General features: G+C 42.0%; 2 protein-coding genes across 3 annotated transcripts; both read right to left on the reverse strand.

Annotated features, from left to right (window-relative positions):
• Nucleotides 1–18,517: 18,517 nt before the first annotated feature.
• FAM53A (family with sequence similarity 53 member A) lies at nucleotides 18,518–89,238 on the reverse strand. 2 transcript variants are annotated; one of them, XM_005148541.3, is made up of 5 exons: nucleotides 89,159–89,238; nucleotides 68,413–68,654; nucleotides 61,484–61,538; nucleotides 57,221–58,023; nucleotides 18,518–19,721 (listed from the first exon to the last, which is right to left on the reverse strand). In XM_005148541.3, exons 2-5 carry the CDS (start codon nucleotides 68,488–68,490, stop codon nucleotides 19,398–19,400), a joined length of 1,260 nt encoding a protein of 419 aa, XP_005148598.1. In that variant the 5' UTR covers nucleotides 68,491–68,654; nucleotides 89,159–89,238; the 3' UTR covers nucleotides 18,518–19,397. The 2 variants fall into 2 exon arrangements, with proteins under 2 accessions (XP_005148598.1, XP_030904311.1); XM_031048451.2 differs by lacking the exon at nucleotides 89,159–89,238 and adding an exon at nucleotides 88,817–88,915.
• Nucleotides 89,239–125,101: 35,863 nt separating this feature from the next.
• On the reverse strand, nucleotides 125,102–134,053 carry SLBP (stem-loop histone mRNA binding protein). Its single transcript, XM_034064801.1, has 8 exons — nucleotides 133,891–134,053; nucleotides 133,391–133,519; nucleotides 130,775–130,879; nucleotides 130,186–130,245; nucleotides 129,515–129,646; nucleotides 128,776–128,925; nucleotides 127,677–127,758; nucleotides 125,102–126,058 (listed from the first exon to the last, which is right to left on the reverse strand). Exons 1-8 carry the CDS (start codon nucleotides 133,932–133,934, stop codon nucleotides 125,942–125,944), a joined length of 819 nt encoding a protein of 272 aa, XP_033920692.1. The 5' UTR covers nucleotides 133,935–134,053; the 3' UTR covers nucleotides 125,102–125,941.
• Nucleotides 134,054–138,579: the final 4,526 nt, after the last annotated feature.

The raw sequence follows: 138,579 nt of genomic DNA on the forward strand, positions 1-138,579 counted from the left end.
GAAATCTGGTCAAAATTGTTCTTGGAAGCTAAACTTCCCCTGACAGTAGAAGAATGTTTAATAGAGGAAAAATCCAACGTCACAAATCCCAGTGGGTGAAAGCTGAAATAAAGCACTGAAATTGACAGTATTTTTCCCAGCTGTGAGGGTAACCTTACCATGATCTCCCCAAAACGGGGTCCTTCAGTGCTTCATTCAAGAGTGGATGCCTTTCATTTAGAATCTATGAGTTTGATGCAAAATATTATCTTATGACCTGAATCATGTAGGAGGTCAGACTGAAAGATCATCATAATCTCTTCCAGCCTTGAAGTCTGGCAGATTAGTGTCTTCCATACAGATAGTTCTTGCTCCGAGTAGATGCTGAATTATTTCAGCATTTAAAGGTTTTGTTGCTAGCTCTGATAGGATTCACTGCTCCTACCATGCTACCCTCCAGCTGTTTATCTTCAAGAGAATGCCCTGCTGGTAAGGGCTGACACAAGCTTTGTTTTGCAGTCACTATTTCGTTATAACAGGCACTGGATCCAAGACTGAACTGATGACCCAAGATAAGAGAGTGGCAGAGTATCAGTTCACAGCCCCTTTCTCAAGACAGGCACATCCCAGTAACGCAAACTGAACGCATGGAGTAAATGCATGAAAACTTCCTGTTCTGTTTGTTGTCACTGCTCCAAAATGCCAAGGATTCTCAAGAATACCTACCTGGAAAACTTCCAAACAATACTTGGGATGCCAGAATTGTGCTTTAGTAGATGACACCTCCTGATACATCACCTTGGTCTGATGTCCCTTGAGAAGAAACCTACTATTAGAGTTCAGCCTAATTGCAAAATCATGGAATAATTTAGGTTGGAAGAGACCTCGGGAGACCCTTATTCCACCTCCTGCTCAAAATAGGGTCACCTTTGGAGGTGCCTGCTCCAGTTTTGAGTATCTTCAAGAATGGAGAGTCCCCAGACTCAAAGAGAAGAGCAATAAATAATGAACCAAACTCTTCTTGACAGTGATAGAGCAAAGGACAGTAATAAAGGGTATCAGAAGAGGTTCCCAAGTTGCAGCTTAAGAGGCTCAAACTGGCAGCTTTTAGACCTGCACCTGGGGAGGGGGTAGAAACTTCACCCTTGAAAATCTCATGTGACAAGGTCTACCAGAACCCCTCATTTCAGTCTTCAGAGGTAGATTGAGAGAAGGACAGAAAGCAAGAGGCAGATCTCTGATTCACAGATGCTCAGGTGAGATAAGAATAAATGGAAAATGGTTCAAAATGAGCTGCATCTTTCACACCTCAGGCCCCGTGATGGGACTGTAACAACCACATAGTCTTTGAGTGGCACCAAGAGCAGCAGGGATTCCAGTTTAGTGCCGTTACTATTTACTTATAAAGAGTATCAGTGGGTGGAAACCCTATTTCCACTTTTGAAAGTGAACAAATCACTCTACAAGTCTCTGCTCTTTCCAGAAATATCAGTGTCAGTGGATGTGACACATTCAACAGCCCAGAGGATCAGCTCTGAGCACCAAAGGCAGTGGACAGGACTTGGTCGCATGGGCCAAGCTGGGGCTGGTGCACAAAACCTGAGTTGCCTGTTACTGTTTGCAGGTAATGAGTCCAGTGAAAGTCTGCCTCCTGGGTCAAAAAGAGCTTTCTTCAGGTCTGGGCCACACGTTACCATAAGAGGCAGGGACCTGGACTGCCAGGTATTTGACAGCTGAACAAATTTGTATTGGGTGGATAGTCCTTTCTAGAAAGACTTTCATACAAAGAGCTAAATACACTGGGAAATTTATGATGTAGGACATGAAGAGCTAGGATGCCAAAATGGTCAAGGTAGTAGCTCCTACCCTTACTCAAGCCCAGCTTTCTAGGCATTACGTATGGACCCTGGAGCTCTTGGCATGAACAATATCATCCAAGTGGATTTGAGCTTCTCCTCCTGATATAATCGATGTGTAAGTCACAGCTTGGAGCTTCTTGGCAGTAGATGTTTTACTTCAGCATCTCACAGAGTACTAAAGGACCCTTAGAGTGCTGCAAAACCAGGCAATGGCACTTTCGAGTTTCAGTTGTGCCTGACAGGTCTCAGAAACCAAAACTCAACCTCCCAAAGCTTTGCAAACAGAGAGTGTGACAGGAAAGCTGGCCAGCACCCAAGCCCATCCTGAGAGGGGAAACTGGCTCAGCTGTTTCTGAAAACACCTACTCTGTTCACCCATTCAGAGCAGTTTCACAAGTTAGTCATTAACCACCTCACCCCCACTGAGGCTCACACGGTGTGTAACAGCCTCATGATGTGGCTTTCTACAGCCAAGTGCCTTGCAGACCTCTCCTGGATCCAAACCCTCATACATCCCTTTGGGGTGTTGGGAGGGGTGAAAGGAAGGAGTCTTGAAAAGAAGCTCCCATGACGGTTTCAATGGTACCCTTGCTGCCAAGGAGGAGTCAGGATCCCCTGTGGGTGCAGCTGCAAGTGATGAAGATGAGTGGCAGAAAGTCAGCTGAGGCATTATAGAACCTGAAAGCAGCTGCTAGAAGCTGCATTGCGTGGTACTGCTCACTGTACCCATGACAGCTCACCTGGGACATGAGAAACAAAAAGTTCCTCCTCCACCTGGAAAAGACTCAAATCACCACCATGCTTGGAAGGTGTCTTAAACACAGGGGTACAACACTGCTGGATCAAGGCATATCCTGTTGAAGTTGGCCTAAGAAGCAGCCATGCAGGAAAGATTCATGGGCCTAGAAAGATGCCAGGTGGAGAGAAATGAGGCCTGGTACCTGGGGCATTCAGAAGAGACCTGGATCCTACTTCTTGTTCCAGCTGCATCTCCTTATCACTAAACCATGCTTCTTGTCTCTAGGACAAACTCTGCGTCACACCACTCATTTCTTCCTGAATTCATATTTTCAGTGGCCCATTAAATCTCGAAGGGTCAGGAATAGATCCTGCAGAAGAGGACCAACACTTTTTGTCTTGGTTTTGAATATATCTGCTTTGAGAGCACTGCTTTCTGCTATAGACACCCCAGCTTGCTGCCCCCTCAAAGCAGAACAAGCCTCGATAGCACAAGGTGGGATTTCCAAACCGCCTTCTGGCACTCGGGATGCTGCCAGCACACATGGCAGGGGGCTGCAGTGGAAAGCTGGAGAGAACATTTGACAAACAAAAGGTTTTCCTCCCCTTCACAGCAGTGACATGAGGGAAGGAAACGAAACAGAAAGTGACACAGGGCTGAGATAACATCCCCTGGTCAGGCTGCCTCTGCTCTTCTGAGCTGGAAAGCTTGGTAAGGAGAACATGACACAGAGTACAAAGTCTTTGAACCTTTGCTAGCATCTTTAGGACCCTCTACCCTTAATTTCCACTACCATTGTGGTAAGGTCTTAAGCATCGTGGTACCATCACTGTACCCTGAAGCTCTCTTCTAGGCAGCTGCTGTGGTTGTGCCTCCTTTCCCCATCACACACAGTAATGCTGTGTGTCTGCTGCAGGAGCGGGTCAGTGGGTGGCATTTATTTCCCCAGCTGGAAGCAGGGTCTGGCCATGGCTGTGTCCTCACTGAGGGCTGCCACGCGCTCAGGAAGGAAGGAGCTTTCTTCCCATCTGGCAGCCCTCAGTGCAACAAATCAAGTGATGCCTTGTTAGGTTTAAGACAAAAGGGGAGGGGAAGAACAAAAGATCAGAGCAGGGCTGATTTCTGTCTTGTCGGCCTCCCCGGGGCTCTTTCCTGTTTATGAAGAGTTTGCTGAGGGCTACACATGAGCCTCAAGTGCAACTTCTGCTCCAGACAGCCCCAAGCACTCAGGAGGAGGAAATGACTCCAAACTTGGCAATGCACAGCCCGTCTCTGCCTGCACGTCCTGCTGCTTGCTGCAGAGCAGAGAGCAGAAGGTCTCAGAGGAGGCATGTGAAGCACTGCTCTTTGTCACAGCCCTCAAAGTGAAGGCAAATGCACGCTGAACATGTGGCACTTGGAAAGAGGCAAGGAACCCCCAGTCCAGTGGAGTCATGGAGCCAACAGCAGACTTAGAAACCATAGAATCATAGAATACTTAGGGTTGGAAAGGACCTTAAAATCGTCCAGTTCCAAACCCCCTGCCATGGGCAGGGATGGCTCACACCAGACCACGTCACCCAAGGCTCTGTCCAACCTGACCTTGAATACTGCCAAGGATGGAGCATTCACCACTTCCTTGTGCAACCCATTCCAGTGCCTCACCACCCTCACAGTAAAGAGTTTCCTCCTTATATCTAACCTGAACTTCACTTGTTTCAGTTCAAACTCATTACCCCTTGTCCTATCGTTACAATCCCTGATAAGGAGTCCCTCTACGCCATCCTTGTAGGGCCCCTTCAGATGACACAGGGTTTGTCATGAAAGCCACTTAAAGGGAACTAAGATCTCACATGCTGCCAAACATTTATGGGAAGACTTTCTCCTGTTCACACTGGAAGGATGTAGCATTTGCTGGGACACCTGCAAAGCCTTTGTTCCTGCAGTAAAGACATGAGTAGGGTTCTGGGTTTAGATATATATTTAATAAGAGCCAAACCTTGGTTTGCAAGCACAAGAGCCACTCTGGCCTGAGAACAGACACATCTCCTTGTGATGGCTCAGTTTATGAGCACAAGTGCAGACTTCGGGGCATGTGTAGGGATATGGTGGCTCTGCAAGGAGAGCCGTATGTTAACCCAGTCACTCACCAGTGGTGTCTCCCCACCCTCCCCTCCATAGCTTTAACAACAACCATTGCCCATGAGAGAAGCAAAGGTTTTCCCCAGGTAAAGCTGAGGGACCCTTGCCCTGCCAAGGACCCTTCTGTTCAAAATGACCAGCTAAAACATGCTCATTGCCATGCCTGGGAAAAGCCCTTCTGAGGCCCTGAGTGTAAAAGGTGAACACACAAACCACTCCTGTGGTACAACAAGGTTGAGCAAACTCAAGTTCAAAGGTGCTTTCTCAACCAGCAAGACAATATCTTCCTCCTGACTTCCAGCCCTGCAAATGCAGGTTGTGGTTTGAAGCCACATCCATGTCCAGCATCAGCATCTCAGTGCAGTGCCCCTTGGGCTGTAGCTGTGGTTCAGGGAGGCTGTAGTCATCTGCTGGCATGGACACCCAGCTGTTGGGAAAGAAAGGAGATGTCTCAGCTTTCCAGTTCCCAGAAGAGCCTACAAGGCAGGCAGTAAACAACCCACAGCAAACAGAGCAAATGGAACCAGAGACACTGTAAAGCAACAGAGACATTTTCAGATGGCTGGAGTACGTTGCAAGCCAGGAATGATTCAAGTGGCGTTGGCCCCAGGTCTGCATGCAAGCAGGGTGCAAATAGCCTTTGTTGGCCAAAATCCAGCATATCCTACAAAGCTAAGAGTGAAGCTGACCCTGCAGGGTGTAAGTGCTGTGTGTCCAAAGCATCTTGCAAAAGCAGAAGCCCCTCCTCACTGGCACCACTGGTACATGAAGGCGCTACTCAAAATGGGACAGAGTCATAGCTGCACTGCATGAAAGATCTGTGATCCCTAAAGCTGTTTGATTCATCATGTAATCGAACCTCTTCCCCAACCCTAGGAGTCCAGGGGCTGTTGCCTTGCAGGGCTTTGCCCTTCCACAGCCTCCCTATGGTGGGGTTCCTCTGGCTAGAGGAGCATCCTCCAGAGCAGGTGTGTGCAGGGGACCTCCATCACCGGACACCAAGGCTCCCTTGGCACAGCTACTTGTGCCACCCAGCCCTGTGGAGGTGAAACAGAACTGCCACAGAAGGGCAGTTGTTCTCCAAGGCAAAGCCCATTAGTGTCACCCCCTGAGAGCAGGTCAGTGCCAAAGGACACTCTGGAGCTGAGGATGACACGTTCCACATGGGCAGTGGCCTCCAGCCCTGCCAGTACACTGCAGGTGGCCAACAGCAACTGCAAGCTGTCCTGAAACTGGAGCCTTTACAAGTAGTTAGATAACAGATATGGCCCATTAGTTTGGCAGACCCACAGGCCCCCGTGCCAAAAAGCCCATCTCTACTCAAAAGGGACACTGTTAACAGTAACTCAAGAGGATGCAACAGAAGAAAATAAACAACAGTTGAGGCAGTTGGTGTAATTGGCCAGCAGATGAAAATAAATTTATGCCAGCTTGTGAATACGGCTGCTGAGCTTGATTCAGTGGGTAAATCGTGTGGCATAGAACACAGGGCAGGCAGGAATAACATTAAGTAACAGACAAAGGCCAGGCTGCCTCTTGGAGAATATCACCCCTCCAACCACGCAGCCTTCCCCATTTCTGCCCATTTCACCCACGTGTCCCCTCACATCATTAACGTACAGGTTTCGCAGCCATAATGTGTTTCAGGGGGGACGTGTGCCTGAGCCACTGCGAAAACAAATACCCAGACCCCCCAAACCCAAGAAGAATTGAAAGAGAAAATGCTCAGCAGAAAATCCCAACCATTTCAAGTGCTCTTTGAGCACCATACATGAATAACAAAGAGGGAGCCTGCCATTTATTCTTTTTGCGGATCACTTTTAAGATCAGCTTTTGTTCCGCGCTTTTTAGAGCGGCTCGAGTCCAATGGACAAAAATTCCATTCCCAGGAACACACAAGAAAGAACCGGGAGCCCTGGGCTGCACGTTTCACCTTTACTTTTATTTATTCTATACTATAAATGTTCAGCGTGGTCTTAACACGCTGAGCCAGTGTCTTCCTTTATGCAGTGGGGCCAATAGCTTGGAAACTGGGATTCTGCAAGGAGGAAAGGAGGACAGAGGCTATAGATGATGCGAATCACCTAGAGAAAAAGAGACCTCAGGCACAGTGGATGAGACCCTTCCAAATGTGAGCATCCTTTTAAGACAGCAGAGAAAATATCTCCCTTTCCACATCCTGACCTGGATACATATAAGGCAGGGAAGCTCCAGTTCTTGCTCACATAAAGCTGATTTCAAAGGCAGAGGAGCTTCAGTGTTCCTGTTGTCTCCCATCTTCACAGAGGCATCCTGGCTTGCTGTCAGCTCAAGCCCATCCATTGCAGGGAAATGGGGGTCTCCTTCCTACAGAGAAAGCACTGAACAAGCTCCTAGCAAGCTTGTTTCCTTGATCATTTCCTTGCCTTTCCTCTCAAAGGGATGGCTGCTTGTTTCACCCTCAAATCTTGGTTTATTCACTCTATCCTTTTCACTACAGTCAACTAAATCACAGTGCAAAGCAAGGAGGTAACTGTCAACTCTGTAGATGCTATCACTGCTACCCTATGATTGTCTTAGTCTTTGCTTTGACTGCCTTGTTTTCCTGAGCCATATAGGGAGATTCTTCCTCTCCATAAAATACAGACATGGGAAGTCTCAAGTGCTATGCCTTGGATAACAACGACACCAGCATTTCCTTGGCAATTATAACTCTAAGAACTAGAATTTTTCTTTTTTTTAGTTGAAGAAGAAATATTTGGGCCAGATCTTCAAAGATTAGCTCAAATACTATTTAGACAAGGCAAATAATGGCCTGTTTTTTTCCCCCCAGAACTTAGAGGCTCTTTGGGAAAAAAATCAGGTCATGAAAGTGACAGCAGAGACCTTCTACCAAACCTTGCTTCAGACAGCTTTCTGTGCCAACGGTCACTGCTCTTTACATCCTTCAATGGAGCTTGGGAAGTAACATCACACTGATGGCCTCAGGCAACTAGAAGAGGTGGGGACCACTGAAGTTACTGTTGCTAGATACAGCTGGAATATTGAAGCAGGTACTGTTAGGATGCACAGACTCACTGAAACCACGGCTAGAAGGATCCATGGCAGGCATCTAGCCTGGTCTTGTATGTTCAATACAGAAATAATGTCCTCCTTTGATATGACAAATGCATCCATAGCATGACCACAGCCTTCCAGGCACAAGGCATTTTAAGGTAAGGTTAACTAAGAAAGAATTGTTTCATGCGCACTTGAAACCACAATGTTCTTTTAGGAGAGCTGTTTGTGAGCACGTGTGCACACACATGTGGAGGCACTCACTGCTACCTTATCTGATAGTAAGGGGACTCTACCACATAGCTTTGTACCTGCAAAGCCACTTATCCAAAGTCCTCCAACTGCCTTGCAAACATTAATTCACAACTCACAGCCTGGGGACATCGGTAAATATCAACTCCCCAGTTTTACAGACAGGTCAAATGTTGCATCATCTCAGTCGATGGCATTCAGAAACTAAAACCAAAAGTCATTTTCTGGTTTAAGGACAGTATACGTTTCCCTGCCTTGTGTAACATAACTACACGTTATACAACCATTTTTCTCCAGTATGTGTCTATCCTAAATCCTGCTGGCTTCCATGGTTTTCTGTTCTGCAGCCACAGATAAGTGTTCTGCTTATTTGTTGGAGATCTCCCTTATCTGCAGGCTTTCATCACATCTTTCTGTCCCCAACAGTTCCCATCACTACAGAGCACCATCAAGCCCCATCCACAGGTACTGGAGGGGAGTGTTTGAACCCAAACCTAGGGCTGGGACAGGCTGTGAACCAGACACTCAGATGTCTGATGACTGTCCAGACACATTTGAAACCCAGAATTCCTTGGGTGGAAGGCATGTCTGTCCAAGTAGCAACTGGAAAATCAAAGCTAGCACTTGAGGTTCATTTTCAACATTTAAAACACAGTTTCCCCCTTTATTTGGGGAAATACCATTAATCATAGAATGGTTTGGGTTGGAAAAGACCTTAGGATCATCTTGTTCCAACCCCCTGCCATGGGCAGGGATGCCTCGCACTAGACCACGTCACCCAAGACTCTGTTCAATTTCTGCTCTTATTGTTGGGGCCTGCTACTGCTGCTGCTTTCATTATTTAAGCATGCAGTGCCAGCCAGCTTTGGAATAACCTTGTCTGCAGCAGGTGTAGCTCCAGATTTCTTATCTCCAAGTCCATCTTCTGTTTGCTCTTCTCTTGTTAGCCAGAACTCTGGTGGAACACTGCTCAGGGTGACACCAAGTTACAAAGGCTGGGTAGATTATAAGGAGCAGGAAATGAGTTTCTGTAGTAGATACAAATTCAGCATCAAGATATCAGGGTCAAGCAGAAAATAAGATTTATTTTTCCCTCCTCCCTTTCTTTTTCTTCCATGTGAAACAGGGTGAACCAAGAGTGTGATTCTTGCCACAAATGAAACATAGCTGGTGACAGGTGATGCTAGGGGCTATTACTTGACCCTCTTCTCCCCACTACTCCTGTGTCCTGTGGTGGATGATCCAGGGAAAAGAGTTACCTTTGGCAAGACTGTGACAAAATACACAGCCCAGGAAAATCACCATGGGAGTCGCCAGAAGCCAGTTTTGGCACAAGCCCAAGGACAGATATGGTCTGCCATAATCCAACCATCTGCCTCCTTCCTCCTCTTGTTCCTCTTGGACCTGGGACAGGGCAGGCCTCAGGTTACCCCACTTTTCATCAAGGTATCCTTTAAATTAACTAGACAAGATACCATACAGTCTTTACAAACACATCTTCTCAGTGTTCACTGTAGAAGTTCATCCCACCATAGTGGTGGAGGAGACATTTTGACCTGTATCTAACAACCCAATGGTCGAAGGAGGTGATCCTGCCCCTCTATTCTGCTCTTGTGAGACCTCACTTGAAGTATTGTGTGCAGTTCTGGTGCCCTCAACATAAAAAGGACATGGAACTGTTGGAACAAGTCCAGAGGAGGCCACGAGGATGATCAGGGGGCTGGAGCACCTCCTGTATGAAGACAGGCTGAGGAAGTTGGGGCTGTTCAGCCTGGAGAAGAGAAGCTGCATGGAGACCTCATGGCAGCCTCCCAGTGTCTAAGGGGGCCTACAGGGATGCTGGTGAGGGACTATTCATCAAGGACTGTAGTGATAGGACAAGGGGTAATGGGTTGAAACTTAAACAGCAGAGGTTTAGATTGGATATAAGGAAGAAATTCTTTACTGTGATGGTGGTGAGGCACTGGAATGGGTTGCCCAGGGAGGTAGTGAACGCTCCATCCCTGGCAGTGTTCAAGGCCAGGTTGGACAGAGCCTTGGGTGATATGGTTTAGTGTGAGGTGTCCCTGCCCATGGCAGGGGGGTTGGAACTGGATGATCTTAAGGTCCTTTCCAACCCAAACTATTCTATGATTCTATGATTCTATGACTGTGGCTTGAGGCTAAAATACCATCTTCTAGGCAAGTCACCTTGAGATTCAAACTGATTCCTATTCAAGAGGACAATACGATGTGTCTGCCCCAGATCTTCCTCCTAACCCAGTGACGGTGGAAGTCTTGACCTAGGAACAACCACAGCTCATCATGGGTTAGAAAGATAAGGATTTAATAGCAAAGTGCTCTCCCTGCCAACAGCAGCAGTTGAAGTCATCCAGACCCCAAAGGGCCACTTTACTCTTAGGCTCTCAAACTCTTTTTGTTCCCCTCTTCTTGCAGCACAGAAGGGGAAACACTAGCCTTGGTGATTGAAAACTTCATTTCATGGAGTAAAAGCTGGCAATACCAAGGAGAAACATAAGCTCAAGAAGGAATCATGCTCAAACGAGAGCCCTATTGTGAGATAAGTTTTTCTTTTAGCAACGAATCAACATAATAATCCATCTGTAACACTAGCTGCGCCTGCCTGTACTACAGCAAAGGGCCATCTGCCCATCTGCATATACGTTCAAAACGGGACAACCACGATGGCCTCTTAATGAAAGGCGCTCTGCAATTAGCACTTAAGTGAAATCGTGCCCGGGTGCTTCTGAACCCTCATTTGTCCTCCCCACCCCAACGCAACAAGTGTCTGTAACTTTTTCCCTTTGTTTTCATCCCAGTGATTACTTTCCCCAACGGGTGAACGTGTTCCTATTCCTACAACAGCAGGAGCTGAGTTGTAATCGACATATGTCCGGTGTAAGCTGCGTGGCTGTGAATTAGAGGGGCAAACTGCTCATCGCTTCCAAAATACCCACCTGCTCGGGGGCCGGGCTGCAGCGGAGCCATCCACTGCGCGGCTCCATCTGTCTGATGAACAGGCTGCACACTGGCTGAAAGCCGAATCATTTTGCCTCTATTTACTCCCTTTCTTCCCCTCTCTTCTCTCCCTCCCCACTTCTCCTAATTGGAGCTCGTATTGAGACGTGCAGACACCCACCAAAACAATGCGGCACAATGAGACCAGCGTTCGTTAAACAGCTTCAACTGAAATCAGTGCCTGGCTGAGGCTGAGCAGGCATAAAGGAGACAGACCCCGTCAGACCTCCCAGAGCGGGAGAGCTAAAGAGCAACGAACCAGGCTGCAAAACAGCACAGAAAATCCGCTTGGGATGCACTGTGTTACAGTTACAGGATGAAGCTGCAGCCAAGGTTGCTTTAGCACATGGGTCCTGCTGGGAAAACCAGCCAAGAGAACATGCCTGGGGTTAAAAGCCCTGAGGACCAGCTCACCAGAGAGCAGAGGGGCAATGCAGGAGGGAGACCAGAGCATCGTTGTGCTGGCCTCCAGATCCACTGCAGGCTATCATCAGTGTTAAGGTGCAATCCTAGCACAGGACTTGAGCACAGATCCCAAAGCATATAAGAAAATAGTGGGAATTGTGTGTATTGGCGCTGTAGAGTCTAAGCTGGTGCAATCAGGAGAGCACAGCTTCTCGGAGGAGGTATTCCCTTGCTGTCCACAGCCCAGACGCATCCTGGCATTCCCATAAAAATAAGATATTTCTATCCCTGCTGCAAAGAAATGGTGTCCAGGAGGCTGAATTACCCCCAGCCTGGAAAGCACAGGCTGCTGCATGGGGTGTCTAGGACAGGACATACTATGGTCATGAATTTCCTTGATCTAATCGCTTAACCTCATTAGGGAAATGATGATTTCTCCACTAATCAGACCTTCCATTTCACTTACAAAGGAGAGAAGTTAAAAAAGAGAAGTAATTCTGATCCTAAGTACATCTTACTAAAAACATTCAACAATCTACCAGACAGTAAAGACATACTAGGAAGGCACGTTATGTTCCCAGTGGCCTGGACTATCTCCATGGGAATCAGTTACATTTTCAGATAGACTACTTGTAAAAGGCATTAGAATTAGACAGTAAAAGCTATTTGCAAGAATTAACATCAATAGAAACACCAATGTCCTGGTGAAAGAGTGAGGAATGGAGAATGAATCAGGTTTCGAACACCTGACAAGCCATAAAGGGTCCTTCTGGGGGAAACCCATCTCCTCCCTGCAGATGACAATGAGATTTTTCTTCATGCTTTGTGCCACCTTGTTGGGTTGCTCCCCAGCAGGACATATGTAAGGAAGAAATTCTTTACTGTGAGGGTGGTGAGGTACTGGAATGGGTTGCCCAGGGAGGCTGTGAATGCTCCATCCCTGGCAGTGCTCAAGACCAGGTTGGATGAAGCCTTGGGTGACATGGTTTAGTGTGAGGTGTCCCTGTCCATGGCAGGGGGGTTGGAACTGGATGATCTTAAGGTCCTTTCCAACCCTAACTATTCTATGATTCTATATCCGAAAGATACATCAGGTTGCTCAAGCATTCAGTATAGGAAGACTATGGGAGAATGATGCTTGCCTCACACCTACAAGTGTTGCCACACACAGCTAACACTGCTGCCAGGTGCAGTGAATTCCTCCATGGGTTGCGCTGCTCAAACCTGGTTCAACATCTTAGAGTGCTGCTCTCTTCCATTCATTTTATCCATGATTTTCCTTTGGCTTTAGAAACCCATTTACCAACCTCCCCATCCAAGACACCCTTCCTCCCTCACAAGGATCTCACTATGACAAGCAGCTTCCCCTCAGCCCCCCATGAACTCCCACAGCCTGTCAGTCCCTCCTGATTCCCCCCGCTCTAAACATTCAGGAGCCCAACAGCTGACATGACTAATTGCAGTTCAAAGCTTGCAGGGGTGGATTTCAGCACTGAAGTCCCAGCCCCTGAAACTGCTCAGCCTTCAGCCAGATGAATTGATGATCATACTTTTCCAGCCCCACTCCCACCTCTGCTCAAAAGAAGGCTGCAGGGATTCCATGTGATTGGTATCTAGGGCAGAGCATCCCTGCATCCCACCTTAGGGCCACCCATAGCACTGCACATTGGGGTTTTGATGGCAGTGGAGACACAGGGTGTGCTTTCCAGGAACAGCTTTTACAGGAGCCATATACTTGCAACCACACAAGTGTGACGGCAAGGCGAGAGGTGCAGCACATCCACCCGGTGTGCAGCTCCCGGGAGCCATTGGATTCAAAGGGAAGCACTTCCAGGCACTAATGTATGTTTGGCAAAAGACGAGGAACTCAACTGACATCTCTGCAATGAGTGACAAGGAGGCAGCAGGCCCACAGCAGGGCATAGCACATGGGGTAAAGTGAAACCTGCAGCATCCCTGGTTTGCTGCCGCTCTTGCAGGTATCCCTGCTCTTGCATGGTCTCCTACCACAGCACCCCTTACTTCTCCATGTCCCCTTGTTTCATAGAGGTCACTTCTGCTGCCTTTCAGCACCGTGTGGCTGAGATAGCTCTGCAAACAGGTAGGGAAGAGGGAAGGGGGAGATGCCTTTCATAAAAGGTCTATGGGGCATGCTGACATTGCTTCAGCCCAGCCCTGGGCCCTAACTACTACCATTCTGCACAGCCCTTACTATGCAAGACACGCATAGAAGTGCGAGGTCTAGATAGCTTTGTGCATGCACAGACAAGACTTGCACCCTTGGTCCTTTCCTGATTCTGGGCTAAAATCACATTCTGTTCCTGAAGAGCAATGGTTTGAGGGAACTTTGCTTCATGAAAACGTGCTGCTCTGAGGAAGTCTCAAACTTGTCTCTAGAGTTCATGCAACACATCCTTGGCTCAAAACACTCACAGCATAGATCTCTAAGCAAAAGAAAACATTAAAGTAATATTGCCAGTGGGTCCAGTAAGCTGCAGGTAGTGAAAGCCCCCTCATTCTCCCCTAGTAACAACCAATCCTCAGCATACCGATGGCTGTTTTGCTGACCAGATGGTGGTGGGAGCAGTAACTTGGATGACGTTAGTTACACACAAACTCCAAAACAACTGATGTCAAAATTCACTTTGAAAACACACCAGAATGGGCTGGTAAGCATATGGCAGCAGCGCTCCTTGAAAACTGTGTTTTGTGTGTGTTAAACAACCAACAAGCTCCAGCAAGGGGTCCAAGCATACACAACCACTGCAACAGGGTCCCAGATCCCAACTATTTAATGCTCATCCCTTTATAATGCTGAGGAAAAGGTACAGAGGTTTGATGGAAGTGGCAGCCCACAGATCCTGGACCAGGTCGTTTGCAGAGCAAGCACACAGAACACGTGCCACCAACCCAGCCAGCTCACCTCTTCTAAGGACAAGGCCTTGAATGGAACATCAAACAGCATGGTTTGAGTTGGAAGGCTCATCCAGTTCCAATCCTTGCCATGGGCAGGGGCACCTTCCACTGGAGCAGCTGCTCCAAGCCCCTGTGTCCAACCTGGCCTTGAGCACTGCCAGGGATGGAGCAGCCACAGCCTCTTTGGGCACCCTGTGCCAGCGCCTCAGCACCCTCACAAGGAAGAGCTTCTGCCTAAGAGCTCATCTCAGTCTCCCCTCTGGCAGGTTAAACCATTCCCCCTTGTCCTATCTCTGTATGACCTTGTAAAATGTCCCTCTCTAGATTTCCTGTAGTCCCTTTTAGACACTGGGAGCTGCTCTAAGGTCTGCTCGGAGTCTTCTCTTCTCCAGGCTGAACAAGCCCAGCTCTCATCAGCCTCTTAGGAGAGGTGCTCCAGCACTCTGAGCATCTTCATGGCCTCCTCTGGACTTTCTGAATCAGGTCCAAGTCCCTGTTGCGTTGAGGGCCCCAGAGCTGGACACAGGACTGCAGCTGGGGTCTTGCAAGAGTGGAAGGATCACCTCCCTCAACCTTTTGCTGCAGCCCAGGGAACAGTTGGCTTTCTGGGCTGCAGCCTCCCATTTCCAGCCATGATGAGCATCACCCATGTTCCAGGTGATGTGCTGAGCAGCACTGAATGCTTTCCAATGAGAGGATGAGCCCTGCTGCGGGAGCCCACTGCGCACGCACAGATCCACGACTTGTAAAAACAAACAGTGAAGGGTTTGCAAAATAAACACAGTGAGCAGATTGAGAGAAAACATTCCTGCATCTGCCAGCCACCACCGAGCACTTCCCAACAAACCCACGTGCTTGCAGAGGCTCTGCAGAGCCGAGCCGTACACCAGCAGCTCATCAGCATCTGTATCTGCAATCTGAAAGCAAATGGGTACCACCCCACCAGAATGGACTTGGATGCTGACAAATAGATACGTATGTTACTCAGAAAGGCGATTTAGCCCAAGCTTACAACGTAGATGTGGAGATTCCAGCAAATATCAACTCTGAAGAGGATCCACAGTTGAACAATGCACTGGAAGCTCCCACCTTTGCTCCAGAGAGCTTCCCTTGCACACTGCTCTCCCACCCTCTTCCTCCAGCAGTTATTTTACCTTGTAACTTTTAGGTTTGCCTGGAGATGGAAGTCATACAGATCCAAAGGAAAATAGGATGGGAAAGGACTGTGAGCAGTCATTTTTCCTGCCTTAAAGCAAGCTGAAATGTAGCTATTGCTCCTGATTGATGCTTGCTCTTAACAGATCTCCATTTGCGGAAGAGCTACTACCACCTCCCCACACATCCGCTCATTCATTCCCTAGTTATATTTGGCATTAGAAGAAATTATCACTCCTAGTTGCAATTTAAGCCCAGTCTACCATACGATTCCAAGCTCAGTTCTTCCAGTGCATCCTCACAAGTGCACCTCCTCAGCCTGAAGTACAGCACCTCATGTGCTGGGTGCTCCTGTAAAGCACACGATTACCTTGGGTCTCACCAAATATATCACCATTGGTGAATCTTAGCCTGAAGCTTGCTTCCCTACCACCAGGACAGGCTGTCAGGTCCCTTATCTGAAATACTGCTCACTAGCTGGCAGGACTCTGAATCTGTGCAGTTGTTTAACCCTATCTAAATTTAGTGCCTTGCTGGAAAGGATCTTGTCTTGCCCCTCCATCTGCTCCCTGTCGCAACCATTTCTACATGATGCCAGGACTATTTTGAATTCTAATGCTATCTTATCTTCCACATCTGCCCAGCTTCCTGTTGACTGCAAATTTAACATGTGTACTACTTTGTTACCAGGTCACTAATAAAAATGAAAGATAAAGTGACCAAGAACAACTCCCCCAACCCCATGCAGCACGCTCTTCCATTCTGACACTGGGTGCAAGGCGGAAGGAAACCACTCCCGGAGCAGAGCTGCTTACAGCCTAGCTCAGCCCACTTCCAAATACAATCCAATCTCTGAAACCATGCTTTCCCTTTCTGCAAACTACCTTCTCTATCTGCCCAACAGCCACCACAGATTTTATCCTACGATCAAGTGCAACAAAAGTGCCAAATTCACCATCTGTGAATTTCTTTTGGAATAGGAATGAGAGCTTGGGGAGGGGATGCAAAGCTAAAGCCTGCTCCATCTGAAGTAAGTTTTAACCTGTAATTCCTTTCACTCCTGGCTCTCATGAGGGATCACGTTAGCATCTGCAGGCAAAGTGCACAGATTCCTTTCAGTGCATTTCTTCCTTTGCCAGTGTTACCGCACAGCTGCTCAACTACTTATTTTCCTGTCACCCACTAATAAGAGTCTAAACTAGATAATTACTAGTTCCTACTCCCATGAAACTTGTTCTTCAGTATCTAAAACCACTCCCTTCCGTTTGTTTCCATGAAAGGGCCATTTAGAGTTTGAACAGCTGGCTCACCAGGAGACCCAGCCCTGTGTTACCATAAGCAAATGTACTTGGGCCTTCACTTGGGAAACCTCTTCCCACTCTAAGCATCTGGGAATGTGGCTTTGTGTTGACTGAAACCAGCACACCTACAAAAGGTAAGTGGAGAACCTTACCTCTGAGGCTAGGTAAGTTAGTTCACTGAGATCACAGCCAGACTCCATTTCTGAGTTAAGAGTAACTGTTATCTGGTCTTCTACTCTTGCCTTTAGCTCTACTGCTGTCTCCTTAATAGCTTCAGTTCTTGTTAATTTGTTTTCCTTGATAAAGCACATTTTAACCTTCTTCTATTCATGTCCTCTGAGGTATTTTCTTCTTTTACTTCTTCTAGAAGCTTGTCTCCCTTGGAGGAGGAAGAGTCAAACGCATTGTCACATTAGCTTTCTCATTCCATGCCATTATACTTAACTAGAGTGCTTCCAAATAGGTGAATTAGCTTTTAAGTGATCCCAGTTGTACTATTGGCCTTTGCTACAATCCTGCATTAAAGCTGATTCAATTTTACTTACCTCTATTGCTCAATTAAGAAGAGTACACAAAGAGAAACGTAGCTCTGCAACTAGTAATTGCAGTCCAGGGGGGAGCTGCATTCTTTCATTACCCACAGTGACTGATCACTGTACTACAGCATGTTTCCCCACATACCCACGAGGAGAAAAAGCTGCACATTCCTTGCTACTTCTTGAAGCAGAAGCAAGAACAGGGATCCTCAGTTGCATAACATTATTTCAAATAGCTTCATGGATGCTCCGTGCTGCACCAGAGCAATACCTGTGGGGTGAGATGAACACTGCTAACAGGAGCTTCTGAAGGAACCAGTCTTTGCTCCAAGAGCAACTCCTTTATTTGCTCATCTAGGAAAAGGGGAATGATTTTTGTCAGTTATGAGCAGCTTCACTTTCTCTCTCATTACATATATATATGAACCTATCAAGAACCCAACAAATGCGGGCAGTGCTCCTGCACCTAACTACACACATATACCAGTATCGCTATCACAGACCATTGCTACTTGTAGTTGTACATGAAACAGGAGTCACAAAAGCAATAGAAAACTTTAGAGTTTCTTACCTGCTACCCAAACTTACAGTTTTTGGTATAGGTACTGAGTGACACAAGCTGGGTCAGTAATTAAAGGCCAATTCTCTTTATGATCAAAGGCTGACCCAAATCACAACGTTGGAGCCTGTGTTGTACCTTGCTTAGTCTTTGTCATATGCCTCATATTTATGTCTTATTTTCATCACATTCCATTAGCTGACTTAAAATATCTTGCTACATTTTGGGTTCATGGTACAAGTTACAGTAGAGTTTGCTCCTTTAAGCAGGCTAACACAGTACACTGGAATGGCATAATCTAAGCTTCCTCATTCCTATCCAATTTAAAACCATTTCAAGATTAATTTCCCCCTTGTTCAGGAAAATCCTTATTGTGGCTGAACTAACAAAGTACATGTTGCAACAGTCTGCAATGAACGCAGTATTACATTTGAGATGACTGCAGTGCATGTAATCACTGAGACTTATGGGACCCGGCCTGAGTTATTCCCCAGCTCTCCAGAATAACCTGATGTCACTTTCTTTTTTAGATGACCAGAAATCTGCTCTCCCCCTCCACCCAATTCCACACAAATACCATAGCAGAGAATCTGCCACAGATTGCATATCTTCCACTAGTAAAATTCATAAGCAGACACAAGTGCAAAGCAAAATGTCATTTTATTTAATTCAAGGACTATTTTCCTTCTAGTATTGCTGAAGGGATCACCTCCTGGGGAATTGATCATTACAAAGTCCCTGTCTAAAAGTTCAAGTGCTCTTGTTGTACATTCTTTTGAACCACAGAAAACAAAGACCAAGTAGGTGGGCAGCTACTTGCAGTTTTATCCCACCTAAATTAGCATTGCTTCAGGCTAGAAAACAATTCAAGTAGTAAAATAATGGAAAATGTTAACCTTTAAGGTCACTACCATATTTTGATCAAAAAGTCCTGAATGTATGAAAAGAACATTTGTACATGTTATGAAGGTGTTTGTTTTTTTTTAACCAGACACTGTTGAAAGATGGCAGTTAAGTATTTTGGACCAGTTGTCAACCAGATATTAAAGAGTTCTATCTGAAGGTTTATTACCAATTTCATTATGCAATTCACTGTTCACATTAAGCTCTTTAACAAAAGCAACATATACCCGCACCAGAATCACTGTAGACAGATTTAGTTTTATAGAATGCCCTTCTGAAAATTCATTTCAAAATAGAGATGCTTTTTTTTCTCCAGAACTGTAAAAGCCATAAAAATGCAAAATATCTGTTAGGAAATTTTTAATCAAAATTATTCCTTAATGTTCAAAATAACATTTAACCTCCTACGTTTTCCTTTTTCGTTGTCATCCACATATTGATCAACAGACTAAACAGGTAACAATGGTTCACGTTTTTCCCCCACCTGAAACATTTCTTCTAACACAGGCCCAAGATAGGCAATACAGAGATTCAGGGACATGGATTATGCATGGCAAAGGTAATCCTCTATCATTTTAATTTAGAACAACTCTGATTCTAGCACACAACTTCCGAGTCTCAGTTGTTTTCAATCTGCTCTAGGTCCAAGTCTCCACAGTCTAGAGGAAAGATGCCTTCTTCGGTGCTCTCACAATCACTCGTGTCCTCATCGCTTTCACATACTACGGCTGCTTGCTTATAATCCCTTGTTTTGAAGCTACCTTGGCATGACCCGTGATGCCTTACTTCATCCAGCTGTTCTTTCATCGGGCTGGAACCAGGGGTGATGATGTTCATAAGATCATTTGAGTCACATGGGGATGACACAATCGTCTTCATTTGTGTGTCATCATCATCATCTTCATAGTCAAGGGAGCAAAGACTTTTGGAATTTTTTAAAGTCTGAAATTAAAAAGAGATACATGAATATTAACCATGAGGAGAGAAAATTCCTTAAATTCTTGAGTGGACTGAGAGTACGTACTCAAAAATGAGAATGTCACAAGTTTAAAGTAATCCTGGAAACATGAGGGGCATGAAGGAAAGTGGTTACTTACTCCACAGTCTGGTTTTGCACAGGTATTTTGCCTGTGGAGCTTCCCATTAGTGAGAAAAAAAACTACTGGTCCCTTTTTTTATGCAGAAGGATCCAAACCCTCAGCTTTAGTCAAGTGAATGGGGAATTACAGACGCCCAGTTTGATGTTATTAGCTTTCTGGCAAACCCAAAGCACAGCATTTGGTAACATCAGCATTTAGGGCAGACAGCTGCACTGCAACCCAGTCAACAATTAGTTTCCCAAAGTTCTCAAGCACGCAGACAATGAGCCCTGAGGCATCACCTCAGCCAGAGTCCACAAGGCAACAGCACATTTGGGTAACCTCAAACAGGGGAAAACCAAGCTTCTTAGAAAGCACTGTGCTCCAGAATCAGCTTAGTTTGTCTTATATTTGGTTACTGTTTGAACCAGAGCTCAGGAATTTAAGCAATCTTGTTTAAATGAAAAGTATATTGAGAACAGAGGGGAACTCACCTTTATTTAGACAAAGTAAAAAGAAAAGAAAACCTCAGCAAAAATGCTCCCTCTGTACCTCAGATAAAGGGATAAATTGTCTGAACTCCTCACATAACTCTAAGGGATCCTTGACTAGCATCCAGAAGCAGCATTTAAGAAGAAACAGATCTATACAGACAGCAGAACTTAGATTTTAACAAGTGAGAAACTTCTAAGTTCTGCCTTACACAGTGAGAGAAGGGTGAAATGGTCAGGGCTCCTCTCAGAGGTGGTTAAGAGCCAGGAGAATAAAACTCTGCTAGCTTTCATCATCTTACTGGTTAAGTGACTCCAGTCTCTCCTACACATGGCAATCATTGCATTACAAGTAGATCCGCAGGGAACACGACCAACTTTCACACCCATTTTCAGCTTCCTCTCCCCATTTGTCACTTCTTAAGTATTTTATATTTGTTGATATACTCAGATGAAATAGGAACATTGCAACACTCCCAGTGTGCTATATTCCAGATGCTCTTCTAAAGCCCTGGGTAATCTTTCAGCAATGCACATCAGCAGCCACACAAGCAGTTTAGCAGTATCTTTGGGTGCTTTTAAACAAAGCTTTACAGATTTAGAAGAACTCCCAATAAGTAAGCCTTGCCTGTATATAACTGGGTAAGAGAATGAGGAAACCCCACTGAGGTGATCTGCCTGACCCTTGAAGATCAATGTTACATACGGATCATTTTGCAGACAAACCCACTGTCACTCTGCAAGCTCATACAGTTCCTTGGGCATTCCTGCATCAAATCGACATACAAAGTTTGCTTGTGGAAAAGTCTGAGCAAAGGCAAAAAGCAAATGCACTTGGGTTTTAGAGTTTAGTCACAGCACAAACAGACTGACTGAACAGCAGTTCCGGTATGGGATGGTGCTTCACCATCACTGGTGTCTCAGTATTCTCCCAGCCCACATATACCACATTGAAACTCTTCACTACTGATCAGAAGTTAGTTATGTATGTACTGCACACAACTCTTACCATGCTCAAACAACTTTCCTATCTTGTAATAAATGGTCATAGCTTTCAGGCTAGAAGGATGGGTAAGGGGCAATTTACTCTGCTCGGACAGACACAAGACCTAATTTAGGATTTGATTTATGCAACTCCAAGACCTGCATCCAAAGATCAACTTCCAGAATCAACAAAACAACTGTTGACCATAGGTCCATCAGAAGGAATTCACCAAAGCCTTTGTTAGCACATCCAATTTTGCACGTGACTAGCATCAACAAAACTGGTAACACTGCATGATTAAAAAGCTTTATATTTCCAAATTTCACTTTCCTACAAGAACAGTATTGGTATAAAAATATATTTGTTTTCAAAACATTTCTATGCAGCTCACAGCTTATTCACACACAAACATTTGATCTCCTTTTTCTGACTAAGAAGTGTGAATTTGTCATATTTCCTTAAGCAAAGCAGTGTATTTTTGAAGTTGAAAGTGTTAAAGGATATTTTAATCCTAATTCTATCTCATTGCTTTGAGAAAGAACACATTTCCTGTTGTGTATCTTCATATAGGGGACAATATTTTCAGTGCTTTAAATCTTATAGTAGGTACTGGGAAGGAAAGGGGTCAAAGAAAGGAAAGCTTTGAAAGTTCTGCTTTCAACCCTTTAGAAAGGAATTCCCAAGTCCCCCTTCAAAATATCTTTTATTCAATTTACCGCTAGAAATTAATCCAACCACACAGCTGTCCTTCTGGAAGGTTTGTGTACATAAATGGAAAACTGCCTGTTAGCTGTACTGTGCTGAAACCACTTCAATGGGAACTTTTAGCCGGCTTCAACACAACAGCAAGTGCATTCAACTGGTTCTTTGTTCCCCCACTTGTCACAACCTCACCGAACTACAAATAGGTGGATTTATTATCTCACAGCACAATCCCACTTCTTTCACAAAGCAAAAGGTAGAAATTGCAATGCATTCAAGCCCCCTGAACGGCAGCTTTCCATGTTACACTGGTACAGTACCACACCTTTCAAGCACAATTGTGCTCAGTGGGGAGCCTGCGAGTACTTGCTCAATGGTCCTCATTTTATAAAGGATGCTGGACTAACAAGACAAAAGAGTCCACAGTTGGCAATGGATAGAACTCAATCAGCTAAAAGTATTCTTTTGTGTGATGGAAGAAAAAAAGAAACTCAGTTTTAAAAGAAGTGAGGCGATAAAATGTCTGAATATTAAGAAAAAAAACCCAACTTTGTACCAAAAACAATGGCAGGGAAGGAAATAAAAGAAATCTCTCTAGACCCTTGCCATACAAAGCAAACAAGAAAGGCCCAGAGGAGCTTGAAAGGAAGCTAATGTCTGTACTCCTTACTAAACCTCCAGTTCAGAAACCCGCAATACATCACTTTCCAAATATAAAAAGCAATAAAAAGGTTGCTTTTGTTTTACTAACAAAAACTGGAGCATTTGCTACAGTAGTCAAGGGAAAAATAAGTCATTTACGTGCATGAAAACCTAGTGCATAATGGGAACAGCAGTTCTCATGCTTCTTCCCTGTGCCCCCATCATACACCAAGTCCACCCATTTCCCCCCAGTTTTGAATGGGGTGGAAGATACAGCTGCTCTGAAGAGGTGCAGCTGCAGCAGCTGGCACAGAGCAAGCAGCAGAGGAGTCTGAAACTACCAGAAGCCCTAAGCCCGTCCTACTGCTTTCCAGCACTAGTCATCACAACAGGATGGGCTGCTCCCTAAAGCCACAGGCTTAGGAAGAGAGGGAATTCAGCAGACTAATTAGACTAGTTATCTGGCTATGTTTCCATTCCTTCCCATCCTGAGACTTTTGACTAAGATTACACAAGAGATGCTGCTTTAAGAGATACCAGCACATGGGGTTTCTTGACTGTTAAGGTCTTTACCATGAAAGGTGCGTGATGCATTGGTCCTAGTGATGAGGGCGCACCCTGGAATTTCCTGGAATATCAGCAGCCAACCCAAGCACAACACATTGAAGAGGCAGCCCAAGCATGGAGTAACATAGAGCTTTTTCTGTTGCTTCCCTGCAACTAGTGGAGAGATGGAGTAAGTCTGATGGGTGGCATCTTTCCCTTTGAGGGCTTTACAGGTCCTTATTTCACTTCCTGGACTTATGTTTCCTATAGATAAGTCAGACTGACTCAAACCCAAATACTCTTACTGAAGGTAACTCATACTATGGGCTAAGTTTTAGATCAGAAGCATCATATACAGCCTGATGCATTTGGACCTCAGACACTAACCTATTCCTAAAGAGGTTACAGTTTAGCCTCAGCAATGATGAAGTCCAACAATGGTACAAATTCATTACACTGAAGAAACTTCATTTAATGAAGCTAACATGGAAACTTGAAGAAAGCCTTTAAGTTATAAAAACAAACTGCTACAAAAGACTGGTCCTAACAGCTCACTGAATCATGATGAAAACTGCCTTTTGAACATACTGTCTGACTGACATCACATCCTACTACAAACAGATGACAACTGGTCCCTCCCTGTAAACTGATTTTTCACATCATGCATTTAATTACCTGCATTACTATCATTACCTGTGATAACTCAAGTTGGAGACATGGAAGGTGTCCACTGTAAATCATTAGATGTGTTAGTTGTATAGATTAAAAATACCCTATCACAGTCCTAATCCCTGCATCTTTTACTACTAATAAAGTTAAAACCAGCAAGAAAAATGCTGTCTTTAATGTAACAAACTATTAACCTTTCTGTGAAGTAAACCTCTTGATGTTTGACTTCTGTCCTGAGTAACACTGAGCATTTTGTGAGCACTGAAGTGCTCAGATAACCTCAGCTTTAAGCACCTTGCATTTAGGATGAAATACTGCTTCATCTGCACAAAGTCATGCTGACAGGAGGAAAACAATACAATATTCTTCATAACGTGATATGCTTGAAGCTTGCTAAGGCACAGTTGAAAACTTTTTGGTAAAAAAGTTAACCGGAAAAGAATTTCTCCTTGCGCAAATGAGAAGTGAAAGGTGTAGGAATACAGGAATCTTTTCAATTCATGTGTCTAAAAAGCCCCACTTCAGTTCAAAACCCTCTGCAGATTTTTAAACTATGCATCTGAAATAAACCAAAGAAGAAGTTATTTCTTTCCCCCCTTGCATTAAGCTACAAAAGCAAATAGAAATGGTCTTGTTAACTACTTATGTATTTAATAGAGAAAGAATCAAATCTCTAAAATATTCCTAACACCTCTATGGGCAAAATCTAATCTCTGATCAAATTCACTTTGAGAAGCAAACATGCTGTTCAGTTTTTGCAGCTCTTCAGTTATCCCTCATTTCCCTGGAAGTCTGGTATGTATTCTTATATTAAAAAAATGCAATGTTTATTTCATCATTTATAACTAGAAAGCAGAAAAAACCTGGAACATCGGATATGAACGGGAAACAGCAAACAACCTCTACACCATTCTGCCATGTGATTAGGCACTTAACTAAAACAACCATTCCTTACACCAGAGATAAAGTTGCTGCTGCAGTTCTTGTAGTCAAATGAGGTAAATCCTACTTGCAAAGCCAAAGACCTAGTTAAAAATCAATACAAGCTGACGTGCAGCAATATGGCTCTGACTTGAAATGAAAGTTGTTCAGTAGTTTGTCTCTTCTGTATCTTCAAAGCTTGTTTTAATTTTTTAGATGTAGGTGCCCAGGAAGAGAAGTAAACCGACAACAGCTCATTTCACATCAGATGCTAAACAGCAGCATGAAGTAACAGGCTTTCATCTGCCACTAGCCAGACTGTTCTAGATTTAAGCATGCACTTCTCTGGTATAGTCTACCATGAAAGTTGATCTATTTATTGGCCTAGATTTTTCTGCTTGTATTCTCAATGATGCCACAGTATCCTTACAAGTTCTGTTTGAGCTATAAGAGTTTGTGATTTAATTTGGCTTTTTATTTAGTGCTACTGGTTGAAAAAGCGCTCTGATTTAATGAAATAGAAATATTTAAGTGAAATGCTGAATTTGTCTAATTATACTCAAGTATGCAAGAATACAAGGCTGTTCATCATGTAAGATAACTGACAGAAACCACTGGAATAGTTAAAGGCTACAAGGGAGAAACAATGCACAAAGACTGGGTGGGAGGAACTGGGGGTCCAGCTCTTTGCCTGAGCACTGCTGCAGCGCATACACAGCCATCACCCACACTGGTTGAGAGGTTTTGGGAACTCTTGTACTGCAGTCTTCAGACCTGTATAGCAGCTTCCTTGTTTAGCTAGGAAACTCTGCAGGACACCACTAAAATCACTGTGATCACACCAAATTCCAAACAGCCACATGTGAAGTCACAGGCATGGCAAATTCCAGATACAGCAGGGATTATAACCACCATGGACTAAGCTCAGTTTAAACACCTGCCCCAAATTCAGACAAAATTATTCAAGACAGGTACTCCATATATGAAATTAAATTTCACACTCAAACCAAATAGCCTCTTTTCCTTGTAGTGGTTTGCAAAGATCATCTGAACTGAGGAGAAAATTCACAGACCCTGTCATATGCTTCGTGTGCACATGTGCTCAATTAAGTTCCAGCATTAAGTAACATAAGAAACTAAGGAATTTAAGCAGATTAAAGAGAAGTTTGTCAGTCTAAAGGTGTTTAAACTGAACTTAAGCAGACAAAACACTGCTGCTATTTTTCATTCATTCCTTTCTATTAAATTTGGGTTGAAGGGGGCAGTTTAGTGCAGGAAACTCAGGTGCTGGGGTTTAGCAGTTTAGTAAAACCAGGACCATTCATTATAGGGGTTAACTTGTTTGTTTTTAAAGACAAACTGGAAGCTGAGTTAACATAATACAGTCAAGAACATGATTTAACACCAGTACTACCATGAGGAGTGTGAACATATATAGTAATTTTCCCCTTGTATAAAAGCTAGGCCAACATTAAACTGCATTTAAAGTTTACTGTATGGAATTTTAATTATGGTGCTGGCATCCTACATTTTCTAATTCAGTACATTTATGAACAGCAACCTTTCACCTTTCCTGCTGGAGTAAGTATAAATCATGCAAGTTTTTATTATGAGAATGTGGAATTACATTCTGCAAACATCAGGTCTACTTATTTCACCTGCATGTAATTAAGTAGAAAGTTGCAACTATTCTTAGTACCAATCTAGCAAGCATAAATACCTACAGATGCTATGAATTACTCCATTACCTACAACAGAAGAGGCTCACACAGTAGATGTAACTGTTCTGAACTGGGTGATAATACAGCATCACACAAAGTAAAACATAATGACATATGCTTTGTTCAGCTAATAGTACAAGACTTTGGCCAGGGAGAAAGAAGCTTAAATCCAAACAAGGCAACTACTAGATACAGCAGCAGTGTTTGCCTGCAATGCACTCATGCATTAGAATAGAGGTTTTCTCAAAAGGAAAGATGCACCACAGAAAGACTCAAAAGGGTACTGAAATAGCAGAAAGAGTGCCCTGGAAGATGGATTCTAGCTCTTAGGCAGCAGCTGCAGTCTGGGGTCTCTTGCAGGACCAAAGCAATTGCTCTGCCTTAAGTACTGTATTTGTATACCATTTAGTTATTTTCCTACTTCCTGCTTGAACCTAAGCACATCTCTAACATAGACAGGGGATTTATCCACCTTATGGATAAACTGGAGAGCTGGACAGTGTGGAATTGGGCCTCAAATTCCAGGCACAAGCTTGAGAGGCTTCAGTCCAGCAAATTCACATCATCCAACTGCATTAATGAGTGGTGCAACGGTGTGATGAACAAACAGCTGCACCATTTGTGCTCATGCAGGGATGATGAACACATCTGGTTTTGCAGCAGAAGGGCACAGAGGGAAACAATGTAAGCACATGCTCTCCCCCAACAGAAATGATTCATGTTTTGCCAGAGTTGTTCCATCCTTTCAGGCTCAAGAACTTTTACCTTTCCTTTCAGAAATGAAACAGAGTCTCTGGAAACAAGAAGCAAAGTGCGTATTTCCACCTTCATTAAAAATATGAATCATTTTATAGAGATTTGGTTTAAAAAGATGTCTAATTCATACAGGTTTTAGAAAGATGCATCTAGTTTTCTACATTTTAAACTGGGAAATAAAGGAAGCATGCTTATATCATTAACATGAGCTACATATACCTCCCTTCATACAGATACACACTGACATGTACAAAATGAGCAGTAAAATTGCTTAACAAGAATATTAGTTCTTACAATATCACCTTTCAGCATTCAAAATCCAAAACCCAAAGACCACCCTGGGTACCCAAAGCCTTCTAATGTATTTGTCCTTTGGCAGAGGAATCAAAAGACTTGCAGAGTACGATCAGTTCTGAAATAACATACAACACAATGGAATCGCACTAGATTTCTACCTAGATGCATTCTAACAAGAAGAAAAAAATCTGTAGCTTGTGCTTCTACAAAATTCCTAATAAGCAGTCACGTTCTGAAGTTGACTTCACCATGCCAACCCCTGTTCTCAAGTAACATGATTTAAGTTGACTGATTACACACCAGCATAACACAGGACACGATTTGACCCTTGTGGCTTCAAAACATGACCATGTTGGCTTCATTTCCTGCCATTTATGTGTCATCTCTTTTTATAGAGAACTTCTATTCCTGAGCAGTTTAGCCAAGGTCTTACTCCTTCATGACTTTGCTATGAGCTGCAAACAATTACTTTCACAACTGAATCACATATGTACTGATTTTTGTATCCATGTACCAACTTCTCTTAAAATTCCACCATGTTATTTTTTATTCTCAGGTCAAATATTAACTTGATATGATGGGTCAAATTTATAAGAAATTAGAGACGTGAACTCCAAATCCTGATTCTAAAGCTACCCTCATTAGTTACTGACAGATGTCAGCCTCACCTATATTATTGGGTTATGCTGGCACTCCATCATAACTAACATTTTAAGGGATTCTATAATTGGACCGTAAAGCTCACTTCTGCCAGGGAAGGGGGATGGGATAGAAAGGGAAACACAACTTCAGTTTAGGAACAGTTTCCCCTTCTTCGGACCAATTTTTCACTACAGAAATACTTGTCCAAACCAAAGCCTTACAATCCTGTTCTACAAGGGCACACATGCATGCATAGGTGTATACATGCACATGGACAAAGCATAAGTGATGTCAGGAATCTTTCGTCCAACTCCATGCAAAAGCCACAATAAAGTCTTGTAGGAGCATTAACTCAAACTGTAGGTGGACTCTCACCACTAATTATTTCCAGAGACAAGTTGAACACTTTTGTTTAGAAAGAACAGAATTAGCACTGTTCACCTTCAATTTCAAATACATGTACTGTGTTTTTCTAGCTTAGTATCTGATTTTGGACCATTCTGAATGTTTCTGAAACAATGTGGCTCAATCAAGTGGCAAGCCTGATGTGTATTTTTAATACTGAGTCAACCTGTGCTAAAACTTGTCTGATAAATATGATTTGGACAAGTTTATTTGTTCAAATACCAGAGCCGACATCACTTAAGCAGTTGATGCTCAGTGTGTTTCTTAAAAGAGTTAGGTCAGGAAACCACATATGTGGTCCTTTATCCTTCAGCTGCACTGAAAAACAATACGTTTTAAAATACATCATACCAAGTCAAAAGAGAAGCAAAGTATTCTATGATTCTATATGAAATTTGTGTAAGGCAGAGCCAGCAATGAGAATCTTAAAGCACTACAGTAACATTAAAACTGAGCTCAACTTCTGACTGTATGGCCGGCTTCAGTTTTCTTCTATTCTGTAACAGTATCAGTTTGCATGAAAAAGCTGTAACATTCAGAAAGCCATACATTCCAGTATTACATACACTTTGTTTTAAAGACTCAAATTTGTTTATACTACCACAACTTGCAAGCCTCCTAGCATACCATAAATGCCTTTTACATTTTAGTCACATGGTTGCTACTATAAAGAAAACAAACTGGGAAACTAGGCAGAATTCTCATTTACTTAAAATTCAGTTTCTGGTAATACTTCAGTTTTATTGCAGAAGCACGTGTCATCATCAGCATATGAAGAACTGAGGTCTTTCAGGTATATGAACAGATCAGCTATTTGATTATCTGCAGCTAACCTTAATACTAAGCCATCACCTCCCAAATCACATATGCAGAAAACATCTACTTATAACTATACTCCATTAAAAGTCACATCTTGCAGCAGGTTTAAGAAGCCACACAAGCTTCTCTAAAGTTTGAAAATAGTTGAAAAAGAGCAAGTAAGCAAGTCAATATTTCCAATCAAAGTGGAAGGCCAAATTGACATTCCTAATTGATGTAGATAAAATGAATCAGCTCATTTTACGTGCTTCAGACATCTGTTTTGCTTTTATCACACCTACATACCAGTATACACATGCAGCAGGAACTGATCTATGCAATACAAGCCTAACAGAAGGCAAAGCGATAGTTAAACGTAAGACTTTCCAAAGCCATTTTAATACGCTTCTCTGCAGAGAAAAACACTCAGGTGAACCAGTTCAGTTCAGGTCTCCTTCAGAAGATGATGCATCAAGTCAGAAACTGTCAAAAAGCAAGCCAAGTTTCACAAGAGACAATACTCACTCGAGTACAGAAGACCAAAGCCTAGTTTCAGAATTCAGAGTCCTTCCATTCTGGTACCACAAAGATACACTGATCTATGATAAGATCCACTGGATCTAAGATAAACTGATCTAGTGTGCTATTACAAGAACACTGAATACTGAACAAGCCCCCTTCTCCCCAAATTACCCCGAGTTATATTCAAAGACATAACTCAGTTCCTAATAAGTTTTTTTAAGTTACATTGGGATTTCAGTTTTTTTGCCATGAGATCTGGGAAAAGTTCCTATATCAATGATGAAACATTCCTACCTCTTCTGCTAACCACCATCTCATGTGGTTCAGAGCAAGCAAAAAAGCCCCAACCCTAATCCCCTGCCACCTGCCAAAACCCAAATGGTAAAACCTAGGTAAAGTGCTCTCACCTCTCTTTAAACCCTCTGGTGCAGCCTAGGAACATTAAGTACCCTATATATAACACCGAGCCATGGCTCTTAACTCAATATTGCATTGTATCCCAAACAACATCACCAATAATTTCAGCATAATCCAATTTTATGACAGGCAAAGTAATAATTAAAAAAGAAAATATCCACAGCTGGCTGAAACCTGGCTGGGACTTAATAGATGGCCCCTTTTCTCATAATGTCAAATGCAGCTGGTCTGGGACTCATTAGCTCTCTCAACAGTGAACACTTACTTGTACATACAGCAACTTGCCAGAAAAGAAAAGCAAATCTGCAGCAGATATTAAGCTGCCTCCTCCTCCTCTTAGCACATTGCTTACAGAAAAGTGCCATACATTTACAAAGCTGGTTTCAGGTATGACAAAGCAACACAGCACTGAACAGCTCTGAGGAGCTGCAGCTATTTGCAAGGCATTAGTTACAGAATGCTGTTAACAAAAGAGGGGGGAAAACCTCTATCCCTAATGAGATTTCCTTTCCTTCACTATCCTCAAGGCTTTACTCCCTCACTGTCAGAGCACAGAGAACCTCCAGCACAAGGGCTCACTTCATTAAATGCCATTCCAGGCCTAATTTCACATTGTGACCCACTCTGCTGATGCATAGAAAGCAAAGCGCCAGATGCTCTCTGTGCCTGCTACCTCAGCAGCATTTCATTCACTACTCCAAAAAACTTCCAGGCATCCATTCAAAACCAAGTACCCCCAGCCTGCTCTGTCCTGTCACAGCACAAAGTGCTGGCTTGTCTTCAGCTCACGTTTGATGCTTGCCTACCATCTCCCAGCCCAGCCTACTCCTATCTCCTTTCCTTCTTCCCAAGCCTGCTGGAATTTGAACTTTAAATGGATGCCCTCCATGGCAACAATTGATGAAAAAGGAGCCTTTGATTGTTCATGCGTTGCAGAAAAGAAAAGAGGAGATTCATCCTGGCTGCAACCTAGCAGGAACTCATCAAGCACAGCTCCCCTTCCATTGCAATGGGATGCCTTAGCCTGTAGCTACTCATTCAAGCTCCCTCCGTCTACGCTGCCATTCAAAGAGGATGAATTCTTCAGGTTTCCCCTGTTAAGGAATTAAACATTGATCCTATGAATGAAGGGCAACACCAAGCTTGGAAAGCTGCCAGAAAGTTCTGTAACACTCAGCAGTTTGGAGATAATTCAATAGTTATCGATATTTAGCAGGATTTATAGCTGCATTATTTATCAGGAAGAGAATAAAATCAGAGCCATATTTAAACCTTGGTAATAAACTATTTTTAGCACCATCTGTTTTTCTAGTTTGCTCCCTTGCTTAGGCAAGAACATACTATTACCAAGTTCCCTTTTCCTTGCCCATTTGAAAGGATCCACAGAGCCTAAACCAAAGCACACGTTAGGATCACACTGAATATTTATCATTCAGCCATCCTTAACTGTGTTCTGAAAATCCAGACTGCTGACTAGGGCCAGTCTTGGGCTGATGCAACAGTATGTCTTGTCTTCAGGTACAGAACTGAGCAGATCATTTTAATCCAAGGAGCAATGTGTTTCTCAGGAGGTTACTATCTGGATAGAAACAAATGATCATTAGAAACAAATGATCATTAACAGCACTAACCCATCTGAAAAACGTTCCCGCTACTGGCAGTGCTTTTCTGGGCAATAGTTGCCAAGTTTCACCCTCATTAAACCCACAGATACTTTGTCACAAGTGCATTCTGCCAGGCCAGGCTGCTGGTAGAAGGGGAGACAAGAATCATAAGCAGCTGCTACCGGCACCTTGCCTCTGTGAGATGAAGTATTTGAAGCTGCAGCTGCCACCTAGTCAAAAGCACCCCTAAACCTCAAATTACTTCTTCAAGCTTACATTTATGTTCTGCTTTTAGCATAGGGCACTGCACTGGTGGTCTCTGCAGCACAAGAGGGACAGAGTGAAGTGGTTACTGGTCCCTTGAATTCCAACGGCTTTGGGTACGTGCATACTGAATAAGTTCAGACACAATTGACAGCAGCAATATACAATATATCCATCTTATTCTCATGACTCACAAAAGCCACCTTTTCACACAAAATAGCAGCACAAATATTGAAATATTTTACTATTAATCATGCCAGATTAAGAAATTTTGCCTTTCAGCAAGGTAGAAAACTCATCTAAAAATATGAGCTCATTCATAGAGGTCTTACTCTTTTCAAAGGGCAGCAGCAGTTAAGAGTTGCAAGTTGGCTTACCAGGGCTTGAAGCACAAGTCAAGCATTCCTGGGAAGTAGAAGATACATAGTAAAAACCCAAGAATAAATCCCAGCATGTAGCACATGGGTCAAAATTCAATCCTACACACACAGCCCTGAAACATACAGCCATTATAATGGTTATAATTAAATAAATATAACTAACGGAGTCCTGAGGGCTTAAAAACATTCAAGCAATCCATGTTATTGATTACTATAACATTCATCTGGCACTGGCATTATGTGACTATTTTAGAGCATGAAGAAAATAAAACAGGGCTGTCCAACTGGCAGCCTGTGGGATGCCTCCTTCCATTTCGCTCTTCTCAGTGGAAGAAACAGGGCACAGCACTTCTAACAGCAAGTACAACAAACTGCCAGGTAGATAGATGGAAGGGTTCCTTGGCAGTGTGATACAGAGCCAGGCCATGCCCAGGATGCTGAAGCCTGCTCCTGGTGAGCAGTATCTCAAACACTCCAACAGCAACCACTGTGCCCCATCTGTCAAAGCTCAGTGGCTGCTACCAAGTGATGTGCCAAGTGGTCTGTCCCTCTCATGGAGGAAAAAAGCTCCAAATCTGTGCTACTTTGACAGGACACATTTCAAAGGGCAGTCTGCCTCAGCTGAGAGGAGATCAATAAAAACTGTTCAAAGGGGAGAATCAAAGTCTGCAGCGCTTTCCGTGGCCATATAAAGCACATGGACAGCAGCCAATATATACAGTAACTGTCGCAGTAAATTTAAGAGCTATTGCCAAGTGTATTTAAGAGTAAAAACTAAGCTTGCAACTTGTAGTTCAACTCCCTAAGGCTGTTGCATAACCTGCAAATACATTACAACATGAGAACAAATTAATACTGGTGATTAGCCAGGAATGTAATCGGAGGATCTGGAAGTCTTCAAAATACAGCCTGTTGCAAGCATTGTACCAAAACATCTAATTGTCATGTGGGCAAGGATGCTCACTTGTTAGCACTTAGTCTTACATATAACCATGGACTTTACACAGATTTGGAAGGTGTAATCTATCTTATTCCTTTACAAAGCTCACACCTTATTAGCTAGCACATATGCATATTTAGTATGATTATGCATTAAGATAGGACTATAGAAACATATGAATTAGAGTCTCAAAAAATAACTGGAGACAATGATGGCAAGAAGAGCCAGGATACGGCTTGATAGGACCTGCCCATCCACCCTTCCCTTATACACCAGATGGCCATGGAAAGACAAGTTATCTGTCCTTAAAAACCAGTGACTGCAAAGAAGGGGCTTTGTGATTCACTCTCAAGCCCATGCCATTTGAGAGATGGCAGAATGCCAGTGAAGGGAACTAGGGTAAGTCAGCAGAGTCTGTACAAACTCCATTTATATCCTAATCCTTGTAATGATCTCTCCCCTCCATCCCAGTGCCTGAAAGGGGCCTTAAGTAATTGTGATCCACAACTCCAACACTGAAACCCCTTCCCAGCTAATATTCTTACACAGGAAGCCTGTGTTGAAGTACACTACATCTGGTTCCAACTGCATCAAATCATGTTTTGGCAAAAACCAGAAACCATTAAACATTTGCAGTTTATCCTAGTTTAGTGACTTCACCTCTAGGTGAAGCCTAATCTTCAACCCATTTCTTAAATAAAGTGCTGTAAAAGCACTTTCAAGGTAGTTTTTAACTAGGATGACAACTTTAAAAAAGGGCCATACAATAGAACTACTTTAACCTCACCAAGCTTGCTGCCATTGCTTAGTGTTCTGAAAAGAATTACTTTATTCCTCATGATGATCACTATTCAGCAACATGCTGCCACATCAAGGCTTCCAAAAGCAGATCATAGGAGAAAAGGTACAGAAAAGCCTCTTAACATTTTTTATATATGAATTAACAGAACAAATGTTTTCTTTAAACAGCTGCAAACAAATCACTGTCTCCTGAAGCTAGTTAGAGTAAGCATATCAAAACTAGCGTACAAGGTCACTTACATTAACTTGTTCAGGGTTAACTCCTCCTAAATTGCAGTGGTATCAACCTTGTTAAAATGCTTCTGCTAGGAACATGACACGGACACAAGCCTCCTTGACCATTTCCAGTAGTTTACTATTTTCTACAATTGCTCTGTTTTCACAAGAACATGCTGGCTTACATCCACTAGGAACATTTGGAGGCCATTTGAACATGTTTCTACTGTACTTTGTTCAAATCAAAGGTGGGATGCAATGTCTTTAGTTGTTGAGATTTAAGAACTGGATGTATACTTCAGGTACTGCAAATACACATTTACATAACAGGATACCCCCATTAAACAGTCAAGAGAATTTGTGGCTTAACTGTCATGTCCTATTTTGTAGAGTTTCAAGGTTACTCGTAACTGCCAAGAGTTAAGAACAGTCAATTCTTACTAGACCTCAATACACGCTGAAGTTTAACCAAATTGGTTTTGCATCAGACTGTCTTACTACAAAACATAACAAAAAACATGACACTTGGCATCCAGGTACCCTGTTCACTTGAGGAGTTCATTTATCTTAGAAAAACTGAATTCTTTCTCCTGTCCACCTTTCCAGGGGTAAGACATCTCAGAGCTCAAACACCACAGTGAAGTAGCAAGCTAACCTGAACTAGAAACAGGTTTTTCTCAGGGATAAAGATAGCAAGCAAGTAGTTTGGATCTCAAAGAGTTTAACAGCTCTCCAAAAGCTAGGGATCAATTACATTCTTTTCAGTATATCCTAGCCACTCTCAACCATTAATTGCTATGTAACTACCTAGAGTCTATGCTTTCTGCATTTAAAGTAGCTTGGGCTCAGTAACAGAGGACAGGAAATTCTTACTTCACAGTTATTTGAACTCTCCAGGAGATGTCCCCTCTCCCTAGGAGAGGACAGCAGAAGGGATTAACTTACTTTAGAATACAAATAGCAGAAAAAAAATCACATACTTTAGAATACAAGTAGCAGAAGATAGTATTTTTCAACAAAGAGTAGATATATTATTTAACTATAAATTTAAGGTGAAACTAGAAGTTGAACACACTCTGTATTATATTAAAACCCATTAATCCATTCCTATTCACCTGACTTAGTACACAAGTATGAAGTACTTAAATTTAACAAGCTTAAGAGCCATTTGCCAACCTGACTGCACACTTGCATGCCCTCAAAACACATCATCCTGTGCCAACTACACCAGCTTCACAAAATTATAAAAGCAAGGTTTTTGCTCTGGGATACGCAATTTTAACAAGCCTTGGAAATCCAACTTAAAATGATTTCTGGTTCTATGATAATACACATGTAAGTTACAAAGGCTAACCTATGCAAATATTGTTAAGCACATAAAACCAAATTGACCACTTTGAATTGAGCACTTACAACAGGTACACAATCACTTGAAATCTTGTCAGGCAAGTATCCTTAAAACAGGCATGGTGAAAAACAGTACCCAAAGACACTGCTTAGACAACCTCTCATGCAAAAGTAAACTGCAATTAAAAGCTGAAAGGAGTGAAGGAAAAGGTGTGATACATTAAGTTTACATTTAGAAGATCTGATGCGTATCAGGAATCTTAGCCTCTGAATCACTTTTATTATTGTACACTAAAGAAGAATTTCCAGTGAGGCTCTATGCTGACTATGCTTCAAGTACATCCAATTTCTACCACTCAGCAAATATTGCAGTAGTTACAAGTAACCTTGAAACTCTACAAAATAGGACATGACAGTTAAGCCACAAGGCACCTGTCAAATGCATTTCAAGATCTTAAGATCTTTGATACTACTCATACATCATAACACTACTTCATACCACTTAATTTTTAACTTACTATTTCAATTTAAATACCCTTATGACATATATCTTTTTTTAAAACAACAAGTTTTAACACACTAACTGTAATTGAGTTGCCCAGCATTGGCTGAAATGGAGAAGAATTTACTCCTGATAACCAATTTATACTATAGAATTCTTGTTTGAACTCTGCCAAGATCACAAACCCCTGATGCTTCTTACTGTTAACATACGTTAGTCTAGAAGACTGCTAAAGCGCATACCTATCAACATAAAACAGAACTGAAAGTCAAGACAGTTAAAATGTAACTAGACAAAGAAAAAAAGAAGCAGCTTCACAAGGTAACAACAGCCAAGCCTGAAGAACACCTGGAATCTGCAAAACCCTTTCCAAGAGCAGTACTTTGGGTTTGCAGGGCTTAAATTGGTCAGCGCTTGGTCTTAGAAGCTCTATTAAATTCTATGTTCATAAAGCATGGATTTGGTGGCCCAAGCAATCACATAGAATCATAGAATAGTTAGGGTTGGAAAGGACCTTAAGATCATCTAGTTCCAAGCCCCCTGCCATGGGCAGGGACACCTCACACTAGTCTCCCTCGTATGAGAAAAGGGACCCCCATAGGCTACACACCTTCTAGTTTTACCTTTCAGGCTAGGCTGAGGCAAGACAGTTACTTTAGCAGGTTGGAAGCTAGAAACAAGTATTACTAAGTGTGGTATTAGAGCCTCCTGCTACATACATCCTTCCTGGGTAAGGACAAGAAGACACTCACACCCACAACCCATAGCAGATACCAGTTACTCTGGTGAAGTGCTGAAGCATCCAACAAGAGGAAACACACCAAGCCAGGCCCCAGAACCGATGCAGACCTGAGTACCTATCAAAGTCTGAGATCTACCATTCCTTCCACACCTTACAGTGACATGTGCAGCACATTCTTCTCCTACTGCACTGAATCCTGAGTGAGAAGTATCCTGTCCTTGGAGAAATGAAATGCAAGCTAATCCTTTTACTGATATAGGCAGTTAGACAAAAAAGCAGTTGTACACAAAATCCTGCATGTAAAATTTCAACACTGATGTTTCTGATTAAGGCAAACTATGCAATGATACCAGGAATGCTAAGGTACTGCAAATAGTACTGCAAATACTGAAAAGTTAAGAATTTAACAGGCCTCCAAAACATAACTTTTTATCCCATTGCATCATACAAGCAAACAGACCCGCATCTGTGCTAGAGAATTTGCATTCTAACTTTCTACTTACGTGATTAAGAGGCCCTTTTTGTACCTTCCTGAAATACTAAGCCATATTCCTTCTCCATATTAAAGGTTTGCATCTGCAGAGGGAAAACTGGAAAAAGGCACTCAGTGTCTATATTCAGCTATTCTATAATAGCCACTGTCCTTCAAAACTCACATTCTTCTTCATTTGGTGACTGTGTTACATAGGCAAGCCTCACCTCCTTCCTATATAAGTGAGGCCTTGCTACAGCTCATTCACTTAAAATAGTTGTCATACTTATGGTGTGATTAAGAGAAAAACACATTTTTAAAGATCAAGTTTGGTTGACAGTACAAAATAATTAATGTGAAAGAATGTTAGTGCTGTTTTCAAATTAAAACCAGCGTCTCCCTACTACAGTGTAAAGATGCTTGACAGTCTAAAGATATTCTCTATACCTTGCATTACTTAAGCACAATTCAACTGAAGTTCAGATTAGTTCCCTGGCTTTCACGCAGCTGGAAGCAATGGTCCCAAAGCCAAGAGGAAAACAAATTTGTTCAAGAAGCTCCAACAAAGTGAAATAAATTGAATCTCTCTCCCTTCCCAGTTTCTGAAGTATTCTACATTTTTGGCTTCCCCATCATCCTTCTTTATAATGCCCAGAAGAACAGACTTTGGATGAAAAATTAAAATGAACTGGCAAGGTTAGCTCAAAAAAAAGTGTTAGTTACATTTAACAAAACATTCATTGAAATTGTTTAGATCAGTTTATTAGGTTTTATATGTAATTTGAGCACTTCAGACATTTGGTTGCAGTTTTGAAGCTTGCCACATTAATAATGAAGTTAACAGTACATGGAACCCCAGTGTTAGCTGCTTAGTATGCAGCTGGAATAAGCAGAAACAGTTCCATTTTAAGAACTGAGGATGCCTTTGCTGTTTTCTCAAAGCTTTGTGAAGGCAGTTAAATTGGAAGGTCTATTAAGCAAACATCCAGACTGATGGAACAGTTACTTCAAGGAGCACTGAACAAGGTAAGTTAGAGATTTCAATCACTGCAAGTTCAAGATTCTTAAAACAAAGGCTGAGAGGTGGGTGAAGTGTGTCATACCAGTATTGCAACTTGAAACGAAGTATAAATGGAAAGCTACTGAGGTTTATGTTCCATACAGGATGATGTTGTAGTTGAGACTCCAAAAAGCTCAGGCTAATACAAGCTCTTTGCACTTTTGCAGTTTTACTGTTAAAAGTCCAAGTACCAGTTTAGTCATTGCTGTTATCAAAAACACACTGTCAGCAAGATACATCTTTCAACCTAGCAAAACTAAGCTTAATACAGAAAGACCTATATACTAATCCTGCTGATGACTTCTACTAGAAGTTTTATTTAATCTCATACTACCTTCTACTGCACTTCAGAGTTAAGAAGTCCTGTTTGGGAGCTGCATTTTGTTCTCCATCACTTCATTATTACAACAGACCTAACCTTCAAGGTACCATCTTATTTGCTAGCTAATGCAAATATTTACTTGAACTATTTAATTGCATATTTAAACTAGACAGGTGATGCCTGATCAAAGTATTTTCCTGAAAGTCAGATACACAACACAGCAGATGTGTTCACGTGGCAAAGCAACCTCAAAATCTGTAGTGAGCTCCAATACTGGGAACAGTGCAGAGAAACTATAACCATGACAACAGCTACTCACCTAGAAAAAAAAACTGCAATGTCTCCTGGTACTAAAGGAAGACACAAGTCTTGATTTCATCCTGTGGGACTGGAGCACCTCCTGGATGAAGATAGACTGAGAAAGTTGGGGTTGTTCAGCCTGGAGAAGAGCAGGCTGCATGGGGATCTCAGAGCAGCCTGCATGGGAATCTCAGAGCAGCCTTCCAGTATCTGAAGGGGACTTTTAATTATGCTGGGGAGGCACTCTTCATTAGGGACTGTAGTGACAAGGGGTAATGGGTTCAAACTTAAACAAGGGAAGTTTAGATTGGATATAAGGACAAAGTTCCTTACTGTGAGGGTGGTGAGGCACTGCAATGGGTTGCCCAGAGAGGTTGTGAATGCTCCATCCCTGGCAGTGTTCAAGGCCAGGTTGGACAGAGCCTTGGGTGCCATGGTTTAGTGTGAGGTGTCCCTGCCTATGGCAGGCAGGTTGGAACTGGATGATCTTGAGGTCCTTTCCAACCCTAACTATTCTATGATTCTTAATACAAGCAGTATTTTTCATCTTAAAGTTTTTATCTTGATCTCTGAAAAGCAAATTTGAAATCAGCTCCTTCTGCTATACACACAGGAAAGATGTATAGATGAGAGACTTATTCAAGAACTAAGAAAAAAAAAAAGGCTCCAGGACCTAAAGAAAAGTATGCTAAAGTCATTCATTTTTGGTCTTTTGTTGCACAGAAGAGTGGACAACTCCAGACTTTTAGACAAGATAGAAAACTGAAGCCTCACTTACTCATCTTCATTTTCTTTTATATACACTTGCCTGGAAAAAGACTACATCAACTTCTACCTTAAAAGTATTTCTTAATTTTTAATTTAATTAAAATTACTCAGTCCTTTGCTTCAAAATGCACTGTAGAAGCCTCATTCATCTGACCACTTGATTAGGGGGAAATCCCCATCTGGATTCCAGAAACACTCAAAAGCCTAACCCAAGGCATTGGGTATCCTCCCTGCCACTCTCTCCCTTTCACCACACCAAAAAGCCCCCAACCTTTAGAGGCCTTCTTGATACCATCTACTCCTAAATAATTCTTCTGTTGAAGAGTATTCCCCTTACTTTTTGCAATTCTCATTTTAAAATGGAAATTCCCTTCCACACATACACACAAGTCTTCGCCCTTGTAATTTCAGCAATAAACCCTCATTCCACATCAGGACTGCAGCTGCATTTATTGTAGGCTAGTTTTGGTCTTTAACATAAAATCCATAGCAGTCAATTATACGAAAGTAGTCTTACAGACACTAGAGAAAATAACTTTCTTCAAAATTGTATGTTTATATATCATTGAACTCAGAAAGTCCTTCTGAACATCAAAACCCCCACAAAAGATGAGTTTTCTGCACTAATCCAGCTAAAATCTAGGACCTCCTTATCTTCTGTGTCTACTGATCTCACAGGAAGTTTCTTGGGTGGAGACTTAAACTTTAAAAGCCTCTGAAGTGTATCTGAATTACTGGTGCTGGTTTGGTTTTCTTGCATATGCCTAGTTCTGCTGTCCAAAGACAGACCTAAACCAGCATACAGTTACAGAGAAAAAAAAGCCTCAGCCCTTGCACATCTTCAGCCCCTTAGAGCTCAAGAGATCACACACCCTGCTCAGCACAGCAATAACCTGCATTTCAACATATTCTGTTTGTCCTTGTCAACATAATCAAAACAGCTTAAAACACTTTTCCATAAGCAAAATAGTCAAGGCAGACTTCAGTCCAAGGAGGCCCATAACGGCATGACACAACTAGCCATGGAAGTTACGCCTTATCCCAAAAGGAAAAGGGTTAGTTCTTCAAAACCATGCTATTAACACAGTGCTTGGCATAAAAATGTAATATACTGTGTATTAAAAACCATAATAATAAACTTTATCTGCCTACAAAAAAACTAAGCATTGCACCTCCATTGCATACTCTACAAATGCAGAAAAGCAAATCCAAGGGAGAATAACTGGTTTTTAAACACTTTCCTCAGCACCCATTCAGTGGTCACCATGACCAGATAGTTTTATAGAAACTATAGGTCTTCTGGTTTTATGTATTTAACAGCACTGGCATGTTCAGCTCAGTGCGGCACACAAACCTGCTCTCTTCTGCTATCTATCTCAGCTAAATTACCATACATTACTTTTGGCAGACATAGCGCAGCAATACCAAGAACCCAATACAGACTTGAGACCTAATCAACACACAGAACTGCACAAAGATGGAGGTGGCCATCTATAGACAATGCATCTGAAGACTGGTTAAAGAGTGGGGAAAATGCCCAAAAAAGTACATCATGCTAATGTACTTCACTAGTTAAAGTTGAGTGGCACCAGCCACATAAGGGAAGGCTGGAGTGTAAGAGCTTGATTGAAATGATATCATGGGCACATTTATAGAAAAGAACAAGATCACACTATCAAACTGCATCAGGAGGAATTCATCACTTGGAAGGGTCAGAGTAGGACAAGAATAACAAGTGACTGCAGTTACCAACACAATACAGCCGAAAAAGGAGACAGAATAAAGCAAAAGCAGACCCAAAGCAAAAAAAAAAGTTGTAGTATTTGAAGAAAGGAATCAGAGGTAGGAAAGGTTCACAGAAAGGTTACTTAAGAACCTTAGAGTTGGAACACAGACAACCCACACAGTAACTGGCCTCTAAATGTACACACTTAGGAGGTATCAATGAAAAAGAAAGAGCTAGAGGAACCAGCTGCAGTGAACACACTCAAGTAAGGACCAGTGATACAACCAGCCATTAGCAAGTTTATGCGAGCACTCTCACAACCTCATTTTTCACACCAGTTTCCTAATAGGCACACCTAGCAGGCAAATCATCTTCAGAACTAGCAATAAAATCCAGTTTCAGTTAAAACCTTTGGTAGTCAGTGCTCACATGCTAATCTTAAAGATAAACAAAGCATAGAACCATAAAATCATAGAATAGTTAGGGTTGTAAAGGACCTTAATATCATCCAGTTCCAACCCCTCCGCTATGGGCAGGGACACCTCACACTAAACCATATCACCTAAGGTTCTGTTCAACCTGGCCTTGAACACTGCCAGGGATGGAGCATTCACAGCTTCCCTGGGCAACCAATTCCAGTACCTCACCACCTTAACAGTAAAGAATTTCTTCCTTATATCCAATCTAAACCTCCCCTGTTTAAGTTTTAACCCTTCGCCCCTTGTCCTGTCACTGCAGTCGCTAATGAAGTGTCCTTCCCCAGCATCCTTATAGACCCCCTTCAGATACTGGAAGGCTGCTATGAGGTCTCCATGCAGCCTTCTCTTCTCCAGGCTGAACAGCCCCAACTTTCTGAGCTTATCTTTATACAGGAGGTGCTCCAGTCCCCTGATCATCCTCATGGCCTCCTCTGGACTTGTTCTAACAGTTCCATGTCCTTTTTATGTTGAAGACACACATATCAACTTCTGTTTTATTCACTTGCCTTTTATAGTAAGTTGAAGCCTGGGAACCTATAAAATCTCTTTCACCAAGGGACTTGAGCTTGGGTATACATCTGACAGCTATTACTTCTGGGGAGATTTTGATGTTTCTACAATATTTAACACTAACCAAAAAGGATGCAGAAGAGAAACTACTTGGGTGGGGAGTGTTACACAAGAACAAGCTTATCTGAAATCTCCGAGTATTTCTGAATAGATTGCAAATTATTTTGAGCACAAGTTGGTGAGTGAAGGGTGGAAGCATCCTGGTACAAATGCGAGTATTCTGAGAGCTGTATCCTAAATATGGAAAAACAAGGAATCAGTATTTAAACCGCCTATGTGACAGATCAGCACTCCTAGGCAAGACTTCTTTATATGAAGAATGTTTCCATTCATATAAAAAGAAACTGTCGCAAGTTTTCTGCATGGAGTAGACCAAGACAATAAAACCAAACCGAAACAACTAGTAACTAATGGTTTTAGTTGATCAATGAGCTTCCTAAAGGAGACAAAAAACCCATTAAAACAAAAAATAAAAGGGCAGAAAAGGCATCGCTAACAGTCATTCATGCATACTCAGCTCTGAGAAACAATTCAGAGTTATCTTGCTTAGTGGTTTTCAGGTTTCTAACACCTAAAATTTAAACTGAAGTAAAACAAAACCACTACAATTTACTTTTTAATAAAACAACTCTTTTTAGACAAATTGGTAATAATCATGCCTTTTACCTTAGTTGTTAGGGAAAGGACATTGTATGCCTTACTCTACACAGACAAAGCCTTTTCAGAGAGAAAAAAAGTCACAGTAAATATGAATCACATTAACTTAAATACAACTGGTCTGGAATTGATGTGTAGAAGGGGAGTGTTAACAACAGCGTTCATAGTTCACCAACAGTTCCACTGAGGTTTCTTCTTGCAGATTAGAGGTTATTACAAATATGACTTTGCTAAAAATGCATTTCAACATCCTGCCATTCCCCTTTGCTTCCTTCTCTATAATCCTCAGGTTTACAGTTTCCAAGCATAAACTTCAAGAATCACATTAATTCTGCTGCAACTTAAAGGTAAAACTACTAATATGCATTACAAACCATATTATCATCACAAAACTATAGACCTGACCCCTACTCTGAATGGGTATAGATCAAATGACCCCCCCCCCATGGAACGCACAATACAAGGTCTGTTTTGTAAGAAGGGAAGGACTTTACCACAAGAGAAATAAAACACCAAGCATGACAGCAGCTACAGCAACCAAGCAGTACTGTTTGCAGTATTTCCTGTAAGATATCAAAACAAAAAAGGTCTTATTTTTAAACAGAGGAGAAATTCAAAGTGTCCCAAACCTGTCATTCACTATGCTCTGCAGACAATATGTTGTAGCACTAGTTTGAATCTCTTTCCTATTTAGGTCACAGTTCTCACTACTCCCACAAGTTACTGTGGTACTCTGACTGGGACTAGTTGCAACTACTAGTTGCAGTGAATATGGCAGCATTTTTACTTGGTATGACTGTTGGCAACTGCTTCTGTCAAGACTCCAGAGAACAAGGCTCTAAAGTGAAGTTATTTCACAGGTGTACAAGGAACTCACAAAGTACAAGATCCTGCATGTATTAGTAGACTCATACCTGAAGGAGAAATACCATTTATGTTTAAAAAGCCATTTGAAACCAAAGGCTAGCTAAAGAACATCAGCTTTATAAATAGGACTGCTTGGGGAAGTAATAATTGGAAGAGACAGGCATTGAGAGCTCAAGCATAAGCTAAAAAGGCAGCAGAGGACATTCTTCCTTCCCCATAAAATACCAGCACCCCCTCCTGAAGTACAAAGTATAGGGTTTTTTAACCTATAGATTTAAGGCACTAACTTGGAGATTGTCAAGCTGCTGAGAGGGGTAAAGAAGATATCCCCAAACTCTGCCTGTGAACAGAACTTTGGGCAAGTTTTCTCCCTTTTGCCACCATCATCTGGTTGCTGACTGTGCCATGCATCCTACTTGTCTCACAAACAGTAATATAAAAAGAATGACTCCTGCTTCCAACATTCAGTTCTGTTGTCCTCTCTCCAAAAGAAAGACAGCTTACAGCAACAAAGTAATAGTCCATAACATCCTTATAAAACATAAACACATGCAGGCACACACATATCCAGTGATGGGGAAAGAAGCTGGCAAGACTTTGGCGGAAAAAGCTTTTAGGCCATGTGGAATTAGTCAGGAGACATCATGCTGGCTTGCCAACTCCCAATAAACAGACATGTATTTTGTAATGATGCTTAACTCCCTTTTGACAAAAACGTTGATTCCCAGTTCCGTACTTTAGATTCGTACTATGTAAGATGCACCCTAGAAAAAGGGTGATGTGCCTACAGGAATGTTTGCTTTCTCAAGGCCTGTTACGGAAGGACTATGTGAAGTTCAAGTACCTACACTTTTTGTTTAGTTCTAGAATGCAGCTGGGTAGAACAGCATCCCAATTCAACTGTGACAGAGGCAGAGACTAAAGGCTCTCCAAACCATGGGTCAAGCCATCAGACATTCAGGCAACAATGTTCAAGGTAAGAACAACAGTTATCTTTAAAAAATACCTAGGTCAAGAAAATACTCTTCAGTGGTTAGGAAAAAAAAAACCTACAAGGCCACATCTGAAAAGCTTTTCGACCTGCACAACTCTGGTTTGGAACACAGTTATCAGCTGTATTTCAGTACAGAAAACTTAGATCTGTTCTTGACAGCAAAGCTATTTAAGGAACAGGATTAAGAAAAGATGTTCCCCTCTAATATTGCTCAACCTGAAGAGCTATTTCTAACAAATTAAGGAGTTCATTAATTAGCAATGAGGACCTTTTTTCCTCATAATGAAGAGAGAAATTATGCAACGTAATAATGTGGATTATCCAAGCTCCAATGCATCTGAAATGGAGCCCTGATAGACAGCAATCTCCCTTTTTGTTTTTAACTAAGTAATTCATATTGCTCATGGCATGGTAAAAGCATTAGATCCAAGACCTGCGTCATCTCCAACAGCTTGGCAAATTGAAATGCATCCTCAGGTATCTGCATTGACACTACAGTAAAGCTCTAAGCTAATTGGGCCTGTTTATTACAACAGGATTAGAAAATTGAGAGCAGGTTCAAATTCAAGCCTGGTAGAGGCTGAAGGCATTGGGACAGCACCTGCTGGTCCTGCCTGAAAGACCTGCAACTGGTATCAACACTTGGTCCTGAACATCTGAGACTACACAAGCCTCAAATGTGCTCTAGAACTCCTAGGAAAGACTTTTTTTTGCTCTAAGACACCTTGGAAAGGTCTTTGCTTCAGAGAATGGCAATTCCTGGGAAAAGTTGCCAAAAAAAAGAATGTTTGGGTGTCAAAGAGCTGATCAACAACAGAAGACTATTAAGGTATTTTACCAGTTTTATACCAGCCACAGAGCATCATCAAATACACTGAAGCAGCACAGATTCAGAAGACCATTTGTGTTCAGGAGAGCCATTAAATGCTATGGGCAAGGCCCTCCCATTTAATAGAAAGTGTGAGACCTGATGATTAAGCACCCCAGGCTACTCAAGCCAAATACTGCCAACTGTAAGCTTCTGACTTGCTGAACTATCTGTAATACTTTCAAAAGTAAGCTAAAGCTACATAAAATTAGTATCTCAAAAATAATTAGGGAATTTTAACTACTGCAAGTTTAAAGTGATCTTTAATATATCAAGGATACTTCTAAATCAAGTACTAATCTGATGTTATATGCACACCAATACAGGCAAAATATATCACTTGTCTCCTAAACTATAATAGTTAAATTTATTAACTTCATTACTAACAGATCAATAGTAACAGATTAATACTAAATATTCATCTATTATTAAATAGACTAATGTTTGCTGCCTTACAATAAACTCACAAGAACTGAGTTGTCATTTTAATGTTTCATATATTAGGTCAAATTATCAACTGGGTAGAAAATGCTTCTCTAAACTGTCCCACTAAAAGACAAATTACCTGTCAGATACTAAAGTTTAGCAGAAGCAGGCATTGAATATCCATTAGTTATTTGCTCTCCCATAAATCCATTATTACTTCTTCATATGGAAAGTTCTTCAGGACTGTCATATTCTGAAGCCTGGCAGTCAGGGAATGACTCACCTGCTTTGAGACAAAACATTCATACCAAAATAATGCCTGTTTCATACAGACATTGTAATCACCATTGTATTTGGAAGAGGAAAACGAGGAAAAGGAATTCAGCTGCCCTTCCTCTGAGTCCTCCTCATACAAAACTCAAACCACAGGGGTAACAAGGGGAGGGGAGTGAGGAAGGAGGAAAACAAATACTGAAGCTGTTTCTATAACCAAAACCTCCCTAATTTCAAAGCAGACTAAATGGCTGCACAACACTAACATGCTACAGGATGATCACAAGAAAGTACAGCTTCAGATAAGATAATGCATTAGCACCAATGCCTTTCACCCATGTATTTGCTTAAGAATATCATTAAAATACCAACATAAGAATTCAAGTATTTAGAGAACCCAAGCTTAAAATTACACAAGAGTGGATGTGAAAAGGATGAAGTGTTTTACAGTTAGCACTGTAAAAAATGGTGAAAGCTTCAAGAACCAGGCGTCCTTCCCAGTTTAATTTGTTGGACTTCACATGTATCATCAAGCCAACAGGATCCAAACTCATCAACCCCAGTCTGCTACTAAAGTCTCCTACATCTTGCTTTTGTAGTAAGTGCACCCTTATGTTAGCATTGTTCTTCCAGGAAACCCTTACAGCTTACACAATCAACTATGTGTATTGCAAACATAAGGGCTCACAAACTGTCCAAAAAGAAAGTTAATTTCACAGGACAGCATGTCTGACAAATACACAACATTTTTTCCTTTCCATTTTGAGCTGAACTACGCATTATTCTTACGCACTTGGACAAAGCCCTCAAGTTTCACATGAAAAGCCCAGACAAGTCAGTAGCTATGTATCATAGTATTTGATATCCTAAGCCTTATAAGATTCGATGTGAAATGAAGTTATAACCTGGCTTGACTCCTATTCAAGTTTTGGAAAGGTTTACACAATATCTACCTACAACTGAAAGAATGGTATAATCTATCCTTACTTCGGTCTAGGAACCCAGACTTGCCACCGCAATTCATCACAGCACACTATGGAACTTGAAAGCACACTTAAGTCTGCGAACCTCCCCATCAACAGTAAAAGCCCCCAACAGTTGCTCCCCAACCTGCCCTTTAAAGTTAGTCATGGCACAAAGATTGTCTTTAGGCAAATTGCTACAGACATGTTGGTGAATGACACAGCCCTTTGTACAAGAGTAATTCTGATTCCACCTGGTATAGTGCCTAAACTTAAATTTAAAACTTAGCATTATGTTGCTGTGTTAGTTAAGCCCAACACCCTTATTTTATAAAACCCTCAAGATTTTCAATCCTTTCACATAAAAAAAACATCTGCAAAGGGATGGGGTTAACCTTGCTTGCAGAAAACAAATACCAGTTTTCAACCACCACAGTGTTATGAACTGTGCAAGTTCCTATAGATAAGCTTATAGATAAGCCATTCAACTGATGTTAACAAAGTTAATCCTGAAACAGAAAAAGTTAAAGACTTCCTACATTACTTTCACACAACAGATGAGCAGTTCATCTATTTAGGTTTAGAAGAATGAAAGCAATAAAGCCATGCCTGCAATGACAAAATTCAGACTCAGATAGTAACATAAAGCCCAGTGGAAAACAAGATTTCCAACAAGACTAAAAAGCTGTCTTTAAGCTGAAGAGAATTACTTATACCACAAATGCATGCTTCATAAAAATAGTTTAACATCTCCCTGAAAATATTATTGCTATTTAAGCAAGTTCCTGGTCAAACAATGGACACTGCAAGAAACAAGCAGTAGGTGCTTCATACAATTAAAAAGTTCAGAATGCTAACAAAGTACAGGTATATTTGAACTCCCAACAATTCAAATATAGGAACAAATTCCTAATTCAACAGGCCCAACATACCACACCACGGGTGGAAGCACAGAGCTAGCACTGGGAATGACTTGCTTTCCTCAAGTCAGAAATCAGCATTGACTTTTCCATGTCAAGTTACTGCCTGTTTTGCTTGCTTGAGAAGGAAAACAGCACTTGAACTAGACACCTCCTCCCTACTGATTTATTACAGAATGAAATAAAGTCGTGGCATTGGGGTGTGTGTGGTGTTCAAGGCCAGTGTTTGACTAGAAAAGGAGATGGAGATACAGCTGAACACTTTAGCTGGTCCTACTCAAGTCTTCAGAAAGCTCTGCAAGAAGTCCTTGACTATTATTTCTTACAGCAAAAATTACTGCTCATGTGTGTCTCCTCTAACTCATGAAAAAGTATTCCAGGGTAAAAGCACAATCATTCCTAACATCACAAAACAGAATGGAATAACCGGATACAGACTCCTAGTCTCTAGACACCATGTTTAATATCTGCTATCCCTCCCCCCACTGCTGCATAAGTGGCTTTTAAATAGAGACCAAGAGCTCATATGTCTTCATTAGCCAGAGGACCAGTACCCTTAAAGTTTTATTTCTATAAAATATGGTTATGACAGCAGAAAGAGATCCAAAAATACATACCACTATCTTAAGTGAGTCTGAATGAATTTTACAGCTTAAGTAAAACTACTTTTGCTTCCCACAAAAGGGTCTTTATCTCTAAGAAAACCACATTCCTGAAAGCATTTAAAAGGCTACAAGGGACCAAATACTAGAAAAACATATACTGTGCAAAGTAATCACGCATCAACAGAGATTGAGACAGGATGAATTAAAATATCTTTCCTCACCCATGATTTCCACAATTGTTTTTTTTATAGATAGTAAGCCAGATGTCAATAGCCACTCATACAAACTTCAACTCAAACTGCTGTATGTTATTTTTCATTTAGTTTGAGTACATGGGAGGCTTAATCACACTACAGAGTAGATGCACACTGCTCAACTTCAAAGCCAATTTAACCTACAATTCAAGTCAAAATACTTGGATATATACTAGACATCTTACACAGAGGCAAGTACAAAGAGTTCAAGAACACCTGTGCTGTGTCACCAAGGACAGCAGTGCTGGGACTATCACTGGCCATCACTGATGTTTGCTCAAGAAGAATCTCCTTTGTGTAAATGCAGTAGAAGTGTAGGCATCTCAAGAAACTGTTTCAACAAAGAAGATGGAGGGGAAAAGATGAGGGGTGATGGGTACAAGCTACTCCTTGGGACATTCCAACTGCACACAAGAGAATTTTTCCCAATGAGCACATTCAACAGTTAGAATAATCTCCCCAGGGAGATGCTGGATTCCCCACCATTGGACACTTAAGATTTAGCTGGACAGGGTGCTGGGACATCTAGTCTAGGTCAGGTCCAGCCTTTCTTGGCAAAGCATTTATTGAGGTCCCTTCCAATGGGTATTCTCTGAACTTTACATATACCTGTTCCTCTCCAAAGAGGAATTTCTCCCAGTCTTAGCAGTTCTCTAGCTCCTAAAACCAACTCGCAATGTATAAATACAATACCTTGACCAACTCCAAACAGACTGAAGCTAACTTGCATTTCACTATTCAAAATCCTGTGGGCATAGCAGTTTATTTTCACTATGCTGAAGCTTACAAGAAAACCTCAGAAAAGCATTCTGCTACATTCACTTTCCATTCAGAGACTTATTCTCCAAGTCATAAGGCTGCCTTGAAAGAAAGAGGCACTTACACTTCGGAAATACCAGAGTCTTTGGCCTCTTGCATGTAGAGGTACATTACACAGGTGAGCAGTAAAGACATTTTCCTTGAGGTCCATTGCTGACTATTTCTTTTCAGCTATAAATTAAGTTTATGCCTTGAATTACACAAAGTAGATTTAAACCACTGATTTACTCACCTGAACAATTTTGATACCCAGCTCCCTTCCTCTGAACAAGGCCATTGACCATTGAATTACTTCATGCCTTTGTGAAATATGTCTCATGTTATCTTTTGCTTTTTCGGTTTATGATCACTTACAGAAATTACTACCATGGGAAATAAAAAAGAAAAAGAAAATAAAAAGGCCCCAGAACTGTGTTTCAAAGCAAAGGTAAGCCAGGATTAACTCTACTTTTCAAATGTGAAGTTAAAGGTTCCCAAAGGAATAGGTATTAACTTTTCAAACAAGAAACAAAATTCTTTCCCTGGCTCAACTGCTTCATTCATAGCTGTTCTTTTTGGTTCTTAATCTTACACAAATGTAAACTGCTAGTAGATCGACTAGTGTTGCATATTTATAGTTGCTACAATTTTAATGATCCAAATCAAACCCAGTCCAGTTCCTCACTACATGTAGCTCATCTGTATTTTCTGCAAATCGTATTCCAGAAGCCAAGGACACCCTGAAGCAGAAGATACCTTCACACAGTGAAAGGGCATCTACCATCTATTTTATCTGAGAAGCAACATCACACATGAATGCATCACTGAACTGCAAACTGTCATTCACAGGTAGAAGAAAAAAAAAAACAGATCTATATTCTGACCCAGAGATGCTGTAACACATCTTACACTCTTGCAAGAACCCTAATGTTTAATACTTGCAATTGTATTAAGTATCTTCCCCCAGCCACACTGCACAAGTGTAGTGCCATGTAGAGGACAGCCTTCGTTGACTTCAGTGTATCCACAAGCAGAAAATACATCTACCCCAAATAACCTGTTTGATCCCATTTTGCCAGGGTGCTGTAAGAGACAAGCTTCACATAAGCATCTCAAAACTATTTAAAGCAACATGCTTACTATTTAGAGAACACAATCTCAATTAACTTCATGAGCCAGTACTTAACCTACTTCAGCCCATTCAGGCTTGACTCCCAGGTTACTCTGCTAGCATTCTGAATGACTCTCAATATCACTTCTTACACATGCTAAAACAGGAGCCTGGGAGAAAGCCTAACACCAAGTGAGCAGCTACTTCACGACACTACTCATGTATGATGGCATCTTTCCTACATCTATACTTGATTTTTACTTAGAGCAGTGACACTGCTTGTACAGCTTGGGAACATTACTCCACTTCACTGTAACATAATCAAGTGAGCACATATTTAACTATGCTTAACAGGGCATCCCTGGAATTTTCTAGACAAGAATTCAAAGGGTCAAGGAGAATGCTTTAGAGCTTATTTTGCTTAAGCTTAGTGAGGCTACAGTATGGCTAATGCATCTACACGGCTACATACTGACCATTTCAGTGACCGCAAAGAGCAATAAAGCAAAACATAGGCCTAATAGTTCAGAGAGCAACCACAAGTTGTTACCCTGGTTTATTATTTAGATACTTAAATCAGTACCACATCTCACCCTTATATCTATTCACCTTGGCTTCTTCCAACTGGCCTTCAAAAGTAAAACTGAAGTAAGCAGATGCAAAGACTCCAGAAGGCAGACCAGGAGTTACTAACAAAGTCTTTGCAGGAACAGTAGCAATCATCTGATCCAAGTTCTGTCACAGCACTCTGATGTGTTCTGCCCTTCATAAAACACTGCCTCCTCATCACACCCTTCAGGGAAATATATCCACCTCCACCATTCATCCATACTTCAAGTACACTTTTAAACTGCTGTGGAAATCACTGTCAGCTTGTGCCTCTGCTCATCCTCATACTTCAGTGGCACTAGTCTTGCTGGTTTGGCTAGAGTTGGCAAGTCTTTACAACTCAGTTGCTGTCTTCTGTGAAAAGTCCTCCTTGCTACATAGATCCACAAAGCCAGCAGCACATCACTGTGACCCGAAACTCCAAAATCAATAAATCAGAGATAATTTAAGCTCAGTTTACTCAAATGATCAATGTTAGTGTTTTGCTGATTCAAGACCTTAAACCCCAAGAAAGAAAAGTTAATTACTCAGAAGATATATGTCTGAAGATGACAATGAACAGTTTACAAAAATTAAACTCTTGTGGAATACTGTGAATGCCCAAGATAAAGGGTTTAAAAAAAACCCAGAAAAACAGATCTATCAGTAGTTGTTGAGAGTTTGAGCCACTGATGCACACTCTGAAGCCCCCAAGATCACACTGGCAGAAGCCATCATGCTGGAGGAAGTATCACATTGCACATTCATTGTTCCTGCACCTCAAAGCAGCTGCTCTCGCAAGCAAGGTGCCAGGCTACACAGAGCTTGGCCTGACATGGTGTGACACTTAGGATGCCACTCAGTCACCAAGAAAACCTACCAGTACAAAACCCAGATGACTTTACAGCATTTCTAAGAAGACAGAAGCACCCTATGGTAGGAAATCACAACTTCAGTTCCCAAGTTCTTTTGTTGTTTAGAGACCCTTAAAACTCTTCATTGTGTTACCTTACCTAGTCTAATGCAGGAGATGCCACAGCACTGGATAACTGAAGCTACTCCTTACTTGGATAAAGACAGCTTTCTTTTAGTATTAACTATTTAAACAGACCAAAGACCACTTTGAATACACACTGAAGTTCAGCAGAGTGAGTTTGTTTAAGCACTGGGAGAAAACTAGCACAAGAACGTTAAACACCAGAAAGACTACAGCGTATTGTTTAATCTGAAACAGAATTAGATCTCATTGTCACAATAAAACACGCTGAAAAACATGTGCAGCCTCTTGGCTGTTCTTGTCACACCTCAGGACCAACTAACATGATTCATGAAACAGAGCATCTGAAAAAGCTCAGCAGTTTCCTCTTCAGTAAGGAAATGTTTCTATCCATGTATTGCAATTACCAGTTTAAATGCCACCTTATTCCCTGGCAGACCCTGTGATAGAGTTTATTATCTGCAAAGTACACAAGTCCAAAGAGGCCCTTAGCCATGCACAGTTATCTTGAAATACCAGGATGAGCAGATGCTGCAGTGAAAGAACACCAACTCTCCTCACTAGAGCCAGCTTCTTACTTGGGCTACTGAGAACAAATACTAAGTAGGCATAAATACTGCATTCTGAAACTCCTACAGCTATTCTTGCATATATAACTGAACAGAGAAAGTAATTTTGAGTCCTTTGGGGCTAAAAACAGCTATCACTTTTTTTGTTATCTTTTCCTACACTCTTTTCCACTTCTTTTTACAGCTGTCTTCATGTTCTAGAAGGTCTAAAGTTTCACAGTTTATATTTTCAGCTTCAAGTCCAGAAAAAGATCCTTCCAGAATTTAGCACTATGCAAGAGCTAAAGTGGTGTACAGCAATCTGCCTGATCATTTCCATCTATTTCTATGTATTTCTATGGATTACTCATTTTACTGAACATTAATGCAGTGTTTTCCATCAGAATTGAAACTATGGCATATTCTTTTCCAAGAGCACATAAAATCTAAAACACAGGGGGAGTACAGTGAAGTAAAGCTTGAAGGTCTGTGGCAAAAGAACATAAAATCAAAGTATATAGAAAGGAACAGTTCATGGTGTTAAGAGCTGCCCAATTTCTTTCCTTCTCTTAAGTAAAGACACAAATTAGAACATTAAAGAGGCAACAGCGGAAGGAGCAAGCCATGAACAAGAAGAGAAATTAAGGATAGATTAGTAACCTGAATTTATTCACCCATGAACTTAAAGAGTAACAAGCAATGACAATGGGAACTTCTAATAAACAGTGATTCCTAGCTGAGAAACCCTGAGCAACTCTTGCAGGTGTTTCAATACAAACCTTTCAGGACTAGTGTTGGCAGAAATGGCTGCAGAACTCCCCTCTTCATGTAGTCATGGCTCCCATATACCATCACAATATAGAAGTAAGAACTCTCCCTTTCCACCAACTTCAGATCTAACCTAACATGGGTCAACTACAACTTAAGTTCTCCACAAGCATCTAATTACTGACATGGTTTTGAGTAACTATTTGGTAACTTTAGCTCTTCAGGAAGATTTGTGGATATCAAAATATTTGGAGTAAAGCTCAGAACAACAACAAAAAATCCTCAGAAGCATTTGTTTTCAACACAGGTCTTTCATAAACTGACTTAGAAGTGAATTTGAAATCACAGAAAAAGTATTTTTGGAAGCAATAAGGGGCCATCAAGATACATAAAAAAGGTCTTACTGAACTTCCCCTTAGCATAGTCCTGATCTTCACCAAGCTATATGCAGATATAAGACACATGCACATCTCCTTGTATAACATTTCAAAACAAGCCTTCTGTAGTATTAACTTATATTTCACACAGCAGTAATTGTGTTTAAATTTAGAGAGAGATGTTTAAGACTACAATGCAAGTTTCAAAGCATATACATCTGCCAGGATCTGGGACATGGGCAAAAGGTAGGTTATGAAGAAACAGAAGAGTTTTAACAATGGCAGGGGTAAACAAGCCATCATTCTAAAGAAACACCAATATTTCTTGAAAACTTCATTCAGTTTTTACTTCCAATGTTTTCAGCACTGGCCTAAGTTTTAAACAGATGTTTTCACTAAAGTTTAGCATGTTTTGGAAACTATTTCCAAACTATACTTTGTGCCTCTGATTAAATACTCAGTAGTATCTCTGGAAGAAGATTCTCCTGAAACAGCTAGAAAAAACCCATCATGCCTTGACACTGCAGAGTCAACTTTGTTGCATAAACTACTCAGCTTATGGTAAAAACATTATTTCAAAATAGATCTTACAGGAAAAAGTGATTGAGACAGGGTGAATATTAGTCTGTGTAGCAGCAAATCTAAGTAGCCAAAAAACTTTCTATACACATAGGCTATATCAGGTTTTTTCCATATACACTGTTATGCCATCTAAATAAGCCATATATCTGAGCAGCTGAAGCTACTCTGCCAGTTAAATACTGAATCTCACTTCTAGAGCTTGAAGAGTGTAAGCAGCAAGTATAGCCAAAAAAAGGAGCAGGTTTTAAATAAAGAAGCCTGAATTAGACCACATGAGCAGCTGAAAGGCAAATTCGCTACTATTTCTGGAGTAGATTAGCAAACTAATCTCAGCAGTGATTAACACAGTAACAGGTAAAATCTGATTAGCTAACAAGTAAACTTGCATCTTAACCAGAACTCTGAACAGTGTCTAGTCCTGTCTAGAGTAGCAAGCTTGGGTTACCAAGCTTGTCAATAAGCAAATAGATCATTCTGTATGGCTTGCCAACCAGTGACCTTCCCCACAGCTTCATCAAAAGCCCTCTTTTTAATGAAAAACATCCTTTAAGCAGTAAGTTGTCTCATAAGGGTGTAAGAAAAAAGTCATACAGACTTTTAGCTTGGCAAAGTGGACATAAATTAGTTAACTCTGTGAATATCCCACAGTGGACAGTTCAGTTCCAGTATCTTACTAGTATTTCACACACACATACAATTCTATGTAAAGCCTACTATCACCAAGGCATCACAGACTGGACATTTTAGCCAGCATCTCATTCTACTCAGCTTTTCTTTTGCACAGTGCATTAAAGGAGGAACACTGGTGCAAAACTATTTATTTTCTTCATGCTTTTATCCCTATTTCTGCAAACTGCCTCTTCCCTCACTATTCTTAACCAATCCACTCATACAAACCTCCTGAATCTGCTACCTACTGAAGGCAGTAGGGTTATATTCTCACAAGCATAATGTATTCTCTGACCATAAAAGTAAGACTTAATTTCACAACTACAGAAACTAAATTAGCATCTTCCATTTTAAACTGCAGCAGTTGCCTCTGTGGACACAGAAGCTTTGAAAAGTGAGCTGTGCACATGCATTTGTATTACATGCAAAGCATTGGCCTGAACTGAAATTTACAAGATTTTTTTATATCAACACTTTTACATGAGGAAAGAAGAATTCTGAATAACTTGAGTAGAACACCTCTCCACTGAGTCAGAGCATCTGCATCTGCTGTATTGCAGCATTACTTTGATTTCTGACTGCTTATTAGCATTTTCTTTAGCCAATTCATTTATACGGGGACTTGTTTGCCCTTATTTAACTTTACAGAACTACTCAAACTGCAATGGAAGAATTAACCAAACAGATTTAAACCAAGATGTTTTAGAAATCATTGCACACTGTTCTCTGGGAACAGAGTGGTATAACCTTTTTGCTGGCCTATCTAAACCCACTTCAAAATGAAAGGAAACCATGGAGTAAGTCAAGCCATTTTCCTTTGGACTCTGCTTCAAGCATTTTTTCATAGACCTTTGTACCCTATACCAAGCACACTGGACTTTAAGAACTGGGCTTCGGGAACAAAAAGCAAGTGGCTATAGGGTATATAGCACTGGCTATATAGCACTGGCAAGTATAAGGAGCCTGCTGAAGGTGACCATATCAGTATAAGAACATAAGCAAGTCTGTAAACTACCGACTAGTTCAGTTTATCTAGGAACAGCCTTTCTGCAAGAGTTTCCCTTCACACACTGAGGAAAGTAAAATCTCACCCGTGTCATTTTAAAAAAGTCTAACGATGGCCTGTTCCATCGTACATCCTCCTCCCGTCTGCGCTTTAGCCGGCTCTTCTTTTCATTCAGAACACAAGGCTGAGAGCGGCATCTCAACAAGCCCTGCCGCCGGCTGAGCTCAGGTGTGGAGGTGGGAGTGCTGTTGGCTGAAGGCAAGAGATTTCCTGTCTCGGTGATGTGCTCCTGGGAGAGGGAGAGGCGGCGCCTTGGGTTAAAGTCACAAGGGCCTCCAGAATTCCAGCGGGTACTCGAGCTTGTGCTGCCCTCGCTACTGTCCACAAACCCGCTGCTGGCAGAGGAAGGTCTGGGTACTGGTGATGTGTTGAAGCTGGTGATAGTGAAGACGTTATTGAGTGACAGTATGTTTTGTGGCAGACTGATACTTGTGCTTCTCTGCAAGGTTGCACTTCCATGACTGTTGCAGCGTTGCAAGGTAGCGCTACCGCCACTATTACACCGTCTCTTTGACACAGGAGTCCAAACTTTTGAATTGCCAGGCTTCCAAGGGGACCGACAGCGAGCCAGCTCATCTGGCTCAGACAAGGACCTGCAATGGCGTTTTGTTGGCGGTGCCAAGGGCTGACCCGAGTTTTCATTAAGGTTTAATTCACTTATCCATCCGGACACCATAGATGTACTGGAAGATTCCTGCTGCCACTGCAGACTACCATTACTGGCAGTGCTGGTGCTGAATGGGCACACTGGGAATGGGTAAGCTGAATTCCTTGTTGTATCAGTCTGGATTGGGTAACCGCCATTTAAAGCTTTCCAAGGACTCTCTTCTGAAAAGAAAAGATACAAGTGAAAGATGCAAACGAAAAAAGGCAACTTGTTTCCAATCTAGCTTAATGCAAAACCATGAATAAAACTCAAGCTTAGCAGCATGAGCCATGAATATTTAGCTCTTAATCACACTACAGTTACATATTCTTTTCAAAAAATGTAGAATACTCAAAAACCATGAAGACCAAAGTATTTCAGAAGCCAACCCAGGACTGCAGTACGTATGTTCCTTATTAATGCTTCTTCCTGTATATTGAAAGATTACAGCACTGTGTTTCTTAGTGAGGAACAAGGACAGCTTCCTTACCTGCTTCCTAGTACACAGCACAGAGCACAATTAAAACCTGTAGCAGTGAACAACCTTTGGTCCAACTAAAATGGATTAACAAGTAATGCAAGAACCCACTGGGGAATTTCTATTCTTTTAATAAGAACAGGATAATCTCTCAGACTGCTGTCCTTCATTTGGCTGCTATGCTTTTCTATTAAGAATACCTTAATAAAGAAAATGCTCGAAAGAGATGGGCGTTCACATTCTGTGGTGTGAAAAGCTTTAAATTAGAAACAGTACAAAGTTAAAAGCAGACTGCAGATCCTTTCCTTTTCTTGCTCAAAGTGTAGGGGATAAAAATCTTAATTCAATGCATAAAATAAAGCGAGTATCCCTTAAGAACCTCCTGCAAGTTTCACTGTGAATACAGGCATAACCCACAGCACACAACTTCTCATCTGAAGTGGCAATGCTGGGTTAAAAGCGGTCTGCCAGCGAAGCCTCTCACTCTTTTGTAAAGCGTTTCTTTGAGAACATTCTGCACATTTTACAGCTGTTCCTCCACATTATACAATGAAGTGTAAGAAGAACTACAGCAGACTTTGGATTTGCAAATTGAAAACTGTTGGCCAGTTAACAGCACTTCATGCTTGGTTAGAAAATTTGCAAATTTAAACCAATTAGCCAAGTAAGTTTCACTTATCCCAGCTTTAAAGAAAGAGTATTTAAAATACCAGATTTTTTCCCCCAGCGCCTATTTTAAGAACCTAGATATAACTTTAAATACCGGTATATTCTTCCAGTTGTCTAAGTTTTAGAGTAATCAACAGATAAAAGATTTGCTGAGTAGCTTCAAAAACTGTGAACGCAAATAGCTGTACATATTCCATGCCCAAAGTATGTCATGGATTATCCTGTTTATTTCAATCTTATTTAAAGAACAGCCTATTGTCTCAAAATCATTTAACTGTGCAGACAGCTGGCCTATTCAAACAACATGTTTTATTAGAATTCCTCTGTCCTTCCTCCTCCATTCTTTCAGATGGGTACAACCACATACTGTGCTTTGCCTTAAGCATGTAAGCTCTTCAAGGCAGGGACCATCCATAATTCAATGCAAGTAAAATAGCCAACACAATGGGATCCAGATAATGCTTGAAACTCCTTGCATGTACTGTAGGACAATTCACTAGCTTGGACTGGCCTGATTTTTAAAAAGCCTTAGGAAGCTTTCTCCCAGATTGGGAAGTGGGTTTAAAGAATACTGTGAAATAAAGTCACAAGTTGCACGTGAGTTTTAATTCTTTACATGGTAGAATCATAAAAGTCTTTTCCAATCTCAATGATTCTAAGGATACAAATTCCAACCTAACACTGCCATGCCCACCACTAAACCATATTCTTCAACTGCCACATCTACACGTCTTCTAAATACCCCCAGGGATGGTGCCTCCACCACATTTGCTAACTTCCATTCAACTGGGACCATCCTGGTTAGCCAGACTGCCAATAAATAACTGAAAGCAGCTTGGTGAGCCCTTCAGCCAGTTCCCTCAGTACCCTCAGCTGGATCCCATTTAGACCCATAGATTTGGATGTGTCTGCATAGTATAGCAGGTCACTGACCATTTCCCCTTGGCTTGATTCTGCTCCTCACCTTTCAGAGCAGGGGCTGGGTACCCAGAGGACAACTGGTCTTACTATTAAAGACTGAGGAAAGGTGGCATTAAGTACCTCAGCCTTTGTCACTATGATTCCTCCTGTGCCCAATAAAGGACAGATTCTCCTTAGCCTTCCTTCTGCTGCTAATGTATTTATAGAAACATTTTTAATTGTCTTTTATGGCAGTCACCAGATTAAGTTATAGCTGTGCTTCAGCCCTTCTAATTTTCTCCCTGCATAACATCAGGACATCCTTGCAGTCCCCTCCTGAGTTCCCTGTCTCCTCTTCCAAAGGTCATTAACTCTACCTAAATTCCAGGCAAATCTCCCTGTTCAGCTAGGCCAGTCATCTTTCCCACTGGCTCATCCTTCAGTGCCTGGGGAAGGCCTGATCCTACATGTTTGATGTTTTCTTCTTGAAGGATATCTCCAGCCTTCCTGGACTCCTCTGCCCTTTGGGATTGCCTCTCAAGGACTCTCAACCAGGCTCCTAAACAGGCCAAAGTGCACCCCGGAAGTCCAAAGCAGCAGTTTTGCTGACACCCCTCTCTCCTTGCTGTCAAGATCGCTATGACCAAGACCACCTCCAACCATCAACATCACCCACAAGTCCTTCTGTTCATAAATGACAGCACCAGTGGGCACCTTCCCTATTTAGCTCACTCATCAGCTTTGTCAGGAAGTTCTCTGCCACACACTCCAGGAACCTCATAGACTGCTTTCTCTCTGTTGTAGTGCATTTCCAACAGACATCTGGTGAAATCTTCCACAAGAACAAGGGCTAGCAACAGTAAGACTTCTTTCAGATGATTACAGACTACAGACTATGGTCTACCTCTTTATCCTGTCTTGGTGGTCTATTACAGACTCCCACCATGATTATCTGTCTTGTTGATAATGGTATTTAAGACAAAAATACCATTTCCCTTTGAAAATTTCCACAAGCCAAGATGTGCATTTTACAGGGAATTCCACTGAGCAAATAAAACCCCTCCATCCTCAAAGACATAACAGAAGATGCAAAATTCCAAGTCCATCCCTTAAAAAAGCAATATAAGGTTTACATTTTAATAAGTGGCATTTTTATTCTTCCTAGATAAAACTTCCTCTTATTGTAATAGGACCAAAGTGGGAAATGCCGATAACACTTGTATGAAGGCACTGGACTTCAACTTATGGTTTGCATCATGCTGGATATTCTATGTGGCAAGAAGGTGTGTAAAGATTTCTGCTCTTTTGAGGAACCTGAAGGGATGTTTAGCATGAAAAACAGCACTGCTGTGCTTCTGTAGAGCATAGCAGATATTGAACCAAAAAAAAACGTGTTACAAGGGCTTTTACTATGCAAAGCAGATCACAAGTACAAAACTAACAACCAGCTATTCCCAGTATTGTTCCAAGACCAGCTTAAACCAGCAGGCTCGACAACAGCATGCTCCATCCCCCTCATCTTATTTACAAAAGAAAGGCTGCTTGCTATACCAATTACCTCAGTAAAACACAGCTAAGGTTTCTGAAGAACTTACCATTGATTTCGAAAGGGAACAAGCTGCCACTTTTGTTCAGCTTCTCAGATGAGTACTGAAATCAATCAGAAGAAAAAAGTTTTAACTGTGTGAAGCAGTCAGCATAGGATACTGCATGCAGTTTTCAGTTCCCCTGTATGTGCATTTCACAACATCTTTAAAAAGGACTAGATATCTTGAAGAAATTCCTCAACAGCTGATCTTTATAAATAAAACCCCTGGCAGCTAGATATTTGTAATGGTTTCTGATCTGTTGTGAAATATCGAACTGCTTCAGGAGTTACAACATTGGCCCACGTGAATAAACTGCAGAATTAAGAGCAATAATTCATTCTTAATGAAAAAGCTTTGATCCAATTCTCATTTCAGTGGAGAGGAAATTACAGTCTAACAATTGGGTTTCCATTCAATCTTAAGGCTAAAAACACTTCATCTTCAACTACAAGACAGGAATGGCTTTATCTAAATTCAATATACAAGCTCTTCAGGGTCACCACAATGAACATTATCTCAATCAGGCTTTACTAGTATTTTATGTTTCCTTAAAACCTATATAGCAAAATGCTTGCCTATTTCTTAAGAGTACAAAAGTCATCAAAAAACACTGTCCAAAAATTGCCTTTTGCAGACTGACAGTCTTTGAAATCATGGTTTACTGGCAATAGCCCACTACTCAGAAACAATATAAAACCATGCTTAAAACCAGCCTTGTGTGTAAAGGGCTTCAGGATTTATGAAGAAGCCTCATCACAAGCATCTGCGCAGTAAGACAAATTTGTATGCAGGTTTTCCACTTTCTTAACTAATTTTACCTAGAAAATATTACTACAAAGGCATTCTTTACAGGTCTAGATCTCAGAGAATAGAGCTTGCTATCCAGCCTCCTATAAAGGAGTTATAAATAAGCTCAAGGCTCCATCAGAGTCCAAGGATCATTATTTACTCCCTCATCACCACCTCAGGATGAAGACTACTTTAAGAGAATAACACATTTTTTTGTGAGCATTGTTTTTTGTGTATAGCTAAAGAAGATAGCATTGTACATACACTTCCTTTCCAGATACAAAGTCCATTTTAAAACAAACATCCTTGGGCTACAAAGCTTTTCTTTCTTGCTGTACAGCAGCACATGGAGTGCTAGTGACAACTTTATATCCTTGAGCCCCACACACAAGACAAACACTCAGCTATGGTAATAGTCTCTTGGCATTATTGTTTCAGAGGTAGGAAATAATGGAGCAGATGAAAGGATAAGACAATCAGATATTTAATCTTATTTTTAGTGATGTCTGCATGAGACAAGCCATTTGATTTTTTACTTTGTGTTTGCATCTGTAGATGCATCTTTAACTTACTTTTAAAGAAGGCTACTTTAAAGAGCAGAGCCTCAAGTTTAACTGCAAATTTGGTGGAGAACCAATTAGCCCCAGTCAAACCATCTGAAGTCTGCAACTTGACAGGAAGAGCAGTAGTCACTTTTACTAGCTTGCTTTTCATAACTGCAGTTGCCAGTTATATGTATACACACATTTAAGAAGCCAGTATCAATTGTTTACTCTAAACAGCTAATAAGGCATCATAGAGAACACAAGAGCACATTAAGATAAGTGATATTTACATTTCAGCTGTCCCCAAAGGGGAAGCAAACAAATTGGAAACTTAAAGATAAGGTTTTTCAGCAAATTCCTTCCTCTCCAGTTTTTCCCAAATGAAAGGTGATACCAACCTACTCCAATTATCAGATAGTAGCTAAGGAAAACATTTCCATAACAGAATTGTGTCAAAATATATTAGTTAATGTATTTTGACTTGCATGGAAAATGGCAACACGAATGACTTAACCATAACAAAGGATGTCTAAAAGACCATTCACTCAGGCTAAGGTCTTCAATGCTTAGAAGGAATAGAACCTTAAGGACAATCCCACATGGCAATTAGATCAATATTTAGTTTTCACAAGTAGTTTTTAGCCAAATCCATCTTTAACAAGGTTCTCTTCTTGAATGCCCAAGTTATTTGATTACCTGCACTTTAACCATCTTAAAAAGCCTTGTCCATCAAATAGAGACCAAACTACTGTGTCCCACAGCTGCAAAGCACTAACAGCATTTTTCAAGGAGGACATGGAAAAAGTGGGATCACATACACATAGACTGTCTATGCTACAGAGAACCGGAATGCTCACGAACTCAGACAACAACCCCATCCTCTGAGCTATTTCTAATCAGCTCCTAGTCAATTCAAAACCCAGTTCTATGATAAAGCAGACATTATTACAACGGCAACTTGTTCTCTTCAGTGATCGTTTATACAGAACCTTATGAAGTTACAAAAGGTGCTAACTCTCTGGAGATTGACCAAAACCCCTCACTAAATGGCACATGTGACATCATATGCAGGAAAGAGGCATTAAGCTGCACTTAAGCGACCAAGGAAACGAAGGAAACAAGTAAAAGAATCTCATTTATGATCTAGAAAGCCAAGTTATATAACTGACACTAAAGATACCTGGAAACACTATCTGCTAGTGTATTTTAATGATGTCTGGAAATGCAAATTTAAGTAGACATCAGGCTATGAATTGCTTATAGGAGGGAGGATAGTTTTTATCTATACAGCACATAGCAGAAGTCCCACTAGATATTACTGAAACAGGGCACTGAACCAGTTTATCAGCTCTCCTGGGTTGGCCATGCTCTACCCGCCCCCATTCATCCCCTTTGTGCCATGATCTACATGAAGCTTCCTGAATGAAGAGCTCTTTTATGATTATGCTTAAGAAGAAACTGAAATTGCTAAAAGAACCTTGACAGGGAAGTCTGCTACCCTCTGTGTGAAGGAAATCTGCCTCAGAATAAGGCCAGTTTATTCAACAAGGTCATCTTCCTGAAGAGGAAACCCAAGAGGTCACGTATATCCACCTTCCAACTACTGCTTTTCATGTTAAACCCTACGAAGATCTGATGCCTCTTGAGAACTTTCTGGGAAAAAGAACATGTTCAGATAGAGTCACAAAGCCTATGAAACAAGCTTCTAAGGTTTGCATTGTTAGCTTCATGCAAGAAAGTGGAACTGAGCCTCTTCTATGCATCTGGAAAGACTATTCTCAAAAGGAAAGGAATTACATGGTATGGCAGTTAAGACAGCACTGCAAATTTCAATTGGTTGACTGAGTCTCAGCAGATGTTCTTGAGTCAAAATACTCATGTTGACAATACCTAGTCTTGAACCCAGTAAATGGAAGAGACACACAAGTGAAACTGACAATTAATTATAATTTACATCACTAATTTAAAAAGTGCTCTTTGCTAGCGAAAACCCAGCTGTAAAAAATAAATCTGGCTGTTCTTCTACATACACTCCAATGTACTACATGAAGAGCACCACAGCCTGTGCTATCCTGCTCATTATTCTCAGAATGACTTCTTGATCTTCATAATGTTAAAGTTAGGTTTTTTATTTCAAGGCATTTTCTCCTGTTTCCAAGTATTTTTGAGTTCCCCAATTTATCAGCATTCTTCCCAAACCACAGAAAAGCCAGCATTTATTATTCAAGTACTAATTTAACCACCATCATGCAGATGGGACCTTCATTGTTTGAATAGGCCATGCTAGACTTCCATCTCTCTAACAAATAGCCTCCAAATATGACTAGAGAGGAAGCAGTGAGAAGCATTTGACCTTTTCTCAGAATATAAAGTACTAATTAAGTCAAGTCACATTTCAGACTCAGCCCTCGAGTCTTTCAGCTAGTGGCTTTCCATCCAAGGAACTCAGCCCTGTTTTAAGTCTTTCAACACAAGTCAGCTTCATGAAGATTAAAAACAATGAAAACCCAAATGCACAGAAAGGACTCAAAGTAAAATTTCTTCCTTCCACAACTACTTTTCTGGAGATGCTCACATTTCCTTCCTAATACCACACACCTTGAAGTCTTACACCTGATACACTGTTACGCCAGAAAACAATACTAACGTCTACATGAATACCAGGAAGTACAGGTTTAGCCAGAACATACAGAAAAGTCCTCAAGACTCCCAAGACTCTCAAGAGATCCATGTTAAATGAAATAGTTGGTCACTATTTCCTTGAATGATGCCATCAATTCATGAAAGTCATAATATGCTTGCACAAGATCTCATTGTTGAGAAGTACAGTCAACCAACCAGTGATACTGTTCTACCCACTTAGTTAAGAACTTGGGACAACCTTCCTGCTTCTACAGCAGGAAACACAATCATTTGGGGTACTTTTCCTGAAGGCAGGTGCAGCACAGCAGTGGACATCACTGAGCATGCATGGCCAAATGACATGCTAATTTTCCAAGCTGGTGTAATTCATTTAACAGACAAGTAAAAAGCTACACCCAGTATTTTACAACATACTCAGGCAGCAGGTAAAAGTACTTAGTCATCACACAGCTTACACAAATGAAAAAGTGTATTATGTCCTGTATACATTGTCTTTATGCCCAGCTTGGCTAGCTGGAAGGTAAATAGTTTGAAAGAGCTATTCTTTCTTTTATAACCCTCATTTACAAGCTGCATTACAGAATAGCTTTTCCCCAGCTATTTTACCTATTTGTGCCAAGACAAACACTTGTGCAGATGCCCTTTGAAAAGAATCATGAAACTGATAAGAGTTAATATTAAGCTTAGCAAGAAAGGTTAGATTTAAGCCTCGATCAGCTCACAATACAATTAACCACATGGTCCCACAGAACTCTGTACCAGCACAAGTAATGAAAGGTGCAGGCACGACCATTCCAGAACGGCTCTAAATTGCTATTGCTATTAGAAGAAACAGCAGCATTAACCTGAATTACTTGTCAAGAAGTCCAAGTATGCTAAAGCAGATTCAAGACACCCACTAAGATTCTTTTTCCCCCCTTATTAAAACTAAGCAGTTGTCTTTTTACTCGTGGAAAAAGGGTGCTTTATCTTAGGTTCATGTTTTAGTCAAGAAGCTATCATTCGCTCCCATTAAACCTCTCATAAGGAGCATCCTAGTTGTGCACTTTTATTCACACTTGCTTCTCCACTTATACACCTTCCTTTGTGATTTCTAGACTTTTCCAAGTCACCACTGTGTACAAACAGAACATTTTCCTGGCTTCAGAACTCATTTTCTGCAGGAACTAGTGTTTCCAAAACCAGTTACTTAATGAAGGAGAAGAGGAGCAAGAGCAGGATGAGAACAAAGCCACTGATGAGACAATTTGCCTTTTCCACTCCTCCTCTATCCTTTATTGTAAGTACAGATAAAAATGAGAATAAAAACCAACCAACAGCACATTACACCATGCTAATACAACCCTGTATAGACTCCATAAAGTGTAGAAGCACATCATTCACTGCTCTTGCAAGCCTCTGATCCAAAACCTACAGTAACTATAAGTAGGATAGCTCAGTTTCTAAACCTATGCAAACTTTAGTGCCTCAAAAAATAGGAATTACAAGATACCACTACAAGTTTAGTTAGAAGCATTGCTGTTGGTTACAGGTCATCACTGGCTCACACCTAAGCCCAGAATTTAGCTACAAGCAACGAGTTTGCCAGTTCAAGGATACAGGAGATTCTCCTCCAAACTGTGTATCTCAAGTGCTTCATCAAGGTAGCCAAAATAAATGCAAGCTGATTAAGCATGTCTAAGAGAGTTAACACCATCCCAATGCTTTTATACCTGCCTTTCAAGAATAGCACATATCTAAGGTACAGACTGTAAAATCAGTTAAATTATTAGAAGAATTCTAAATGGACCTTTTACAGTTGTAGAAATAAAGCCATTTGATTAATGTCTACTATTAGACTATTGAACAAAGTATTGGACCAAAGGTCAGGCACTTCACACATGAAAATTGCAGGTGCTTTTGCACAACATTCAGGATTTGCTTCACCTGGTCTGGGCTTGTGAAATAAATATGGATGCAGCTCAGCTACTTAAGTACAAGTTACAATCCAGGCAAAAATATTAAAGTGATTGAACGCACTTCAGGTTCAGTGCTTGCATTATTTACTATCTGAACAGATAACTTAAGTTGAACAATACTTCAGCACTTAGTCAAACTGTTCTGCTGCTTGTCATTGGCAAGTCTGACCTACAGAAAAGTGCTATTACAGTTAAAGTCAGCAAAACAAGGCTGGTGCATCACATGAAAGATATCATCTTAGTGTTCTCAGATGGGCACCCAACATGAAGACTATTCTGCAAGACTTACTCTGGAGTAGGTAATGTCCCATTTCACAAGTGAGACAGGAAGAGAACAGACTTCCTAGTGTCTAAATAGCAAGCTTGAATCACACTATGGGCCACCAGATTAAACATACAGAAAATAACCCAGTAAGTATTACAGAACTTTTCAGAGCACCAGGCATCTGACACTCTGGTAAAGCAAGGATCTGATAGCACCAACCACAGCCTGGTAGTCAGCAACTCGATTTTTATTCAGCTGTATTTACTGAGTGACCTACAGTGCTGACAGTTACCTACATAGTGGCCACTGACCTTTGTAAGTAAATACTATCGCCAGATACCAATCATTAGGCTATAGGAAGTGAAGAAAACTTCACATAACAGCATTTGTGTTTCTGTTACGGTAAAAAGAATCCTGAGAAGTTCTGATACCTCTTAAGTCATTAGAACATCATTTTATTAAGAAAACAGGCTTTTCACTTACTATTTAAAATGAAGCTGTAAGGCTAAAAAGATCACTGAAATAAAGAAGCACTATTTCAAAAAGGGCCATACCCTAAGTTTCACTTCCCCCCACCCCACCCCTTTTAACTCTCATCCACCTTGCAAATCAGTGCTAACTTAAGTAACTGAATACTGGCTCATCTACATTCTTGAATTTGTTATGTAGTCTTGAGTTATTTTTAACCTACTTTGCATTTCACATTTATTACATGTTATTTTGGTAGATCCTTACCAGATTAATATTGTACGTTTTACACGTCAGATCATCCAAGCTCTGGTTCTGCAGCTTTTCTGTTATTAGTGTTACCATGGTAGTTGTTCCTTTTCTACTGCTCTCACAGAAGTGTTGGAGGCTTTTCGGTCTCTTCTTTCAATACTCATGAGCCATTTCTGGTTTGAAGTCTTGAGATTTATGCTTCCATTTTATTGCCAAAGTTTATTTCCAGATGCTGTCAGTGTATCATGTCTGATTTTCTGTAAAATTGAAGCAGAAAAAGGAAAAAGTCAGAACAATTCTTTTGTACATCATAATTAGCATTGTAATTACAGGACTCATGTTTGGACCATTTGTTCATACAAGTACAGCACTCTGTGACCGACACTACTGCCTGACATTTCAGATTATATGTCTATTCATGACGCAATATGCCTACTGAGATTCCACTGATGACAACTTCAGAAAGGAGATGAGAATCATACATAATAAAGATCAGGATATTACTTGGCAGTTTCCTATATTAAACTGCTTCTACCTAGGATTTTTATCCAAGGCAGATGGAAAGACTTAAACTTTTCCTCATTTAAACTACTACTGAAGTCTTAGCTAGGTATACGAGAACAGTATGTGCAAGATGCAGATACCTACCATACTGTTCTGCATGTTTAACACTATATGCTATTTCAAGACATTCTACCCTATATCATCACTAAATCTTTCTTAAAAAGAAGGCTGGAGCAGTGGGTAGCTCAAATGCTCCATCCACTTCCCAAACCCTCAGCTACTTTTAATATATTCCCTGTGTTTTCTCTTTTTAAAAGGTTATGTAATTGCTACCTGTCAGCAAATGCAAGATCTTAAACTTGTAAGCAGGACAGATTACCATACACATAAAAGCATCACTGACAAAAGCTTAGATACCTTTATTCTGTGAGCAGTCAGCTAAATCAAAAGCCACTGGGTCCAGTGGCTGCCTTTCTCTATCCCAAACATTCTCTACATAAATTCTCCTCCCTTCTCTACCCTTAATATCAGTAGCCCTTAACTGCTGCAATATCATTCCTCACTGTCTTCTAAAAGTCTTGATTAGCTGGTGGTTTTTACCAGAGCAAGTGAACCTCTGTACTCTCCTCAACTCCACCTCGTTCTTCCAACTCTCAAGGACCCCCAGAACAAAACCACAGAACTTCAGCTTCTTCATTCTCCTTCTCCTATCATAGCGTCTTTCAGGCTCACACAGTTCTCAAAAATCACTTTCAGTTTCCAAAAGCAAGTCCACATTAGTGTTATTCGTAATTACCTCACAACACCTTCAGTGAACTCCTATTCTCATCACTTCACACACAGGTACTTCCAAATTAAAACAAAGCAACATGAGCCTGAAGGATGGAACACTGATGCCACTAGGCCCAGAAGTTTACTTCTGTTTGCTAGGTTTTAAAGTCTACAATAAAGAAGAGCACATAATAATTCTAAATGAATGGTTCCATAGAATATAGTCTCTTCTACACTGCTACTTTATCAGCTGTTTAAATAACCATTAGTAGCAAGAAAAAAAAAAGCCATGAGTCCATGACCCAAGTTAAGCCCATTTAAAACTAAGAAAATAATAGTATTAATGGTAACATTAGATTATCTTTTAAACCTGTTGCTTTTGAGAACATCCTCAAACATGATTTTCACATGCTAACCATGCACTATTTCACCTTCACAGGTATCTGATGCATAAAAGCCTCCCCCTTAGCCTGAGAGCTGTTCCACAGCTATAGATTCTGCCCATCTTTCAGCCTCATTCTCATGTTTACTTTTATGTGCTAAATAGGATGCATAAAAGTGCTCTTCAACCACAAATAATACTACTCAGATGCCTGTAGATTTCACTGGTCTGTTTTCACACAACATATCCTATCTTTCAGGAAAGCACCCAACAACTTGAAATATCTACCACATCTTGTTCTGAAATTACATCAAGTCAAGTATCAAAAGCACTGAAATTTAATCACATTCTGGCTGCATATACCCTTTTCAATGTAAGCATCTGCCAAAGAAAAGTGGGGGTCATAGAATACTATGCAAGTTAAGGGCACGTGTGTGAATGGAGCAGTATTTAGCAAAATCAAACACTGTAATGTCATAGAATCATTGAATGATTTGGGTTGGAAAGAACCTCAAGATCATCCAGTTCCAATCCCCCTGCCATGGGCAGGGACACCTCACACTAAACCATGTCACCCAAGGCTCTGTCCAACCTGGCCTTGAACACTACCAGGGATGGAGCGTTCACAACTTCCTTGGGCAATCCATTTCAGTGCCTCACCACCCTTACAGTAAAGAACTTCTTCCTTGTATCAAATCTAAACTCCCCCTGTTCAAGTTTTAACCCATTACCCCTTGTCCTGTTTGAAACTTGGTGAAATTTAAACTGGACCTAGAAATCCAGAACAGAAGTCAAAAGAAAGGCTTTGTCAGAAATTGTCTATATGCAGACTGAAAACATACTGAAGCTGAAGAGCTTTAGTAACAGGCACAAAGACTTCCAGATTCATTCTAAGGATTAGGTGTGGAAATACTAAGAGGAAATACTAGTACTAAGAACCAGCTGAGAAGTTCAGCAGGTGTTTAAATTACTTTTGTGCTTGGAAGAGCCACAGTTGAATGTGTTCCTTATGGAGAAAAACAAATCCAATAAAGCTACCAAAACCAAGGGAAGAGCAAGGGTTTGATCTCTAATTAGTTAATTATAATGCAGTTATGTTTTGCTTAGCTTTTACTTTCAATGTTTAACTGAAATTTCAAGTCAGTATGATACAAGCTAGAATAAGGAGAGGACAGAAGGACAACACTCTTTAGTTAATGAGCCAATAATTTCAGTTGCATGAAAAGATAAAGGGGAAGCAAATGAAATCACAGAGGCATGGCACTTTCAGAATCAAGAAGAACAGTACAGTTATCCACATGCTGTTAGGAGACACTCTCAAGAGCCACTCTAGCTTCACTATGCTGTTGTCATTTTAAACCTTCATTAATATACATCTGCAGGCCTTACAAGCTCTTGGCCCTTATTACCTCTTAGGAGGAAGTTCCTTACACTATAGAAAACTCATGATATTTTCACATTTTGGGGGATTTCCATGTTTCAAGATACTCTGTTCTGGCATGTATTTAATGTACCCTAAGATTGTAAGCTGCTTATTTTATGTACTTTTTCCACCACTCTCTTTCCAGAGATGAATAAAGTCACCCACTTTTTTCAGTCTCTCCTTATCATGCCCTTTATGCTTAACAGGCTGAATCCCTCTGAAACTGCTCAGCACTTCAAACAAATCAGGTTTTCAGTAACAGAAACTATTTGACCATCTTTGTTACAGCAACATGGATTCCACTGAATTTGCATTTCTTCAGCTGTCTCATAGATCTTAACACAATCAAGTTCTGCCTACCACTGCAAGTACATGCCCTGCCTTCTATACAACCTGTAAGTATACCCCAAAGACATACACCTCTGCTGTCACCAAGTCTCTACAGGCAGCAGCTAAGCAAGGGATGCAAGTTCAAACATCAAGATACTCTGAAGCCTTAAGGTAATAATAACAGCCCTTGGAGCTCCAAGTTGGATGAAGTCTTACAAGATTATGGCCATCTTTCTCTTAGCACACCATCCTTTACAGAGCCTGATTAGGGAGAGGAGTGAGAAAGCTGAGCCATCCAAGAGAAACACACCTAACAAAAGACTAGTCAGTCTTTGTCCTGGGAGAGACTTAATCTTACTAAGATCTCCTTAAGCTGGGGGTTGTAGAGGTGAGAGGAAGAGAAGCTATTTTATTGCTCAAAGGTAGACTAATGAAAAGGAACAAAATAAATGGACTATAAAAGTAAGTCCAACTCCAAACCCAAGCCAAAACTAACATTCCTCACAGCTGGAGAATGAGCTGTGATGGAATCAGTATCACCATTATCCCTGATTTAAAGTTCTGTTCTATGACACATCCTGAAGCCTGGGAAAAGCAAAGATTTATTATTCTATCTCAACAGTTCTATTAAAGAGAGGTTTCACTTCTTTAAAAGTTAAGCCACAAGTAGTAATGACTTGTAAAATCTGTGCCAAATTTAAGGGTGGAGATAGAAGAAAAGAAGTGCTTGTGTCACAAATTCTCTATCTTCTCAGTGACGACACTGGGGTCTTTTTTGGGAAGACGACTAAAAATACGGATTACCCAACCTCCCAGTCAATTAAAGGATGTCAGAGGCTCATCCAATTTGACAACCTACTTTCAAAGAACTGAAGAGTCCTGATGAAGAACATAAAACCAATTCAAAAATCTCTTCTTGGCTCTAAGAAAGAAAGGCAGCCAGACTCATTTCCAACCCACTCCTCCTCCTCTGCACACTGCAGGACAAAATGTTCCAGCAACAGCTCATCTCACTGGGAAAATTTACATTTGTTTGAATCACTGCTAACAATTTCTCCTCTGTCTCTGGAAGTTCCATCTTGGATAAAGACAAGATCACAAGATTTTAGATTACTTCCCCTTAACACAAATGGAAGAGTTTCTTAACAGTCAGAATTCCATTTATTCTACATATGGGACTAAATCAACTAAGGGAGAGCACAGAAGGTTGTTCCCTCTTATCTCTTCTTTCACATCATTTCCTAGTCTTTGCTTAGACAACAAGGCCAGGTTGGACAGAGCCTTGTGTGGCATGCTTTAGTGTGAGGTGTCCCTGCCCATGGCAGGGGGGTTGGAACTGGATGATCTTAAGGTCCTTTCCAACCCTAACTATTCTACGATTCTAGGATTCTTAGAGAATAACATGGAACCCTTATTACCAGCAATCCCATAATGATGTACTTAGCTCCCAGCAGAAGAAAGGGATTAGCTAGAGTCAAAATTCCAACTCGGATAAGTAGGTCCTTTAAAATATTATCTCTGCTTCAGCAAGCCAAAGCAGCTAATACCCCCAGCAGTACTAACTCCACATCTAGATTATTTTGCTACTAGACTCTAGATAAAAGACATTGTGATTTTTCCCCTCCTGGCACTTTCAGCAGCATTTCTGAATTGAAACATCACACCAAAATGATCAAGTTTTCATTGTCTGTCCTGTCCTAGTTATGCTTGAAGCAAGACTAAGTTGGAAAACCAGCTTTTTACAAACTGCTGAACTAATACTTTGTGCCATCTGAAAAAAGACTAGTTTCTTGCAATGCAAAATTCCAGTTTCCAAGTGGAAAGAGAGCATTCTCCTCCTAGAACTACACAGTGCTAAGAAGTTCACAGGGAGGCTAAGCATTCCTTGTAACATAAGGCTATTATTAATAACTTTTAGCCCAGAAGGGTTTTCGATAGCTGGCATTTAGAGAGAATTATTTGGACTCTATCCTTTTCAGCACTAATCTGCAGAGTGGTTATTCTGCAGCCTTCCAAAATTCCACATCAAGTCTTAAAAATAAGAGATTTAATTAGAAAGTTTCCTGTAGCTAAAGAATTATCCATCAGTGTTTTGGGGTATAGGTACAAGAACAGGACAGCTGTGTTTCCAGCATGTTATACTTTAGGGATCTTCTCTTAATGCACCCTTAACCCCTTTATTTTCTGAGGGTCTCTACAGGAAGTTTAAAACCAGTCTATTAGAGCAACAGTTTCTAACCAAAAGGGACAAAGAGTTTCTAATCCTCATTTGTATTCTGTTGAAATTGTTTCACAATCATCTAGCAAATCCTATTTAAATAATAGCTCCTCTCCCTGAAGAGTTCAGATGTGACAAAATAAGGTAACTCCACGTCACTCTCTATACATGCTAGAACTCAAAATGAAGCCAAAGTTAGTTCCAACATTTGCAATTCAGAATTTCTTTCAAAGAGTAAAGAGCAATTTTGTGAGCTACAGAATCTCTTCCCTTTCTCCATGCAGTGATTTCATAAGCCAGTTTTTATTAGAAGAAGCCTCAATATTATGAGGCCTTCAAGCCTGGATTAAGGTTGCCAAAGCTCCCGCACAGAACTGCAGAAAAGGACAGGAATACACCAGAAGGCATCCTTTATATTAACTGATAGCCACTGGAGGCAAGTTTCTTCAGATACTCCACAGGCTCCAGGAAGACAAGCAATATCAAGAGTTTTAAAACTCTTCTGAAGAAGATACCTCACCTACCATGCAACACAGCACTATATTTCACCATTATAAGGCTGAAAAATTGTAGTTAAGGTTGCTATTGCCTCCAGAGATAGATGAGAATAAATATTAGGCCCACTTGCCTCAAATGCTGGAAATTATGTAGCCCTGAATTATGCTGTTTTGAACCTAAAGCACCATCACTGTAACACCAACTGGTCACTGAGATATCTGTGCCAAAGCACAAACCATTACTAAAATAAGGCTGCATCCTACACTCTTGTTTCTACTCCATCTCCTACAGTTTAGACGCAAGAGCTCCTGTGAGAAGGAAGCAAAACCTCAAACATCACATACAGCCTTTAGACTCCGTTTTACTTAAGATTCAACACATTTTGGCAAATTCCTTGAACAAAAAGGGAACAAACAGTACTCTGATTTTTCTGATTGAAGAAACAGACCTTGTGAGAAGGATAAAAACCTGCAAGTAGAAGCACCGGAAGACAACTAAAGAGCCTTTCCTGGCTTAAGATGGTGGTTTCCAGTTTGCAAAACAGCCAGATGATGTGCTGGAAAGAGACTAAAGGTAATACTCTGGTGTACAGATTTCTGATTCCTCAGATGCAGAACTCATCCAGCTTGGCTGAAAAACACACAAAATAAAGAGCTAATATTGTTTCATAAAATTTTAATTAAAAAATGGAAGATTTTACTCCATTACATGCTGAACTGTTATTTGTAATAAACATACTGTGCTTTATTTCTCAAAGTTATTTATCAGGTGGTTCGAGTTTGTTTGGTGGAAAGCCACCTTTCAGAAAGGTGAAGGAAGGGTTGAGACAGGGGTTGTTAAGCCTTTGTCACATTTTATAAACTATATTTCTCAAAGCAACAGAAGTGCTGGAGATATATTTTCCAGGCCATACCTAATTAAAGCAGGGAACGTATCACCACAGAAAACTAGGGCTAGGAACTCAACCCAGCCAGAGGTTAAAGCATTTACTACAGCTAGCTCGCATCAGTAAGAAGTCTCACCACCCTCCCAGGTTTAAACCTTTTAGACTTGAGAAAGACCTAACATTCACATGGCAGACAAATCATCCTGCATGTTTCAAAGGATCCTTTTGTCAGACAGGGCAACAAAAGAGCTGTGCCTTGTGGGTTATCCTGTACAGAGATGCTTTTCCAAGATGCTTTTGTTACTTAAGTTCTCTTTCCTAAAATAATCTATCACTACTTAAACAACAGGCAAAGATTTAATTAATTCTGCTGAAGGATATTCACATATATGCTTGGAGTTCCATTTGAGTTAGCCATTAGCATTGGCCTGTGACCAGTCATCTCCCTGCAATGTGCCATTTGGCCTCTTTTTCCTCCTTCTCAGCAATACTGCAGAAAGCACAAGACTACAACATAGTGTTGAGGAACAAAAAGTCTGGTCTACTGAGGCTTTTATATATGAACTCCAAACACCTTGCCTCTGCATAATTATGAACTAAATGTGCTAACAACCATTATTTAAAGAACATGGTAGCTGAAACTAAGAATTACTGCCTCTCTGAGTAGCTCAGAACAAAACCTAGTGGGCAATCACCAGTTAAGAGTATTACTGTAACATTCAGCCTGTGATATTACTGAAAGCTCACAGCTCAGGTCCTACATGAATTATTTCCAACTCCACATACTGTTTTTATAAATATTGTATTTTAAAAAAATCAATGGAAGTGTTTATTTAGTATAAAAAGCCTCCAACAAGATACAAAACTTTGACTCATAAATAGTAATTCAAACAGAGAATATCAGTGTTTGAAGAAATATACATACCACCAACTTAAGCCTACCACGCTCCCACTAAAGCAAGTGATACAGATTATACAAAACCCACAAGATCTTATTTTACTCTAAGGCTTGTGAAGATACAGATGAAGATTAACAGGCCCTACAACAAAGATATTTGCTTCACTCCATCATAGAAGAAAAAACAATGGAAAAAAGCAGTATCCCCTACTTTTGCTTAAGTGTTTGCCTTTAAAAATGAGCAGTCGAACAAGCACATATGTGCTTTAAAAGTGCTCAGGCCTGAAAAAACAGCACTGCCCTTAACTTGTATGGCAGTGTCAATGATGACTGCTCCAAACACATCCTGCCCCCGCCCCCCCCATGACAGACTGAAATAATATCAGTACTAACGTACTGTTCTATTACCAAACCCTACGTGCTTGGAGCGGAGGTATTACACAAATCTCTTCCATACATCCTGCTCCCAAAACACACACAGCTAATAAACCTCCTCCTATTTGCCTTCAGGTTCATTCTGAAGGGTTTCAGACATCTGGTTGGCTTGTTTAAAATAAAAAGCCCAAGTAGTAGGTTTGTTTTTATGATCCCAAGTGTGAAATGCTCTTGCTGGAGGCCTCGGGCTGGGTGAAAAACACTTGTGTTAAGATGCTACTTCATGGCATTTCAGGGATCTAATGAGCTATATAATCTGCACGCAGGGAAGTCTCCCTCACATTAGCTTGCGTACAGCTACGGAAATTAAAACCAAGAAACCTATAGTAGTCCAAATATTTCTCAGTAAATAGTACAGCTGGTGAACTGCAGAGCCTGCTAAATTTAGAACTCAAGTGCTTAGCAGTATCCTGTAAATATCTATACAGCTCAATGCTTACAGTAACATGAAATGCACTTCTCCCTGAGCCTTGCTGTCCTAATTCATACTACGAGTAGTATTTCCCTCTCATGACAAAGTCCTATGCCTAATTTAGCAGCAAGAGAGTTGTCTCTGAAAACTGAACTCTCCCAGATATCATTCTGCAACTGTATGGAATGAACACATGTATGTGCACATCCTTATTTTGTCAGTTTATGACAAAAAAACTGTTTACATATTCTCATATAAACCCCAGAAGTCTAAGAAAGCAAATTACAGGAAGAGTTACACAAGAATAAAGTTCCATGCAGGCTTGCATCCAGTAGTTCAAGCTGTCTGCTATATTACCTATCTTGAGAGAACATGGAAATGCATTAAACAGATATGAGGTATGGTGCATAACAGACAACCAAGTTCCCTCTCATGGCCCAAATTTGCTCCCAATCATGTCTGACCATCTGCAATTTGTTACTCAAGAAGCTCAAATTCATCTGGCAGAGACATCACCTCAAGAAGACTGAAAGACCAAGTTTAACAACAACCATCTAGTTACGTGATCCATTAGAATTAAGGGAGGGGAAGAGCCTAAATATCACACAGCTTTCAAGTAGCAAGAATGTTCTTTGAGGTCTCAGATCACACTAGAAACACCAAAACTGAGTGACAGCTTGAAGAATTTGCTGCTGCTCCTTGCTTTGTGCTAAACTATGGCTCATATCAACTTTGTTGTTTTCCAACTTCTGTTTTGTACATCCCATGAGTTTTTGAAGTCTCTAAAGATCTGCACTATGTATATACTGCTCTACTACACATGAACCCTCAGTACAGCCCACAAGCACTACAAGTATGAGCACACCACAGATTAAAGTCCATTAAAATAATGGAATGAAACGCAAAGACAAAAGCAGTATGTATCAATATTGTGTGCTTTCAGCATTCGATTCAGATATTACTTCAAGTGTCACCAGGGACATCCCTCTTGCCAGACTGATTAAGGTACTTCAATAAAAATTACATCTGTTGAGCCATGCAGCTCTTACTAGTTCACTAGACCATTCCAAAAACAAGACAATGACTTTGCCTGTGCATTCAGCCTTCCACAGCACACTGAACAGCTGGATTCAGGAAACACTGCACCAGAGGTCAGGACAAATCAAGGGGTACAACTGCAGCAGGTATTTAGCAAAAGCATTTATAACTACATGTACTAAAAGAAATCTCAGGAGACAAAGTTACACTATGTAAGAGCTGACTACATAAAGTAGGAAAAAAAAACCCAACAGTGAACTTAACTATATCAGTGTAACTGGTTTTCTTTGAATACTGAAAGACCACCCTCTGCCTGACGGAAAAGCTCAGTATTTTCATTGTGTACTACCTCAACACTATCAGATATTAAGTAAGTCATTAATTCTGCAAGCAAGTTCTATGGAAGGATTCATAGAAGTCATCAGGAATTCAAATTGTGAGGTTTATGCAGAAGCCTTAAAGTAAAACCATGCTTCTGTATGGGATGGAAACAGGCACAAGGTGCCTATCAGTACACAAGTATTACAGACCACACTTCAGTCAGTATAGGTAGAACTCACTTTCATTTAAGCATAAAAATGCCAGGAGAAAAATCAAAGCTGAGGAGGAAGAAGAGCTCCTGGTTTTGATCTTGATTGACTGGGTCAGAAATTTAGCAGCTTTAAATGGTGGCAGCTAAGTCACTTGACTAGCAAGTCAAGCGCATAACATCTGCAGACAACAATGCAAGAGATGACACAATCTAGAGGACCAGGAAAGGAAATGTTTCCTCCCACTTGGGCAGTTACCTTTACAGATGACTGCATTCTGACAATATCAGCTTCTGGTAACCAAGCTGAAGGACAAAACAGTAAAAATTCACCTGATAAAGTCAACAATAGAAGAGGCAATCGTGTCCCTTCAGATCTTCACCTGAAAAACTCTTAATCTTTCAAATGATCTTTCGATACTGCTTAAAAGTGTGCTTTTAACTAACATACTTGAAAATAAGCCTCTGAAATTACGTCTGGGTTTCTGGCATCCTCACTCATGCAAAGGTTAAGCATACTACAGTTTGCATAAAGCAGCAACACCTTTTCTGCTGAATATTTGGAACATCAAACCACTGCACTGGGGGAAGTCTCTGGCTGAGCACCTGGACCCAAGGAGCTCTGAAGTAATAAACAAGCTTTTGATAGCTGCAGCCTTTTCTGCAGGTGCAAGAGGCTACAGTTTGGCTCAGTTTTTGCAATTAGTTCAATAACTGGTTCAGAATTTAGAAATAGGTTTGGTTTTATTTGATCCTCTGAGATCTTGTGCTCAGCTAAAGAAGGGTTAAGGGAAAGAAAGGTCCCCCCCAAATCAGTTACAAAGTTCAAGACTATATATTTAACAGGACTATAAAGTTCAGTCTAAAAATACATGGTATTTTGGAATTGACAACTAAAATCTGGGTACACTTAACACAGACAAGCCTTTCACAATCAAGTATTAACCCACCTTCAAAGAGCCCTTCTGAACACACTTGCCCCACTGCAGTTTGCACAGCCAAGCTTGCCTAGCAGCACCACTGATAGCAGGATGCATCCAACTAAATAAGCCTGGAAAAAGCATTCTACCAATAAAATCCCTGTTTCTGTTAATTATTATGAGCTTGGAACAGCCCAAATATCTAACCTGAAGGCAGGGATGGGGATATGCCTTGCTGCACAAGTGAGTACTCAAACACTGCATGCAACAAGCACAGCATTAATCCCCACTTTACCCACACCCTCAATCCATGCCAGCCACCTCCTCTTCAAGGTTATTATAAGGGATACTTCTAGTCATACTATTCCACAGTAAAAAATCAAAGGTTTTGGGTAGCATTATGAAGCTACCTAGATCTTATGTAAATATAACTTTAAAAGCCCTTTTACTTCTTTATAACATTAAAAATAAGCAACCATGCTTTATCTTGTGCATCAAAAAACCAAACAAGTATTAACATTCTAAAGAGCACTCAATACACATTTCACCATACAGGCAATGGCCTGTAACTTCTCACCACAAGGAGATGCTGCCATACTTTTAGCCCACCATATAATGCCAAAAATATGATTACTGAAGTAACCTCAGCTAACAAACATTCAGTATCTTTGGTGAAGGATTACTGCTCAAACCTCTGCTCAAAAGACAGCAGTATGATTTTAAAGCACAGATATCTGTCTCCTTAGAGCACAGTGGAAATAATGGTTAGAAGATAAATTATTCCAGCTTGTGGCCAACTGCATCAAAGCTTTAACTACACTCAAATATATCTGTGTGATGAGAATAAACTGCTACATATGCACAGACTACAAACAGGGCAATGATTAGAGCAAGAGTAAGGAAATTAACTGGCAGGGGAAGATGCAAAGTCATTTGAAAGTTTACAGGGAGAGATGCTGGAGAAGCAATAATGAAGAGCATTTACAGAACTGCAACCACCACCAGAGACAGGGTTCAGAGTAACCCATTTCCTTAAGTGCAAGATTCATCATGTGAATCAAGTTCAGCAGGGGAGATACCATGAGAACTAACATTTCAAAGGCAGAACATTGCACCCATAGAGATGTCAATACTTCAAACACAAATCCAAGAGAAATATGCTGAAAATTCATGACTGGTTTCCAACTCTTCACATTCCAGTAGAATCCCAGGAGAAGAACAGGGACCTTTTGTGAGAGCACTAAAAGACAACAAGCAGGTGAGCAGCACCCACCAGGGTAAGCTTTACATCAGTGTAAGAGGGTTTCAGAGAAAAATCTATTGAGGTCCTACACCTTGATTTAAAGACTTTTGCTGTGGGAAGGTAAGCAAAGGCTTTATAGTGAATGCAATATTTGGTGGATAACCATACCCAGAGAGCATGTAACAGTGGTGCATGGAAGAAGACACCAAACAGGAACCCAGCTCAGTTCACCAATGTGTTTCCCATCTGTTGCTGGCAGAGCAGGCTTGTTACAAGTAGGAGAAAGGCAGGAAGAACTGCAGGACAGTATTAAAACTCTGCATAACTCTGACAAATTCAAGAGCTGTACTGCAAGGAATAAGATACAATCCAGTTCTGAATTCACTCCAACAGGATTTACCAAGGAAACAGAAAGGTGAGTTCTTTACAAGAAAGCTGTGGGCTAGGCTGGATCAAGCAGCTGACCTTGAAACAAGTGTTAAGCTGTTGTAAGAAAGTCAAATGTATGGGGATGCATAAACACAAATATCAGCTCCAGAGCACACAAAACAGTCTTTTTCACTCCACTCAGCACAGGAAAGCCTCAGCTGTAGGGCAAAGTCGGGCTTTAAGCACCACACTCAAAGACCAATGTGAACTAACTTGAGAAGAATGATTAGAGCTGAAAAAACATGACCTCTTGGGAAGAACTGAATACACTAGTTTTATTTAGGCCAGAAGTATTAGAAGGCTGCAGGGTAGAGGGCAAGACACAAGGAAACAGGAACGTGACAAAGACCAGTTGAAGCATTTGTAAGAGATTACTACAGGGGAAAGAACAGCTACACATCATGTGCAGGGAATTAGGCAACAAGCTTGACCTGCAGTAAGGAAGATGTCTAGTTCCATATTCAGAATAAGGTTTAATGCTGAGAACACAAAGCACAGGACTGAGGATGAAACAGAGCTACTCAAGCTCCTTTTATGAATCACATTAGATGTGCCTTACTGGTACAGGACAGAGGACACTCACAACCAGCCTACACCTTTTCCAGCCTTTTTTTTTAAACAACTCCCCAATTTCAAGCCACTGTAATGTCTTTGCTTACGCTCCTATGGTGTATATTTAGTTTCAATGAGCTAGAAGTTACTGTTCTGATTTTTCAAATTAGAACTTCAGGATTTGCACATTCAGGTTATTTGACTATACACCAAAAGGCAACTTGCACCTGCCTCATGCTTTCTTCACACAGAAATAAACCAACTCCAACCACCTCCTATGACAGCATGCAAACCTCAGCAGTACTGCTGTAGCCTGTTATATCTTTTTCCTGACCAACAGAAACCAGAAGCTGACTATTTCAGAAGGACATGCAAGCCTGGTCTTCTATCAACCTAGAACAATGAAATAGCCTTCATTGATGTGGTGTCACTAAGCACCATCAGACAAACATTTGCACCTCACCTTTTACAACTCTAGCCTTAAGTCTTGGTTAAGGCTTCTTGAGGATGGAAAATGCTGCAGCAAACCAAATACTCTGAAATAAAAACTAAGATATGCAGAATTTTACAGACAGGGAGTTGAAGCAGACAGTGCTAGCTACAGACAATCAGAGGATGCCTGTGCCTGAGATAAGTTACAGGTTTAAATGAAAACTTCAAAATCTAAAGTCACCAAAGATACAGAATTGACTCTATGAGAGCTCAAGCAGAGATAAGACATTTAAGAGGCATAAACCAAAGACAAAATACTGTCCTTCTTCATGCTCTGTAATAATTTCGGTACTACAGGTATTTGTCTGCTTTGTTTAAATGATATCCTTCCAACTTGAGAAACATGAAAATGAGAGCAGCAGCAACCCATCTTACCCTCCAGGAGCTCAGCAATTCCTTATCCAAATACTGAACTGGACAGGTCTGTTCAGAATGGAGTACTACAGTGGAAGGGGATGAAGTGAGCAAGCACATACATAGCCAAGCTTAAATGGACTGCCATACATACTGAGAAGTAAACAGGCCAAGCTCCACATGTGCTCCAGAGCCAGCAGTATCTTCTTAACCAGCACCTCTGTTATTGTCTTAACTTCTCCCAGCCCCTTACAGCAGGCAACAGCATTTCAGCATAGCCTCCAAGTTACTCATGCTTCTCAATCCTTCACTTCAACTTTGCTGATCCATTTCATCACTTGTAAAACGTAAAAAAAAACAACACACTATGTACCTACTCCTCTCCCTTTACCCACTAGGATATATAGATACACCACACTTTTATTCAAGTAAGCAGTTATTGAATGCTGTTTTCATTACTCCTCTTCACTTACTAAACACTGCATCAAGGAGCACAGCAGTAGTCTTGAGGCATGCTTACACACCACCTACACTCCATTACAAATAGGACATAATGACTGAATTATTTGCCACTACTACCAGTATAGGATAATTAAGCAAAAAGGTTCCTTTTTTAAAACTAGGACTGTAATTGTCACTTCATCAAAAAAGCATGCAGCCATACAAATATATGCCAGGTACCTAAGTAGAGACCATCATTTATAAAATAAATCACGGTCCATGGAAAAGAAGTATCTTATGTTATGAAAACAAAGTTGGTTCATATGACAACCACAACCTCAGTGGCCATCTACATGTCAACTAAGAAATGCTGTTCTGCAAGAGACAGAATCCAGCAGATCCAGACCCATCCAGCCTCGAGCATGTTTCTACAACTCTGTTGATTCATAATCTACATCACACCTGAAGCTCCAAACTTCAACCTTCCATATTCCACATGCTACTTTTGGACTGTGGAAGTTGATAAACCAACAGGGCTGGAGTGATCCAAGTGACACACAACTTTTGTCACTTGTATACTTCCTTATATATGATGAATTTCCATCCATCTAAAGCCAAAAGAGGTCAAATCATCAGAAACCCTGGAGAAGGACAGAAAAAAATGCATTTTTTCAGTGTGAAAGCAGGGACATTTGAAGCAGTACCTTTAAAACAATAATTTTCCCTTTAAACTAGGAAGGGTAGGATAAAGGACACATTACACTGCACCCAGTATTAACTGCAGGAAATGGAGGAATACTTTACTAGGACAAAATCTAAAGCCACAATTAAGAAGGTGAAACATAATACATACGTGTAGCACTGAAGGAATGATTTAATGCCACTGACATCAACACTAACTGTGAAGAGCAAAAGCTAAACACGCTGCAATAATAAATTAAAGTGTCAAATTCGGTTAAAAAACACATTTACCCTACAAATTAAAAAACCTCCCAAACCCCTCAAAGGCATTAATGCTGTTCACAATGTTATTTGAGATGCAAATTGGAGACCTAAAGTTAATATAACATCAACAGAAGTTCCCATTATTCCCATTCATGGCTCAAGGGAAGGTGACAGTAGAAATGAAACCTCAGCCTTGTTGTACGAGGTCTTATTGGGACAGCAAAGGTTTTTTTTCCTTCATTTTTAAAGTTAACCCACCTTAACTTCAGTGTAGAAATTGCCACATTATAAACATGATCTTTCATAAACCCAGAAAAAGACTTAAGTGCATCAATAAACAAGCCAGCAGCCAAAGCTGTCTGGATGATGGGGGTGTTAAGCAGAAAAGTATTATTCAGAATAAAGGAATCCAGATCCCATCTTTCAGCATCACAAATCTCAGTGTAAAGCACAAAAGTAAAGGTACAGTGGTGCAGCAGTTATTTCTTTGGCTACCTCCTGTACCAGCTGGGTTCAAATTTTAAAGCTCAGCAAGTGCAAGTGCAGAAATGGCTTTCTTGCATCTCAAATACCTTTCCCACAATGACATTTAGGTCTTAATATATTGAGTCAGTTTTGTAACTGACACTTCGCATGACAGCTCCAGGCAAAATATTGTTTGATTTCACACTCTTAGCCCTATCTGTACAGACTTACACACACTGAAGAACTGCCATCACTGGCACCATATGTCCAAAGCTCTAGGCCTGCAATTTGATGTATCATTGACAGTATTCTTCCCTGTACTTTACTAGTTTAATTTTCCCAGGAACTTAAACCAATGTTGTCATAGCAAATTCAGAGCAATGATGCTAGCATTAGGCAATCAGAACCCTTGATCTTGCTGTTAACAGCAAAACATAAGTGAAAGCCTGAATTTCACTAAAATACAATCAAATTCAAACAGGGGAAAGCCAATTATATTAGTTTTGCTTTTATTACTAAGTTTCCAAATTGAAACATCTTGTATTTTCTGAAGCATGATATTCTGCTTTATTTATATTTAAGCTGCCTGCTTAAAAAAAATAGTGCTGTCAGTAAACTGAGAGCCATAACCCAGATAATGTGTTTAGTAACAACTCTGCCTACTTCCTCCCTGCAACCTGAAAATCAGCAGAAACATGGCCTTCAGAAGTTATTTGTGCCCACTACAAAGCATCCGAAGTTAGCTGAGGAGTTTCTTGCCAGCTTGTGGATGTTGTGACTTCCCAAACAGATAAGCCAAAACAGTACAAAATGTAGAAATGGTGATATAAAAGAGTTGACATAGGTTTTTCTGTACTTAACAGTACTGCAATATCCAGCTGGTTCATCACAGGAAAATTTGTATAACAGCTTAGAAAGGAGTTAAAAATATCCTTCCTCCTCCCCCCCCCCCCCCTTTTTTTTAGGCCTCCTTTTGTTAGGGAAAGAAAATCCTTAAAGAAACCCATGTTCTGAAAATGATTGTCTCTATCCCCAAACCAAGTTTATGGTTAAGAGAAACCAGCAATGCACAGCTGGTTTTTTATAGAGACTCTCATCACTGGATTGCCATACTTCACTGTTAAGATCTTGTTAACCACACAACCTTTATGACAAAAAAAACAGGCTGTCAACATACACAGCTACCTCTTAGATACACAAAGTCGACAGATTAAAACCTACCTACCAAGAAAGTATGAGCCACTACACCAAGTTTAAGTAGCTGTTTTTCTAGCCATGCATTTCTTCCCTAGAATTAATGAATAAGGATACTTTATGCTCATTAACCCTTCCTTAGAAGCACTCATAAAGCCCTTCACAGGTTGATGTGTGTAGTTTCACAACCATCACCACCCCCTAGAAGCTTATGTTACTTAGCTTATCTAGAATAAAAGTGCAACAGGCAAGAACCTCTTACACATTCTAACATAATGTTTCAAAATGTAAGTTTATATGTAAATTAAGACTAAAGACAAGGTACCATGAACATTCATCTGCAAGATTATTCTTGCATTAATATCTGAATATCAGAATGTAGTCATCTAAAAATAGCCCAAGAAGTTTATTTTATAAAAGTAAAAATTTAAGTCTAAAGCAAGAAAACTTATCTAAAAAGAAAGAACAATACCCATGAGCTTGCAGGGGAAAGGGAAATTCACTGTTGCCAAAAGGCAACATTTCTGTTTATATTATGACCATCAAAACACACAAAAAAAGAAATGTAAAGTATAAATACTGAAATTTTCCACTAAAGGTTTAACAAGACTTTTCACTAGCATTTAAGAAAATTCAAAGCAGAACCAGAAAGGATAAATTCTTAGAAGAAAACTCAAAACCAGCATCAAAAAAGTGTAGGAGCAAGGGAAGAAAGAATTGTGTTTGGAAAGTTTTAAGTACAGCATGTTTCTAAAAGGAATAATCTATCAAACCACAGGAGGTGACTAGAACTGCCATCATCACTGCTCACACAAAGGAATGTAGATTGGGGGAGGCAACAGGGGAAGGGGGAGAAAGAACTGGGAAGGGAAAAGGAGAAGGAACTGAAAAAGGGAGCTACAGTAATGGCTACCAGACCCTCGAGGAATTCCTATAGGAAAGAATAAATCCTTCATGCTTGTTTTAAATAAAGCAATCCCTGCAATAAGTTGCAGTCATCTTTGTGAGGTTAAGCTTTCAGTTTATCTGCACACCATATTCTCATAAATATAGTTTTATGCCTATACTAAACTTCCAAAGCTTAACACGATGGTTGCAAATACAAGTAATATTTCTCCTTTCAGCCTCCTCACTCTTCCATATCACAGTACCCTGCAGAAAAAAAAAACAGCTTTTCAAGAGGAAGTCGGGCAGTTTAACTACAGCAAACTTAAAATATACACCTTTACAATTATTTAATCAACTTTAATTCTCCAGTTAAGGAGATAATAACTGTGGGTTACACACTGGCAGGTAAAGGCCACTAGAGGACAGCCAGATTTCCACAGCAAGGAACATCCTGAAAGGATATCATTAGTGGGATGATCCTGCAGATAAGTATTTTAAGTCTGTGTGGAATAAGCAGCATGTACTTCCATATGATAACGAGCAGCATCTTATTACTGCCAAAAAACCACCTCGGGAAGATTAAAAATAACGGATAGATTAATGTGAATAGTATTTTCCATAAATTCAAAGTGAACAAATAGTAAGCCCATTTTCTGGTTAGGACCTCCACCAGCTTATGCAGAACTACTTCAAATGTACGTTTTAGCTCCCTGTACACAGTAATCACTTGACTGTAAGTGCAATTCTTCCAGAAGCATGATAATTGTAAAGATACAAGCTCTTTGGGCTTAATCATGTACCCTGCATCTCCAATAAGACCACATCAAGTCACTCTTTGTTAGGAAACTTCCTGCAGCTCAGCAAACCTTGGACTCCAGATTTCATAAGCCTGACTTGAAGAAAACACAATTCACAATTAAAATACATCCAGAAACATTTCAGCTTGCCACGAGAACACACAAACTTACTCATTCTCGCAAAAAATGGCTTTGACAAAAATATTTCTTAGCAGCCAGGCATATGAATGGGAGGCAATGTAACAGTAAAGGCCGTAATAACTGTTCTCAGGAGCTAATTTTAATGTAAGCACAGTGAACCAGAAAATAGATTTGACCAGCTGGCTCAACTCATCCCGAGGCCTAGAACTCGGCATGCACGTTAAAAGCCAGTGTCTTATCTGGTCTTAATCACTGAGCCACCCTCAACGTGAAAGTTACAAAGCACTATTTCTGTAACTGCTGCTTTCTGAAGGGTTCTGACCCGATAGATCATTTACCTAAAGAGAAAACGCCTCAACTTTCAGATCCCTGCCAGCAGAGTTCAGATAACGGATGCAATGCTAAAGCAGAGGATCATCTGCGGCGGGCGGCCTCTGTCTCACAAGACCTAAACCAACTCTTTAAATAGCATCCGAATTTCAAGTACACGTTTCTCTTCAGCCTTCACACAGACAAGGAGACATTTAATAAGCCAAATAATCAGAACAAAGCCATGTTACTGCCCCTAGAAAAGCCAGAATAACACAAAGAGCCTATTCACTTGCCGATTTCGGACTTTTGAGCCCAATCGGTCGTTACACTTACAAGCCATAAATTAGAAATTAACTTTCTTATTGCCGAGGGAGGGGAAGGAACAGAATAATCGCCGTTTTCACGCAGGAATCATTGTGGAAGGCAGCTATTGTGGAGAAGCATGCACCTACTCTGAGGTAACTCTATCCTTGAGCAACAGCGGGGGGAGAATCGCCTCAAAACCCCCGGGGTACGTGCCTGCAGGCATGTGTCTTGCAAGGCAACGGCACAAAGGAATGCCCGAGCCCGGCTGGGCCCGGGCTCGTTCCCTTCTCCTTCCCTCCCGCTGAGGCAGGCCGGGGCCCTCACCCAGAGCAGCCCCGCCACCCGTTGGGAGAGCGGCACGGCCTCCCCGCCACCTTCATTCACACCCGGAGACCAGTCATTAATACCAATAAGTTGTTTTTCGGAGGGCTTGAGTGTCCCTTTCTCCTGCCAGGGCTGCAGGCAGCCGCCGTTTCGCTTCCCCACGAATCGTTCTGCTAACAGCAGGGCAAAATGCAGCCAGCCTTTACCCCCTGCTGCGATGGACGAGCGCGGCCCCCGGCCTCAGCACCGACCATAGCCATTATAAATGTAACGCCGATGCCTATGTATCTACCTATGCAATTACGGAGATGAGCAGCCTGCAGCTTTGCGGCAGCACCAGGATGCCGCCGCGGGGAAGGGCTCCACTGGCGCCTCACCCCCACCACGCAGGACCCCCCCCGGAGCAGCAGCGCCCCGGTAGCAGTCCCTCCGCCACCCGCAGAGAGCTGTCTGTTTCCCGCAGCAGCACGGGCTCGGGGAAGGGGTCCGGGCCTGACCGGCCGCGCTCGGCCCGGCACTGCCTCGGGGCCACCAGTCACATCAGCAGCGGTTACCTGCCGCTGCGCTCGCCCTGCACCGGCGGGCGCTACCCCCGCGGCCTCCCCTGTCCCTCCCGCAGAGCCGGAGCCGGTACCTGCACCCGCCCGTGCCGCCTCCCCTGCGCGTATGGACTGCGGTGCTCCACGGCAATTGAACAAAACACAGATGGCTCCGCCCCCTCCCGCATACTGCCTGCTCTGATTGGCTGGGCAGCCCGCCCGCCGAACTTTAACCCGCTCTACCATAGGGCAGCGGTGCAAATAGGCCCCGCCCACAAGGGGCGGGGGGCGGGTCCGTTACCGGTAGGAACGCACAGCTGTGACGCCGGGTGGAGCGGAGGGAGGGCGCACGGGACTACAGCTCCCAGGAGGCATTGCGGCAGAGAGGCTGTCCTGCTCTCATTGGCCAGCCGGAGCCAATGCGCTTCTCGCCCAGTGGGGCGATTACGTCATCGCGTTCCCGGATGGAGCCGCAAGAGGGACGCGGGTGTGCGGGTGGTGCAGTGAGAGGGGTCTGGCTGTGTACACGACGCATGCGTGTGCGCACAACTGCTCTCTCCTCATTTGCGCATGCGCACTGGGGGTCTATGGGGGTCACTTGTTGGGGGGAGGTGGTTAGTTTTGTCCTCCTCGCTTCGTTCACCTCAGGGTGGTGGGGCTCTCGTCTTGGGGTGCTCCTAGGCTGGCGCTACCCCGAGCATGTTGGTTTGGGCTTTGTCAGGCTGTAAGAGACCCATCAGGCCCTGGCTTGGTGCTGTAGGTTGCCCCCAGATTGGCAACACCGGCAGAGCCGCTACAGAGGCTGGAGTACGGCGTTGTGTCAGTCCCAGAGCAACCAGGGATGGCACCTCGGGCTTCCCCCTGAAGCACTGTCCATGGCTTGTCCTAGCCAACTCACGTTGCTTTCCCCATAGCTGGTTCTTCCCAGGTTCCTCCGCTGATAGCGGCTCTGTGTAACGGTGTGGTTACACTGCCCTCTGCTTGCCTGCTCCGCGCTTCCCTCAGCTGGCAGCTTCCAGAGCGGCTCACTGCAAATACCTCCGTTTTCTCTTCCTCCAGGGGTCCCGCATGGAACCGAACTGGTGCGGTTTCTCTTGTCTCTTAAAATGGAGGCAACAAAGACAACCCGACATCTGCGTCTTTCAGTGCAACGACTGTTCCTATGGGAGTTTTTCAGAAGCAGTTATGAGTCAGCCCCAGTGAGGAAGTGGGATGTGTTTGGACAACAATTACATTGTACACTTGTCAGGGCAGAGGCTGCTTTGTACCGGTGCATAATCCTTAACATCATGAGAAACCAAACCCTGATTTACTGTTGCCTACGGGCCTGACATTACTGAGGTACAGGTATTTTTTATTAATGGCAACTATTAGCGAGCTCTTCTCATCCCTTCAGCGAGCATCTGTTATTTCAGCTTTCTGCAACCTGTTCCTCAGTGTTTGCAAATGGAGTTGTATTTCACTCCCTCACCTTTCCTCTGACCCAGACGTTTTTCAGCTGAATTTGACTTATCCTGCAAGATTTTACTGAATTACAAGGCGATGCTGCAACAGATACCCCAGTTATCGTTGCGATGCAGAGCCCAATCCGAAACTGTGTTCCAGGGAAATCTTTACTTGGGCTTGCTTACTATCTGAGCTATTGAATTTTAACTGCAAGAAACCAGTAAGTTAAACCCAGTACTTCAAATGGCATTATAAGGTTTTACTGCTTGCTTTTTATCACTCTTCTCCTATCTTCTACACTCTGTCCATCCCTACAGCACCCAGTTGCTTGAAAGGTTTGGGTGTTTGTTATATTTCAATAAATCTTGTCTGAAATCTTTTTCAAATCGCTTTCCAAGATACTTTTCCCAAATTATACAATGAATATTTAAATTAGTGTGCTAGTTCTCTGTGAGATCAACACCTACTTCTCTTTAGAAAGATCTTGCAAGCGATTATAGGTACACGGAGGAACGCACACGGCTTTCTCCCATAGCTCAGCCCTGGCTCTTGGAATACTTTCTGGTTGTGCTCATTTTGCTCCTGGCCTTTACTGCGAATTCTAGTGCATGGGAAATTGTAGTTCATCTGCTTTCATGATCCTGTCCGTATCTTTGGCAGGGATTTGGCTCCATTCTTTAATCAGTTTTGTACACAGAATTCCCCACTGAAAACAAGTTATCCCTGAAGCATTTCATTGCTAAATCCCTCTCCAAACTTAGAGCTAACAATTTAGTTTTTTTCAAAAGTGAAGTCACGATATAATTTCATCTTTCACAACCATTATGTGTAAGTATCCCTCTGGAGTTTAGCAGCTCAGGCATGGGAGTTTTGATGTAAAACTGGTTTTCCCTCACCTACAAGCTGAACCATTTTCATAGTTTTGAAACATTAATGTTTCTCTCAGTTAAGCCACAGTACTTCCCCCAGCCTCCTGCACTATTTCTGCTGCAAGTAAAGGTAAAACCAGAGGGAACTTTGTGTTTCTGAAACTGCACTCTGTGATTGCAGGTGTTTACTCACAGCCATGGCTGCAGTGATGAGGGAGGCATGTGGAAGGAGCAGTTAGTGCTCTGCTCTCAACTTCCTCAGGCTGGATATTTCCAACCAGGGCAAAAACCATGCAGTAATTAAATTACCTTATAAATTAGATAACTCTTAAATCTTCTTTCTTTTCTATATGTTCCCCTGTAATTTCTTCTCTGATTTCTTTTATTGCTTTCCATTCTTTTCTCCAGCTTTAAGTGGTTGTCCTAAGAAATGGTAAATGCTCCATCCCTGGCAGTGTTAAAGGCCAGGTTGGACAGAGCCTTGGGCAACATGGTCTAGGGTGAGGCATCCCTGCCTATGGTAGTGGAGTTGGAAGTGGGTGATCTTAAGGTCCTCTTCAACCCAAACCATTCTATAATTCTATGATTTATTAGCTTTTTTTTTCTGATTGTGACAATGGCTGATACTGTCTTCTTCTGGCATGGAGATACAGACTACAAGTCTGTAGTCCAAAACTGGGTGGGAAGCTGCTCCCTAAACTAGTGATGTTGCAGAGGTGGTACCTCCCATGATCAGCTGGTTGCATCCCAAAACTTATCACATGGGCAAATCCCATACAACGGTCAACAAAAGGTAGGGAACTGGGGTGGGAGACAGGAGTGAGTGATCATATAAGAGACAGGTGGTGGCTTTAATCAATGTCATTCTGTATTCAACCGTAGTCTTCTTTTATACCCAAGAGTAAAGCTCTGGCAGGGATCCAGTTTATAATTCAGACTTCGGTAAACACAGACCTAAATTTCCCTCATGACAAGGTTCGATAGTAATTGTCTAGCACTTTAAATATCTAATTACAAACATGCTACCACATGTTGAAGTGGTTGGTGTCTGTTCACTCAACTGTGTGTCTCCAGGAAGGGCCATCTGTTTCCAACGGAACAGTGAGACATAAATGTAGGCAGGTTTCTAAATTAAAGATAGAGAGAAAATAATAAAGAGAGACACAAAGCTGTCTGTGCAATGAAGTACGGGCTGAAACAGGTACCATCAGAATGAACCTCCAGAGAAGGTTTTCACCTCAGGGAACTGATGCCTGGCATGATTGCTCTGAGATACCCTTCTGGGGATTATTTTACTCACTATTGGAGTGAGCAGATAGAAGTTTCCACTACATACACAGATTGTATATTCAGTTTGGTCCAACTTGACCCCTATTTTCTGTAAAGGAATTCCACAAGTTCCTCTTACACCCTATCCAAACACCTAGATCTGATTATTCAAGAAAGGGGATGTTTCCCCCTCCTTACTCAGAACATGGTGGATAGGTTTAGTGACATGCTGGATTTGCCTCTTGCACAAAAACAACAGGTAGACCTTAATGCCACGTGTGTGATGCTACAAAGCTGCCACTGTAGGCAAATCACCACCTCAGATCAAGAAGGGAAACAGAGGAGACTATGCAACTCAGTTCTTTTTTTTGTTATTATTTTCATACTGTTTACAGACAAGGAGACCAGCAGCTATTGGACACAGTTAAAGAATGAAGTGCAGAAATAGTTCAGACACAGGTGCTTGTAAGGTTCAGATGAGCATTTCCAACACGATTTCAAACTGGTTGAATGGTACTTTGCTGTGTGCACTGGTCACTTTTTACTGAGCACAGCATTAGTAAGCCAAAAGTTGGTGTGTTTACTACATAAAGTGATCCTCTTGCAGTGTGTTATAGAAGCAAGACAAGTAAGTTGGATAGCAAGTCTCAGGGAGATTTACCCCAAATCATGCTATTTCTCTTGTAGCAATCACTGTTAATCATTCATCTGATTCCCCCAAAAAATATGTGTAATGCTAAAGGGGTCTCTGTTTTAAAAGACATATTTATCAGGGTCTGTCAGAAACATTCCAGATCCAATCAAATTCTTCATGTTTCCCTCAGGGTCACTTTGTATTCACCCTTGGGAGCAAGGGGGCAATGTGGATTCCATCTCCCTGCCCAGAGTCCCCTCACAAGGGAGTGAAGAAAGAAACTGGACTGACTTTGGAGGCTGACATAGAGCAGATACAGGAGATACTACTTAGGTATTGAGGGGTCCTGTGATACCCTGCATGTTTTGGGAGGATGGTTGAGCATGGCTGAGCCTGATGAAAGATGCTTTTCACACTTCTCCATTCTCTGTGTTCAGCAGTTTCACAGCTGAGCATACAGGGTCTGGGCACAAGAGGAAATTCTGCCACTAATTATATGTATCAGTTGATGGTTTTAATGTAAACCTTTTAATGTAAACTTCAGACTGCTCAAACAGATGAGTTTTCTGTATAATGTACTTTTCCTTAATGTTCAAGGGCTTGTTATAAATGAGATAAAGCAGTAAGAATGCTAAATAAATAAGCTGGAACGGAGAAGCAAAGCAGTGTTCAGCATCAAAACCTGAAACAAGGAGAGGGCTGACATCCTGCGATATTAGAGTCAGGGGTCTCTCGTATACCACTACAAGTTGACTAGACATTATGTTCTTTGTGAGCTCTTAAAAGGATTTTGAAAATGTTGAGTTAATCATGACCAGATCAGGTTTTATTGGATTTCATGGAAGGGTGACTCCATCCCGTGCCCCCTGAACACAGCTGACTTTTCCTACACCCAGCCTTTCACCTCCATTGCCTACTATTCCAGCTACACAGTTGCCTGCTTCTTCTTAAATTGAGCCATCTGGCCAGGATATACTTCATTTTTCAGGGTATGAATTAGCCACAGGATTTCAAAAAAGGCAAATCAAGCTCCAAGTGCTGAGCCAATACAGCATTGTTCTGTTTTTCACTGCAGTCCCCTAGGAACAGCCCCACTCATGAGAACTCTTAAATTGCTAAGAGTTCAGCCAAAGCATCTTCTCCCTACTCAAGTTTCTAGTCCTTCCTACATACATTTCCAAGTGCCTTGTTCTTTTTGCAGTATACAGCACTTCCTTCCTAGATGTTCCCTGCTTGACAAAATGGCTTATTCACCTCCTGAGTGAGCCTTTTCTCAGCCCACAACTTTTCCCCAACTTGTCTCTCCTTGAAAAAAGCCAGGGGCAGTGAAGACACCTCAGTTACCTGCCTCTTGCTGCAGCCAGGACTGCCTGGGTTCTCATGCTTGCATTTTTTCTGTCAGGACAGGGCTTAAGGACCTCTTGTAAACTCCCCCAGTGATTTCCAATGCAAGACAAGGGAAGACAGACCACTAACAAATAAATTTGATTAATAAGCACTGTTACTTAAACCATGCTCTGCACACTGCAGCACGCTTGTTCCTTTTCACCATTCTCAATACAGAATTTCTGCGTGAGCCATTTCATCTGCTTCTCATTTTTTAGGAGTTGTTTTTTAGGGGGATTTTTCAGTTTTGGTTTTGGTCGGTTTTGTTTCATTTGGGGCTTTTTGCTTTGTTTATTTTAAGGAGATAGTAGTTAGCACTGCTCTGGTACTTTTATTAGCTATCCAAAAATCTGAGGGAGCAAGAAGCAAACTCATTTTCCTGTGGAAACACACTGGATAAGTACCTTCCTAGTGTAAGAATTGTTTATACTTGCATCCATACTGTTTTCCTTTATTCTGTCTCAACATCTGCTCAGAAGTGGTGGAAGATGTGCAGCCTTGTGTCTGGCCTTAATATCTTTTACCAGTTTCCAGAAAACAAAGATCTTTCAAATATGAAACTTTACTGGAAAACAAAGTGGTTGCAAACCAGTAATTTCTGTATTTCACTTAATCTCATTCTTGAATTGACTGTGGTTAGATAAATAAGGAACTATTTTAATCATAAAATCAAACCAGGGATTTAAGGATGAATTTCCATTTGCATTTCAGCCGAGCACAGTGATATATGTGCAAGACTTTAAACATGAATTCTTCCTAATTCACGTAGGCTTATGCATGCTAATGATCGGGTACATTCAAGTATTGAAGGCTTTACTTTTGCATGTTATATTTCTAGATAATTTCACCTGTAGAAGGCACTTCAAATGCCATGTTTCTACTCGTGCTCCCAGACCTGCCTCCTCTGCTCAAGCGAAAATTGCAGCCTGTCTCTCAGAAATCCCATCCCAGGTATGTAACTGACGGAACCCATTGTGACTCAAATAGATCTTCTAATTTTCTCACACTTTCCTCCTCAGCTAATGCAATCTCATTCATATCCATTCAAACTGCTGTTGCAGTGGTTGCCTAGCCATGTCCTTTAGCCACAGTCTTGCTCCTTCTAATTCTCCATGGGCTTTATTTTTGTTGTATTAACCACACACTCCCCGTCTTTCCATCCAAAGCCCTTCATAGCTTGTTCAGCTTCTGCCTTTCACTAAAGCAAAGGCAGCTTCTGCCTCTTGAGCCTCCCAGACACTGTGAACTGCACCATAAGATCACCTCGTGTGACCCCTGCTTACCTCAGGCCTTTGCATTTACCAAAGACACTCATATGTTAAACCCAAAGGGTTCAATTAAACTAAAGGGTTGTAATTCTCAGAAGACTAACCTGTGTTTCACAAGCAGAAAACAAGAGTAATCACTAATGCCTGAGGCTTTTATGGTGGCCTGAGTGATTCAAGAGGTCAGCTAGGCCACTGACTGTAGAGGAAGGGGATAAAAAAAGGCAAATGAACTTTCATGTCCCTGCTCCCCTGACTGGTAGGGAAATGTCTTCTTGACCCCAAATCAACCCTGTGAAAAGGAGCAGGAGACATTCATCAGTCCTGTAGAAAGAAGGTTTCCTCATCACTTCAAAGCACCCATTTAGACTGTTCTGTGTTTTGAGCTATGAAACATCTAGGATATCTCTGAAGAAAGGAGGAGATAATATTGAAGCTAATAAATTTAAAGATTCTGTTTTAGTGAAAGCTGGTGTCTTGTGGATGTGTTTCAGGGCTGACTGACAAAGATGCAAGTCCTGACTGAATCTTTTCCTGCAGTTGGGGTGGGTGAAAGCCTCACAAGTTTGGGTTTTTAATGTGTTCTCTGTTCTTTAAGAGCTGTGTTCTCTAAGACAGCAAGAGCTGATGAAGTGGTTTTGTCTTCAGTGGGAACACTTGTCGGGTGTCTTCTATTCAGCTGGCTACTTCCATAAATTATGTGCAACTTCCAGAAGGCCATTACCAAATTTAGTTGAAGTTGTCCAACTGGTTTTCAGTGTGTTGTGTCATATACAGATATGGCATGGATAGGCACAGATGGCATGCACTGGTGACTATGTGTTGGGCAAAGGAAAGTAGGGGAGCATTGATTTCTCTTTCATCTCTGATACTGTTGGCTAAAGACAAGAGATTGGATTATAAACATTACTTTAATACTGAACTGGGATTGTTAACAAGTATGTCAAAGGCTGTGCACAAAGGTTTAGTCCCAAGAAGAAGGAACTGAACAGGAAGACTGTGATACAAGTACTGGGTTCAGGAAGAACTGGTGAGACCCTCCAGTTCCAAACCTAGCACCCACACAAGCTCCATGGTTTCTTCTTAACCTAGTAAACATCTCATGGTTTAGTTTTAATGGCAAGTGCAGTGCATTGTGAAGTAAGTGGCAATGCATATTTACAGTCACAAACTACAATATATCTAACACAATGAGGGCACAACGGTCCATAACAAAGGTCATCCATGCAACCTCTGTCTTATTAAACTGCCAACAGACACTTCTCATCTTTCTCCTGTGCCAGTATTTAGGCTTTGGAGAAATGCCCTCTGGGTATCTGCAAGGTTGTTTTCATATCTCTTCTCGTATCCCCTCACAAGCTGGGACTTTGCTCTCAGATGTTGTCCTGGTTTGAGCAGTAGCAGTCATTTTAAACCACAACAGATGTACAGAACCTTGTCAAAGCCTGCTAGTGGTGTGCTGAAGATGCTTCTAACAGGGTTGATCTCTATGCACATACTCTTTATCCTTAACTTGCGTGGCTGCCTGCTTCTCTCCTCTTGCCTCAGTCTTTGGCAATTCTTCAGGCAAGGACTGCATACTGATTCTGTGTTGGTGCACTGCCCAGCATAACAGGGACCTGGACCACCACCAGAGCTCATGGGTACTTTGGATAGATACATAATAATGGTAATCTGCAAGCAAGAAATTGCTTTGAGGGTTTGGGGCAAGGGGGTGGAGTGTTTTCCATGAACCAAAAACTGTAGCTTGCCCCTCCAAAAGATCAGTTAAAAAGTTCCGCATACTGATCCGTAGATCCCAAGTGAAGAGAGGCCATTGTAAACAGCTAAAAGAATTTCCCTCTCCCCCAGAGAGCTAGCATCAAATATGTTTTTGTGAAGAAGCAGCACAATATCTGAGTGTATGTTTCCTGTTTCAGTTCTTTAATGTTCTAAAGCCAGTGGGTACTTAGTTTACAATAAGCATCTTAAACATTGTCATTAAAATAGCTGTTCTAATTTCTTTACAAGTGGTGTATTTTTAAGGTCATTATATTTATGTGCCCTGTATGCCAAGGCCTTATGTGAAAGAAATTAAAAACAAACTTTACAACAGCTAGTAAGGCTCTGCCTGTTTTTCTCCTGGTTACCAACCTTGTGCAAATTAAAAGCACATTAGCCACTTTGAAGTAAATCTGACTGCAGTTCAGTGTCTTCTCTTTGGAGTTTCAATTTGAAGATAGCAGTGGCATTCCACTGGCTAAACCACTTGAGTGAATTTCCTGATTTTGCTTGGTTGCTTAATTTCCTGTTGGGCTCACATTTTGTCTAATTCAAGACAAAAAGACCCCTATAAATGGGATGAATGATTGAAATTACAGAGCTGGACATTGTAATTTGATTGCAGTTCAGCATGTGCCTCTCAACAGAGGTAGAATTTCTGAGACATGCATATAAGTAACTCTCAAAATGTCTTTAATTTGGCATTTTCTCCCCTTATTGAATTACCCATCTATGTATCCAAATATCTGTTATCAAAGGTCCTTTCCTTGTGTTCAGGTTTTAATGTGTGTCCATGACAAGTTTCCCCCTGTTATGACATCACTCATCAGTCTCTAAACCAGGACAAAATGTAAAACAATAGGAAGTGCTTTGGTCTGTTATTCATAAACGCTCTTCAGCAGTACTTAGGAGTACATTCAAAGCAGATCTCCTTTTCTGCATCATTTTTCCAGTCACAGGCTTTACATTCAACTTTTAAAAACTCAGGATAGTGAATGGGACTAAATAATGTTTTAGCGAAAGCCTATAAATAATGCATACATAATACATACATTGAAATCCCTTACCTGATTGTTCCACACATCTTTCCTTTATATATTGCATGTCATGCTGTACAAAATTACTGGGCTATAAAAAAGCTTAAAGGAAAACTGTTGGCTTTTTTTCTCATGTTCCTTCCTCAGTGAAGAATACAACCTCTATGGACTTATTTATCAGTTAGATCAGCAGAAGACTATGAATTAAAAGATTGACTTCATAGTTTTATGTGAACACCATCAACATGAGCTTTTCTGGGAAGGATTTCCAGGACAGCCCTGTCTGACTGCAGTCCTTTCACAGCACTAGCAGTGGTCTGGGAGTTACCCAGCATTATCACAGAATCATATAATCATAGAATGGTTTGTGTTGGAAGGGACCTTAAAGCTCATCCAGCTCCAATCCCCTGCCATGGGCAGAGAGAACTTCCACTAGACCAGGCTGCTCTGAGCTCTGTTCAGCCTGGTCTTGAACACTGCCAGGGACGTGGCAGCCACAACTGCTCTGGGCAACTTGTGGCAGTGTCTCACCACCATCAGAGTGAATAATTTCTTCCTAAAATCTAATCTTAATCTACCTTCTTTCAGTTTAAAGCCATACCGCCTTGTCCTGTCACTACATGCCCTTCTAAAAGATCCCTCTCCATATTTCTTGGAGCCTCTTTAGGCACTGGGAGCTGCTCTAAGATCTTCTTGGAGCCTTCTCCAGGAAGAACCAGCTCAGCTCTCTCAGCCTGTCTTCACAGGAGAGGTACTGCAGCTGTTTAAGCATCTCCATAGCCTCCTGTGGGGCTGGAAGCTTTAAGAGTTCAAACTCTGCATAGAGGAAGAGACTAAAATCATGACAACACCCTGAGGTCAATTTCTGTAATATCTGTTATTTGGGTATCTTTCTGTCAAGAACTGGTGGAATAGGTACCAAATTATTATTATAGGTGAACTGAACCCCTGTGTTTGTTCAAGTTAAGCATTAGCTTGTCTCTGGATGCTGGAGTCTGATGATTCTGAAAGGGCTGTTGTGAGCCACATTTCCAGCAGCCTGATTTGCTTCAGACATGACATGACAGATCCCGCAGGAAATGAAAATGCTGTGTCTTCTTTCCTGAAAAAATATTATTCTTAAGCATTACTCTTGCATGTGTCTTTTTCAGATGGTCTGTTAGTGGCAGGGACCTTGCTGTGTTGTACATCTGGTTAATGGCCTAGAACTTCATTACTGTTTACAGTTATTTCTAACAGGAACTGAGATCAAAGATCAAGTTAATGGAAGAATGAACAATGACAGATGAGAGCCAGTCTTCTGTTAGGAGGGACTATAATCTACCCTTGCAGAGCTTTATCCAAGTATTTTTCCATCTCTGATGACTACAGGCCAGATCCTGTGATCCTTATATTGACTAGTTTTGTATTTAAAAGCACATCAATAAGACCACATTTAATTTGGGCATATTTTTTAGCCACTGCCCCTTCATTTCTTGAAAAATCCTTTTTATATAGCTAGAGCTATGTAATACTGCCTCTAAAAATACTGGGCCTGGGCATCCCTATGGCCGTGAGCCAAGTGTACCAACTTTTAAATGATTATACACTTAATCTGAAGGTTGCATCATCATCTGCCTTCTTGCAAATAGAATACAGGTTGAGACAGGGAAAATAACTCTTCAGAAGAGCCAGGTATACGTGGACCTTCTTAAACTTCCCAAACTAGGTAGCTCTGATAACAGGCTTCAGGTTGCCATCTGTATAGCAGCAAATCTAAAAGTGTGTACGTAACTTAAACATGGCCAAGATACTACGACTGATTTGGGTGGTTCTATTTTTATGTTCTTTTATTTTTAAGTGAGCTAGGAGCAGCCACAGTTTAAATTAAACCCGTCACTTCCACATAATTGAAGAGGGATTTACAGACACTTTTCATGCCAAATGTAGTGCATGGACAGAATGAGAACCAATCACAATTATTTTCTGAGCCCATAATCCATACCCAGGAAGCAGCAATGTGCCTCCATCACCACAAAAAAAAGGGGTTTTATAGGGGGTTTATGCATTTTTTGCAATGCTCTCAGTTGCAAAATGCCTCGGATTCCTTCTGCATGCATCTGTCCAGGCCAGCAGGAAGGTGCTTCTGTTTAGCAAGGTCTGCAGGCTGGGACAGCAAATGGTCTGGCTGCATTTGAGAGCTTTAACTGGAAGTTACAACAGACAAAAGCAGTGACAGTTGCATTCCACCTGTTATCTCTGGGAGTCAACAGCTCTGCCTTCCCCCTCCAGCTTCCCTGCAAGTCCTGGCAGCGCCGAGATAACATTTCATTCAAGATCTGCTCACGCCAGGTTATCGATGAAGCTTAGGAGCAAGGCTGGATTTGCAGCTTTCTTCACTCATGGTTCAAGTCTCACCTGGTACAATGGAAGCCCAGCTGTCAGTTCTCTTTGTCACCCAGCTAACAGAGGATGTCATTTTGCTATGGGGAGACATGAAAGGGGGTTTGAAGAACACTTTGCAGGGATAGTGGCTGACTACTGCATTTCTGGTTACAATTAACAGCACATTCTCACCAACTCTCTCCAATTCTGCTTGTTCACAGGCCCGGGGCAACCGGAATCTTTCTTTTGTCCCACGCTGCTTTATCACCATGGCAACAAATGGGCAAATATTATAATTTTTCTTTTTATTTTTTTTCTGTAGATTGATGAGTTTTTAAGACCACACACACAGGGCACAGGTATTCAAACTCAGGGATTAGCATATGAAAACCTTGTGTTTAACCAGTAACTTGGTCTGTGGCCCTGCTCCATGCCAGTGCCCACTGGAAAACAGTCACACAGCACATTAGTGACTGTACAAGCATGTGGGCAATGCCCAGCACCAGCCTGTGGCTGTCACCACCAGCAGTTACAGGGAGGTTGATGTCCTCTCCAGGACCACCCTGAGCTCATCCTAATTGTGCCACTGGTGTAAATAAAAGTCAGCTCTTCGGGGGGGGGTGGGGGTGTTGGTTAAAAGTTGACTTTTCACTCCCAATAGGATGCTATAGTCCAGAGCCTTTGGGAACACTGCAGTCACTACTCACTTTGGCCTGGGAGGTAAAGTCACCATCCACTTTAATAAACACTGACCCTAAATAGAAGGACAAAAGAAGCAACATCAGTAGCTCATTGTGTGCTGGCAATTGAGGGGTATTCACCTCTGCCTTTGCAGAATTCAAAGCCCTTGCATCACTGAGAACCCCACCAGGCAATACTCTGCCATGCAGCAGCAATTACAGCATCAGGGCTATAGGCAAACATGGTTTGGAATCTGAGAAGAGACCCTTGCCAGCTGCAGCTGCTGGAGGTACAGTGTGTTGGCTTGGTCATTAGACCGATGGATTGTCTGGCAGCAGACCCAAGGAAGCATGAGAGCTCTCATCTACAGCCTCTGGATCCAGCACTTAGCCAGAGGTTTTGAGTCTTTCCCTAACCTGTGGTTCATTAAGCACCCTGCAACATCTGTATCACTAAGGTATTTCATGGGAAAGTTTTCTTTTTGCCTGTTACGTGTTGCTGCTTGCACAAGTTTTTTTCCCCTGTATCTAGACCATCTATTCTTTTCAAGTGACAGATACTAAAAGTAGTAAGCTGTAAAAACATGTACCACCAGAGCTATAAAGAAAATCTCTTGGGAGATGGTAAAACAAACCCAGTCGCAAACACCCTCCCCTTGCCCACATTGCCAAAACCACCTCCTTTTCTTCTGCCCTGCCAACAACTCAATTCTTCCACAATACCTACAGGGAGGGAGGGGGTAGCAGATTAAAAAGCCAGGTTCCTCCCTCCCTGAGGTTTCCCAGCACGTATTGCCGGCCTGGGGAATACAGGGGAAGGAGAGAGGAAAGGCTCTGCCCTGCAAAGGACCAAGCAAGTTTTCAGCTGCATAAAATAGATGCAGTTCCAATCTCGCTGGAGCCAGTGTTGAAAGATTTCAGCAAGGCCAGTACTTGACCTTTAGCAGACAATAGCCCTGGCCCTAATTGGCAACTGCTCATTGTGCGTTTCCATGTGTTTTGAACAGGCGGGTTTCATGCTCGTTCCTCTGTAGGCTCAGGTCTGGGGCTGCGAGCTGGAAGCGGCGGAGGTTTGGTGATTTCTGATTGTTCTATAATGCCACCTGCTGACTCTAGGGCGACGGTAGCCAGTGTATCAAAAGTCCTTTCACAGAGCCCTGCTTTTAACTTTAGTGCTATTTATATTAATGGGATCATTCAATGCATCTCACTCATATTCTGATTTAGAGGCCAAGAACAGACCCAAGTTACAAATCCTGAGTGAACACCCTAAGATGTATTGGACACTAACTACACTCACTTATTGTGCTTCAGTTGAGTTGCAGCTACTAAATATAATAAGGGGGTGACTGAAAAGGTATTGATACTCAAAATGTTAAAATGTGGTGTTTGTAACACACTATGTTTGTCCATGACTGATACAAGCTGCAAACATTTTTGTGCTGGCATTACAATGCCTCTCCACTAAGTGACCAAGATGATAGGAGGGGGAAAAACACAAGTGACTGCTTTACTTCCAAGAGAGGCCCAGATCTTACTCCCTCTACAAGCAAGGGTGCTTTCTTCATCCTTCATCTTGCTTTCTTCATAGCAATTCATACAAAGACAGACAGAATACTAAGGAGGTCCCCACTCAGAAAAAGGCTCCAAATCACCAACTTTGCAAAGCCTGAGGAAGTTCCAACACACCTCTGGAGTATAATGCTATATCACTAACTTAATCTTTTAAAAAGCTAAAAAAATCATCATGCCCTCATCTAACAAAATTCTCACTTCTCAGACTCATCCCATTACACCAGTGGGCCCTTGTTCTTCATCACTTCCCTGTCTTCACCAACACCCTGTTTTCACCCTCATCTCTGGCTAAACCCTTTTGCTGAGGTATCATCTCCCTTGCAGGGCATATGGGCTCCCAACACACTTTAGCTATTCCTAATGCTCTGCCCATGCTCTTCTGGTCCCTTCATATCCTCTCAGGTTTTCTTTCCTTTAGCTCCAGTTCTGCTCTTGCTCCTGGCCCCAACCTTATGTGTCAGATCCATAAATAACTACTCATTCTGGTCTCTACCAGTGCCCACAGCAAATCTTTGTGTCTTGCTTATGAGTTTCAGGTTGATGCTCAGGGTCCATTTTTCAGAGGGCTTCTGACATGCAGCTTGGCATTCGCAGTGCAGTAGAGACAGGCCCTGCAGAGCCTTTGCACCACTTTCCTCCTTCTGGCACCTTAATGGGGTCTAATTTTTGTGCTGCTCTCCCACACCCTTACTGAAAGATGCACATTCAAGCAGGCTTTGTGCCCAGAAGGCAATTAAGCATCCAACTGTCCAATCTGTGTGGCCAAATCCTCAGCATTCCCGGGGGTTCTCAGGTGCAGGTTCACACTGGTTCATCAGGTTTCCATAGGGGGGAGGAAATGTAATTTAGCTCTTTCAGTCTTAGTTACTGAAAACAAAAGGGGAGTAAGGTGAAGCTTGTCTTTGGCTGTAGGAATGGCAAACAAACCAGGCATGATTCTTTATCTTCAAGTGAAATTTGCAAGTGAACAAGGCATTATAATTGATGCAGATTTAAAGATATAAGGTGAGGCTATTCTGTGTTTGGCTTTAAATGACAAACCTTATCTCGCTTTTCCCATCCCCTCCCTTTTTCTTCCCTTGCATAGCAGAATGAGTAACAATCATTTCTTGAGCCCCAGTCCTCAGGACTGTCACTCCCCACAGCTCCAGCAATTTCTTGGAGCAGCTGGAGATATTTAGCAACCCTGGAAAAATCCACCCTGCTTTGTATCAGTTCAACAACCTATTTGAGCTCATGGGGCTCTTGAAAAGACAAATTGTGTTTCCTCTGCGCTTGGGTTCTGTCCCTTCAGGTGGAAGACTAGCCCAGCCTTTATTAGTCTAAGAGGGCTACCTCAATAGCTGAGTACGTCAACTTTACTAGATTATATACTCTAAGAGCAAGAAGAACCTGAGTCAGACTGGGATAACAAGATTTAAAACAAGGTAACTAAGAAAAGTGCTTATTTTTGGTCAGTGCCTTCAGTGGAAAACCAGTTCCTGTTGCACAAAAGCAGGAGGAGGTGGGAACGAAAGGTAGTCATTGAAAGGAGTGTTTCAGTATTGCACAGAAGTGCTCACTAGATCAGCATTTCTCTGCAGCCACCTCTGGATCCATCCTTAATCTTGCTAACTTGGTGCAGGAAAATAAGGATGTTGCCCTCATCAAGCACTGGCAATGACAGAGGGAAGGGATTTTTGGAAGGCACTATGTGCTGCTGAGATACAATGGCGTGGTTTCTCTGCTGGAGTCACCAGGCTGGACAGCAATGACAGGGAAGGCTCCTTGGTCTTTTCCTGGACACAATTATAAATCACAGTTCTCTTCCAGGAGAAGATGAAGTGTTTGGTAAAAGGGGAACCACCACGATTTCCCCATGTTTTTTACGGCTAGCAGCCTCTGCAAGGACATGCAGGAGCTACATACAGAGCCACACTGATTCTCCAGCTTGCAGTTTTCTGAATGACTGTCACCTTCCCACTTGCCCTTGTCGTTGCTGTTGGAAGCCCACTCAGCCTCATTTTTCTACCCTCAGAAATATCTCTGCTGCCCTGCCCTTTCATTTTAGCCTGAAATGTGGTTTAACAGACCTTTTTTTTCTAGGTTGGAAAGGACCTTAAGATCATTCAGTTCCAACCCCCTGCCATGAGCAGGGATGCGTCACACAAGACTATGTCACCCAAGACTCTATCCAGCCTGGCCTTAAACACTGCCAGGGACAGAGCATTCACAAACTCCCTGGGCAACCCATTCCAGTGCCTCACTACCCTAACAGTAAAGAATTTCTTCCTTATCCAATCTAAACCTCCCCTGTTTAAGTTTTAACCCGTTACCCCTTGTCCTATCACTGCAGTCCCTAATGAATAGTCCCTCGCCAGCATCCCTATAGGCCCCCTTCAGATACTGGAAGGCTGCTATGAGGTCTCCATGCAGCCTTCTCTTCTCCAGGCTGAACAGCCCCAACTTTCTCAGCCTGTCTTCATACAGGAGGTGCTCCAGTCCCTGATCATCCTCGTGGCCTCCTCTGGACTTGTTCCAACAGTTCCATGTCCTTTTTATGTTGAGGGCACCAGAACTGCACACAATGCTCCAAGGAGGTCTCATGAGAGCAGAGTAGAGGGGCAGGATCACCTTTGACCTGCTGGTCACGCTCCTTTTGATGCAGCCCAGAATACAGTTGGCTTTCTGGCCTGTGAGTGCACACTGCTGGCTCATGTTCATTTTCTCATTGACTAACACCCCCAAGTCCTTCTCTGCAGGGCTACTCTGAATCTCTTCTCTGCTCAACCTGTAGCTGTGCCTGGGATTGCTCTGACCCAGGTGTAGGACCTTGCACTTGGCATGGTTAAACTTCATGAGGTTGGCATCAGCCCACCTCACAAGCATGTCAAGGTCCCTCTGGACGGCATTCCTTCCCTCCAGTGTATCAACAGAACCACACAGCTTGGTGTCATTGGCAAACTTGCTGAGGGTGCACTCAATCCCACTGTCCATGTCACCGACAAAGATGTTGGACAAGACTGGTCCCAACACCTATCCCTGAGGGACACCACTCGTTACTGGTCTTACTTATTAGGTAACTTATTAGTTATATAATAATTATGTTTTCAGTGTTTGAAATTGTTCATTGTTCATGTTCATGTTCTCATGAGGGAGAACATAAGAAAAACTTGTTCTGGGTGTTTACTTTGTAAAGTCTGACAACACACTTTGAACTAACAATTGCAGAAGTCCTGCCCAGTCTTTTTGCTGCTAAGATTATTGCATAAATTAAAGCAATGCTGGTATTTTCGTTCCAGTTTGGAAATAAAGGCTGGAGGAATGACATTAGAGACCAAATGAGACTATTTGCAGCAAACACTAGATGGGCTATTTTTCAGAGGGAAGGTGAAGCATCAATAAAGGGATGTCCTGCCTGTTTGTCTGCTTTAGAGCAATCTTAAGCCTTTGCATGTTGGTAGTCTTCCCAACCCAAGTCCAGATGTTAAGTCTGGCTGGCTGGAGGAAGGAAAGGAGGATAGGCAAAAGAAAATGCACCAGCTATCCAAGATGAGAAGTTATGCAGTCACAGACATTTGTAAAAGATGGAAGCTTCCCATTTCTTCCACATACAGGATGGAGGTTTGGAAGTGGAAACCAACTTCTGTTGTCCTGTGCTACCTCCCAGGCCATGGAGGTTACGCCACTGGCCTGCCACAGCTAGAGGTGGCAAAGGATCAGGGAAACCCAGCTTGCTGGTGGAGTTAGAGGTGACATAGGACAACATCATCATCTCATCACTGACTACCAAATGACAACTGATCCATGATAATGACAGCTGGGCTTCATCGTTCACCTGGGGCAAAGAGCAAGTAATGTTGTTAGAAACTATGGGAAATAGCCTCAAAAATGCAGTCACAGTGATGGACAGGGCATTACTGTGACTTACACTGGGGATAGCACACAAGGCTTGCACAACAAATTGAAAGGAGAGCAGCTCATAAGGCTGGATAAAGTATGTGAGCTGTTAGGATCTCCTGTCTATGAACCCATTAGATAGTTGATTCAGTTGCCGCAGACATCACCATGCCTTGGCGTGAATATCGGCTTGCAGACTGAAGAGCCATGCTGCATTTGTCTCATGGATAGCTGGAAGCATTAGGTGCTTCAGAACATGAGAGAAACCAGGGAGGATCAGCATAACCCAACCATAGGAGATGTTCATTCATTTACAAACATGAGATTTATATCTCTTTTAAATTAAGGATATGAGACACTGAGAGCAACAAAATGAGGCAGCATTAAACTCCCCAGAGTGTCTATAACCAGCCTCACTTGATTTCCCTTTATTAATAGCAGTTTCATTGCAGTACTGGCTAGAGTTCAAGAGAACTATAACAAAAGAACCTCTTTCTATCCCGATATTATTTAACAGGGCTATGGCCAACTGATGCTTCAGCTTCAGTTTCTTCAACTGTCTTTAAAAGAAACATTACCTGAAATGCTTCCCAGATGATTGGATTCACGAAAACATGTGATAGGAAGAGTCATTAGAAATGCCCCATTGCAACATGCACAGCAAGGAGAGCAGCCGGTGCTCCAGCTGCCCCAGAAACACACTGCTTACACCTGGCAAAAAAATCCCCTTGGTCTGTGGTGCAAGGTAAATTTATTCCTTTATATTGTGGTATATCTATATATTTATATCTATCTACAGATATCTAGTATATGAGATATCGATCTAATCTATCTAATATATATCTAATATATTAGATATTTACTGCCTAAAGCAGGTAATTTTTGTCTTCTAGATAAAGTACAAGGCAGAGGTGCATCAAGGGAAGCAGCCCCTTCCATGCCTCTAACCTCCTAAGTGACACTGGGCAAGTTGTTTCTCATCTATGCCTCAGCTTTCCCATCCCTAATTGTGGCTGATGTTAACTACCTCCCTGGGGAAGCACTGCTATGTAAAGCCCATGTATGACAGTCACATGCATTTTCTCTGTACATTAAAGGTTTCCTGGATCACTCCATAAGACTGATTAGATTTCACCAAACATCTTCCAAGGGACCATGAGCCTTTGTTCGCCTGCAGTCCCATATCCCAGCTCATCTCACAGGCAGCTCAGGCTGCTGCTGTCTGCTACCCTGGGATGCTGAAATCTCACACCACACACTGCACTTTGATGTGGCATTGGCACAAAAAGGGTGCTCCCCTGCAGCAATGCACAGACTGAATCCGTGCAGTGAAAGACTGAGTCCAGGCAGGAGCAGAACGGATTCCACTGTTCTTGTGCTGTTGACGCTGCCTCCTCTTCTCTTTTCCCTTCTTGCAGCAATTATTGCTCATCAGCACAGATTAACAATTGCACAAGCAAACCCTCGGAACAAATGAATTCAGGGCTAAGACCCAACCGTAATCAATGGACCTTTGCCACTGACATTCAATGGGATTGGGATTTAGCCCTGCAGCCTTCCCCTGTATTTCCTCTTTTCACCCATTCATATGCTACACATATGTAGCTTGCTGGCTTTGAGATGAGACACTCCCAGGTCTGAGCTCAGAAGCTGCACCCATAACCTCCTGTAGTTCTTCTCCACCCACTGCCTGTCCCTGTCTCTCTGCTAAGAGTTGTTCCAGCCATTTAATGGTTTCTTTTAAAAGGTTAGAGAATAGAGACAAAATTAGATCTCAATTCATTTGTGCAGGCTTCTATTGGGCTGTGAAGAATTTAAAGGTCTTCTCACCTCAACTCTTGTTTATCTCATAGCCTCAGGCCTCATCTACATGGGAGTTGCACCCATCCAACTAGATGTTAATTTAAACCAATTCATTAAACTAATAGGAACCCTGAGCAAACAGAGGGATGGATGCTCCTGCACCATGTTAAAACCAGACTCCTATCAGCTTGCTTTAATCTGGTGAGAAACTAAACCAAAGTAAGGAGGGCCCATGGACAGGTTTGCTCTGGTTTTATGGAACACATGGAAAAGAGCAATGCAAATCACATGAGGGAGTTCTCACTCAGCAGAGCTCAATCGCCTGCAGGGACCAAGTAATGACTTGAAATGAATGCCTTCCACTCTAACCCAGCTGTGTCTGGTGCAAGCCTTGAGCTTCCTTTCTTGCAGAAGACAGGCAATCTGTCTCCATCTTAATGCTTTAAAGAGGATTCAGATAAACCCACTTCAGCAGACAAGCTCCAAGCAGATGTGGATGCACTACTGAAGTGCTGTTGCTTCCCACAGCTGCCAGAGACCAGGGAGGGAGAACACATCTCAGGCTGGTCATGGCCCAGCACCTTCATCCAAACTGCTGAGGACAGGGTGGGGATGGAGGCAGCAAGCTTTGCAGGTTGGTTGGGAAGCTGGCACACAACCGTTGCTGTATGTGCTATGAACTCCCACACAATATGGAGACAAGCAGGGAGCAGAAGTTTCTGGTCTCACCCCAGCAAAGTTCACCAGAGCTGATCTGTTCATGCCCTGGATCCTGGATGCAAGCTCAGCCATTCAACAGAGACCTGGAATAATGGCCAGGAGCCCTCAACACACCTCTCTTGCACTGGAGTGTGATCTGGAGGTCTCGTACCTCTTAGCCAACCCAGGGGCTCTGTTTCAGGTCTCTACTTCATGGCCAGTGTCCCTTCAAGTGGTGATAAAGTCATAGCAGTGTTTCCATACCATGGCAACGGGGCCTAAGGAAGCAGCCAGATAGAGTGTAGCTCACCTGAAAAGGCTGTCAGTGGGAGCCAAAATAAGGAAGGAAGTGCAAGGAGCACCCCAAAGTCCCAAGGTATTCAATGAAAACAATCCCAAGAAGGAAAGAGGGGAGGGATGGGACTGGAGCATTTCTCCTTCACAGCTCTTCCCTCTTTTCAGTGACTGGAAAGGACTAAGTCACTTGTCAGTATCTAATTGAGGTTTATGGAGAACATGAAGCCAGGCTCTTCTCACAGGTGCCTAATGAGAGCATGAGAGGCAGTAAATCCAAGCTGCATAAATGAAATTCCAATGGATATTAAGAAAAAATACTTCATTATGAGAGTGGTTAAACATGGGGCCAAAGAGATGGTGGTATCTCCATCAGTGGAGATACTCAAAACTAAACCAGACAAGAGCAACCAGATCTAGCATTGAAGCTATTTCCTTTTGAACAGGGAGGTTTGACCTGATGGTTTTCTTAGGTCCCTGCCAACCTAAATTACTCTGTTTTATTCAAGGGAAATAAGGCAGAAATTTCTTATCTGAAGCCAGCTCCTCTCATGTTCCAAAGACCAGAGCTGCCACACAGCTAGTAAATTCACCTGGCTGTTACCCTGAAGACTAAGGCAGAAAGAAGATTAAAAGACCTGTGTGTCAGGTCACTGCAGTGCAGTTCCACAGAGTAACACACAGCATTTCCCATGAGGAAGGTGCAAGTGGGAAAGCGGAAGCCTGAAGTGAAAGCTTCTTGGCAGGTACCTACGTGCTGTGTGGGCCACACAGAGATGTCTTGGCTCCAGGGGCCCCATCCCACATGGGGAAGTTGCTAAGATGTTTGCTGGTGTTGATAGATAGCATCAGTTGGCTTTGCCATGTCTTGGTAAGCACTGGGAGTCTGGCTGTAGGTGGCTGGGGGCTGATTCCGGCACTTCAAAGTTACATCAGTGAGATGTGCTCTGAGCAGCACTACTGCAGTGTGTAAACCTGTAGTAGCAGCCATGACGCCTAAATGTTGGAACTAGATGATCTTAAGGTCCTTTCCAACCCTAACTATTCTATGATTCTATGTCCATCACTGCAAGCACTCAAGGCAGGAGGAGAAAGACTCACTGTCAATATGGGTAAAACTCTTCAGGCCATGTAAGGACAATGTAAATCCTAGAATGGTTTGGATTGGAAAGGACCTTAAGATCATCCAGTTGCAACCAGCTGCCACACGCAGGGACACCTCCCACTAGACCAGGTTGCTCCAAGCCCCATCCAACCTGGCCTTGAACACGGCCACAGATGAAGCATTTACCACTTGTTTGGGCAACCTGTGCCAGTGCCTCACCACCCTCACAGTAAAGAACTTCTGCTTATATCTAACCTGAACTTCCCCTCTTTCAGTCTGAACCCATTACCCCATGTCCTATCACTAAATAAAAGACCTAACAACATTCTCATTATTTAAGGGAAAGGAAATCCAGAGGTATAGTTTTACAAAAATTACGCAGATTTTATCAATATTTCAATATTTTGGGGGTTGTTTTGATTTATATATATAAATATTCCAGGAGAAACATCTGAAACTGCTGTTTACATAATTTTTTCATCATACTGGAGAAGTCTCAGTGTTTTCTGTTAGGTCTGTTTTTACATTACTGTGGTTCTTTTCTTCCAAGATCTAAACTTATGATGCCAAAGTTTTCATGGATTCAAAGACACAATTAAATGAGGTTTCAGGAGGGAGGCATGCCAAGGGCTATGCAACACCAAAGTGTGATCTCTAACTCCGGAAGCCTTTAAGCCACAGATAGCTGGAAGCTAGGAAAGCGTTCCGGAGAAATCTCATAATGTACTTCCATCCTTACCTTCTTTTCCAGCATCCAACAAAGACAGGATACTGGCTATGTGTTATCTTCATGTTCTTACCCAGTTCCTTATAGCCGGAGGGAAGTGATGATGGATGCTCCCTTCATTTCACTCATCCACTCACCTTAGGGATAGACTTGTCCATACTGCAGCACTTTCAGCCCACATATGCTGAGGTACAACCTCCCCCTTTCTGCCTCACACTGACCCTTCGCTGCGTTGATTCCCATCCCTTCAAGATGCAAACTCTGGTGTTTTATTCCCTGTGTGATTTTCTACCTGCTTAACAAGTCCATTCAACATGTGCCAGAGCTGGCCCAAGGGAAAGGAAGGGAAAGCACAGCTGGAAGCAGACAGAAGAAGAGCAAGATGTTCCCCTCACCATGGCAAGCTGTTAGGTTTGCTTTTACCATAACAGAACTTCTGCCTTTGGGCACAGCTCCACCAACCCTGAGGATCTTTGGTGCATTCCAAGAGCACTCTCTCAGCCTCCTTTTTCTTCCCCATTTTTGCACTGGCTCTGTCTCTTTTTGCAGCCATCACTGAGCTAAATCAACTGGCTGATCTATCAGTTGTTTGGCTTACAAAGGGGTCTGACAGCTACAAGAGATGGTACAAAATAAGTAGCAGGAGCATGTGGTTGGCTGGAGATAAAAGGAGAGAGGGAAGAGTAGGAGAAAACAAGTTCCTTCCTTACAGCAGCTGCTAATTGTTAAACTGCTCATACATCACTTCATCTCCACCCAGCTTTTGAGTATTTTCCCCTTTGCAAGGACCTGGATCTTAGCACACCATCCCCAAAATAACTTGCTAGTAACAATGCAGCATCAATCTTCATGCAAAACTGCATCAGGCTTGAAAAGTTCTTACACAAGCTGGAGAAGAAAGGCCACTTGGCTGGTTTAAGTACCATTTAAGTACCATTGAAATGCCATCTTAAGGGGGTACTTAAGAACCCCCTGGCATCTGGCTGGGTTAAGTACCATTTAACACATTCTCCTTTAGTCAGGATGAGGAAAGCTGTCCCATAAAAGAGATTAGATGCACCAGGGAGGGCCTGATGCCTCACAAATGGACACTGAATCGTACTGGCATTGCCAACCTTAATACCCTCGAGCTGCTGCATTTGCAAGAACCTAAACCATGGCTCTGGCAAAGAAAGAAGGAAAACATTTCCTTGTATAATATTTATTACACAGAGATTCTAAGGGGCAAAGCACCACATGTAGGTTAATGAATAGGTTACAGACATAAAGTTTGGTGCATCTGTTAGATGAGTTGATGTTCTTGGTGCAGCTCCCACATGAGAAGGTGCTTACAGTGTTTTCCAGTGTTCCATGTCCATGGATTGAAGGAGAAGTCATTAGTTTTAAGTACCAATTTTTAGGGAAGGTTTTCTTAGTAGTAGAGCTACTGAAGCACTGGAAATGATTCCTGGAAGAGGTTTCGGAACCTCAGTGAGGCATCTGAGGTTAGGAAGAGGTCTGGCATTGTGATGGGTGAAGCTGACTCTACCTTAGGGAAGGCTGGATTGTCTTGAGGTCTCCAGTCTTAAATGATGTTGGGTATTATCTAGATCTCATTTCAGCTGCTGAATTTGACTCATCTCTTCCACCCCACTCCACAAATCAGATGTGGTTATAAATAATAGCCAGATCAGTAAAGAGTGTAATAGCAATTAACAGATTTCAGACTCTATTGGGTTGTGACCTATGTAGATGGCTTTCAAGTGTCTGTGACCTTCAGCACAACACAGTCCTCAATGGTTGTGCAGCACGAACAGAAAATGAGTTCATGCATTTATCTGACAGCACAATATAACTGTGAAGGATGGAGGAGCGAGTTCCCAGAGATCTCACAGGGCTTTCCAAAAGTCTTTTGGTACATGCTGTGAGCTGCCTCACAGACACGATCCCTCGTCTTGCCCCTGGCTATTCATGTAAGATGCTAAAGACAGTCAAAGTACAATGGGAGATGCAAGAATTCAATTCTGACCACCCAGATCGGCCAGTGGTGCATGGTAAAGGTCCTGTGCCCAGAAACCACATTCAGCAAGTCCACAGGAAAAGAATTAACAGACAGCTGTAACCTGGAATGAAAAATCAGAGAGGCAGAAAACCTGATATAACACAACATGAATTACTTCTGATATAACACAACAGGAATTACTTCCATTATAATACAACTTGAATTCCTTCTCCATCACAGGCAGTGCTTGTGGCCTTCCCAAACATCTGAGCTGGGAGCCATTTGAAGTCAGTGGGAGGTTTCCATTTACTGCAGCAGATCTTATATCAGACCAGTTATCTATAAAGCATTTAGCTATGTGCATCTTTCAGTCCCCAAAGTCTACTGAACTGACTGCCTGGTCAAATCCGTACAAGGGCTGAAGTTACTCTCTAGTATGATGAGGTCAAGGCATAGCTGAGAGAAAGGGGTGCTTAGAGAAGGGATTTTAATGAAATTATGTGTAAAAGTATAAATTAAAAAATATAACAGTAAAAATCCCTCCTGCTGCCAGGGAAACTTGATGATTTTTCATACTTTGTTGGTCTGAAGTTTCTCTTGGCTCAGAAAGTGTTGACAGGGTCTTTAAGACATTGCACTGGAACAGGTAGCACAGTTGTCACTGGGCTTGTCTTCTGTTTGGTTAAAGAGATTAGAACTCAGGCAGTGGTGGTGAAGAGACACACAAGAGACCTCTCAGTGTTTTATGTCTGCTTCATTAAATATACCCACCCCAATATAAAAGATTAAATCCTTGGACACAGAAGATAAAGTATATTTTAATTGCATTTGACATACAGTGTGGTTTCTGCGTACTCACAGCTGTAGGATAAAGAAAATAAGAGAAGATATAAACAGTTTCTTCCAGTCAACCTACACATGCTGACAGGAGAAACAAGAACCTGTGTGTCATCTTGTTTGCACAGCATGGGAAAGATGGGGGGGACAACCAGAGCAGCTGCAAATAGCTATGTGTGTTTCAAATTCAGAACGAATCATCCTCTTGCTGTAATTCCTGACAAATCATTTTCTTGTCCAACAATGTGGAGTTTGATCCCGTAGGACTGATGGGATAATCATCCTGACGCTGCAGATAACAGGATTGTGACCATAAACCTCAAGATTCAAGTGCATTCATCATGGTTGAGTTGCATTTTAAGAGAATAAGCATATTTTTCCCCTGAAAAGATGGCAGCACGAAGGGCACATGCAGAAAGTGAAGCCTCGGAATTACAGAACAAAGCATCATCTTTGTTTCCAATTCACCATGTGCTCCTTATCATTTCACCCACATTCTGCCCACTAATCAAGGGAAGGAGGCTTGGCTGGTGCAACCGGTTTGGGATAGATCTATTTGCGGCTGTTGCTATTGCAGCAACAGCAAAAATGCCTTTATTATAGAAGAATCCAGGCTCTGTCCCAGAATATAAGTGACTTATTCTGAGAACAATTATTTTTATCTGCAGAGTGAAGGAACCTTTGCTCCAGACAAGTCTTGTGCGGAGCTATTCCAGTTCATGTACGTGTCAATGATGGAGGGAAGCATGCCCGCTCTCATTATCTAGCCCTGGTGGGTACAGTTCTGCCTTTTCCCCATGGAAGAGGAGAGATCAGGTATTTCAGCAATATTAGTATTACAGAGCTAGGAAGCTGTTGTTCCCTTTAGGCACAGTGGATTTTGCCTTTTGGAGCTGGTTTGCCTTCTGCAAGCAAAACGAGAAGGAATACAGAGCAGCACCAAGTTATTTATCAATATGAAACAGTTGATGAGATGCACCAGCCCACAGCCAAACCCTGGTTAATGGCACATCTAAAAGACGCTACTTTACTTATGAGTCTTATATGTGAACACACCTAAATCCTTAGCAATACCTATGATTTGAGCCAATTTGACAGTTAGCCACAGTCCTCCATATGCACGGCTATTGGAAAAATGATCACCTTCCAAAACGTGAGGAATTCGACATTAATAAAGGCATGCTGCTCCTTGCTAGGCAATTCACTGACCTAGCAGATGTCACAGGATATCACTTGCAAACGAGCAGTGACACAGGGCAAACGTGTTAACTGAGATACTGCTGTGCAAAGGAGAAGGGTGGAAGTCTGGGTTTAGTTTCTTCCCCAAGGACCTCTCCAGCATCTTCTGAAGTAGTTGCCATGTATTTGGAACTAGATGACCTTAAGGTCCTTTCTAACCCTAACTCTTCTATTCTATTATGTGTAATTCTTTTACTAGGAATGCCTGGTAGCTCTTGTGGTTTCTGTCCCTTCTGGACTCCCCATTCTCACATCCCTGTCATGCTCAGGCCATGCAAAATACCCACTTTAAAAGAACACAAAGAGCAACAGAGCTAAAAACCAGAAGAGGTGGAAGTAAATGACTCCATCAAAAAACAGAACAAGGCTATATGATGAACTGCTGTCCAAGGGGGTCTAACTAGGGGTCCCTGTTTTCCCTGCATGACAGGCAGCCTGGTAAAGCAAATAGACCTCTACAAACAAAGCATCACTGCTACACGGCCTGGCCAAGCTTGACTGGAAGACGTTGGTTAAGTCAATGAGTAAACAGTTTTGTGCAGGTTGCAATGAGAGTGACTCAGAGTACAGTGAAAGCTGCTTACCTTCCTTCTTTGCAATTGCAAAGCTCATGCAACGGGACCTTGCTGTGTGGTTTATATAGTCCGTGTGCATGGGAGTGAGTGCTCAGGGATTGGGGAAGGGAGGGAGAGTCCAAACAAAACATATAAAAGCAGTTTCTTTGATGGTGCAGCTGTGAGAAGGCACCTGGTTGAGACTGTTTGCTCTGATATTTCAGAAGCTGCCTGGTTTTGCTGTACTTTATTAAGTATGCTTCAAAAGCAGGACAGAAACCGCTTCTCCATGGCCAGCCTCTCCTCAAGTCATCTCTCCTATGTGTTCTAGTCGTACACATAGAATCATAGAATAGTTAGTGTTGGAAAGGACCTTAAGAACATCCAGTTCCAACCCCCCTGGTTGAAGCATACCAATTGATGCTTCATTTCCCCCTTTCTTGTGACCCCATCTGCTTCCCACCTTCTCTCCCAAACATCACAGACAAGGGGTGTTTCCTCAGACAGGAAGACTGAGCCCTGTCTGCTTTGTGAGAAAACTGCACAGCAGCCCCTGCATGAGAAAGGAGTCAGAGCAACCTGCTTCCTTGTTCATTCCCAATCCCTTTACATGCTTGTACACTCTACATTGCACCACTAAGTCCTGGTCTCCGCAGTGCAGGGAGCACAGAGCAGAGATGTCCCAGGTAAGGGCAATCCAACAACATCAGGAGTCATGGTGATAACCACAGCTGTATAACGCAGTCACACATCCAAGCAGTGTTTCCCATTGCCCAAGGGTGCAGATCACCGTGAACATATCTACACCACACTTCTGCACAGAGTAATCCTACGTGCTCTATCAAATAGGATTAAATACCTATGTCAGATAGGAATGATGACACCAAGTGACTTTACAGGGATGGCTTCAGAAGAAAACACACTGCAAGGCAGTTCTCTGTGCTTCTGTATTCACTTCTGCAACCCTGCAAGCCCTAACTCACAACTTGTTCAACCCTTTCCTTCTAATGCTGGTTAACTCAGTAGCTAAGGTGACAAATGTAGACCTGTTACAGCACCAGGCTGCTGTCAGCAGCTGCAGTTTCTCAGATGAATGACCACAGGCCAGGTAAGGGATCAGCTACCTGCAGTGCTACACTGGTTAAATGCAGTGGATGTAGAGGGGAGGCAGGGGAGGTTTTGCAGATCTCTTTTTGGTTTTACCCTCTGTATTTAATAACATACACAAAGGTTTTTCAAGCTGATGTGCAGAAATCACTCTTGTAGAAAGAATACAATAGTCGAGCCTTTCCTGATAGGGCTAAACCATTCAGAACCACAGCAAAGAAGCAAAGAGAGCACAAAAACATGTCCTCAACTGCTGGCACTTCTAACAGGCAGTGGTGTGACAATGCCTGGTGTGATTACAGGGAGAAACTTAAATGCCCTCTCTCCCAAACCATTCATCCTCCTCTTCCTGGCCTGGCACCTGATCCCGGGCTAAGCTCCCCACTTGATATTGGCATCATGGCCATTGGGTTTGTGACAAGGAACTTGTGCCACACTCAGAGCCGCATCTAAGAGCATCTCGAAATGGGGAGGCACGGGGAGGGAAGTGTTACCGAGGAGCTTCGGGGCTTTCTCCAATAGACCTAGTTCATTTTCTCTGAAGCTTCTGTGCTTTCTCTTTCCTCCCCTTTCACCCCACTCCTCTCAATGGTCTGGTGCCCTCGGAGAGTCCAGGAGCAGACACCAGCTGGCCTCAGCAAAGGCCACATCCCCCACTGCCTGTGTTGTTCTCCCCAGCTCGGCTATAGGCATCCCTTAATTGCATGCATGTCTTTCAGGCTATTCTCCATGCATGAGCTGTCACAGCAAAACCTTGCTGGAAACACTGGAATTTCACATTTTCCATGGAGATTTTCCATAGCAAATGGGCAGTTTTACATTTTTCCATGAAATTCCTAATGACTACCAAAAAAATATAATACCAGTGCAGTGTTTGGAAGCACTTGCTCAGCTTGCCTTCAGGCCCCATTTGGGTGCTAAATGCATGTGTGTGAATTTACTTAGCATATCATTTGAGGGATAGGATTGGGATATTTTTTGTTGTTGTTGGAGATGACAGGAGAGAAGTATGCATTCATCCATCCATTCATGAACCCAACTCATGGCACCGCACACTGGGGAAGGGATCTTTCGCATCATTTTTAAGACACAGAGAGAGTGCAAAGCCCTGTCAAGTGACAATATCCATCCAAGCTGTCATTGCCAATCACTTGAATGGACTGCAGCAGAGAGTATTTTCCACAATGAGATACCAATGGGGGTGACCATTAGGTCAGGAATCTTATTTTCTCAGCTCACCAACCCCTGCAAATAAATTCTCACCAAAAGGAGAGAAAAGCCTCATTGATTTGACAAGCGATCAGACACCGCAGTTGTCATTTTCCCAGCAGTTGCTAGCATGGGGTTTTTTTGCCTGGTGTGCAAGATATGAATTTCCCAACTTACCCTATCAAGCTCTTAAAGGCATCCTCCCTTTTCCATCTGCATCCTTCTGAAAAATAGAGCTCACAGCAATAGGATCCTGAAAGCCAAGCACCGTCCTCAGCTTGAATATATTGATTTACACCAAAGTTCATGCAGGGGGTCTACGTTGTCATTCATAGTCAGATGCACTTATTCAACCTGCAAGAATGTGGAGTTTTCCCCCATCAATACCCATTTTAATTTGTAAACCACATCTTTACCAAGTTTATCACTTTTTCATTATGAATGCATCAAAACCAAACTGAGAGGCTGTGAAAGCAAGAAAAATTGCATCTTTGATGCAAGAAGTCACATTTTCAGGTCTCTGTATTCTTAGACACATACCCTGAGTTTTCATAACCTTCCAAAATAATGGAATAAAATAGAATTCTTGTGCTGGATTCCAGCAAAGGGCCTAAATTCTACTTTCGGTTCTAGCAAAAACGGGTTGGTGGTGAAAGACAAAGTAATTTACTTCATGCTACCCAAATCCACTTAATCTCTAAGAATTACAGCCTGAAAATTCATGTTCCATTTACTTAGGAGTTGTTTTTGGAGGGAATATTTTAGCATAATCCAAAATTATTTACTGATTAAAAATACAGAATTCGGGATATTTTTACATTTGGGAATGTTTTCTGAGCACAAGGAGAGTCTGGTCCCCACCTCAAGATGTTATGAGCCTGAATGGGTGGGAGCTCTTGGTCTAACTGCCCTTAGCATGGGGATGAATCTGAGTTTCCCAGAGCAACATCTTCACTTTCTGCATTAAAACAAAAGATTTGGTACATAGAAATTGTTCCCATCACACGAACCTTGTCCCTGCCCAGTTCTGGACACTCTGAAGAGCTCACTGCCTGCTGGAATAGAACAACTTCAGCCAACCCAGATAATGATTTGCAAAAGCTTCAATTCCATGCAGCCACCCTTTATGTAGTTCCCAATATTAAAACTGCATTAAGTCTCACCTTATCTATGGAATGATTATTATTCAGAGAAATACCGTAATACTGGAAGCACTTATGTCAACATTTTCAGTAGCTCTTTTAAAATATTATATATAAAGGTACTTTCATCCCAATAATTAATGTTTTTCTCTTTGCTACTGGGACACAAAAGTGACCAAGACAAGATGCTGCTTTACACATATTGTAAAGAATGGTCAGAATGCCATTGTAAACAGATTAAGAATGAGGGAAAGCCTCACCTCTGTGCATTACCCTTCATGCTGTACTTGGTCTAATTTAGTTTGTCAATAGGAATGAGAGGAAGGAGTTTTATGGTCAAATGTTAAAATTGCATTTGTTAAAATTCTGGTAAACTGACAGTTTTCTCAACTTTGTGTCAAATGCTTTTAAGTATCTTCAGACCCTTCTTTGGTAGTGAGTACTTTATATTTCCTTATTAGTCTTATCTTTGGAGTACATTGTATTCCAGACATTATAGCAGCAAACTGAGGCATGAGTCTGCTTGAGATAAGCCTAGCTGCCTTAAACTTTCTTCTTTGTTCATTCCAGATAAGTGCTCAAGTGCAGGGGAGCATTGGAATGTCATTTTATTCCTTATACATCTATTCATTCTATATTTGCCATGTCCTTGGTTATGATGTTCAGCTACTCAGGCTGGAAGCAGCCTCTAGATCAGATCAACTCTCAATTCCTTATTCTAGCACATTTCCCTCTGTGCACCATATGCCATAGCCTTACCAACACACTCTTTCCAGTTGCTGCTAATTCCCTGCTTTGGTTTCACATCCAACACTCCAACTACAATATGTAATTTCAATTCAGACAGCAATGCTCTTAAAGCACTGATGATTTAATAGCTGTAAGAGACGAACACATTCTAACTACTATCAAAGAACATTAATCCAATGATCAGGAATATTCTGAAACTAGCTAGATATGGATAAAATCCCGAAATTAATTTTCCCTGGGAAATTTCAAAGTTTCAGGCAAAACCCATTAAATTAATTTTCTCTATTCTTTGCAAAAGTAAAATGAAAGTGTCTCCACCAAGCAATTTAAATGAGTATTTTCAGATACTGCCACTGTATAGCACTAAGGATTTTAAATGCAAGCAGGATAGTACTGTCTGTCAGGAGGACTTTTCCCCCCCTTACAAAGTCCATTTTTCCTCTGTCTGCTGTGGAGTCACTATTATCTTCCATTCCCTATAATAATGGGCTTAAGATCAAGTGAAACTGGAAATGGAAAGAACAGTGAAAGATGACAGACTTGAAGGGGGGTTATTGGAACTATGGGTTGCTCCTGAGGTCAGAATCAGTAAGTATAATTAGATTCCTGGCCTTTACAACAAATGTAAGGCAACTCGGAGATGTCTTTTGTGTGCATGTAATTAAACATGCACTTTTACTGCCCTCTGCAGTGCTGCAGTTACTTTGATTCCAGCACATGAAAGCTGATGGGAAGAGCAGGCTCAAATCATCTCTTATATTGCACTCATATTTCTGAAAACAAAGCATTTTTCACAAGGAACGGAATAGCCCCTTTCTAAAGGGACACAAAAGGGAACGTTTGCTTTGGTAATAGTTAGAGCCATTCCAGCACCTCCCAGGAGCTTTCCAACAGAAACTCGAATAGTCAGAAAGCACGCAGACAGCAGAATCCCAGCATAACCCATGAAGCTCCAGCTTTCCACTTAAAACCAACTTATTCTCAAGTGGGTGAATCAGCATGTTGAGAAATAAGTTTGTTCTCATGCTTAGACACAATCCAAGAGAGGTAAGTGGTAAGCTCAAAGAATAAACAGCACTGGTAATCCAGAACTATAGCGGGGCTAGAAGTGACAGATGTTAGTTCTTCATTCCTTGCATGGTTTGTGCTTCAGTCCTACCGAGATGCCACAAAATCAACTACTACTTGTATAGAATAGACTCTACTCAGCAGTCCTTTCTCTCCTACACTACATCCACAGCACACTGTTTTCTTTGCAAATAAGATGGATTTTTGCCACTTCCCAAGTGACTTTAATCTCTTAATTATTTCTACAACGTTTTGCCAAAATTATCCCTGTAAGGAAGTACTCCAAAAGTCATTCTGTAACAGTTAGTAACCAATCTTCTCCTATTTTGAAAGCCACATAGAAGAAAACACAGAAGAGTAAGAACTTAAGTTCAAAATCCTTTCAAAAGGGCTCTTTTAGCCATCCAGTGTTGATAAAGAAAGGCCTGGTCCTCCAGCAGACTTCTCCAGAGACCCACAGAGCAGCACACAGAGCTGCTGTAAGGACACTTTGCCTCTGTACCAGAGGGGTTTATCTGCATTAGGAGCACAACAAAGCCCAGAAAGAACTGTAGTAAATACACACATGAATAAAGTGTTGTTTGAGTGGTGTTTTTGACTTTCAAATGGATTCATGGAGTGAAGATGGTTTCAGTTTGGATTCCTTAAGGCATATTATCAAATCTTCAAAACATCTGTCCTGCTCCTGAATTTTGAAAAAGCTTCCCAGGTATTTAACAAAAAGGCATTTATGTTCCCTTAAAGCTTTATGTGGCAACAGCTAAGTGATGGAGGAAGAACTAGTTAATACCAAAGTGAAGGAGAAGTTGAGGCATCTCAGCTCCTGAGCATCCTGCTTGCCATCTGATCAGCACACGTACACCAGCTACCCAGTCAAAACAGATGGAGCTTTAAATTAGCCACGGCTAAGGCTGCTGTCAGTTGGGCAGGCATGGCATGAAGGATGCTGAAAGAGGACAAGACTTGGCAGGAAGAGAGTAAGAGAAACATAAAACAGAAGGCACAAATCTATAAAAAGCCATGTTGACAGGGTTCTGCTGCCCACCTAACAACCTGCTCACTCTTATTTTTAATGGAATTTAACCTAATAAGTTTAAAGTTTGACAGCAGCACTTGCCAGTTCTCCACGTGAACCAAATGCCATTGTATACAACTACGCACAACTGAACATATGGATGTTGTTTTTCCATAAGAGCAGTTATCTGTCACCACACATTAACCTGATTAAATGTTATCACACATTTAACCACAAGAGGGCTTTATTCTATTGCAAAAGAAAGTTGTTTCTCCATTCAGTGTTCAGCACGTTTGAAAAAGCATCCAAACTCACGAGTGCTCTTTATAAATGCAATCCATAAAAACTAAGTTCTACAAGTAGCTGAAGCAAAGGGGAATAATTTGCAGGATTAAACACATGGATGCCCAACTGCTTCAGGGTAAACCCAACTACCTGAACCTGTTTCACAACAGCTACTGAACACTGCTCCAGCTGCATTTCTGGGCTATGTTTTGCCAACACATTGAAAGTTCCTGGGTAAGCTTCCTCGCTGAACAGCACCTAGGGTTTGCTCCTAATGAAGCCAGCAGCATTAAGATACCTGTAAGCTAGCTGCAGCACAGTAGAGGGAAAGAAAATGAGGGGTAAATTAGATAAATTTGCATTTAAAAAGGCACAGTAACATAGAAGGTTACACTGTGAAGCCAAAATGACACAACATAGCTCTGAAAGGTGAAAAGCTGGAACACAGATAGAGCTGAGTGGCCTCCTCTAGACTCACTCCAGCAGGTCCACGTTCTCCTGTGGTGAGAGCCCCAGAGCTTCTTTTGCAGGTCACATTCACTATGAAGCCCAGGACAGGATTGGTTTCTGATACTCAGGTGCAGTTTAACACACCACCAACTCCTCTCCCCAATTAGGAATGTAATCTAATGGCTTCTCTTCTAGCACAGGGACTCCCGTACTGCCTCATTCTAGTTTTCCACATACAGGATTAAAGTTATTGATTTATTCTGGGATTTTTTAAGGTGGTGTTTTATGGCCTGTGTCATTCAGGAGAGCAGGTCACATATACCTGTTAGTAACTGAGGACTTAAGTGCATTTAAGTTATCCTGAACAGCCTGAGTGTACCCCTGAGAAGCTCTGCTCTTTAACCTGTGCAAACTTTAGGTGCAGCCTGGGGTTAAGAAGAGCATGAACAGAAACCTGGTTACCTGATTCACTGCATCACTATTCCAGTGTAACACCACAAACTAGGCAGCCTGAGTATTCCTACTCACTGCAGCAAGTGTATAAGCAGCACAAGCACTTGGTGTCTCCTGATAACCTGAAGCCTGTGACACCTCTAAGTGTCAGGTACTAACCTGCACCTCAAAGTTATGAAGACAGAATTAAGTTGACACAAAATACTAGTTTCAGGTATGCAATGTGTAGTTTTCTATATGAATCTTATATTTCTCAGTGCACACTGGGTGGAAGCGCATCATTTAACATCAATACTTTATTCTAGACCAATGTTGAGCTGCATGAATTATTTGTAGCTTAAGACACAGTTTGGCTCTTGGCTTCACGTTACTCATTACTACTTTTTAAAACATTCAGAAATAACACACATATCCTCAAAAACCACTTGTATTAAAGTAGTTTAGTACTATCAATAACTAACAGTCAAGCAGCACAGACAGAGCTTGTGTTCAGCTTTGAGTGGCTGACTCAAATGCACTATGTTAAACACTAACACCAAGTAGTCATGGTTTGAAATAAGAGTTCCCAGGTAGTTCTGTATACAACTGTCTGTCATGGCTATCATCCTGGTTAAAAACCAAGACATTTGGAAGTTACTGTGCTATTTGGGAACAACCAAGCACACTGGCCAGAAAGTGTGGCATGAAGAAAACAAGAAAGAGGGCCTACTCCAGCTAGCAAGCAAGACAAGCTATCACTTCGCTGCCTCCTCTGGAAACAGATGCTAAGAAGGCTGTCCACTCAACACCAGAGGTTAGCTCCAACCTTCTCCCAGTGCCACTGCTTCCTCTTGGAAGTTTCCCCATCAGATCAAGGTACCAGATTTTGAGTGCCTAACAGATAGCTAATAGTATTGCTTACAGCTAGGAAACTCACTTGAGTTGAAAAGTTTGTGTCTCCACGGAGCCTGACAAGTGTTCTAACACCATAAATTCCATTTTAGAGATAAAACCATGTGAGGTGGCTTTAACAAAAGGTCCTGTATAGTGAACAGGACTGAAGCGCTCACACGCACGCATCCTAGCCTCATATCAGTACCAGATCCATGACTTTCAGCATTTCCCTGCATTTTGTTATCCACAGAACATCACTAGTAGGAAATGAAGAGTCATGAGTAAATTCAGTTCCATTTATTTTCCAGCAACATCCCATACAAAAGTGATAGAAACATTCACTGCTTTCAGCAGAAAATCTGTACAGTGTGATCATTTACAACAGGTTTACATTTAAAATCAGAAAATAAAGAGAATCAAGCACTTCCCCCAGGCAGTGTTTCCTTGCCTGTATTAATAAATGACTCCTGACTATTTACAAGTTTCAAATTCAGGCTACTGCTTCTTAAAGCATTATCACACAGGCTTTAACACACTGACATCCAATTTCTTGAGAGTATTTAGTTTTCAATTGGTTTTTAAGCATTTTTGCAAATAAAGAATCTTTTTTGTTGTTGTTAAAGTCAAGGCAGTTTATCTTCCAGTATATAACTGCAGGAGATGAGTTTAGGGGTACTAATCTACAGTATGGTTCAAGTACCACTTGTATTACCTGAAGTCAGATCGTTGTAGAAGAGCTAGATGGAAAAGCAAGGCAGCATACAGATGCTCAGAAATACCTCCCTACTTTGCTCTTGATCAGGTAATGGACACAACTGGGGGGAATCAGTAAGATCTTGCTGAACTATTTAGAATTACTTGAGGGAAGCACTGCCTTTGGCTAGTTTTCTACTGACAGGTTTGATAAAAAGAAATCTGACATACATAAATAGAACATTAAAAAAACCCACACAGATAACTGTATTTTCACATAAGCTTGGCCCAGAATATATCGACCAACCACAACTTCAGAGAACAATCTTTAACTCTGCTTGAACATTCTTATTATCAACAGCTTCTGAACAAAGCTAACCTCTCAAATGTCAAAGAAACTTCCTCTAAAACGCTTTTTGTATGGACTGTTTAACTCACAGTATCGAAATCTTTAAGTGGTTCACTCAAACACGCTTCCAAGTCAAATTCACCTTCGGCTTGATAGTCAACATGTCTGACTTTGGTGGGAGTGCCAGAACAGGTATCCTGGAATATAAAGTTAGTTAATAATAACTAGCAGTTGAATACCAGTTTAGTTATTCAACAATTTGTTTCACTTCTGTAATTCATTTAGACCACCCTGTAACAGGCTAACAAACACTTTAAAGGCCATGCAAATCCCCAAGGCTCATCTTAAGATTAAAGAGATTTAAATGAAGGCTTCTGCCCATTCAACCACATTCTAAGATTCCTTGCATGTTTTAAGGATCTATATATGCTTACATTAAAACATTATACAGATTCAAAGAAATGAGTCCAATAAGAACATTACTAGATCTTTACTGAAGGTTGCTGCTCAGCTGTACTAAATGCTTGTTATAAAAGGAACCTACTTCAAAAAGCCTGAACATGCCAAGAAAATGACATCCTACTTGAACAGACATTGCAACCTAAAGTAGTATTTCCACTGTACATAACATTCATAACTGACATGCTTTCAACAGTTAAATGTTGCTTTTGCAGTGTATGAAAAATGGGAGATTTGTCATTTGAGATGGTCACTTCAGCTCGAACTCTCTAAACTCAGACTACACAGACAGTGGCTACAGCAAGGAAGATGTCTGAATCATATCACAGCATCACAGACTGTTTTGGGTTGGAAGGGACCTCAAAACTCATCCAGCTCCAACCCCCTGCAACAGGCAGGGACACCTTCCATTAGAGCAGGTTGCTCCAAGCTCCATCCAGCCTGGCCTTGAACACTGCCAGGGATGGGGCAGCCACAGCTTCTCTGGGTGGACCTGTGCCAGTGCCTCAGCACCCTCAAGGGAGGAAGAATTTCTTCCTTATATCTAATCTAAATTTACCCTCTTGTGGAGAGTATTGCTAAAGACTGGCTACATGAATGAGGACATAAGAGAAAGCGACATGTTACAGCTGATTCAGCTCTCGGACGGAAAAATACAAGGGAACAAAGTACATGAAGCCTGACATGAGCCGAGGATGAAGAAAACTGTGGGTAAAGAAGCAAAAGTAGCAGTGCAAGCAAGATGAAAGGAAACTGGGATGTGTTAAGACACAATAAGGAACTGTTAGCAAGTTTTGGAGACCAGGTTCTCATCGCTTAATGTAACTAATTGTATCTTAGTTGCTGCATGCTGCCGGGTACATGTATCCACTAATACAGCAAGCTATTGATTATGTATCCAATCTTAATACAGCCATTTATTGTGTATGTATCAAAGTATAATATACTAAGCTATTGTAAGCAGACACAGGCACTCTTAACCAAAGAATGATTGTTACTATGCCAAAGAATGATGTAAGGCAGTAGAAAAAAGGTATATAAACACTGTGAACCCTGGCAATAAACGAGGCTTGTTGATCATCATCGGATGAGCTTGTCTCCCATCGTTTTTCCACACCCTCTTTCAGTTTAGAGCCATTTTTCCTTGTCCTGTCACTACATGCCCTTGTCAAAAGTCCCTCTTCAACTCCCTTGTAGGGCCCCTTAGGTACCAGGCTTCTTTAGGGTCTGATCTCTCAGCTTTATAAACAGTCCTTAAACACAGCATATTATGGAATTTCTCATGTATTCAGGCTACTCCCTGATAGAATTCTAAGTACCAGACCAAATACTGATGCAAGTGACAGCTATGCTTACATCATTATCTTGACAGCTCCTTTGAGATTCAGAATTGCTTCCAACAGATTCTGTCTCCATCTCACCAAGGTCAACAGGACTACTGCAAAATAATTAAAAATAATACAGCTTAAAACAAATTCATTTTTTTTAGTAGTAACTTGCACTTTGTAAGTGCAGTTCTAAAAAGGATGGAATCATGGCCAAACAAGAGCAGAGACCCCTACAGAGATTACAGGGACAGTGGTGGCAAACTGCAGAGGCCAAACAGAATAACAGGTCAACTCAATGCAGCCCAAGTGACTAAGGACTAAATTAAAGTCTTGAGATCAGCATCAGTGTTACAGAAAAACAGTAGTTTATTACCATAAAAATGTTGCCTGAGGAATTAGTTAGGTCTGTGTCCCCTTCATTCTGTCCCAAATAGTTGTATTTTGGATGTTACCTGACCAGCTACGTTGCTTCCTATAAAGTAACTAGGTGTATTATTGTACATATTCTAGACTAGAATACTACAGAAGCTTGGACTGTGAACACTTTGTGGCCATGCTTTTAGTTTAGTGGTACCTTAAGATGAATTTACAAGTACTTCTTCCCTCTTCTCTGTTCAAGAAACAAGAATTTATACCACTGTTCCTGAACTAGCAAGTGAGGAGGCTTGGAGGCAGGTTCTCATACACTGCACTGGTCCAAGCTCAATATTAATGAGATCTGTCAGTCTGTAAGAGCTCTCCAGCACTGCTTCTACCACAGATTAATCTGCTGACTGCTCCGAGTCAGCTTGCCCTGATGGTGTGGCATTTCCTTTTATACACCACCACAGGAAGAGCTCAAATTTCACCCAGCGGGCATACATGAAAGAAGTGAGGGATATATATGAACATCTTTGCAAGGACTCTAGGTAAGTCTAGTCCCACCAGGTAGGTCCAGAGAGCTATTAGATATTTTGTCTGAGAAGGAACTGAATAGCACTAAATGGGGACGAGTAACTAATGAAAGCATTCAGCAATCACTGGTTTGTCTCAAAAAGGGCTATGCTGGGTATAATGTGTGTGTGGTTGAAAACATGAGATTTTATATATTAATCTCTATAAAGGTATCCTGACTATTGTGTACATACATGTCTTGCAGATCACATCCCTCTTCAGTAGGTGGATCCCAGGAATGCAGCGCAACTTTCCATAGCTTAATTTGCTGGTCCCATGACCTACGGCTGTACTTCTTAAACTTATTTGGAGTTCTGGGATGGACTCCTGGTATACGATGGCATCTATTCGGATTAGACATGAGAAATTCATTAGTGTTTTGCACACTCCTCTATAACATGTAGCTTTATGCATTAAGGCTGAAGCCTGCTCCACAAACTCATTACAATGCAGAGAATTCCAACATGATTAATGAGAAAAGATTAGGCAATTTCAGCACTGAAATCATCAGCTCCATACAAACTTCTTAGTTTTTCTATCTTGAAGTCAAACAGAAAAGCCATAGGCCTGAAAACCTCATTCCGAAACTAAGAGCAACCACAGCCCATTTTGTCTTTTAGCTTACTAACAAGAAAGCTGACTGCAAAAAGCAGTTTCATTTCCTCTAACTGATGAGCACAACAAAAGAACTTTCACTTCCATTTCTGCAGCACAAGAAAGTTTGAGGGGACATTCCTCATATACTGAGCAGTAAAAATATCTGCATCCCATCTGACTATTAGTGCAACTTAATGGTTAGTAGAAAGGTTAATTTGTAGATGCCTTCTATTTCAATGTGGCTCAGATACCAAATTCAGTCCATTAATATGCTTACAAAGAACACGTATGACTTACAGTTGAATGCTTAGTTTTCCAGCAACTCCAGCAGCTTACCTAGGAACTTCTTTAATGTATCTATCATACGCAATTGTGTTTTTTCCGTAGTTTATCTGTTTTTGTCTTCTCATCAAAACCACTTCATCTGTTTCAAGTTCTACTGTCACAGTGGACTCCTTTGAATCAGAACTAAAGAAAAAACAATGTTGATTTGGGACTAGTAGAAACAAGCAGCACTCAAACCAACCCACATGTAGAAGATTATACAGAAACATGTTAAAGCTTCTCAAATGAGTACTTGAGATGTTACTGAACTATGATATTAGAGCAGCCTGAAGACAGAATCATAGAATGGTTTGGGTTGGAAAGGACCTGAAGATCATTCAGTTCCAACCCTCCTGCCATGGGCAGGGACACCTCACCCCAGACCATGTAAGCCCAAGGCTGTGTTCAACCTGGCCCTGAACACTGCCAGGGATGAAGCATTTACCATTGCTTTGGGCACCTTGTGCCAGCGCCTCACCACCCTCACAGGGAAGAACATCTTCCTTATATCTAAACTTGAACTTCCCCTGTTTAAGTTTAAACCCATTACTCCTTGTCCTATTGCTACAGTCCCTGATGAAGAGTCCATTTCAAACTCAGCATTTTTAGAAGCAACATGTTACACATGAAAGTTCAGGCCTATTGTCAGGATTCCCCTCAGCTAAGCTAGAGATTTAACCTACCTTCCTGAGGAGGACTTCCTTTCTCTTGCAAATTCATTTATCAGGAGTTTTCTTCTGTATCTATAAGAGTTCAAAGCAGTATTAAGAACATACATACACAAAGAGAACATGTAAAGCTGCATTGTCACAGCTCACAGGTCATTTTACTTCTCAGCTAAGCAGCAGTCTTGAAGTCAACCCAGACACTGAACATCTTTCTACTGTGGAATGGATGTTTCAGTTTTTCCTAAAGTAAGAATTCTGTGGACTTCCTTTTTCTAAGTCTTTTCACTAAAATTGTTTTACAGCATTGACATAAACCCCCTCCAGTAATTACTGAAAGGACATCCAAAGTAGTCCAATCTAAGAGATGCAGGAAAATATCTCCAAAAGGGAGATATTTAAGTGTTACACACCAACCCTACACAGAGCTGCTCTGTAATTCCTGCAGGATTTAACCCAAAGCTGACCGCAAAGCCACAGGTGAGAATCTGAGGTTGGTCTGATTTTATTACAATAGACAAGTTAAAAATCAAAGCCAATACAGATTCTACAAGACAACTGTCATTCCCCTTCCTTTCCTCACTTCATCTTAAGCATCCATGGGTACCTTGCGATTTCTTTATTAACATTGGTCCTCATTTCATCTTCCTCCACTGCAGTTCCCCAATCTGAACACCGGGAAAGGGATCCAGGGCCTTCTGGTGTCGTAAAACTAGAAAGAGGAGGAAAAAAGGAGAAAGTTTCTACATTAAAATTCTGTTTTATTGTATTGTGTTTCCCAGCCTAGCATCTCCCTCATTCACGGCTTGATCGTTATTTAAAGTATTCATTTACAGGACTCACAATGGCTGTGAAAATCTTGTATTGTTCTATTAAAACGTCCTCACTTCAAATTAAGCAGTTTTATAGGAGACAAAAGTTAGAATACAATTAAATCAAACAACTAATTAAAATTACATGATAGCAGCAGTTTTTCCACTTGAAAGTACATAACTATGTAACAGAGAATGCAAAGGCACAAAAAAGAGCAATTTTTAGCTAGTAAAGTGAGATTTGCTACAACTTTGCAAATCAGTATTTAACAACTTCATTGTAGCCCACTGGCATGACAAGCAGATTCAGGCTGTTGCAGGGGAGTAAGTTTATATCCCTTCCCAGCCATCAACAGTTGCCTAAATTCAGATTATTTCATGTGTTTTCCAGTTTCTGTCCTTCTGATGACCACTTCTCCTAAAATACAAACCCAAAACCAGTAGATCTGGAAAGGCTTTGCAGGCTTACCAGGATTCTGTGCTAAGATGTCCCTTGAAGTAAGGGATTTAAATGAATTTGTGCTAAAACCAGTTCCAACACCCTGCTTCCAGCTCAGAAATCAGCTTACCCTACTTACAAGTTTATATTAAATTCAAACTAGAAGTTCTTTTTAGATGAAACCCAATTACCAACTCAGAAAAAATAAAAGCTCAGAGCAAATCACAGAATGGTTTAGGTTGGAAAGGACCTGAAGATCATCCAGTTCCAACCCCCTGCCATGGGCAGGGACACCTTCCACTAGAGCAGCTTGCTCCAAGCCCTGTCCAACCTGGCCTTAATCACTGCCAGGGATGGGGCATTTACCACTTCTGTTCCAGGTCCCTCTGCAAGCATCTGGTCAGCCTCCAAGGATGTTTAGCATTTCCTGATATTGAAGTCTAACTGCAGAAAACACAGGCCACATTCCATTATTGTTCTCACATGGTAATGGGATAACCCATCAGTGATGAGTCAGTTCCACCACCTCAGCTTTTTCCTTAACACTGTAACACACCTTTCTATACTTGTTTGACTCTTCATTAGGGATTATAGTGATGGGACATGGGGTAACAGGTTAAAACTTGAACAAGGGAAGTTTAGATTGGACATAAGGAAGAAATTCTTTACTGTAAGGGTGGTCCCTGCCCGTGGCAGGAGGGTTGAACTAGATGATCTTAAGGTCTTTTCCAACCTGAACTATGCTATGATTCTGTACCTGTGCTGTGTATGCACAGAATTAGGGAGCACATGAGAGTCTACAGGTTGCTCTCTTGACTAAATTTGCTCTGGTGCCAGACATACTGACCTCAGCATTCTTTCTCAAGACTCTCAGCCCCATGTGCCATTTAATGCTTGGTGAGAAGCTCTGGTGCTGTGCTGGGACTGCGAAGGGTTCTCAAACCCTGCCAATCGGCCAGAAAAGCAAGGCTATAAGCACCACCAATCTGCTGTATGATCCAGCCTCCAAACATGACCCTCTTTTTGCTTTAAAAACCTTATTTTGACAATGTTGAATTGCCATAAGCAATGAGGAGCTTCAGCACAGGAAAAGAATGACTTCAATCAGAGGTGAATCCAAACTAAACCAGTTCAATACTGGGAGACACTCAAAACCATTGCTTATTGAGGTTGAATCCAGTGAAGTAGCCTATGAAGTTTCTTCCTTGTATTCCTATTCAAATACACTTCCTGGAATTAGTTTCATTTACGCTGGATATCAGAATTTGAGCCCTTGGCCAATGTCTTCCCTGGTTATTATAAGCACAGAAAAAAATGGTAGTTGTAGCTCACCAACATCTTTAGATTACATGTGTGGATTCAATCAACTGGGTGGCAGCCACAGCTCCCATCCACTAATAAAAGGGACTAAGAGGACTGTGACAGGAATAGCTCAGATGTAGACAGTGATACAAAGTAGGATCCTTTCCCTAAACTGAAGCTTATCTGTGCTGGAAAACAAGGAAGCAAGGAGCAGCACTATGAGCAGAGTGAGTGACCTTGGAGGCAGAGCACACCACACATGGGCTTCAGACACTTTAAACACAACTATCCAAGGCAGTCTGTGCCCCATTCGGAAACACGAAGAGATGACTTTTAATACTTGAATCTTTAATTTGCTATCTCCTTTGATTTTGCCACAACAGTCTTCATCCACAAACACACATAATAGGCTCCTGCAGTCACTGCTTCGTGATAAATGGCTACAAGCAAGCATGAAATAGGTCAGGAAACAACAAAGAATGTAATTCAGGACCCAAGAGTGAAAAACGTTTAAGTAGCTCCAAGAGAAGAACATTGTACTGGATTCTTTTCCCTCCTTGAAGACCAGCTATTTACGGTCGGCAAGTGATTTATAGACAGGCAGGGCCTGCAAGCCCGAGTACAACGGCCAGCTCAAACAAAGGAGCAGAGGGTGGCTCCTGTGCCCTACCTGTCCAGCCTGCTGTCAGAACCGCCGCACTTGCTTTCATCGAAGACAGATTCGGGTTCGTGCTGCTTTCTCCGCTTCCCATCGGCGCCACGTTTCCTTCCCTGGGACCAGCGAGGCGGGGGCTGCGGGCTGGAAGCGGACAAGCCAAGAGGTGAGCACACCAGGTTGCTTTATCACCCTCCGTGAAGCACCACCGCGGGCAGACAGCGCAGTTTACCTGCCTTTACTCCCACAAACACCAGCGGCCCGCAGCGGTCCCTCACGGAAGGAGCCCCCGCTGTTAACGCCACGCTCCATTACACACAAGAGGACATCACCCCGCTCTCCTCCAGCCCTGCGGCCCTCAGGCGGGCCCGCACCTCCCCAAGGGGCACAACATGGCGGACACCGCGCACCGGCCGCGAGGAGGCCACGCAAAGGTGCGCGCGGCCCGCCGCTCCCCTCCCCACACCGCCTGAGGCAGCACCGGTACCGCTGCTGCTGAGGCACCGCGGTCGTACCTGCTCCTGGTGCTGCCGAGCGGGCTCCTGTGGCGGAAGGACATGGCGAGGGGTGTCCCCGGGAGGACAGCGAGAGGGCCGGGCAGAGAGGGCCGGGCAGCGGTGCGTTAACGGCGGAGGGTGCAGTAACGGCGTATGGTCCTTCCCGCTTAGTCCCTTCGCATCTCCCGCCGGCGCTGACTGACGCCGCTCGCCCCGCCTCCCTGAGGGGAGCTTGCGCCGGCCTCTCCATTAGGACAGGTATGCGGGGGGGGGGGGGGGAAGAAGGGGAAAGCGCAGCAGCCAGCTGGAATCCTCTCCCCTCCTACCCCCACCGAGCAGAGCCCAATGGCAGGCATGAAGCGGACACACCGCCAACGGCAGCGCTCCCTCACAGACAGCCCCAAAGACACCATGCTCCCCCCACCCGGGGGTGTAATGGTTTAGCCCGCTCCCTCCCGGCCCCGCCCCTCCAAGGCTGGCCCCGCCCCGGGGCGTGTTGGCGGGAGAATTAAGCGCGGCGGCGCGCGGTTTTGGCGCGCTGTCGGGGGGGGGGGGGGGGGGAGGCGGGGAGGCGGGGGTTTGTTACCGCGCACGCGCAGTGCTTCCGCAGAGGGATCCTGTCCGTGGGGGGGTGTGGTGTCCGCCTAGGTTTTACAGCAGTCATTTGGGAACAGCCTAAACTGTAAACAGTAGAACATACACCTGGACCAGTAGGAGACTTGGGACATGTACAGCTGAGCAGCATGTTCTCCTTCCAGACTCAGGATCACAGAATCGGTTAGGTTGAAAAAGACCTTTAACACCATAGAATCCAGCCATTAACCCAACACTCCATGTCCACCACTAAACTGTGTCCCTGAGTGTCACATTTATGTGTCTTTTAAATACCTCCAGGGACAGTGATGCTTCCCTGGGCAGCCTGTTCCAATGCTTGACAACCATTTCAATAGAGAATTTTTTCCTGCTATCTAGTCTAAATCTTTCCTGGCACAACTTGGTCATTTTCTCTTGTCTTATCACTTGTTACATGGGAGAAAAGACTGACACAGACCTCACAGAAGCCTCTCTTACCTTGTAACTTTATCACTGCCCACCTGAAAAATCCATGAGGGCTGTACCAGGGGTAGGAAACTTTCTCCTCACATCTTTCACCTGGGCCCCAATGAAGGCAGCAGACTTCCCAGGAAGTGGGTTCTGTCTGTTGCATATTGGGCCTTCTGTTCCCTGCAGATGGGACTCTCCTATGACCATGACCCATCTTCTTTTACCCTATGGAAGCAGTTTTGACACAAACCTGGGTGAAGTAAGGCTGATTTTCATTGCTCTGACAGGTGCTATTTGAGCAACACTTGCAAGATTGACAATGAAATGTATTGAATGAATGGCAGAAGTAGCAAACGAAAGTGGTGCTGTGTATTTTCTGAGCAGCTTAAGACAAAAGCAACTACCAAAGCTCACCCCTGAGAAATAACATTTACAGGTGGCACTTGTTTTCATTTGATTTTATGAAGATACCTCATGCATAGCAAGGTTCAAGTGAATGTTGAAAAGGAGAATTTGCATCTCTACTGGTGAAATGGAGCATGGTTTCACAACTGTCCTGTAATCAAGTTACAGAAATGAAAGATGCCTGCTACTTTGGCTTGTGTTTCTGGTCATAATTTACACAGATTTGGAGCTCTTGCTGTCCACAAGCTGCATAGAAGGAAGAGAGGCACCAGGCAGGGTGGGTGGTAGTACAAACCTTTGTGCACTAGGAAGGCCTAGGAATAGCCTATACAATAGGAATTGCCTATACAATAGGAATTGCCTATACAGCATTAATGTAGCTGAAACAAGTGTTGCTTTGGATCTGTATTAAGCAGTCCTCAGAGGAACTAACTGCACACCTGCAACATGCAATACATTTTAGTATTTCTGCCTCTTCTTCACCACATGTTCCCATGAATTCTCTAGACTCAAATCTTGAGTAATTCCAGGAACTTCTTCCCATTTCCTGATTAATATTGAGCATTGAACAAAACAGCCCATAGGAACATCTCAGCTGAAATGTGGCAAATAACTAGTCCTTCTTAATCCCCTTTTCAGTCTGCAGATATAGAAGGGGGCTTTATTCAAAACCATACAACACAATATTGACAGCTCTGTTTAACTTTGGGCCACAAGAACAACAGTAAGAAGGCAGATGAGGGTTCCATATCAGCTCAGTAAAACCTGTTTTCTGCGATCACTGCAGTGTTACACATCTGGTCTTGAAGGCCAAAAGGAAGCACCTGCTGCTCGGTGAGGCTCAGCATCACCCAGATGTGTTCACACAGCTCAGTGCCCATTGTCTTCTTACAAGTGAGAGAAATTCACACTTTGTTCTGAAAAGGCACAAGATAAAGAAGCCGTTATCAGACTGCTCCCTGCCAGCCTGCCTTGGGAAATGTTGAATGGTTTGCAATGGGTTGGCCTTTGAAGGCTCTGAGGTCTCAGCAGATGGTTTGCTGTCTATTGTTTTTCTTTTCATTACTTTTTTCCTCAACTTTTTAATGGTTTTAGACTTTTTCCCCCCACTGAAGTGTTTCACTTCTACAAATTGCATCTGCATTCACATTATGTATGAGCATCTCAAAGACTCCTGGTAAATACATGTTTGGAAATGGTGTTTTCCTGCAGTTTTTGCCCCCGAGACCTCTGTAGTAGGATGTCTCCAAACCCTCTGCCTTTGGGTGGTAACAGTCACTGGCTCTATGCACAGTGAAACACTGAGATCTGGAAATAGCAGTGTAAGGAATTATCTTGGGCATTCCTTTCCCTTTGCCTGTAATTGTACAAACTCTCACATCTTCTGTGTGGCATCTGCATAAACATCCACGCTCCAGCAGGGATGTTTGCTATGCTAGCACCAATCCTTTCCCACACACTGCTATGGAAAACAGAACTGTTTTCCATAGAACAGAACAGCACCAAGGACATGCTGGAAGTACAACATAAGTTCAAAACACATAGAAACTCCCTTTCCTCCAGCCTTGCTTGCAGATAAGCTGACTTAACAGCATGTTTACCTGAACACATCCAAGCAAGCCAGAGAAAGACAACTCCAGCATGGACACCACACAGTACTCAGCATAATGCTACTTACAAGTAAAATTCAGTTCATCCAGAACTATCTGCTGTAAACACATCCTAGGGATTACAGCTGCCTTCCATCCTGCCATCCCTGTCAGCAAAGAAAATCCTTCAAAAGCACTTCACCACAGTGGGAATGTTAAAGGGAGGAGGGAGATATCCTCATCACTGTGACCTCCAAAGAGCAGTTTTAAAACAGAAACAAAGTACACGTAACAAACAGCATTCCAGCATTGCTAGGGAACAACCGTTCCTACAAGTGCAGATAACATATCATCCATGGGGAGATTCTCTCAGCGCAAGCATGCCAACAGAAGATACATGGAAGAAATTTCAAGCTGGCTGATGAAGTTCTGAGTGCATTTCAGCTTAATTATGAACTGAGCACAGATTTATGCAAAGTGGATTTAATTAAAACAGGAGTCGTGGTTGAAGCCCAGGCCATAAATCAGAACCATGCAGTTTACTTCCCCCTTTTCTTCTCCCCAGCCTGCTCCCAGAGGGATGGGGAGGAGAATCAAAAGAATGTAACTCCCATGGGTTGAGATCAGAACAGCCCAGTTAACTAAGGTGTAACACAAATCACTGCTGCTACCACCAGTAATAATAATGATAAAGGAAATAGCAAGGGAAGAGAATACCATACCACCCGTCAAAACCCAGCCTGACCAAGAACTAGCCCTTCTGGGTAACTGCCCCCAGTTCTATATCCTGGGCATGACATACTGTGGTATGGAATACCTCTTTGGCTAGTTTGGGTCAGGTGTCCTGTCTCTGCTTCCTCCCAGCTTCCCCTCCTCCTGGCAGAGCATGAGACTCACAAAGCCCTTGGTCAGACTAAACATTACTGAGCAGTAACTAAAAGCATTGGTGTTATCAGTGCTGTTCCCAGGCCGAAAGTCAAAAACACAGCACTGTACCAGCTACTAAGAAGGAGAAAAATGACTGCTACTGCTGAACCCAGGACAACAGGTAATGTTGATGTAAGGATATCAAAACCGAACTGGGGGCAGTGACAGACTTCAGCTTTGCTTACCTGTTGTAAGCTCATCTCAAATTGCCTTGGATAGGTAAGTAGGTGGAGGGACTGCATTCCAGTTTTAATTGCTCTGTTCAGACTGATGTGGTTACTGCTACAGAATAGCTCTACATCTTCCAGTGGCAGGATGAAATGATTTTGGCAGACCTCAAACCTCATCTGCCCAGTTTCACTCCTCTGCTTTTGCTGCCATAGCTTGCCCACGTGTACAGAACCTAGATTAAGGAGTAAATCTCCCAGTTTAACTGTAAGTTTAACTGCCACAGGCAGATTGCTTATCCTGTTTCTAGTCTAAGCATCTTCAACCAAAAAACCACAAGATCTTTTAAGGACTGCTGAACAAATCCTATGGATTTGTCCATAAATCCACTTCAGGCTCCATCCACCATAGGCAAAAGCTTAAGGGCTCTTCTATTTAAACTGAGCTTAACTATTTCATGGCAGCCTACTACTGTCATCCAACTGCTCCACACTCTTGAGGAAGACACCCTCCTCATGGCAGAATGAGCATGATAGCTTCAGCTGCTCTCTTCCACTAAGTTACAATGCACCAA

Source organism: Melopsittacus undulatus, chromosome 7, assembly GCF_012275295.1.
Source record: "Melopsittacus undulatus isolate bMelUnd1 chromosome 7, bMelUnd1.mat.Z, whole genome shotgun sequence".
Taxonomy (NCBI): domain Eukaryota; kingdom Metazoa; phylum Chordata; class Aves; order Psittaciformes; family Psittaculidae; genus Melopsittacus; species Melopsittacus undulatus.

What these genes read in the sequence shown, in the direction of transcription:
- SLBP (XM_034064801.1), bottom strand. Translation starts at nt 133,934, where the DNA reads ATGTCCTTCCGCCACAGGAGCCCGCTCGGCAGCACCAGGAGCAG. An exon ending in AGGAAGTCCTCCTCAGGAAG is followed by an intron (nt 129,647 to 130,185) that starts GTAGGTTAAATC and finishes TTTTTTCTTTAG; the next exon opens with TTCTGATTCAAAGGAGTCCA. An exon ending in GGATGTGATCTGCAAGACAT is followed by an intron (nt 127,759 to 128,775) that starts GTATGTACACAA and finishes ATTATTTTGCAG; the next exon opens with TAGTCCTGTTGACCTTGGTG.
- FAM53A (XM_005148541.3), bottom strand. Translation starts at nt 68,490, where the DNA reads ATGGTAACACTAATAACAGAAAAGCTGCAGAACCAGAGCTTGGATGAT. An exon ending in GTTCCCTTTCGAAATCAATG is followed by an intron (nt 58,024 to 61,483) that starts GTAAGTTCTTCA and finishes TTTTCTTTTCAG; the next exon opens with AAGAGAGTCCTTGGAAAGCT. An exon ending in ACTTTTTTAAAATGACACGG is followed by an intron (nt 19,722 to 57,220) that starts GTGAGATTTTAC and finishes TTTTAATTTCAG; the next exon opens with ACTTTAAAAAATTCCAAAAG.